Consider the following 137,529-nt stretch of genomic DNA (forward strand, 5'->3'; position numbering starts at 1 on the left):
ACAGAGAAATGTAGGAAATATAAAGTTGTTTTGAGGGATACCAAATTTAGGATAAATGCTAAGCGGCTGTTATATGTTCAAAAGGCTGGGTGCAGTGGTTCATGCCTGTAATGCCAGCAGTTTGGGAGGCTGAGGTGGGTGGATCACTTGAGGCCAGGAGTTTGAGACCAGCCTGGCCAAAATGGTGAAACCCCGTCTCTACTAAAAATAAACTGGCCAAGCGTGGTGGTGGGCGCCTGTAGTCCCAGCTACTCAGAAGGCTGAGGCAGGAGAATCGCTTGAACTCAGGAGGCAGAGGTTGCAGTCAGCCGAGATTGCGCCATTGTTGTCCAGCCTGGGAGGCAGTGAGACTCCACCTCAAAATAAATAAATAAACCCAAAGGGCTAAAGAAAGCCAGATGTAAAGAATTAAGGAAAGTATTCTAATGTCTCACCAAGTAGAGAACATAGAGATAGAAATTTTTTTTAAAGAACTAAATGAAAATTCTGGAGTTGAAAAGTACAATAACTACAATTTTAAAAGTTACTAGAAAGGCTCAATACTAGATTTGAGATGGCAGAAGAATGAATCAGCAAACCTGCAGATAGATTGATAGAGGATGTGCAATCTGAAACTGAGGAACACTGAAGAAAAAGTGTTCCTCACACTATGTACGCAAAAATTAACTCAAAATGGATCATAGACCTAAATACAAGCAAAAACTGTAAAACTCTTACAAAAAATATAAGTATTTATGATAATTCTCTAGGCAAAGCTTTCATAGCTATGACACGAAAAACAAAAAAGTGCAATAGATAATTTGTTTTAAAAGACAGCACTTTTATTACAGGAGATTGTAAAACTAGTCTGTTTTATCTCTTTCAGATTAACCTCAACTTAGTAATGAAAAATTTGCTCTGTATGCCTTCATTCTGCCCATGCTGTTATTGTCACAAACTACATCTTTATAATAATTATGTGTCCATCAACATAGTTTTTAATTATGCAGTTTTAAAAATCAGGTAGGAGGGAAGAACAAGAGTTACAAACAGATATACATTGTCTTGCTGCTCCAAAATCTGCAATGTAAAAGGCCCCATGCACAAGGGCGATGTGCTAATTCTGTTGGAGTCCTGAGTGAGAGGCCCAGAGGTTGCACCTCACTTGGCTGCTCACTGGGTCTTGGATGCAGGGTTCAACCACTTGGCCAGTGGGAATGGTGTGCCACGATCTGCTCCTTTATTTTATTTTTGCTCACCACACGGGAATTGCGATGCACCGTTAAATAAAGCATTTGTGTTCCAAGTTAAAAAAAAAAATACATTGTCTTATGTTTATTTGTGCTGGTGAATATATTTACCTTTCCAGTGGTTTTTTTTTTCCTTCATGTGAGTTCGAGTTACTGTCTAGGGTTCTTTCATTTTAGCTTGATACTCCCTTTAGCTTTTTTTTTTTCTTGTAGAGCAATTCTGCTAGCAACAAACTCAGCTTTTGTCTATCTATGAATATCTTAATTTTTCTTTTTGAAAGAATAGCTTTGCTGGATATAGAATTTTTGGTTGACAGGTTTTTTTTGTTTGTTTGTTTGTTTTTAATTTTCCATTCAACACTTCTAATATGTCATCCCACTGCCATCTGGCCTTTGTGATTTCTGATGAGAAATCAGCTGTTAATTCTCCTGGGGACCTTTGGATCTCACTTCTTTCTGTCTTGCTGCTTTCAAGATTCTCTTTTTGTCCTTGTCTTTCAACAGTGCGATTATGATGTGCCAGTATCCATAACTTTGAGTTTATGTTACTTGGAGGTTCTGGAGGTTTGTAGAATGGTAGATTAAGTTTCGTTAAATCTCATTTTTATTTCATTAAATTTGAGAGGTTTTCGGTTATTCAAATATTCTCCCTGATGAATTCTCTTTTTTTCTCTCTTTCTGAGACTCATCTTATGGGTATGCTGGTATTATTACTGACTTATCTATTTATTTTAGAGAGGCAGGTTCTTGCTCTGTTGCCCAGGCTGGAGTGCAGTGGTGCAGTCATAGCTCGCTGCAGCATTGAACTCCTAGACTCAAGCATTCCTTCCACCACAACCTCCCAAATAGCCCAGCTAACTTTTTAAGAAATTTTTGTAGAGATAGAATTTTACTGTGTTGCCCAGTCTGGTCTTGAACTCTTGGCCTCAAGGAATCATCCTTCCTTGGCCTCCCAAAACACTGTGATTACGGGTGTGAGCCACTGTGTTTGGCCATATGCTGATATTCTTCATGGTATCTTACAGATCTTTCAGGCTCTGTTCGTTTTTTGGTTTTCTTTCTATTTCTCAGACTGTATGTCAACTGATCAATCTTAGAGTTCACAGATTCTTTGTTTTGCTAGCTTATGTCTACTGTTGAGCCCCTTTATTGTATTTTTATTTCAGTTACTATGCTTTTCAACTGTAGAATTTCAATTTGTTTCTTTTAATAATTTCTATCCCTTTACTGATGTTCTCTATTTGGTTGAGCTTTAATTCTCTTTAGTTCTTTAAACATGGTTTCTTTTAGTTCTTTGAACATATTTAAGATAGCTGAGTTGAAGTCTTTGTTCAAAATGTACAGTGCCTTAGGGATAATTTCTACTGAATGCTTTTTTCTCTATGTATGGGTCATACTTTCCTCTTTGCATGTCTCATTTTTTTGTTGTTGTTGAAGAATTTAAAAGTATGAATTTTGTAATGTGACAACTGAAAATCAGATTCTCCCCTCCAACCTCTCAGGTTTGTTATTCTTACTGTGTTTTGTACTTGTTATCTAGTGACTTTTCTGAACTGATTTTGTAATGCTTGTATTCTTTGCCATTTGTGGCCATGAAAGTCTTTGTTCTGTGAGTTTAATGGTCAGCTAATAAGTAGACAGAGATAAACACCTGGAATGAATAAATCTTCCAGTGTTTGCTAAGGGACTTGTGTGTTTTCATGACACATCAACATTCAGCCAGGTGGCTTACAACTCTGCCTTCACCTTCAGCCTCCAGGTTGGCCATTGTGAGAGTTTAGTGCCTTCTCACATCTTTTCTAAGCACACATACAGCCCTGGGCATGAGTGTGACCTTCTAGATTCTCAGGAACATGTTAAAGCTTTACAAAGTCCCTATGGACATCTCATTTCCCGGCTTTTCTTCCAAGCTTTTTGGTTAGTCTGTTGCCTGCGCCGGTTGTTATCTGTCACCCCAGGCAGCAGCAAATAAAGCATTTGGCTGCTAATATTTTAAACATTACTGCTAGTCAGCAACTTTAGCTCTGGACCAACTCCAAGTTAGGCAAAATAAAGACCTTCTGAGCTGGCCTTCCAGGGAGCCACCAGACAGGTCAGTATAAATAGTTAAAGTATTTGTGATTGAAGACTGTTCTTCCTCTAGTACTGGGAATGAGGGCTGTTATTTTCAGTGCTGTTGCTGAGGTGAGGAGTGGAGAATGAGACTAGAGTAACTTAAAATACCACAAAGCTGTTGTTCTGAGATACAGTCATTTTTCTTGGATAAGCACTTCCTGGGATGCTAAAAGCTTTTGATTAGTTTCAAAAGTTCCAAAAAAGTTGATTGTGACAGTTTCTTTGCCAGACTTTTAATTGCTTTTATGTTAGGGCAGAATTTCAAAGTCTTTGCTATTTTCACTGACACCACATTATAGATAAATTTAACTTCATTGAAATTTGAAAAAAATTATTGCTTCAATGGATATCATCAAGAAAGTGAAAAGACAACCCACAGATTGGGAAGAAATGTTGTATATCATACATCTGATTATGCATTTTAATTTAGAGTAATGAACCCTTACAACTTAGAAGACGTAACCCAATTTAAAGTGGGCAAAAGATCTGAATAGCATTTTTCTAAAGAAGATATACAAATGGCCAAAAAGCACATGAAAAGATGCTCAACATCATTAATCATTAGGTAAATGAAAACCAAAACTATGTGAGGTACCATTTTTTACCCTCTTGGATGGGTATTAAAAAAAAAAAAAAACCCCAGATAATGAGGCCAGGAAGAGTTTGGAACCCTCCTACACTGTTGGTGGGAATGCAAAATGGTACAGCCATCTTGGAAAACAGTATGGCACTTTCTCAATAGGTTACATGTAATGTTACCCTGTGGCCCAGAGCTGCTTCTCCTAAGTATATACCCCAAATAATTTAAAACAGGTGTTCACACAAAAATTTATACAAGGATGTTCGTAGTGGTATTATTCATAGTGGCCTTAAAGTGGAAACAACCCAAAGTTCAGCAACTGATGAATGCATACATAAATGTGATATATCTATACAATTGAATATTAATCATAAAAATAAATGAAATAGTAATTTATGCTACAACTTAGATGAATGTTGGAAACATTAGGTTAAGTGAAAGAAGCCAGTAACAAAAACATGAGTCCATTCATATGAAATGTCAAGAATAGGCACATTTACAGAGAATGAAAGTACATTAGTAGAGGTTGCTTAGAGCTAAAAGTGTTTAAAGGAAATACAGAGGGGACTGCTAAAGGACAAGGAGTGATAAAAATGTTCTAAAATTGTGATTGTTGTGTAATTCTGGGAATTCACTAAGAAACCATTGAAGTGAACATTTTATATGTGTGAATTATATGGTATGCAAATGATAGTAAGCACACATAGACACGTATAATGTGGGACACCATTAAGGGCAACATGTGTAATGAAAAATTTTTTAAGTAGTCAAAGAAATAATGACTAGAAACTTCCCAAGTTTGGTGAAAAACATATTTCCAGAAGCTCAACATACTCCAAGTAGGATAAATGCAAAGAGATTCAAAAGTAGGCATGTTATTGTCAGAATGTTGAAAGACAAAAAAAAATATTGAAATTATCATAAGAAAAATGATGCATGGAACCCCCAATAAGATTAATAGCTGACTTCTCAGCAAAACCAAGAAGGCTAAAGGGAAGTTGATAATATATTCAAAGTTTTGAAATAGAAACAAAACTGTCTTTCAAAATTGAAGGCAAAATGGATATTTCAAATAAGCAAAATGAGAATTCATTGGTTGCAAACCTACCTTTCAGCAAATACTAAAAGTTCTTAAGACTGAAAGCAAATGACACCAGACAATAATTTGAATTCACAGGAAAAAAGAAAGACATTATATGAAAGTAATTAAGTAAGTATAAAAAAGAATATAATTGCATCTTTATTTTCCTTTCTCTTAAAAGGCAATCAAATAAAACATTATGCATATAATTGTATTTTGGGGCCAATAGCAGAAATGTTATAACAACACAAGGAAAGTAGATGGGAACAAAGCTATTTTGCAGTAAGGAAATGACACCAGATAGTATCTCAAATCCACAGGAAGAAGTGAAAAGAATCATAATAGTAAATAAGAAGGCTCATATGAAAAACTCTATAAATGTATACTTGTTCTTTTTAAATTACCTTTAAAAGACAAAATTATTAATAAGTATAAGTTTATTCTCGGGTTTGTAACATATGTAAACCTATTGTGGGTAACAATAATAAGGTGGGGGAGGGAATAGAGCCATATAGTAGTAAAGTTTTGATATTTCACTGGAATTAAGTTTGTATTTATCTGAAATAGATTCTGATAAAGATGTATATTGTAAGCCCTAGAGCAACCACTAAGAAAATTCCTCAAAAATAAAACATCATTAAAGGGATTAAAATTTATTTTAAAATAGCCAAAGAAGACAGTAAATGAGAAACAAATTAACAAAAAAGGAATGAAACCTATAAAAAACAAAAGCACACTGGTAGACATAAATCCAGCCATATTAATATAACATTAAATGTGAATGGATTAAACAGTCCAATCAAAAGGCAGAAATTTTCAGACTGGATAAGTAAGATTCATGTGCAGTAAACTCTCCATGTCTGTGGGTTCTACATTTGCAGATTCAATCAATCATGGATCAAAAATGTAGTTAGGCTTATGATGATTGTGTCTGAACATGTACAGACTTTTTTCTTATTCCCTAAACAATACAGTATAACAACTATTTAGATAGCATTTGCATTGTATTAGGTATTATAAGTAATCTGGAGATTAAAATATACAGGAGGATATTTATAGGTTATGTGTGAATACTATGCCATTTTACGTAAGGGATTTGAACATCCATAATTTTAGTTTCCACAACAGCTTCTAGAACCAGTCCCCCATGGAGGCTAAGAGACAACTGTTTATATTATGGAGATCGGCAACAGATACAAACCAGGGCTTTTTACCACCCCTGACCAAGAGAGCTGATTTCACCAGCACCCTCTGTGGAGATCACAGTTCTAGTTTTTGTCCCATGAATCTGAACAAATCATTCTGTCTACAGGAGCTACACTTTAGACTCAAAGATATTTAATAGGTTGAAATTTTAAAAATGGAAAAACATGTTGTTTCAGTCATTTTGGGCTGCCATAACAAAATACCATAGACTGAGGGGATGAAACAAAAAAAAATTATTTTCAAAAAACATTACTAACTATAAAGAGGGAAATTTATTAACAGTAAAAGTGTCAACTGATCAAGAAGCTATAACAATTTTAAACATATATGCACCTAATAACAGAACCACAAAATCCATGAAGCAAAAACTGACAGAATTGAAGGGAGAAGTAGACAAGTAAAGAATAATAGTTGGAGACTTTGATACTCCACTTTGCATAAATGAATAAAATAACAACAAAAGATTGGCAAGGAAATAGAAAACTTGAACAGCACTACAAACTAGATCTACTATGTTTATGAAATCCACTCCAAAACAGCAGAATAGATATTCTTTTCCAAAGTACATGGAACATTCTCCAGGATATACCATATAAAACAAGTCTCAATGAATTTGAGAGGATGGGAATGATACCAGGTATGTTCTCCAACCACAATAGAATTAAATTAGAACTTAAAGGAAATTTTGAAAATTCATAAATATATGGCAGTTGAACAATACTCATAAATAATCAATGAATCAAGTAACAAACTTTCTTGAGGTTAATAAAAGAAAAAACATAACCTACCAAATCTTGTGAGATGTGACTAAAGCAGTGCTTAGAGGGAAATTTATATCTGTGAGTACATTTAAAAAATAAAAAAACTTACTGCAACAGAACTGTACCCTTAAAAATGGCTAAAATTGTGACTTTTATGTATATTTACCACAATAAACAAGAAGAAAGATTTCAAATTAATAACAACTTTATAAGGAACAAGAAAATAAGCAAAGTAAACCCAAAGCAAGCCAAAGGAAGAAAATCATAAAAATGAGATGAAAGGAAATTGCATTGAGAATAGAAAGACAATAGAGAACATTAAGGAAACCAAAATTTGGTTCTTATCAAAGGTCAACAAAATTGACAAGCTTTAGCTAGACTGGCCAAGAAAATAAGAAGACTCAAATTACTAAAAACAGAAAGAAACAGTGGACAATACTACTGCTCTTACAAAATGAAAATGAATGTAAGGGAATACTATGAACAATTGAATGCCCAGTAGTTAGATGACCTAGATGAAATTGACAAATTCCTAGAAAGATAAACTATTAAAAAGAATGGCTTAAGAGGAAATATAAAATCGGAAGAAACCTATGACGAGTAAGGTATTGAAATGATACCACAAAAATTGTAAGAAAAACCCAGGTTTAGATGGCTTCAGAATACATTAGTAAATTCTACCAAAAAAATTATAGATAGATCGATGATAGATAGATAGATAGCAATTCTTTACAAACTTACAAAACATGGAATAGGTGTTATATGTTGAATGTTTGAGTCCCCCACTCCCCCAAATGCGTATGTTGGTGCTTTAACCTCCAATTAAGATATTAGGATGTGGGGCCTTAGGGAGATACTTAAGTTTAGATGAGGTCATGAAGATAGAGCCCTCACAATGGAATTATTGCCGTTATAAGAAGAGTAAGAGACAGCATAATTTTTTTTCTCTGCCATGAGGATACAACAGGAAGTCCCCATTTGTAAGGCAGGAAGAGGGGCCTCACAAGAACCCATCTATCCTGGCCGCCTGGTCTCAAACTTCCCAGCTTCCATAACTATGGGAAATAAATGCCTGTTGTTTGAGCCACTCAGTCTATGATATTTTTGTTATAGCACCCAGAGCTGATTAAGAAATGTACACTTCCCAGCTCATTCTATGAGGCCAAAGACATCTAGAGAAAATTTCCTTATGAATATAGATGCACTAAAGACTAGTAAATCAAGCCTGGGGACATGTAAAAATAAATCACTGCAAGACATTAGTATCTGGGCCACCACTTTGTACTTGGGGCAATTCATGCCTTACATACCCACAGGATGGGTCCTGATTGCCAGCTGGGTGATGAGTAATCTGGTCCCAAAACCTCATCTTTACTTCCTGCTTTCTTGGACTACTTTAGGTACTAACTCTGTCAGTTGGGTCTTCTGGATAAGATGCTGACATGGAGTTTGGAATGCAAGAAGTTTATTGGGCAGTAATGCTTGGGAAAATTTAAAGGAGAGGGAGGAGGATTGAGTTTAAGCAAAGCCTGCAAACCATAAGGCAGGTCTGATAACTGGAGAAAGAAAGGGGTTGGTGAGTGGAAGCCGCATTGGTTATAGAGAGTCTCAAGATTGTCATGCATCTCATATACAGTCAGCCAACCCAATGGGTATTTCAGGTCAAAATCTGTCTTTTAGAAGAGTTCCATGTTGGGCAAAAATGTAGACTGAAGGGTGCTCAGGAAGACCATATATTTGTCTTGAATCCTGAGACAGATTCTGAAAGCCCTAATAGCTAGTGGCTGTCAACCTAATTGCACTCCTTGCAGCTGAATTACAAGTATTCCCTCCCTCCCTCCCTATCTCCCTCCCTCCCACCCTTCCTTCCTTCCTTTCTTTCCTCTTTCCTTTCTTTTGTTTTGTAGAGATAGGTCTTACTCTGTCTCTCAGGCTGGAGTGCAATGCAATCATTGTAACCTCAAATTCCTGGGCTCAAGCAATCCTGCCTTCTGAGTAGCTAGGACTTCAGGTGCATGGCACACTGCTTGGTTATTATTATTTTTTAAGTTTTTGTAGAGACAGGGTCTGTGTTGCCCAGGCTGGTCTTAGACTCCTGGCCTCAATTGATCCTCCTGCCTTGGCTTACCCAAAGCAGTGTTATAGATGTGAGCCACTACACTCAGCCTATAAATTTTTTCTTGAAGGGAGATCCAAGCTGTACACTTCCATGAATGCCACACTATAGGGCAATATCAAGTAGTAAAACATTTATGTAACTGGAGTCCCAGAAAAGGAGGAGAAAAGGGAGAAAAAAAATATTTGAAGCAATAATAACTGAAAATTTTCCCTAAATTTTATGAAAATGATAAACCTAAAGGTCCAAGAAACTACGTGAAGCCCAAGCAGGAAAAGCATGAAGAAAACCATCCCAAACACATCATAATCACGTTTCTGGCTGAGTGCCTATAATCCCAGCATTTTGGGAGGCTGAGATGGGAGGATCACTTGAGCCAGAAGTTTCAGACTACCCTGGGAAACATAGTGAGACTTTGTCTCTACAAAAAACAAAACAAGGGTGGACACAGTGGCTCATGCCTGTAATCCCAACACTGGGAAGCCAAGGCAGGCAGATCACATGAGGTCAGGAGTTTGAGACCAGCCTGACCAACATGGTGAAACTCCATCTCTACTAAAAATACAAAAATTAGCTGGGCGTGGTGGCAGGCACCTGTCATCCCAGCTACTCAGGAGGCTGAGGCAGGAGAATCACTTGAACCTGGGAGGCAGAGGTTGCAGTGAGCTGAGATCGTGCCACTGCATTCCAGCCTGGGTGACAGAGTGAGACTCTGTCTCAAAACAAACAAACAAAAAGCAATAAAAACAACTTAGCTAGGTGTAGTTGTGCATGCCTGTAGTCCCAGCTACTTCAGCAGCTGCAGTGGGAGGATACTTGAGCCCATGAGGTTGAGGCTGCAGTGAGCCATGATCATGCCACACTGCACTCCAGCCAGGGCAACAGAGTGAGTCTCTGTCTCAAAAAAAAAAAAAAAAAAAAAAAAAAATCACATTTCTGAAAGCAAGTGATAAAAAATTTAACAGAAGCCAGAGGAAGAAAGTACACATATGTGTTGAGAAACAAAGATAAGAATTACTGCAGACTTACATGAGAAACTATGCAATCCAGAAGATAGTGGAATGATATTTTAAAATATTGAAGGGAAAAATAAGTCATCCTAGAATTCTATATCTAGTGAAATCATCTTTCAAGAATGAAGACAAAACAAATACAGTTTAACATAAGAGAAATCTGAGATAATTCAGCACAACTGCGCTACCTTAAATATTAAGATAAATTTTTTAGATAGAAGAAAAATGGTATCTTATCTACACAAAGGAATTAAGAGCACTGGACTTTTCCCTCATTGTTTAATTTCTTTTAAAGAAAATCATTGAAAGCAAAAATAATAATATATTTTAGGGTTTATTACATGTAGAAGTAAAATGTATGACAACAGTAGCACAAAGGCAGGGAAGGGGAAATGGAGGAGTACTGTTGTATTTGAAGATAGACTGTGATAAGTCACATGTGTGTATTGTATAGCCTAGAGGAACCATTGTAAAAAACATGTAATTACTAAGAGAATATTGAAGATAAAATAGATTTTAAAACCTCAAGCCAACAGAAGGCACAAAATGGAAAACAAAAACTGGTGGGAAAATATAGAAAACAGAGATGGCAGCTTTAAACCCAATTATATCAATGTTATAAACACTCCTATTAAAAGGCAGAAATTTGTCAGGATAAAAAAATGTAGACCAGAAAAAAATGATACTAGGGATAAAAAGAAATACCTCAGTGATAAAGAGTTCCATTCATTAAGAAGATATGACAATCCTAAAAGTCTATGCATATAATACCAAAGCTTCTAAATACATGAAGTAAAAGCAACAGAACTATAGAGAGAAATTGACAAATCTACAATTATAGTTAGCTATTCCAATACTCCTCTCTCAGTAATTGATAGAACAACTAGGCAAAAAGAAATCAGTAATGACATAGAAGACTAGAGCCATATTATCAGTCAACTTGAACTAAACGATTTTACAGAACATTCCATCTGAAATTAGCAGACTATGCCTTCTTCGCAAGTCCATGTAGAACATCCACTAAATTTACAATTTTCAATAAATTTAAAAGGATTGACTTCATGAAGAGTATGTTATGTCCTTAACAGAATTCAATTAGAAATCAATCTCAGAACAATCCTTGGAAAATTCCTGAATACATGGAAATTAAACAGCCCTTTTATGATTAACCCATGAGTTAAAGAAGAAGTCACAGGGGAAATTTAGAAATATTTTTAAGTGAATGAAATTGAGAAATCTATATTACAATTCATTGAATGTTACTAAACCTGTGTTTGGAGGGACATTTTAAGTTTCAAATACTTGTATTAGAAAACAATAAAGGTTTATAGTCAATTATGTAAGCTTCCATCTTAAGAAAGTATGTAAAGAAGAGCAAATTAAACCCAAAATGAGCAGAAGAAAGGAAATAATAACATTATTTATGGTAGTCAATGAGTAGAAAACAGAAAAACAATAGGGAAAATTAACGAAATGAAAACTTGGTTCTTTGCAAAGGTCAATAAAATTGATAAACCTTTAGCTAGATGAATCAAGAGAAAAAAGTTAAAGAGGGGACATTACTACAGATCCAACATATCTTAAAAGCATTATATTAGAATATATATTAGACTATGTTATACAAATAAATTTGGTATCCTAGTTGAAATGGACAAATTCCTTGAAAGACAAATTAACAAAACAAAAATAGAAAATCACAATAGCCTATATCTATTAAAAAATTGAAATCATAATTGAAAACCTTCACACGAAGAAAGCTCCAGCCCAGATGGCTTCATTGGTGAACTCTATCAAATGTATTAGGAATAAATAATATCAATGCTGCACGAATTCTTTCAAAAAATAGAGAGGGGAACATTTTTATATCATTTTATGAGTCCAGCACTATCCTGATACTAAAATTTGATGAAGACATTGCAAGTAAAGAAAACTACAGACCAGTGTTCCCTATGAATGTCTATGTTAAAATCCTTAATATATTAGCATTAGAAACCCAGCAATATATAAAATGGATACTGTATGTTAAATAGGGTTTACTGAAGGCAAGAAAAATAAAATAATCACAATACCTATGTCTGTCAAGGGACTTATGTCTAGAAAATATAACATTTTTACCATTTAATAAAAAGACAACCTAATTTTTAAAATAGACAAAGGAACAGATTCCTCAAAAAAGAGGACATATGGGCACATGAAAAGATACTCAATATCATTAATCATCAAAAAATTGCTAATTAAAGCCACAATAAGATACTACTACACAGCTAGTAGAATGGCTAAAATTAAAACTGACAATATCAAGTACTGATTAGGGTGTAAAGCAACTGAACTCTCATACATTGCTGATGTATGAGATAAACATCATGTATGGGGTTTATGATGATAAACCCCATAGAGTTTATCCAAAGTACATCCACTTTATAAACATTTTGGCAGTTTCTTATAAACATGTACTTTCTATGTGATCCAGGATTATACTCCTAAATATTTTTTCTAAGAGGAATGAAAACACAGAAACTTCCACACAAAACCCTAACATACATACTGACAGACATACAGCAGGCTCAATAAATGTTCACTGGTTGAATGAAAAAATAACACTTTTGAATCTTTTACAATTCTTCTTCTCCTTCTTCTTCTTCCTCTTCTTTCTTCTTCTTCCTCTTCCTCTTCCTCTTCTTCTTCTTCTTTTCTACTTTTTCTTCTTCCTCCTCCTCCTTCTCCTCTCCTCCTTCTCTTTCTCCTCCTCCTCCTTCTTCTTCTTTTCTTCTTTTTTTCTTCTTTCTTTCGTTTTTTTTTTTTTGACATGGAGTCTCGCTCTCTAGCTCAGGCTGGAGTGCAGTGGCACAACCTCGGCTCACTGCAACCTCTGCCTCCTGGGTTCAAGCGATTCTCCTTATTTGGCCTCCTGAGTAGCTGGAATTACAGGCACCTGCCATCATGCCTGGCTGATTTTTTGTATTTTTAGTAGAGAGAGGGTTTCACCCTGTTGGCCAGGTTGGTCTTGAACTCCTGACCTCAGGTGATCTGCCTGTCTTGGCCTCCCAAAATGCTGGGGTTACAGGCATGAACTACAGCTCTCAGCTTCTTTTTTTTTTTTTTTTTTTTTTTTTAAATAGAAATGAAGTGTTGTTATGTTGCCCAGCCTGGTCTCAAATTCCTGAATTCAAGTGATACTCTGCCTTGGTCTCCCAAAGTGCTAGAATTACAGGTGTGAGCCACTGCACCCAGCCTTGAGCTTTCGCAATTTTTTTCATCTTTTTTTTATATATATACTTTAAGTTCTAGGGTACATGTGCACAACGTGCAGGTTTGTTACGTATGTATACGTGTGCCATGTTGGTTTATTGCACCCATTAACTCGTCATTTACATTAGGTATTTCTCCTAATGCTATCCCTCCCCCATCCCCCCACCCCACAATAGGCCCCAGTGTATGATGTTCCCTGCCTGTGTCCAAGTGTTCTCATTGTTCACTTCCCACCTATGAGTGAGAACATGCGGTGTTAGGTTTTCTGTCCTTGTGATAGTTTGCTCAGAATGATGGTTTCCATCTTCATCCATGTCCCTACAAAGGACATGAACTCATCCTTTTTTATGGCTGCATAGTATTCCATGGTGTATATGTGCCACATTTTCTTAATCCAGTCTATCATTGATGGACATTTGGGTTGGTTCCACGTCTTTGCTATTGTGAATAGTGCCGCAATAAACATACATGTGCATGTGTCTTTCTAGCAGCATGATTTATAATTCTTTGGGTAGATACCCAGTAATGGGATGGCTGGGACAAATGGTATTTCTAGTTCTAGATCCTTGAGGAATCGCCACACTGTCTTCCACAATGGTTGAACTAGTTTACAGTCCCGCCAACCGTGTAAAAGTGTTCCTATTTCTCCACATCCTCTCCAGCACCTGTTGTTTCCTGACTTTTTAATGATCGCCATTCTAACTGGTGTGAGGTGGTATGTCATTGTGGTTTTGATTTGCATTTCTCTGATGGCCAGTGATGATGAGCATTTTTTCACGTGTCTGTTGGCTGCATAAATGTCTTCTTTTGAGAAGTGTCTGTTCATATCCTTCACCCACTTTTTGATGGGGTTGTTTGATTTTTTCTTGTAAATTTGTTTAAGTTATTTGTAGATTCTGGATATTAGCCCTTTGTCAGATGGATAGATTGCAAAAATTTTCTCCCATTCTGTAGGTTGCCTGTTCACTCTGATGGTAGTTTCTTTTGCTGTGCAGAAGCTCTTTAGTTTAATTAGATCCCATTTGTCAATTTTGGCTTTTGTTGCCATTGCTTTTGGTGTTTTAGACATGAAGTCCTTGCCCATGCCTATGTCCTGAATGGTATTGCCTAGGTTTTCTTCTAGGGCTTTTATGGTTTTAGGTCTAACATTTAAGTCTTTAATCCATCTTGAATGAATTTTTGTATAAGGTGTAAGGAAGGGATCCAGTTTCAGCTTTCTACATACGGCTAGCCAGTTTTCCCAACACCATTAAATAGGGAATCCTTTCCCCATTTCTTGTTTTTGTCAGGTTTGTCAAAGATCACATGGTTGTAGATGTGTGATGTTATTTCTGAGGCCTCTATTCTGTTCCATTGGTCTATCTGTTTTGGTACCAGTACAATGCCATTTTGGTTACTGTAGCCTTGTAGTATAGTTTGAAGTCAGGTAGCATGATGCCTCCAGCTTTGTTCTTTTTGCTTAGGACTGTCTTGGCAATGTGGGTTCTTTTTTGGTTCCATATGAACTTTAAAATAGTTTTTCCAGTTCTGTGAAGAAAGTCAGTGGTAGCTTGATGGGGATGGCATTGAATCTATAAATTACCTTGGGTAGTATGGCCATTTTCATGATATTGATTCTTCCTATCTGTGAGCATGGAATGCTCTTCCATTTGTTTGTGTCCTCTTTTATTTCGTTGAGCAGTGGTTTGTAGTTCTCCTTGAAGAGGTCCTTCACATCCCTTGTAAGTTGGATTCCTAGGTATTTTATTCTCTTTGAAGCAGTTGTGAATGGGAGTTCACTCATGATTTGACTCTCTGTTTGTCTGTTATTGGTGTATAGGAATGCTTGTGATTTTTGCACATTGATTTTGTATCCTGAGACATTGCTGAAGTTGCTTATCAGCTTAAGGAGATTTTGGGCTAAGACAATGGGGTTTTCTAAATATACAATCATGTCATCTGCAAACAGGGACAGTTAGACTTCCTAATTTCCTAATTGAATACCCTGTATTTCTTTGTCTTGCCTGATTGCCCTGGCCAGAACTTCCAACACTATGTTGAATAGGAGTGGTGAGAAAGAGGGCATCCCTGTCTTGTGCCAGTTTTCAAAGGGAATGCTTCCAGTTTTTGCCCATTCAGTATGATGGTGGCTGTGGGTTTTTCATAAATAGCTCTTATTATTTTGAGATACGTCCCATCAATACCTAGTTTATTGAGAGTTTTTAGCATGAAGGCTGTTGAATTTTGTTGCAAGCCTTTCTGCATCTATTGAGATAATTATGTGATTTTTGTCTTTTGTTCTGTTTATGTGATGGATTATGTTTACCGATTTGCGTATGTTGAACCAGCCTTGCATCCCACGTATGAAGCCAACTTGATCATGGTGGATAAGCTTTTTGATGTGCTGCTGGATTCAGTTTGCCAGTATTTTATTGAGGATTTTTGCATTGATATTCATCAAGAATATTGCTCTAAAATTCTTTTTGTTGTGTCTCTGCCAGGCTTTGGTATCAGGATGATGCTGGCCTCATAAAAAGTGTTAGGGAGGATTCCCTCTTTTTCTATTGATTGGAATAGTTTCAGAAGGAATGGTACCACCTCCTCTTTGTACCTCTGGTAGAATTCAGCTGTGAATCTGTCTGGTCCTGGACTTTTTTTGGTTGGTAGGCTATTAATTATTGCCTCAATTTCAGAGCCTGTTATTTGTCTATTCGGGGATTCACTTCTTCCTGGTTTAGTCTTGGGAGGGTATATGTGTCCAGGAATTTATCCATTTCTTCTAGATTTTCTAGTTTATTTGTGTAGAGGTTTTTATAGTATTCTCTGATGGTAGTTTGTATTTCTGTGGGATCGGTGGTAATATCCCCTTTATCATTTTTTATTGCATCTGTTTGATTCTTCTCTCTTTTCTTCTTTGTTAGTCTTGCTAGTGTTCTATCAATTTTGTTGATCTTTTCAAAAAAACAGCTCCTGGATTCATTGATTTTTTGAAGGTTTTTTTGTGTCTCTATCTCCTTCAGTTCTGTTCTGATCTTAGTTATTTCTTGCCTTCTGCTAGCTTTTGAATATGTTTGCTCTTGCTTCTCTAGTTCTTTTAATTGTGATGTTAGGGTGTCAATTTTAGATCTTTCCTGCTTTCTCTTGTGGGCATTTAGTGCTATAAATTTCCCTCTACGCACTGCTTTAAATGTGTCACAGAGATTCTGGTACTTTGTGTCTTTGTTCTCATTCATTTCAAAGAACATCTTTATTTCTGCCTTCATTTTGTTATTTACCCAGTGGTCATTCAGGAGCAGGTTGTTCAGTTTCCATGTAGTTGAGCGGTTTTGAATGAGTTTCTTAATCCTGAGTTCTAATTTGATTGCACTGTGGTCTGAGAGACAGTTTGTTGTGATTTCTGTTCTTCTGCATTTGCTGAGGAGTGCTATACTTCCAACTATGTGGTCAATTTTGGAATAAGTGCGATGTGGTGATGAGAATAATGTATATTCTGTTTATTTGGGGTGGAGAGTTCTGTAGATGTCTATTAGGTCTGCTTGGTGCAGAGCTGAGTTCAAATCCTGGATATCCTTGTTAACCTTCTGTCTCATTGATCTGTCTAATATTGACAATGGGGTGTTAAATTCTCCCATTATTATTGTTGGGTATCTAAGTCTCTTTGTAGGTCTTTAAGGACTTGCTTTGTGAATCTGGGTGCTCCTGTATTGGGTGCATATATATTTAGGATAGTTAGCTCTTCTTGTTGAATTCATCCCTTTACCATTATGTAATGGCCTTTTTTGTCTCTTTTGATCTTTGTTGGTTTAAAGTCTGTTTTATCAGACTAGGATTGCATTTTTTGCTTCCCATTTGCTTGGTAGATCTTCCTCCATCCCTTTATTTTGAGCCTATGTGTGTCTCTGCACGTGAGATGGGTCTCCTGAATACAGCACACTGATGGGTCTTGACTCTTTATCCAATTTACCAGTCTGTGTCTTTTAATTGGGGCATTTAGCCCATTTACATTTAAGGTTAATATTGTTATGTGTGAATTTGATCCTGTCATTATGATGTTAGCTGGTTATTTTACCCATTAATTGATGCAGTTTCTTCCTAGCATCGATGGTCTTTACAATTTGGCATGATTTTGCAGTGGCTGGTACTGGTTGTTCCTTTCCATGTTTACTGCTTCCTTCAGGAGCTCTTGTAAGGCAGGGCTGGTGGTGACAAAGTCTCTCAGCATGTGCTTGTCTGTAAAGGATTTTATTTCTCCTTCACTTATGAAGCTTAGTTTGGCTGGATATGAAATTCTGGGTTGAAAATTCTTTTCTTTAAGAATGTTGAATATCAGCCCCCACTCTCTTCTGGCTTGTAGAGTTTCTGCTGAGAGATCTGCTGTTTGTCTGATGGGCATCCCTTTGTGGGTAACCCGACCTTTCTCTCTGGCTGCCCTTAATATTTTTTCCTTCATTTCAACCTTGGTGAATGTGACAATTATGTGTCTTGGGGTTGCTCTTCTTGAGGAGTATCTTTGTGGCATTCTGTGTATTTCCTGAATTTGAATGTTGGCCTGCCTTGCTAGGTTGGGGAAGTTCTCCTGGATAATATCCTGAAGAGTGTTTTCCAGCTTGGTTCCATTCTCCATGTCACTTTCAGGTACACCAATCAAATGTAGATTTGGTCTTTTCACATAGTCCCATATTTCTTAGAGGCTTTGTTCATTTCTTTTTACTCTTTTTTCTCTATACTTCTCTTCTCACTTCATTTCATTCATTTCATCTTCAATCACTGATACCCTTTCTTCCCTTGATTGAATCAGCTACTGAAGCCTGTTCATGTGTCACGTAGTTCTCATGCCATGGTTTTCAGCTCCATCAGGTCATTTAAGGTCTTCTCTACACTGTTTATTCTAGTTAGCCATTCATCTAATCTTTTTTCAAGGTTTTTAGCTTCCTTGTGATGGGTTCGAACATCCTCCTTTAGCTCGGAGAAGTTTGTTATTACTGACCTTCTGAAGCCTACTTCTGTCAGTTCATCATAGTCATTCTCCATCCAGCTTTGTCCCGTTGCTGGCGAGGAGAGGAGCTGCAATCCTTTGGTGGAGAAGAGGCGCTCTGGCTTTCAAAATTTTCAGCTTTTCTGCTCTGGTTTCTCCCCATCTTTGTGGTTTTATCTACCTTTGGTCTTTGATGATGGTGACCTACAGATGGGGTTTTGGTGTGGATGTTCTTTTTGTTGATGCTGATGTTATTCCTTTCTGTTTGTTATTTTCCTTGAACAGTCAGGGCTCTCAGCTGCTGGTCTGCTGGAGTTTGCTGGAGGTCCACTCCAGACCCTGTTTGCCTGGGTATCGCCAGCAGAGGCTGCAGAACAGCAAATATTGCTGCCTGATCCTTCCTCTGGAAGCTTCGTCTCAGAGGGGCACCCGGCTGTATGAGGTGTCAGTCGGCCCCTACTGGGAGGTGTCTCCCAGTTAGGCTACATGGGGGATGTTTAAGTCTGCAGAAGTTTCTGCTGCCTTTTGTTCAGCTATGCCCTGCCCCCAGGGGTGGAGTCTACAGAAGCAGGCAGGCCTCCTTGAGCTGTGGTGGGTTCCACCCAGTTCGAGCTTCCAGGCTGCTTCATTTACCTATTCAAGCCTCAGCAATGGCAGACGCCCCTCCCCCAGCCAGGCTGCTGCCTTGCCGTTCAATCTCAGACTGCTGCACTAGCAGTGAGCAAGGCTCCGTGGGCGTGGGACCCGCTGAGCCAGGCGCCGGATATAATCTCCTGGTGTTCCATTTGCTAAGACCATTGGAAAAGTGCACTATTTGGATGGCAGTGTCCCGATTTTCCTGGTACAGTCTGTCACAGCTTCCCTTGGCTAGGAAAGGGAAATCCCCTGACCCCTTGCACTTCCTGGGTGAGGCAATGCCCCAACTTGCTTTGGCTCGCCCTCCATGGGCTGCATTCCAACCAGTCCCAGTAAGATAAACCAGGTACCTCAATTGGAAATGCAGAAATCTCCTGTCTTCTGCATCGATCACACTGGGAGCTGCAGACCGGAGCTGTTCCTATTCGGCCATCTTGAAATGGACCAGCTTTTACAATTTTTAATATGCTCATGGAACAATAACATAAAGTAGGTTGCTTTTTTTGTTTGTTTTTGATGGAGTCTTTCTCTGTCACCAGGCTGGAGTGCAGTGGCATGATCTTGGCTCACTGCAACGTTCGCCTCCTGGGTTCAACTGATTCTTCTGCCTCAGCCTCCTGAGTAGCTTGGACTACAGGCATGTACTACCATGCCCAGCTAATTTTTGTATTTGTAGTAGAGATGGGATTTCACCATGTTGGCCAAGATGGTCTTGATCTCTTGACCTTATGATTCACCTGCCTTGGCCTCCCAAAGTGCTGGAATTACAGGTGTGAGCCACTGTGCCTGGCCTAGGTTGCATTATTATCTTCATTTTACAAATGGAGAAACCAAGACAAATAACTTTCCCAAGTTCACACAATCTGTTATTGGTCAAGCTGGGATTAGAATTATTGCAACTCACACCAAATAACTTGCGCTAAACCACAGCAATATCCTTCTCGTCTAATGGAGGAGTTACTTTTAGGGTCATTCACATATTTAGTAGAATAATATGTCCATCTTGATGCATCAAAGGTTAAGAAAAATGTTGAGCCCTTAGTCTTGGATGTTTGGATCTTTTGTCCATGGATAGGCCCCAGAGGCCCAGGAATCTCATGATATTTGATGTGAGTTCCCGTGTATATACATAAATGAATTTTTCCTCAGGCTGAAGACCCATAGTTCTCATCAGATTCTCAAGAATTTTGTAACTACTAAAAGATTAAGAACCACAGATGTAAAGAAAATATTTGAGATTTTCCTAATACACAATTATAATTACTAAATGTTCTAAAATATTTATAGATGGGTTCATTTGAAGAGTTATCCACAGATCACTTTTTATGTCTGCAAAGAAGATTTTGGTTAGGGGACTAGGTGGTAATGTTTATCAGGCACAACTAGCTTACTTTAGCTCTTGAATCATTACTGGAAAAATATTGTTTACCCTTACCTAGAAATAGAGGCTGAGTTATATGGTGTCTTAAGACCATTTTGAAGGAGAGGAATTCAGTCCTGTTTTAAGAACATGTCTCAGGTGGTGCTGGTTTTGCCTCACATCACTGAATTCTGTTCTCTGGGACTTCCTTTTAGGCAAGACTATCCCAGCTACTACAGTAAGAGTAGTTTAGCTCCCAGAGTGCAAGGTCCCCAAACCATTGCCCTGGCTAACTAATGATAACACAATTCAGGCTTGTGCTGGACACAGGCCTAGCTTTTTCATGTCTATTGTCCTTTTGAACAAACTTGAACAGCCTTCCTACTACCATAGCTGCAATCTACTTTGCAACAGAAGACAAGAACTGGGGTGTGTTTTTTTTCCTTCTTCAGCTGCTACACATGTACTTCTTGACTAGTGTCTCCTATTCCACCACCTAGCTTGCCTGAAAATTTCTTTATGCAAAACCATTTGTTTGTCAGCCATTGAGACATTGAGATCACAGACAGGTGTTTTGAAATTTCTTATTTATTTATTTTGAGACAGAGTCTCACTCTGTGGCCAGGCCAGAGTGCAGTGGCATGATCTTGGCTCACTACAACCTCCGCCTCCCGGGTTCAAGTGATTCTCATGCCTCAGCCTCCTGAGTAGTAGCTGAAATTACAGGCAAGTGCCACCATGCCCAGTTAATTTTTTCTAGTTTTAGTAGAGACGGGGTTTCCCTGTGTTGACCAGGTTGGTCTTGAACTCCTGGCCTCAAGTGATCCACCTGCTTCGGCCTGCCAAACTACTGTGATTATAGGTGTAAGCCACCATGCCCAGCCTCTTAAAGACTTTTCTAATCTCACCAAGAATACCACCTGCAGAGATGGGCTTTAGAGAAGCAGGTGGGATCACCCTCAGTGGACTCTTCTGCAAGATGAGGGAAAAGACTGGCATGTTGGATTGGGTATTTCTCCCAGCTTTGGGGAGGAGTAGAGCCCTTAGCAAAGAATGGCCTATCTCTCAGAAATTCTCCCAGCCTCTGCTCCAAGAAATCCACCACACAGTACTGTATGTCAACCAACTGAGGATTAGTATAATCTTAACAGCTATGCTGATCACCTAGCTGGAGTAGGACACTTGGAGGAGGAGAGGAAGAATGAGGCAGAAGAGGTTGTTATAGAGCCAGGGTTGCTGTGGTAGCAGTGGGAATTAATGAGGATTTACTTAAATAGAAAATAATTCCATGTAACACTGAGGAAAACTGAAACTAGAGAGCTGATGCCACATACTACAAACAGTTGCTTTGCTTTACCAAAAAATTACCCCAGTTTCCCAGTTTAAATTGTGAGTCATCCTTTCTAGTACATTCAAAATGATTCAATGGTTTTCCTAAAAGGAGAAAAAAAACTTTCCATACAAAATTTCCCAAACCTCTATATACCTGAATGTAAAAAATGCATATAAATTTTATTAGGTTTCTATGGCCGTCATAATAAACTGGGTGGCTTAGAAGGCCAGAAATTTATTGTCTTCAAGTACTGGACACTCAAAGTCCAAAATCAAGGTGCCATCAGGGCCATGCTCCCTCTAAAACCTGGAGGGAAGTCTGTTCTTGCCTCTTCCTAGCTTATGATGGTTTGCAGGGAATCTTTGGCGCTCCCAGGCCTACAGATGCATCACTCCAGTCCCTCATCTTCATGTAGTAATCTTTTTTTTTCAATAGAAACCGTGCTACTTTATTAAAATGCCGAGTTTTAGTTCACATGTATATTTTTGTCTCCCCACCATTTCCATGTCTGACCACTGCTACTACTATGTCCTATCATAACATTCCATACATATTTAAAACCAAGCAAAGGGTGGAGTTCCATCTTTAATAATGAAACAGGCATTTTGGACAACACATTCTTGGCAATGGAACCTGGACAACATTTATTAAACACGGTAGGGAAAGTTCTCACTCTGCATTATAGAAAGGACAGCCAGATATTGACTGTTACAGAAATGAAATAAGATGGAAAATTTTTAACAAATTGTTTAAACTATTTTCTTAAAGAGACTTCCTCCACTGCCAGGATCTTGAATAGCCTCCTGGTCAGTTGTCCGGAAGCAATTCTTCACATAATTGATGAACTTGGCTTCCACTTTGGGCAGAGAACCACCTTTTTCTATACTTCTTGCATTTTTGCTTTAATGTCTTCTACAGAACTAGGCCCTTTTGGTGTCTTACGAGTTTTTTCCTGTTTTTTGAAGGATTCTTGTCCTTTTGATCCTGGTGTTGATGATGGGTTTGAGTGTTTTCCATTCTGATTTGACTTTTGTACATTTTTGTCTGGAGTATCTCATATAGATTTCTTCACTGGTGCTTTTTCTTCAGTTTCCTCATCATCAAAATCATCATCATCATCATCATCAGCATCATCATCTTCATCAGCAGCAAGTTTTACTTTTATTCTCTGGAATCTTGCTACCACCTCCAGGGAAAGATCGCTTTCCAGATATCCTTAAGACTTTCACATCCTCCTCCTCTTCATCTTCTGACTGCATCTTCCTCCACAGCTACTAAGTGCTGTCCACTAATATGCACTGGCCCTGAACCATACTTCAACCATAAAAGCACTGGTGGTGTTATTTCAAAGCCCCCAAGGGAAACCGTTGGCTGTACACACATTTTCAAAGTTGCCAGTGTTACTTTAATTGGACTGCCTCTGCTTCAACAATATGCAATTCATCCTTTGCACCAGCCCCTAAGCTGACCATTCCTAAAGATAACTGGTGCTCATTTTCATCATTATCTATCTTAAAGTGATAACTTTTGTCAGCCTTTAGTTCACAACTGAAAAGATAGTTCTGGGCCTCAGGGGGCTCATGTCCATGTCCATCGAATCTTCCATCAGGTGGTGGCACACACTTAGGTGGGGGAGAAAGCAGACGGAGATAAACCACCACTGCTCAAGAGAACAGCCGTACAGGATGGAATCATGCCAGTAGTATTCTTCCTGTGTGTCTCTTCATATAGTCTTCTTTCTGTGCCTGCATCCAAATTTCCTATTTTTATAAGGACACCAGCCATTGTATTAAGGCCCACCCTACTGACCTCATCTTACCTTGACTACATCTGTAAAGACCTCATTCCCAAATAAGGTCACATTCTGAGATATATGGCCTTATGGATTAGGACTTCAACATATCTTTTTGGGGGGACCACAATTCAATCTGTAACATAGGTGGTAATTATGAAAGTGTATGACATTTAAATATACAATTATCTTTACAAGTGAGTCATGAGTTACCCAGAAATTATTACCTTCTGGCCTTTCAAAATACTTTCATAGATTGCTATCTTATGCAGTGGCCAAGTGTGTTCCCCATTTAATTATTAGACTTAATTAGCTGCTTTATCATTTCAGTGCTGTCTGAAGTACACAGTAGAAATAGATGACAAAGTATGATACATTTCTGGGATGATCTAAGACCTTGGACCTGATTCTCCATGATGGTATCTCTTTTATTCCTTGGCGTTCACCAATGTCTGCTTTTCTGCTCTTGTTTTGTGGGATATTTCTCTAGGAACTGGCTTTTAGTCTAGGTTTGCTGTCATTCCACTTTGAAACTTGATATGGTTTGGCTGTGTCCTCACCCAAATCTCATCTTGAATTGTAGCTCCCATAATCCCCACGTGCCATGGGAGGGGCCTGGTGGGAGGTAACTGAATCATGGGGGCGGGTTTTCCCATGTTGTTGTGATAGTGAGTAAGTCTCATGAGATCTGATGGTTTTATAAAGGGCAGTTCCCCTGCACATGCTTTCTTGCCTGCCACCATGTAAAACATGCCTTTGCTTCTTCTTCGCCCTTTGCCATGATTGTGAGGCCTCCCCAGCCATGTGGAACTGTGAGTCCATTAAACCTCTTTTTTTTTTTTTTTTTGTAAATCACCCAGTCTCGAGTATGTCTTTATTAGCAGTGTGATAATGGACTAGTACAAACCTCATTCAAGTTTAGGTTCTATTTGATAGACATGCAGATCAAAGAGGGTATAATTATCTTTAGTAAGCAAAACTAACAGCATAATCCTAGACAAGAACTTATAGAAAGTTCATATCCATATATATTTCCCATGGTTGAGAGTGCTCACAAAAAGGAACCATTACATCCTTCTTGCCTGTACTTACAGATATCATACATTACCTGTAATACCTTATTTTCTACAAATTAAAATTTTAACCGAGACTTAATTGTCAAGCATTAGCAGTGGAGAGCCCAGCTACATTAGTGTACCAATGATCATTGCGGAGGTTTAAATTTCCAGCCACTTTGTTTTATGCAAGAGCATTATTATTTTGATAATATACTTTACACTTATTTTTAAAAATAAAGATATTTATTTGGAAAATATTAGTAGCATGATAACTCATCCTCACCAGATATTAACAGTTCATCAGGTCAGGCAATAGGTAGAACAAGTCCACGTGAGCTTCTTAAAAAGAAATGGATGACCACCTCAATAGCTGACTCTATCTTCCATTTTATTATTGGATGATTCATAATCCAAAATATGAAGTTTTGGGACTTTTTCTCAAAAGGAGAAACTTAGGGAAAGTGTCTGAAGCAATGGTATTGATCTCTTTTTTTTCCTTTATGAAACTTTAACTGCATACTTCAGTCTGGTGGAATCTTTTGTGTTATTCTGACTGTCAATAAGAACCAAAGGACTATGTTGATGATTCTTGATGATTTCAGCAACACTTCCAAAGTACTAGAGGAAGAAAACATAGATGAATTATACATTGGCATTTGTGTTAACTTTGAGCTCCACTCCTCCCATCTTCTCTCATTCTCAAGTTAGTAAAAGTTATTACGCCCCAGCTGACATTCTGCACAAAAAAATCTAGTTTAACAAAGGCTGTAACCTTCAAGGTGGCAGACCTTGGACTTTGCTGTATTAAGTACGAAGAAAAACACACTGACAGCCTCAATTAGCATAGCTACTTAGAGAGATTACTTCACTGAGTTATGTTAAAATATTATAGTATATTGCTTTTTATTTACTGTTAAATGTAAAACTATCATACAACGCATTTTTCTACATTCTTTACAAAACATAGATCATCTCTTACTTTGCACAAGTCTCAGATTCAAGAATTGATGTAATAAATTAACCTTAGAATTTAGTACAAGGAAATAGTCATCTCCTAAACAAAATTATGTTTTGTTTTCTTTTTTAAACAAATAAAGCTTTATAAACCTTCATATTTCCATTTTTACTTGGTTCCTGGTAAGCTTAGAGTTAACTTAGTGCCTAATTAATAATGAAATTTCATGCTAGGCTCTCTCCATACATACTTATTTTTCCAAATTTTGATCCTTGTTGTCTATGGGTTTTAATTTAAAATTATCACAAATTTTGTTCTGAAAAATAATTAAAGTTTTGAAGGAAAGATAAAAACAAGTGTAACACAGATCATGGAATTAAATTCATTGAGTATACAAAAGTGCTACAAGTTCACACTCATTAAATGTATTTAGAATCACTTTTTTAAAGTGGTGATTGTTTTACAACAGTGCCATGAGTTTAGCAGTTACTATCAATTGATTTTATTTTCTCGATTTTTTAGATAAAGACAAACATCTGCAGTAACATTTTTAAGTGTTTATTAATTGTTTGGATGACTTCCAAGTATCTACATATTGAATAAAGTAAAATATTCAGAATATTGGCCAACATTTTCAAATGAAATACCAGTTGTCTTTTAGATAATTGGCTAGCTGAATATTGAGTCAGGGAGAGAGGTAAGAGACAGGGACTTTCAAATACCTTTAGTCTTTATTCTTTACTTGCTATTCAATCATTCAGCCATCTTGCAATTGCCAATGAAACTCTTTCATTATAAATCCCATTAAACATTCATTCTGCTTGTTTGGCATAATATGTTGCTAAACCAAATGCAGTTGAAAGTTAAAGTTATGGACTCAAGGGCCAGAAAATGAAATAGCACAATCTCTTTGAAGTGGATTACAAGAGAAAAAGTGTGTCCTGAACCTAGGAAGCATAGGAGAGGATTGCTGTACTTATACAAACAAATATCTCATTCCGTCCCTCTAGTCCCTGAATATTTGTGAGTATTGCCTTGTTGTGGTGTTTGGGGATTGAAGTGTTTGCAGTAGGGAGTTGAGCTGAGTTGAAACATTTGAAGTAGGGAATGAAGTTGAAGAATATTTGTGATTTAATTTAAAAAAGAATTGGGCGTAACATAGTTACAGCTTCCCCTCACTCTCCTTTTTTTCTGTTTTTATTAATTCAGTGTATTTGAGACAGATACATTCAGTGTATTTGTGGACAGAAAAACAACGTATTGGCCAATAAGATAAAGCAGACAGTTGTCAAAACTGTAAAATTACTCAATATTGTATCACACAATGCCAAAATAGCCGCATAAACAGTTAAATAGTTAATGAATTGGTTACTTTTTCTAGCCATATACACACAAATACACACAGACTTTTTAAAAAACATCCACATGATTGACATCATGTAACCAACACTTTTTTTCCATTCAGATGTTCAGTGTATAGAGGACATAATCTTTTTATTATAGATACTTTAAGTAAGAGTTTTAATTGACTGTCAGTACCTCCAGATGCTATTACAGTAATATATTACTTATTTTGGAATCCATAGGCTGAATATGTTGGAAGTGAGGTGAAGCTCTAGTCTATTCATTCTAAAGTGGAGATGAAGATTCATTAGGCCAAGAGGAATTCCTGTTTACCAGAGTTTCCTAGCAGGACAATGAAATCCAGAGCCCCTCAGGGAGTTCAAAATTTGTGAGAGAATTTCAGGGCCTCGAAATAGGACAGCTTCTTCACCCACCCTTAAGCCTCTTATGCTAGACTGCTGGAGAAGCTTTAGGATGTTAAATGATAATACAGTCTGCATTTTAAAACCAAAGATTGGTCTTGATTAGTGCCCTTAGATTCAAGAGTTTTGCATTTTAAAATTATCTGAGACTTTGTTAAAAGCAAAATAAAATTCCCCCATATAAAAATTCTAGAAGAAAATGTAGGGGGGAAACATCATGACACTGGATTTGGCAGTGATTTTTTGGATATGACATTAAAAGCATAGGCAAAAAAAGCAAAAATAGACAAGACAATATCAAGCTTAAAAGCTTTTGCTCAGCAAATAACACAATCAACAGAGTGGAAAGGTAACCTATGGAGTGGGAAAAATATTTGCAAATAATTTATCTGATAAAGGGTTAATATCCAGAAATATAAAGAACTCCTAAAACTCAGCAACAACAAAAATCAAATAACCTGATTATAAAATGGAATAGACATTTCTCTGAAGATGACCTACAAGTAGCCAAAAAAGCATATGAAAAATGTTCAACATCACTAATCATCAGAGAAATGCAAATTAAAACCACAATGAGCTATCACCTCACACCCATTTGGATGGCTACTATAAAACAACAACACAATTCAGAATATAATGAGTGCTAGTGAGGATGTGAAGAAGTTAAACACTCGTGTGCTGTTGGTGGAACTGTAAAATGGTGCAACTGCTATGGAAAAAAGTATGGGAGGTTCTCAAAAAATTAAAAATAGAATACCCATATCATCCAGCAATCCTACTTCTGGGTACATACCCCCAAATAATTGAAAGCAGTGTCCTGGAGAGATTTGCACACCCATGTTTATAGCAGCACTATTCACAATAGCCAAGAGGTAGAAGCAACACAAATGTCCACTGATGGATGTTAGACACACAAAATGTGGTATATAGATACAATGAGATACTATGCAGCCTTAAAAAGGAAGGAAATCCTGACACATGCTACAACATGGATGAGTCTCAAGGACATCATGCTAAGTTAAATAAGCTGGTCATAAAGGACAAATACTGTGTGATTCCACTTGTATAAGGTATCTAAAGTATTCAAATTCATAAAAATAGAACGTCGTTGCTAGGGGCTGGAGGGAGGGGGAAAAGGGAAATTGTTGTTTAGTGGGTATAGGGTTTTAGTTCTATAAGATGAACAAGTTCTGGAGATGTGTTTCACAACAATGTAAATATACTTAACATTACTGAGCTGTACACTTAAAATGATTAAGATGGTAAATTTTATATGTGGTTTTTTAACCACAATTGTCTAAAAGGCAAAATAAAGAATACACATGACTTTTTCAGTTTGTTTTGCAAATGCTATTCTCCTGCCTGTAATCACTCAACCAAATCATTCAGTCACTTAATAATTATTTATCAAGTGTACACTGAAGCCAGTTACTGTGCTCTGATTCTGGAAATACAGAGATGAAAAGACATTGTCCTTGGCTTCATGCAGTGGGGAAGACAGACACTTCAGCAATCATGACACTTTCCAACAATTCAAATATTTTCTAGCAGGTGCTGAGTTTGGAATGGTGTCCCTTTTTCTGAAGGAATCTTGAAAGTAAATATTTCTTACCTTGAATTTGTTTATGCTATTTTCTCTGCATAGATTGTTCTTCCCATTTTTCTCCTTCTCCTTCCCTCCAACTTACATTCTACCCATTTAAATTCAACCCATAATTCAAAACCAGAATAAGTATCACTGTATTTCTAGACCATTCATGGGTTACTCCAGCTCATATTTCAGGGTTCATTTATAGAAGCAGGCTGGCTAAACTGAGATATGGTAAGCCTTGAGTTTGGTCCAGATTAAAGAGGCATTAAAGTTAATATTTGGTTAATATTTAAGACCCATGTGATTTTTTTTTCTTGCCCCAGGCCCATAAGCTCATTCTGGTACAAGGGCTATAGTCTAATGTTTTAACTCAAGTTTCTGCATCTCTTCTGGATCCTTCCCTAGTAACCTACCTTGGTACTTGAGTTGAGATTTTAGGTCTTGACTTTGGAGGTCTGGAACTTGACCTTAATTCTTACAACCTTAATTCAACTTGACATTTCAACTTTGATTTATATTTGCCCCTGGACTAAAATCTTGGGTCAGACTGACCTCATTAAATAACTGAATGAAAGGACTAGGATGTACATCACATAACTTTTTCCTTGTCTGTGTTCTTATAGGATATACTGCCTAAATATAGTATTTTATCTTGTTCTCTATGAAATTTATGCAAGCATTAGAACAAGTACTTTTGTATCCTTTCTCCTCATCTCTAGCATCTAATACAGTATTTGATGTCATTATACTCAATGCATAGTTATAGAATTGAATTTAAAAAGAAATCACTGACCTCTTCACCATTTTTCTTTCTGCCCAAGGCATATTGTTTCGTTGCTTCAATAAATCGCACAGGAATATTATATACTCGCTTATTAAAGAATACAACCAGTGTATATGGTTGTTTGGAATCATGGCCAGAGCTTTTCCGAATAAGAAATGATCCATCCTGTTTAATTTTTTTTAAAAACATAATTATGGTTAGTGTTACTTATATTTCTACAGGTTCAAAAAATCATTTTGTGAAGAACACCTATATTACATTCCAAAGGTAAATTATTTAGCTACATTATTTTTATTATTGATTAGCGCTTGTCCTCTTATTTTCTAAGAAAATAGTCCAGGAAAATATATACTCATAGAAAATCCCGAGTGAGATCAATGCTTGCCATTTTTTAAAAAAAGGTAATAATTAATTTATTATTTTTAGAAACAGTCTCACTTTGTTGCCCAGGCTGGGGTGCAGTGGTGCAGTCACAGTTCACTACAGCCTGGAACTCCTGAGTTCAAGCGATCCTCCCACCTCAGCCTCCTGAGTACCTGGGACTACTGGCATGCACCACCATGCCCAGCTAAATGCTAGCTTTTTAATGTGCTAAATGAGGTTTTATGTTTATAAAATTTAGAAATATGTGAAGGGACACATTAAGATCAAATCTAGAGGACTCTCTTGAACTGGGAACCATAGCCACCAGTTGTCTTTGAAAAAAATGTAGCAAACAAATTCCATTCATAAGTACTATAAGAAGAAAACAGAAGTTGGGAATCAAAACTTTCATTTTATATTTTCCCCTGGACTAAAATCTTGGGTCAGACTGATCTCATTATGAAAATTCTCTCCTCAAAGAACTTTTATAAGAAAAAAATCCCTAGCCGGGCATGGTAGCGGGCACCTGTAGTCCCAGCTACTCGGGAGGCTGAGGCAGAAGAATGGCGTGAACCCGGGAGATGGAGTTTGCAGTGAGCCAAGATCATGCCACTGCACTCCAGCCTGGGTGACAGAGCGAGACAACATCAAAAAAAAAAAAAAAAAAAAAAGAAAGAAAGAAAGAAAGAAAGAAAAAATCCCAAAACTGTAACACAGTAATTCAAATTTTATTAATTTTTTTATAAAAATATTTAGAGTCATAAAATAAAAAATTACGAACAAAAGATGGACAAAAAGCAGAATGAAATGCAACAAGAGTTGATCAAACTCAGGAAAGAAACTGAAGAAAAAGACAAGCCTATCTCAAAAAAGAAAAAATTATAAGATGTCCAAGGGACGAGAGCTTCAAATGAAGATTTAAGAAATGACACTTGAAGGAAGGTGTGGAAACAACCAGGAGAGAAAATGGGATTTAATAAAATAAATATCATAGAATCAAAGACAGTGATGAGAGAAAAAATGACAAAAAAGATCCAAAATGCATATAAATTGAGTGCTTGCAGAAGAAAAACAAATAAGGGAACAGAACAACCCTTTAAGACTACGATCTAAGAAAACTTACTGGATATAAGAGAAAACTTAAATCTACATATTGAAAGGGCTTCTGTCTACTTGAGAAAATTGATTTGGAATTATCAACTCAGATATATTCTGGTAAAATGATTAGACTTTAAAAACAAAAAGTCTGCAGAGCCACCAGACTAAAGTATCAAATTATATAGAAGGGCAAGAAATTCACATTGGTATCAGACTTCTCAAGAGCTTCATACAGAACAACACAATCTAGTGGAGCAACACTTTTCAAACTCAAATTAAGGATTTTATAGCCAGCCAAGATTTCTTCCAACTACTAGGATATGAGAAAACAGTTTTTTAACTCTCTCTTTTTATTCCCCCACAGCAGTCTCACTCTTGTTGCCCAGGCTGGAGAGCAGTGACACGATCTCAGCTCACTGCAACCTCCGCCTCCTAGGCTCAACTGATTCTCCTGCTTCAGCCTCCCGAGGAGCTGGGATTATAGGCGCCTGCCATCAATGCCTGGCTAATTTTTGTATTTTCAGTAGAGATGAGGTTTTGCCATCTTGGCCAGGCTGGTCTCGAACTCCTGACCTCAAGTGATCCACTCACCTCGGCCTCCCAAAGTGCTAGGGTTACAGGCATGAGCCACTGCGCCTGGCTGAGAAAATAGTTTTGAATGTGCAAGAACTCAGGGAATAATGTAAACACAGTTTTTCCTCAGAATCTACTACAGGTACACTTCATCAAAGGAAGGAGACAACGGTGGAAGTCCACCAAAGGACTGATGGAACACACTAATATATTTACTTGTAGAGCTAGGACTAAAACAAGGGTGAGGAAGAACAGTATGTAAATGCTATATATTCTGACAAAGTAGGGTTCAAGAAAACAAACAAACAAAAAAAAAGGGAGGAGAAGAGAGAAAGAAAAAGTGTCACTTTAATCTTGAATTGTCCAAGCTGTCCCTGGTGTTCCTACATGATTGAAGTTGGGCTCTCCAAACATTTACTTCCAGGTACTTTTTGTTTGTTTGTTTGTTTGCCATCTTGACTCAAATTTTTAATCCTGCACATTGATCCAAAATAGCCTGTCACTGTTCACTCCTCAGTGGAGCTCATGCAGCACCAAGCCTTCCATAGACCTCCCCTGGAGCTTTCTTCTCTCCCACTGTTTGGAGGGCAGTGGAGGCTGTGGGTCCTTGCAGAGATAAAAGGACAAGTAGAAATGAGATGGAGGAACTTGAAAGAGAGGAGGGGATAGCAGTTTCTCTTGAGTAAGTAAAGGAAAAAGATCCTTGCATCTACACTTGTTGCAATTATTTAATTAGCATATCATAAGGACGACAACTGTGTCTATTATAGGCTGAGGGCAAAACGTGTGATTTAAAAATGATCAGACCTTGGCGGGGCGCCGTGGCTCACGCCTGTAATCCCAGCACTTTGGGAGGACAAGGCCACCAGGCAGATCAACTGAGGTCAGGAGTTCGAGAGCAGCCTGGCCAATATGGTAAAACCCCGTCTCTACTAAAAATACAAAAATTAGCCAGGTGTGGGGGCACAGACATGTAATCCCAGCTACTTGGGAGGCTGAGGCATGAGAATCGCTTGAACTCGGGAGGCAGAGGTTGCAGTGAGCCGAGATCGAGCCACTGCACTCCAGTGAAACTGTGTCTCAAAACAAATAAATAAAATAAAATAAAATAAAAATAATAAATAATACAAATGATCAGACCTTGTTTGATCTGTGCAATGCCTCTTCAGCAGACTTTCGATCACAGGCTCCAGCATACCATGGCTTGCAGAGAACGCCAGCTTCCTGTGAAATGGAGGGCACTGGTCAGCGTGGGATGATCCCTACTTAACTCTAATTTCTGTGTACTAGAAACAAAGACCTATTTGCATTACCAAGACAGGCCTCTACATTTAGACCAATAATTTTAAGATGAGTTTTATTTTTCCTTTGATCAAACACAAGGATTATACCATTAACTTGTTTTTTGTATTTTTTTTTATTTGGCCTTAGCTAGGTTCCTGAATTATTTCTTTCTTTCTCCTAAATAAGTAATAATCCCCCTTTCCATTGTGCTCTTATTGCTTAGTTTGTGGAGTGCTTTACAATTTCCAAAGCATTTTTACAAATATTATCTTATTTGATTCTTGCAAGAAAGGATATATGCCTTCTCTGAAGGCAAGAAAGACACATGCTATTATCCGTATTTTACATTTTTACATATATTTTTATGGAAACTTAGAAAGACTTGCCCAAGGGCACACAGAGTCCTTTCTCTGTCCCTTTATAAACTGTGCTGTCTTATATGTGATTTAATATTATCAGCCTCTACAGATGTATTTGGAGGAAATTACAAAGTTTAAATAAAATCTATGTGAGAGGAAGAATAATGAAAACACATTTCCTTGCTAGTTTTGAGGAAACATTAACTGGAGCAATGTCTTAGTCATTGAAAAAAAACAACTGGGTATTCTGTCTCTATCACCAAATGACAGTTCACATAATGATGTAAAATACAGTCTCTGTTCTCAAGGTTCACTCCAAGTGCCCTCTTCTCAGAAGACATGCTCTTTCCTGCAGTTTCCTGGTAACAATTTAGTGACATCAAGAGTTCATTTCATACCTGTTCTGAAATAGTGGAATTAGATGAAAAGCTGGGTAGGGGCCCATCCACAGTTGGGTTTCCCCCTTCTGTAAATCCTGAAAGGGATCAGAAAAGTCCTTCAATTAATCTTCATATTTCTTGAACTCTTTCTTTGCCTATACCCTAACACTGTACTAGGTGCTGCCGGGGACACATGCACCAAAAAAAATCCTTAAGGCAATGGTTCCAAAAGTGTGGTCCAAGGACCCCTGGAAATCCCGACAATCCTTTCAAGTGGTTCAAGAGGTGTTTTCTTTTCGAATTACCTATCACTATGAAACCCAATCTTCTTCATGTAGTTCCACCAGAAAAACATTGCAACAGATTAAATGTAGAAACAGAGATGAGAATCCAGCAGTCTCTGTTATGTTGCAGTAACATACATTAAAGAGATTTACAAAATGTAAACTAATGCCACTCTTTTCCCTAAATTGTTTTTGTTTGGAAAATATAGTTATTTTTCATAAAAATATTATTTATGTTAACATGTAATGAGTTTAATATTATTTTTTAATGGATTAATAAATGTTTTAAATGTCTCAGTTTTAATTCTTAAAATACTAGGTATCAACAGAAACATGTAAACCAAAGCTCTTTGGGTCTACAATTATTTTAAGAGTGTTAAAGTGGTTCTGAGACCAACATGTTTGAGAATTGCTGACTTCAGGCATCAACTCCCTCAAAGAGTTTACAGTCTAAATGTGGAAACATGTGAAATACGGAAAAGACTTATCAGCATTCATTCATTCATTCATTCATTCTTGTTTCTCTGCCGTGGGTCAAAGGCATTGGGGATATACAGCAGTTAACAAAACAGCAAAATGCCCTGCTCTCCTGGAACTTAAATTTTAATGGATTGAGATGGGCAATAAAGACATAAGTAAAAAATATGTATATAATATTAGAGGGTCATAAATGCTATGAAGAAAAATAAATCAGGAAAGGAAGAATATTTGGGTGAGTTCTGCAGGTGGAGAGGGAGGAGGCACTGGACATCCCAGGAAAGAATGTCCCGGGTAGAGGGAGCTGTGAAGGCAAGGCCTGGCATATCTAAGGAATAGCAAGGGCGCCACTGTGCCTGGAGTACAGTAAGAAAAGGGGAGAGGAATAAGAGAGACAGTCAGACAGGAGGCAATGAAGGGACCAGATTTATAGGACTTGGTGGACCCTTAACATGACTCAAGAGCCGTAATGAACATGATAAGGGACGCTTTTGGAGGGCTTTGAACGGGGGGTAACATGATCTGCCTGTCTTTTAACAGGGTCATTCCAGCTGCTGAGCTGGAAACAGAGGGTGGCAAGAGCAGAGTGGGGGAGGCCAGTTCGGTGTTCTTGCAGGAGATGACAGTGGCTTGGACAGATCACAGCAGTGGAAGTAGCGAGAGTAGTTGGATTCTGGATCTATTTTGAAGGAATAGCTGGAAGGCGTGTGAAGAAAGCAAGTGAGAAGTCAAGGGTGACTAAGGTTTTTGACAAGAGCAACCAGAGTTGTCCTTTATTAAGATGGGGAAATCTGCAGGAGAAAGAATTCTGGATAAACTAAGTGCTTCAGATAATTGTGCCCTGGATGTTCAGAGAAGGCAGCCACCATTGTAAGAGGAGGGGGCAGTGAGGGCTTGGCAGGCCCAACAAAGATGGGCCAAAAGGAAGGATATATTCTAATAGGAGGGGAACAGTACTCCCAGGTGAGAGCAGCAAAGGTGAGTGAGCAAACAGACTTTCCCTAGGTGCACAGTGCAGGGCGGTTGGTGGTTTCTGCAGTTCTGGCAGTTGGAAGAGTACCCATGGCTAATATTTTCTGACACCTGAATGTGCTAGGCCTATTCTGTTTTCAACATGTGCGCATCTCGTCCTTTCACCAGCTCTTTGTGGAATGACCTATTATTCCCATTTTATAGAATAGGCCTTCTCAGACCACCCTGTCTACAGCAGCAGCCCTCCCTGCCTCCGTTACTCTCCGCCACCCACCCCTGCTGCTGTGCTGTATTTTTCTTTATAGCACTTTAGCATTTACCTGATATGATATTATTTGTGCGTTTATTTTTACTCTCTGTCTCCTTCAATAGAATATAAGCTTCATGAGGACAGGGTCTTTATTTGTTTTGTTCATCCTTGTATCTCCTGTGCCTAGAACAATACCTGGCACATGGCATATGGTCACTAACAACTGAATGAATGACTTGGTTTGAAAAACGGTAAAAGGTATAATAAAGCTTTTTAAATAATGAAAAATAAATTTCTGTAGCCAAATCATTTTCACTTTGTGTTGTCAGATTTTTTTTAAAAAACTAGTAAAAGTTTCATTTATTTAAGATGAATATTATTAAAAATCTAAAAAGCCAATTTATGTTTAGTAAAAAAAATGCATATAAATTTTGCATGTGGACAATTACTGTTTATTTAAATGGATTTAAGCTTGATTATTTTGGAATATACCCCAAATTATCTATGTAAAGCAGAGTTTTTTTCTTCCTTTTTTCCCAGATTGAGTTGCAGGCAAATTAAGGTTTGGGCAGTTACGTTCTGTGAGCCTGACTTATCCGATTCATATATTTTTAGGGTGATGTTTGCCTTGGAAAAATTATCCAGATATTTGCTGTATCTTCTTTTTAAGGTACCTTTTGTAGATATATTTTGTGATCTTTAAAATGTATTTTGACTTAATTTAAATCGGGATTATTTGTTTAGAACCAAACACTATAGCTGGTGCTTCCCATATGTTGTTTTACTTGATCTTATTATTTTGAAAACAGCTGTATTGTTTTTGTAAAAAAAAAAAAAAAAAAAAGTTAAAAAAGGATGCATGATCAGTAAAATATTAAATCGCTACTAAAAAAAGTAAAAATTGCCTCAAATATATTTACTTTTCGAAACAACTCTGTGAAATAAACATTCTTGGCCCCATTTTACAGGTAAGGAAACAAGTGGGAGAAGATGCCAGGATAACGCAGCTGGAAGTGACAGTGCTGTGTTAGAACCCAGGCCTATCAGACTCTAGGATCCAGCCTTGACCACTCCTGATACACTGCATGGCTTCGTTGTACTTACTTGGCAGAGGTATGGGTTTCTGGTGGATTTGTCTGCAAGGAAGAATTTCAGATAATTAAAGGACAAAGCATAATATGAGTAAGTTCGACTTTTTGTTTACACTGATGATGCTGTGAACAGGCACATCACAAATAAATCAATATAAATGGCCAATAAAATGTATCTAAAGATAAAAGAGGCACCAGAACCTTAAAGATAAGTAAGAGTCTTTCTTTTAGTTTTGAAAAAGGAGGAAATCTTGACTAAAGTATTGTATTTTAGTCAAGTTCAATAATTAACCCAATTAGTAGGTCTCTGCAACTCTACACAGTTATTTTAAAGTTGCTTAACACCTATTAACATGTAACTGCAAAACAATGAAATGTTGGATTTTTACCTAGCACTACAAGTTGGTGTCACTGTGCAGTGAAACAATGCACATGTTAATTCCTGCAGCAACAAGAGGAAACTGATCTTTAAAGGAAAGGATTCTTACTTCTGGGCAGGAGGAAACACTGGTGACTGCACAGCTTCTTGTCTGTGACTTGACCCTCGGTGGCGTTCAGCAGGTATAGGTTTTTCTGGATCAGGAAAATTATCATATTAGGATTAGAGTGAAATGTCTGTCCTCATCCCAAAACCCAGCAACATCAGCTGAGAAGAACCAAATTTGATCAGAAGTCTTCCCGGGAACATGTCTTTTACTGAGATGGCATGGATCTGTGCACTTGCCAGTCTGTTGAAGTGGTTGTGCTATTAGGACCAGGACTCCCTCCCAGCGGTGTTACAGGTACATCCTACCACCTCTGCATTCATCCACTGGCAATGTACATAGAGACTGAACCCACAGGCCCTGAAACTTTAGGTGTGTGAGTATAGGTGGAAGCCAGAAGATGAGAACATTTTAGCCACCCTCTAAACAACTCACCCTCTACTTTCCATGTGGCCTCCACACAGGTGGAGACAACACCCTGGTGGGTCTTGATTAGTCATAAGACGTGGTATAAGCAGTGTGTTACTGATAAGAGGCACACTACTGAGTTCATAAATGATCTCTTTTTGCAAAATTAATTGGATCAAATTCAAGGTTATCCCTATAATAATGTAAATCTCACTTGCATTTCAGTGTTTTCCTGAGCAGAAGAGGAAAGGGTGGGAAATGAGCATAAACCTGAAGTGTAAGAAATTTATGTTGAAGCCCATAGTGAACTCTACTGCTGAACCATTAATACATGTGATCACAAATTATTTTAATATTTACTCTCCCTCAAATTTGTCCTTGGGGGATGGGGTGTGTTAAAATCTTGGTATGTTCATGTGTGAGTCTGCATGGAAGAAAGGCTGAGAACTACAGAAACCTCAAAGAAATAAAAGTAGTAAGAACTCAAAGATTCAAATAAATGGTAAGATAGACGTCAGGGTTTCTTGCCATTCAGTTGTGCACTAAAGCTTGGAAACCTTGACCCTCTGAAGATTGTATTTTGAATTTGTGGCAAGCTACTTCAAACCTCTATGTTAGATGTTTTGCTCATGACATTAAAACTTGGTAATTTCAGAAGGAGAAACAATGAACACCTTAGGTCTTGCCAGCCTATAAGCTTTGACCACACCTGCTCTGCCTCCGCCATCCCGATTCCTTCCTAGGCTAGTAGAGGCCACTCATTCACTTTGCGTTTGGATAGTAATTGCCTATGCTCTTGAAATAAATAACAAAGTTGGGGGCATGCCTGGCAGGCTCCTGTACTGGGAGCCCTTTGAGAATGAGGACACCTAAGCAGCAGGGGACATGCCTTGGGCCCTGCTTCTCTCCTGGGTTTTGGAGGCTCTTGTAGCCATGAAGTCCGCACAGGGTTGTACTTACTTCCTACAGATGCTCAGAGCCCCTGAAGTCACTATCACTCCACAACCCGGACTCAGCAGGTCTGAGAGGCTGCAAGGAATGGAAGGACAGAAAAGACAAAAGCCTCAAAGGGAAGGCAGAAGAAAGCAATACAGCAGAAAAGGGGTGATGCCTCAGAAATAGCCTAGGGAAGCAAGATATGGGAGACAGGATGAAAAAACCTAATGGCATCATTAAAGCAGAGAGGTGAGTTGTAGTGCATGCTGAGAAAAGATCCACTGTCCATCATCAGAGAAAGGAGAGTGCTTTATGTAGATATACGCACATCAACTCAGGGAAGAGGGAGAATACTCACTATATTTTTAACCCTGGGTATCTTCAAGTATGGAATTAAATGGGTACAGGGCATGAAATTCTATATAATGTTTTAAGTGCTGATATTATAGATGATTCTTCTATTTTTTTCCGGTAATTTCCAAACACAATTTTTTTTAACATGAGCAGTTTCTAAAAATATATATAAGATTTTTGAGTGATGATAAAGGAAGAAATTCTAAATTACCCAGGAGGCTGAGGCAGAAAGACAACTTGAGCCCAGGAATTTGAGGCTGCAGTGAGCTATAACTATGCACCACTGCACTCCAGTCTGGGCTACAAAGTGAGACCCTAACTCACAAAAAAAAAAAAAAAAAAAAAAAAAAAAAAAGGAAGAAAAGCAATTGAAGATGTACTAAGAAGACAGACATTTGAACTTTGAAAACGTTATCTTGAAAACTTAGCAAAAGAACTTGTTCAAATAAACAGATTTTTAAAATTTTCATTACTTTAAGTAAGCTATTAGTTCTAAAACATGTGACTGGCTCTACATTAGTTTTCACATCTATGTAAGGTCCTAGCACTATTGCCTGGCAAGTCATATCTGTCTGCCAACAGGCAGGTTTTTGCATGCATTCTGTAGCCTACTCTAAAGATGCTGAGGTTCTGAGCTAGTTTTGCTGTTCATTGCTCATTGCAAAAACTATTTTGTTTAGAAAATTGAGTTTCATGTTTACAATTGCCCCAAAAATAATGTAATAAATGTGTATATACAAACCCTTAATTAAAATAACTTTTAGAGGACATGCTTATCCTTCAAAATAATAGATTTTACCTTCACAAACACTTGAAGCATTCTGTTGAGAGGCAACTGGAGTCTATGTAAAAGAAAAAGAGGCAAGGATATTCAATATAGCAGAATGTGGAAATAAATGTCAGAGCAATATTATTAAAATAAATATTTTGGCAGCACTTTTCTTTGATGCATTGCTATTCTTTCAATCATGACAATTACAAACCCACAGTCCCTAGCCCAACCTTTGCATTAAGCAACAAACAGCCAGAAGTGTCCTATGAAGGAGCAATGTCACTGTGGTGCAGAAACCTCCCTGCCTTGTCAACAGGGTTGATGGAAATCATGACCCCCCAGCAGCTGCCACATAGTAGCCCATGTACAGCAGGCATCTGGCATCTGCTTTGGTCTCATGACCCCCCCTTCTGTGTGTTTGCTAAATGATTGTAAATGTCAGGCTTCACAGTAGGGACTAGGTCCAGGTGGGCTCCCTTACGTAGTGTTGTGGCCCAGGTTCACCATGTTCTGGCCAGAATCTGAGTTTAGTGAGGCCTATGTGTGCCTGGTACACAATGGTCTACCATTAGCTGTGGTGGGGAGTGGACACAGGGGCTTCCTGTGGGGAGGGCAGGGAACCTGGCTTCCCCTCTGATCTGCTGCACACACTCAGTGAAGCTGCCGGGATCAAGAGAGGATGAGCTCCTTCTATGCTCCAGGGAGGAGCATCCTGCCTGGCTACCTGAGGATTTGAAGCTTCTCTTGGATTGCTTGGGCAGCAACTTCAGTTGCTAAGATTTCTGTGTTCACCATAGCTGGAAGCATTTTCAACTTTAAATAAATGGATAAGAATAAACACTGCAGGAAATACGAAGCACTTTTAAATGCAAAATTAACTTACTGTTTTCAGTGGTGTCATTGGTTTTTTCCTGGGGAATAAAAAGAGATGAGCTTTGTTAAAACATAACGAAGACAAAATGGAGCTATTTACCATTATTTTAGTCTCAAATTTAAGCTAGAATTATGAAAGCGATACGAGTGTGTAGAAGACTATCCTTGCAGGGTGGAGAGGGATGGAAGTGGGATTTAGTTATGATCCTCCTAGGCTCAGATGGAGTCTGCTGACAGATGGGGAAGGGGTCAACTGGGGATAAAGTAGGGCACCAGTTGCCAGGGAACCGGCAGAACTGGACTCTTGCACCAGTTGCACTAATTACTCCACGGGTGACCTTGGGCCTGTTTGTCTTGGGTGTGAGGTTAGATTCCTCACCTGTCAATTGAGGACAAGGATCAGTATTTTCAGTGTTTCTGTGGAGCCCCCTCTTCCCCAACAGCTCCCTGTGGGGGTTACTGTCCAGGACAGAGGGTAGAGGTAAGAGGGTGGTCCAGCAGGTGAGGTTGCAGCTGCGCTTGCCCACTCCAGCTTCCTCCCTGTCTCTAGGGACTATTCTCCACTGTCTTCTGTGCAGGCTTTCTTTCAGAGAGATGCGAAACCAAAACAAGTTTGAAAACCACTAATGTGTGGTCCTGAAGGTACTTCCCTGCACTAATATTCTAGTTTGCAAAATGATTCAGGTGCTGGAGCTTCTGAAAGTCGGGGTGTCTTGTGGAACACTGTAAGTCAATGAACTCAAGATTCCAATAGAGACTGGAGTCTAATATTGGTAAGGTTGTATGCGCCTTTTCTGTGTGTTAAATTTCTTAATTTAAAAACCCTCACCATATCTCTCTCTCGCTTTGTTTTTGGCTGAGAGCTGAAGTGTGGGGGAAGAACACTAAGAATTCCTGAGCACCTGTAAGATGCCTGGCACTGGGTTAGGCTCCTCAGATGTTATTTAAACCTTACAGTGACATTTTAAGGTGAGGAAACTGAGGCTCAGAGAGACGAAGTAGTTTGCCCAAAGTGATACAACTGAACTAAGAGTGACGTGTGCAGAGTTTTGGTTAATAAGCCTTCAACATGGAGGCTTTCTTTGGTTTACACAGAGACAGAAATAAGCTTAGAGCCATTCAGGCCAGCTTTAGACATATTTAAATTTGCTTTCCAAATAACCTGTTGAGCCAATATAATTTTACGGGGTGACGTTTGTAATATTAACACATTACAACCCTCACCTGACTGTTTACAAAGCCCTTCTAAATTCAATAAGAAAGAATGACTGTCACTTTCGAGAGGAACTTCAGTCGTATGGCTTTGAGGGAGTGCCCTGGTATGGCCAGCACATGGTATATAGCTACACACTTATTTACAGACCATAAAACTGAGCAGTAATAAGTAAAGACAAAACCTGCTAGAGGCTCTGAAAATGATTCAGGTGCTGGAGCTTCTGGAAGTCAGGGTGTCTTGTGGAACACTGACAGTTTTGAGTTAGTGAACTCAAAACTTAATTAAACTTCACAGGAGGAAATACTCCTAGATTTATTTATTTATTTATTTATTTATTTATTTATTTATTTATTCATTCATTCATTTAGTTATTTGAGATGGAGTCTTGCTCTGTTGCCCAGGCTGGAGTGCAGTGCTGTGATCTCAGCTCACTGCAACCTGCAGAGTTTCAAGTGATCCTCCTGCCTCAGCCTCCCAAGTAGCTGGGATTACAGGTGTGTGCCACCATGCCTGGCTAATTTTTGTATTTTTAGTAGAGACAGGGTTTCGCCATGTTGGCCAGGCTGGTCTTGAACTCCTGGCTTCAAGTGAGCTGCCCGCCTTGGCCTCCCAAAGTGCTCGGATGACAGGCCTGAGCCACCATGCCTGGCTCATTTGATGTTAGCAGGGCTCCTTACTCTTGGTCCAAGTTGCAGCCTGCCATGGGAAGAACTTCTAATGAAGTCAACAGGGCAGTGGGGTATCACCATCCTCACTCCCCAGATCTCAAAAGCTGCTTCCTGCAACAGGTACTTACCCAGCCCGTGGCAACGGGGATGGTGCAGCTGGTGAAGGTGACTTGGTTTCCCAGGCCCCACTGTTTCGACCTGCGCAAACATATACACTACTCAGTCCCCAAGTCCTGAACCGGGGGCTGATGGTCACAGTGAGGCTGGCCTTTCTGGCAGACTCAGAAATATTTGCACATATTGTGTTGCTTTCAGTTAAGCACATATAGGTAGTTATATTGAAGCTATTAAGGAAAACCTGTGGGCAAAGTTGATGACACATTTTAAAAGTGTCAGTGTATAAGCTCAGAGCTGGGATGGGGGTTAAGGACTCCACCTTAACATTTCTAAAGGACCTTCTCCTTACCCGCCCCCTGCCCCATGGGGCAAGTCCTGAGCCCACTGATTCTGAGGACTCAGTGAGGACCCCCACAGAGGTCCTTCAGGAAGGAAGCCAACAGCTCACACCTGCATCTGTGCACACTGCACAAATGTGCATGGCAGAGGTGCCCAGAGACAGAGGCTCCGACCCACCACTCCTGACACAGACCTCAGACACTGCTCCTTTATAAGCACACTTAAATACAGTAAATGCCTCTAACTTCACATTCAGAGGATATTTACTCATTCATCTCTGAGTTCTCAAGGGCTTTTGCTGACAGGTTTTCCTTAATGGACAAATTGAGACAAGTGTAGGCTGCTGCCCGAATCTCATCTTCTCAAGTCATAGAAGGGACCCAAAGGGTCTTGTCCCCTGCACCCAACCTCCCTTCCTGTACCTGAAGATGGATGCCAGACAATCATTATGAAGGAGGAAGTGAGAGAGAAGGAAGATGGATCTTCACTGTGGGACAGAGGGCAGGCTGGGAGGGGAGAGGCCAGAGCTGAGCCAGCCCCCTCAGCATCCCCTGGCTGCCTCTGACATGATACTCACCTGCTTGGACACCGTTGCTCAGTGAGACCAAGGGGGCTTTTCATGAGGCTCTTCATTAATTTAACTGAACTGAATAAATATTTTGTTAAGAACTTACTACACATACAAGTCCACAATTCCCTTTTTTTTTTTTTTTTTGAGACAGGGTCTTGTTCTGTCACCCAGGCTGGAGTGCAGTGGGGTGATCACAGCTTACTGGAGGCTTCAATCTCCTGGACTCAAGTGATCCTCCCTGCTAAGTAGCTCCTGAGTAGCTGGGACTACAGGCGTGCACCACCACACCTGGCTAATTTTTTGTCAAGATGAGATTTTGCCATGTTGCCCAGGCTGGCCTTGAACCCCTGGACTCAATCCATCCACCTGCCTTGGTCTCCCAAAGTGCTGGGATTACAGGCATAAGCCACGGTGCCTGGCCTACAATTCCTAATGGATTTATAGGGCATTCTGTAAGTACAGCCTGGACCTGCTGCCCTCATTCTGTACTTTTTTAGTTTATGAGATAGAGCACAGATAAGCACATATTGAAGTAATGATCCATTACCAAGGATTATCGAGGACTTGGTACATGTAAAGCACATTAAGGCACCATGTTAGGGGACGAGGAAGAGGTGAAGAAGCATACATAGGCCTCTGCCCTCTCAGAATTTATAACAGGGAAGATACATGCACCCCCATATCATCTCATCCAAACACAAACAAGAAAAAGAAAAGGCCTCAAAAAGTATTGAAATAGAGATCAAGAAGTTCCTTCCCACGTATGTCACTGGAGAGAGGCCCCCAGGCTTCCACTCAGAGCCCACTGACTCTTTTCCTAAACCCTCAAGGGTGGGAGCAACAGCAAAGAGTGGGTGGTGTGGATTGTACCCGGCAGCCTTCCCTAGCACCCTGGGAAGCCATGCCCCCTCCATGACAGCTGTCTTCCACAGTACCTGAACTGGCTCTGATTTTTTGAAACATTTTGGAAAAGAGATTGCATTTGGAATGTTTACATTTCATGTGACAACACGAAAACAATAAACTGAAATGTCACCTGAATGTGTAATAGGAGTCTCACTGTGTTTAAGTAGCTGGTGTATCAAATTGAATACTTAAGACTGACACCATTAAAGTACCCTTGACTACTCATAGAATTTGATGGAAGATCTCGGGGGAGTGGAACAAAATCTTGTCTGAAAAATAAGGAAGTAGAAAGAAGGTCTAAGTCTGAATTTCATCCCAGGGGTTTTCCCTCTTCTGAAATGTTAAGGGCTCCTTTGGCCACTATATTATCTTTGTCAGACCTTCCTCCTGACTTTTCTACTATGCTTCCTTTTCTTGCATATCTCAGAATAGTCTGCCAAAACCTTCCTTTTCCTTTCCCTCCCTATACATAACTTCTGGCAATCAGAGGATAGCATGAGCACTGGTGGAAAGCCTATGGTCTTGCCTCAGGAAGACAGAGTTCTAGGGAAGGATGGAGCATGACTCTTCTATTTCATGGGCCAGTGACCCATGAAACAATATTGTTCCCTGATAATATCTGCCAGAATGGTCATGGATCAAGGCAGGTTGAACAAGGGATTCTGAATAATAACAATAATAATAACAAAGCACTAGCATTTTATGAGTGCAAGTCATCTATATTGAGTCACTTAATTCTCATGATATCTACTCATGATACCCCTAGGCATAGGTGCCATTTTTTCAGAGGAAGAAACTAAGAAATAGAGATGACTTCACTTGTTCAAAGTCCAGCACCTAGCAAATGTCAGAGCCAGGACCTAAACCTCTGGCTTTGGAGTTGGCTAAATCCATTCTACTGGCTTCTCAAGCACAACGGGGAGGGCAGGGGCTGTCACTACACCAGATTTACTATATCATCCTCGGCAGGCACCTTACTGGCTATCAAAGGACCAAGAGCAATATTGACCAGAGGAAATTGATGTGGTGTGGTGCTTTGACAGAAACACCAACTAGGCACCTGATGGACACTTTTGTGATGCCCACTGGGGGACTATCTGAAGCCTTTAAATGGGAATGGATGGTTATTCAAAGACACAGGCTAGTAGTCTGATCATTTCTTTTGTAAAAATAATCTCTGAAGGTTCCACTGTTTGCACACTCGGAAACTCACTCGGACCATTTAGGCTTGTCCCTTCAAAACTATTTCACTTCTTCCCCCCTCTTGTAGGTGCTCCCACCTGTATGTGACAATCACATAACTAGGACATTATTTTCTTGTTTAGATTTTCTTTCTTCATCTGATGTCTCTAGTATTAAAATATAGCTATACCAGGTTAATAGCAAACTTATGAGTAATAAATCCAGCTGGCTAATGCCCCCTTGGTGATTCTTTAAATATTTAATACAACCAGTGTTTGAGGACTCATTCACCCTCTCAACCAACTGACCCCTCCACAGTCTCGGCACCTCCCCTGAGCCAGATCCTGGGGTAGGCCCTGGAAACAGCTGTGAGCAAAGAAAGAAATCTCAGGGCATGTGCAGGGCACTAGAGGGATCTGTCCCAGCGTGGGGCCAGGTAAAGCCTCCTGAACAATGACATTGAAGGCAAGGTCTCCAAGGAGCTTGCAATGTACTTAGGAAGCGATTAGACTGAGACACAAAGTAATTAGGGAATAAGTACAGGCTAAGTGTAAGGGGGAAGAGACTTCCTGCAAAGGAGAGCTCTCTGAGGGCTACAGAAACCAGAGGAGGCTTCCTGGAGGTGGAGGCCTCAAGCTGGGCCTTGAAGGATGAGTAGGATTAGGTGTCCTAAAAGTGAGAACACAAAGACTAAGAAGCAAAACCCGTGAAATACAGGCTGATTGGAGTACTGGGTGTGTTTTAGGAAGAGGAGGTCCCTGTAAGACAGTGTATTTTAGGAAGAGGAGGTCCTTGTAAGGCAAGTAGAGCTTTGTAAGAGGCAAACACCAGATATTAGTAATCTATTTCTCTAAAGGAGGGTTGAGGTCTTCATTTATTTATTTGTTAAAGGTTTTCTATTCCAGTAACAACAGCCCTCATCCTGAGTTATCGGGAGTTAGGAGTCTCCATTTCGGCTAGGGCCTAAGCAACCTGGTCACGATGTTTTAGATTGGCATGTTTGACCTTTGTCTCTCCAGAGGGTAAGATGAGCTGGCTAAGATGGCTCTGAGCTCCACTCCCCACTTACAAAGCACTTGTGGGTTCTGAGGAGAGGATAAGAAAACCAGAACTTGTGAAGAAAGTGAATAATTTCACAAGAAATGAGTCCAGGAAAAGATTTTTAAAATACTCTTCTTTCATTTTCTATGAAGGAGCCTGTCTCTGGAAGCAGCGCTCAGCCTCTCAATGACTTGTGTTCAGCTCTGTGAGAGAAGAGAGTGTGTGTGTATGAATGTGTGTGCGTGTGTGTGTGTGCGTGCATAAGTGTGCCTAGGGGAGAGGGACAAGGGGAGAGAGGGAGAGGAAATGCCCGTGAGAATGCTGGAGAGCATTCTCTGTGCTGTTAATGGGGGTCATGGGCACCCCTCAGTATCTTGCGCTCAGCCTTGCGGGTTGCCAAAACCTATGGGAGCAACCAGGAACATTCATGGTTTGGGGGTAGGGGTGACATGGCAAAAACTAGCTTTGTGGTGAGATGAAACTGGTAACATCTGGAGGAGTTCAGCGGCTCAGTCGTTGTCACTGAGGAGAGAGCCGAGAGGCAGGGGTGTGGCTGCTGGACAAGAAGGTGCAAGGTGGCTGAGTGAAGAAAGCCCAGACTAGGGTGGTCACAGCTAAAATGGAACAGCAAATTCAGGAGAACAAAAAGCAGGATTTGGAGCATGTGGCCTGGAGGCTTTACGCATTGAGAAACAGGGGTGCCCGCAGGGGAGGGAGGAGTGAGTTTAGAGTCCTGCGTGGGAGCATCAAGGTGTTCAGAAAGGAAGTCAGGTCGGGGTTGGAAGCCAGGGAGTTACCAGTGTAGACTTGAGACATGAAGCCAGATTAATCGATGAACCCTACAGAAGTGAAAAATCATTCTCTCTCCTCAGCACTTAGTGTGTACCAGGCACTCATTAAGAGTTTTGCATTCACATTTGCAGAATTCTCCTGTCACAGAGTAGGGGCTATGAGCACCATTTATAGACAAGAAAATCTGATGCTTGGAGAGGTGAAGTACAAGCCCAAGGTGGCATAGCTGGTAACAGGGCACACTGGGGTTCCAACCAAGGTCTGTCTGGCTCAAAACCAAGCTTGTAACCATCATGATGTTCTGAAAGAACTGTGGGTTGAGGGTTGAGGGCTAAACTCTGGGACCCCCTCAGTCAAGGGAGGGGACACGGAGAAGCCAGCAAGGTGCCCAGGAAGGTAGGGTGAAAACCAGAACTTGTCTAGCAGATGCCAAAAGGCCTGGGGAAATGGCCGGTTCCACACACATGCCACCAGACAGTGCATGAGGATGAGGACTGGCCGTCTGTTCCCATTATTAAGACATTTGGAAATACAAGTGATTACTCTTCATAGTTGATCTGTTTTTCTTATTTGAAATAGACATAAAACTAAACCAAAGCACACATACACTTTACCTGAAGCTGTTCCTGGAGGAGAGGCGGGCGTTGAGGAATTTGGCTTGGTTGATCTATTCACCATGGGAGCTTAAACACAGAAATGTATGTATGTATATATATATATACACATAAAACCATTACAGATACATGCCATTGAGGAAAATTCACACTCAGGGAAAAATGATGACCAGACCAGAGAATTTGCAAAGAATGAGAGACGCACTTATTAGACACACAAACCAATAAAAGAAGTCTTCTCAGAAGAAACATCTTTAGAATGGAAATATCAGTGACAGATTCATAATTTGATATATTATTATTTGATTATTTGATGATAGAGATCTTGTTAAAGTGAATAATGGCTTCGAATTTCATTTGCCAAATGGGAGGTCTAAGAGATAAAGGAGTTTTATTGTTTTTGTTTTTCATCAAGAGTGTATTGAACCCCTTACTGGAGGGGCCCAATTAATAGCTCCACCTCCCCTACCAGATGCAATACACACCATTGCTCTGGGATTTCATGGGTTTTTTTCTTTTCTTTTTTGTTTTTTTAAAGAGGGGTTGGTAAGGAGGGAATGTGTATTTGTTGTTTTGTGGTAATGGGTGGCTTGGGAATTCAGGTGGGTCTTGAAGCTGCTGGTGATAGGTACGGAGTACGGGAGAGGGTTGCTACATGATGGCGGACTGAAACCTGAATATGGCTACCATGGAGTTGAGAGTAGTAGATGAGTAATGTTACCTGAAGAGGTATCACTTGTACTGGATCATATTCTCCATAGTGACTATATTCAGAGTAAACATACCCTGTTTCCATGCCTAATCTTATGCAGCACTGGCTTTTTAAGGTAATTCATTCGTCATAGCATTTGCTGTTCTGTGAAGGGTTTACGGATGAAATGTTTCATAGGCCTAACATACTACTAAATTTAAAGAGCCAGGACTCAGGGCATATTTCACTCTTTCATTTTTTCACTCCTCTGCAGAAACTGTTCTTGGTGCAATGTTTACAAGGCCAACATGGTGGCTTGCGACATTGTATTAGGTTTTATGAGAAATCCATTTGAAGCGAGGGCAGCTGAAGAGAACTACCCAGGTGCTTTCATAATGTGAGATGGGAAGATTAAATCATGGAAGAGGAAGGGGAAGGCAGGGAAGGGCTATGACACACAGAGATGGGTTGTCACTGATGCTGTCTGCCCAACCAGCCAAAGAAGCACACACTGTGGCCCAGGGGAGAAAGTCCTGGGCACTGTCATTTCTGAGCCTCTAAGTGCTTACTACCAAATACTCTTGAACATCCTGATCAACTGCTAAAAATTTTCAGGTGCTTAAGGCGACAAACTCTTACCTTTTTCAGGTGGAGGTGAACTGCTTTCTGTGGGATGAATATAGTTTTCATCATTATCTTCCACGGGGACCACATAATCAGCCTAACAGAAATATAAAACTGAATGAGAAGAATGCTGTACATTCATAGTTGACTGTATGGGAGGGAGTGATTTTTTTAAAAAGCATTATTGAGATGCAATTCACACACCATAAAATTCTACTATGTAAATTGTACAATTTGGTGACTTTTAGTATATTCACAGACGTATACAACCATCACCACAATCTAATTTGAGGACATTTTTATGACCCCAAAAAGAAACCTTGCACCCATTAGTCACTCCCCATCCACCGCTCCCTTGACCTAGTCGACCACAAATCTACTTTCTTTCTCTGTAGATTTTGCCCATTCTGGACATTGAATATGCACGGAATCACACAATCTGTAGTCTTTTGAGACTTCTTTCACTTAGTATAATGTTTTCAAGGTTTTCCTGTGGTATAGTATGTATCACAACTCCAGTCTTTTTATGGCCAAATAATATTCTATTTTATGAGTATGCCACATTTGTTTATCCATTCATCAGCTGATGGACATTTGAGTTTTTTTCCACTTTTTGGCTGTAATGAATAATGGTGTCATGACTATTCATGCACAAGTTTTTGTGTAGACATGCATTTCTCTTGGGAATATCCTAGAGGTGAAATTGTTGAGTCACATGGTAGCTCTAAGTTTAACAGTCGGAGAAACTGCCAAACTGTTTTCCAAAGAGGCGGCACCATTTTTCATTCCTGCCAGCAATGTATGAGGGCTCCAGTTTTTCCATATCCTCACCAACACTTGTTATCATCCTTTTTATTACAGCCATCCTTGTGTGTGCAAAATGATATCTCATTATAGTTTTGATTTGCATTTCCCTGAAGACTAATGATGTTGAGTATCTTTTTATATACTTACTGTCAATTTTTGTATATTCTTTGGAGACATGTCTATTCAAATCTTTGCCCATTTTTAATTGGGTTGTTTATCTTTTTATTGAGTTTTATCTATATATTCTAGTTATAAGTTCTTCATCAGATATACAATTTACAAAACTTTTCTTCCATTTTGTAGGTTGCTTTTTTACTTTCTTATTGGTATCATTGGTGGCACAAAATGTTTAAATTTTGAAGTCTGTTTTATTTATTCTTTTATTGCTTGTACTTTTGATGTCATATCTAAGAAACCATTGCCTAACCCAAAGCCATAAAGACTCATACCTGTGTTTTCCTCTAAGAGTTTTACAGTTTTAGCTCTTACAGTTAGGTCTATGCTACATTTTCAGTTAATTTTTGTGTATGGTGCGAGATTAGAAGTCCAGTTTCATTCTTTTGCCTGTGGATACATCTAGCACCATTTACCTAGCACTATTTGTTTTAAAAAAGTATTTCTCCATTGAATCGTCTTAGCACTTTTGTCAATAATTAAATGACGATAAATGTGGGGAGGGAAAGATTTTATATTGACAAGACACAAATGAGGTAACCAGATCTCAAAACTGGTTTTTACCACCTGCCCTGGTGGGCAGCCAAGAAGGGTACTGGGAGAAACAAAAACAAAAATTTATTGCCAGGTGTTCTTCTAAGTGCTTTACATGTTTTTTTTTTGTCTCATTTAATCCTTCTAACAACACAATAAGAGAGCTATCACCATCGGCTCCATTTCCAGATGAAGAAACTGAGGCACAGAAAAATTAAGTAGTTTGCTCAAGTTGTCAAGTTTAAAAGTGGTAGACCCAGAAGGGCACAGTGGCTCGTGCCTGTAATCCCAGAACTTTGGGAGGCTGAGGCAGGTGGATAAATAGAGTCCAGGAGTTCAAAACCAGCCTGGGCAAATGGTGAAACCCTGTCGCTACAAAAAATATAGAAAAATTAGTCAAACATATTGGTATGCACCTGTAGTCCCAGCTACTCTGGAGGCTGAGGTGGGAAGGTTGCTTGAGCCCAGGAAGCTGAGGCTGCAGTGAGTTGTGATTGTGCTTGGCAACAGAATGAGACCTTGTCTCCAAAAAAAAAAAAAAAAAAAAGTGGTAGATCCAGGATTTGAACTCAAGCAGTTCAGTAATTTAGCACCCATACTTTTATCCACCACATTCTAGTACCTTCCATCCTCCCCCTCCTCTTTCTGTCTTATCTACCCTGTCTTTATTTAATTGCTATTTCTTATCTCTTTCTTCACCTCTGAAGCTGGCCGAGAGGCACCAGAGAGTTCTACTCACACATCTCAATCTGCAGTTATATTTAGAGATGATCTGGCTGAGGGAGATGAGGCTTTGGAATCATACAGACCTGGGAGGAAATCTGTGCTTGAGTCTTTTCTAGATGTAAGACCTGTGGGGGAGTTAATTGCTGAATCATCGGAAGTTCTCCTGGATTCTGCCATTCAGAGGTGGGCACTTGCTCCTCTGTGGCACAGGGAACCTGGTCCTCATCTCTGCTTCGTCTCTGGCCCCACAGTGTCAAACTATGAACTCCTGAAGGACAGGGCTTTCTCCTTCTCTGTGTTTGTGTTTCCAGTGCCTGGCCAGTCAAATGCCTCACTAAATTGAATTGAAATTGCCTAACCCAATAGCCAAGGCTGGGATGGGCTGACTTAGCAGCTTTGAATAGGATGTTGAGTGGCTGCGGTATCCCTGCAGGACCTTTTTGGTTCTATGGGTTCACCTTTTTGGATTCATTAGTAGCCAGAGTGACATGCTTTATAAGAACCCAACTTCTCTTCTAGGCGTTAGTTCCTATAAAAGGAGAGGCTGAGCCCCTAGGAGGCATGCCACCCTCTTAAACCCTGTAGTCAACAAAATCCTTAAATATCTTATGTCTGAACACAGAATATTGGTATTGACACTTGGCAATGATGCCTGAATGGATATAGGGAAGTTGGAAGCTCCAGGCCCTAACGCAGTCCTACTTAACCACTTCAAAATTTATTCTTTCCTCTGTATTCTTAATTTTGTACTTGTTTTGTTCTGCAGTGCTTGATTACAGAAAATGTTTTTATCTGCAGTGTTTAGAATCTGAGCTGTTTAGAGTCATGATGATATAGGAGTTAAGAAAAAATTACTTAGGCAGATAGTGAGGGTAAGATGTCGTTGGTAAGGTTTTCCTTTTAATAAAAAGCAGCCCCAAAATCATTTTCTTTTCTAACAAAGAGCAGCCTGTAAAATCAAGCTGCTGATATAGACAAGCAAGCTGGAAGCTTGCATGGGTGAATGCTGGCAGTTGTGCCAATAGGAAAATGCTACCTGTGACTAGGCATGATCAAAATGGTGGCTCTGTCTTCCCCTCTCTTTGCCAGCCACCTGTACAGTAAGGAGCAGACAAGATGGCACTGGCCAAGTAGAAAACCCATTTGTATAATAAGATTAGGGTGGGGCGACCAGCCTCTTCTGCACCATGTAAATGTCACTCCTGATCAAACTAATCTGTGGACCCTATGTAAATCAGATATCACCTCCTGAAGCGTGCCTCTAAAATCTGCTGTGGTCCACCTCAGGCCTGGTTTTCCCTTCAGTTTCCACTGTCTTGCAAGAGAGAGAAAGATGCTCTCCTCTCTCCTTTCTTCTGTCTATTAAACTGTCTGTTCCTTAACCCACCCACACGTGTCCATGTCATTAATCTTGTCAGTGCGAGATGACGAACCCCAGGTATTTACCCCAGACAACGATGCCACTTCAATGATATTTCTGGAATGGAGACATTTGTATTCCCAAAGAAGAATGATAGGAAAAAAGACTTGATCCAATCTCAACAAATTCTGTTTGTAGTGTCTGCCCAACTCTCTCATCTTTATAGGGTTTTAGGAGAAGGAATGTACAATGTATATTCCCAGCATTGCGATTCAATGCTTTAACGTTGTTATTGCTGAAATAAGTAAATGACCAAGAACCATCACATTTTATATCCTTTATTAGGACATAATGTGGTCTTACTGACCACTTTGACATTGCTGCAGTGTTTTAATATCAACCCCCTTATTTCATGAACAAAACACAAAAACTTGACTTTAGTGAATCAGTGATTGGTCTTTTGAAGCCAGGTAGATTATTACACTACCATGACCTACAGGTATTAGAAATCCTTCTTCAATTATTACAATGACATGATTCAAAATTAAAAATAGATTAAAAATCATCTAAGATCAACTCTAATGTTTAGATGTTTCAGTATTAATAAGACATTTGTCATAAGTGTTTACATGTTTGCCTCCCCCTAGGACTACAGATTTGAAAAATAGGAGTAGTGTGAATTTATCTTATTTTCACTTTCCTATTGGCTCATACCCTATTACTTAGTAGGAGTCATTTTGATTAGCTATTAAATGCCCACATGAGCTGCATCCTCATTACCACTCATATAAGCATTTAAAAGCTTTCCACACGTTATTTTATTGAATTCTTATAAAAGTACCCTCTAAGTATATTCCCTCTGTGACCTTGGACAAGTTTTTTAGCCCCTTTACACCTTTGTTTCCTCATGTGTAAAGTGGGGCTGATGATGGACTTCATAGGGTTAGTGTGAGGATTTAATGAGATAATGGATACAAAGTGCTCAGAACACCAGTGGATACACAGCATTCACCAAGTGTTAGCCTCTCTCATTATAGCACAGATGCTCCTTCCTCCTAAATGTCTTTGCCCCACCTCCAGCTCTCTGTTTAGCCTGTATCTCTGTATTTTGCCTATAACCTGTAGAGCAGGGTTAAACACTTTTATTTATGCTTGTACTTGACTTCTTCTTTTCCCAACTAATGGTTCAGCCATATCTTAATGTTGGCTTCTGTTTGTTTGTTTATTTGTTTTTACACCTCTTTCTTATATTGGCTCTCTATCTGCCCATTCCAGAATGCCCCCACCTTCATACTTCTCTTTTTCCCACTGGTGCAGACTTGCCTGAGCCACCTCCACAAGGCTGCTATTAGCAAACCTCTGCCCTGCCTCCCTGGGGTCCATTCTCAGTTATTTACAGAAATGAAGAGCCTTACATAACCCACAGTATTCATTTGCATTCTATATCTGAATTTGTGTCTTCATGTGGAATTGTCAAATGCTGAAATAATTTACAGTAAGACCCTAACAGCTGGTCTCCCCATCCTGTCCCCTCCCCTGCTCAGCTTCTCTTTGCCACCCTATTCCCACCCTTGAAAGGACAACATCGCCTCTCAGATGGGTAGGTAATAGTAAGAAGGAGTGTGTGCAGGGTGAGGCTGTGTACATGCACTGTGTGCATTGTGGGAGCTATGACAAATCAAAAAAGAGACCAGGATTCACAGCTGAGAGAGAGGGGGATGCCCTGGGGCCCAGTTGCTTTGAGGCCACGGCTGGCCTGGTGTTGCTAGATCTTCAGTTTTCAGAAGAAACTAGAAAACTGGATTTTGTCAAGACTCTAGAATATGGTAGAAAGGAATCTGACATGTATTAAACCCCTCTGTGTGTGAGGCACTGTATTTAGTGCTGTACATATGTTCTTTTATTAAATTCTCAAAATAACAGAGATGAAAAACAGACTCAAAGAAGTTGTCTAGCTTGCCCCAAATCATACACCTAGAAGGGCCAAAGCAGGAATTTGGGCCTAGATGCTGCATCTATTTTGATTTAAAAGTCCATCTTTTCCATCTCCTGCTGGGCTGCAAATTTTATAAAGGCGGAATGAAGGTCACTTCACATGTGTATAAGCCATAAGTTTTATCCTCTACAGGCGAGTTATTTCTTAGAGAAGCTGCAGGCTGGTCTCTGTCCTTATTTAAAATGCAAGGACCTCTGGGAGCCATAACGCATTAGGCTTTATCAGTTACTACAACAGTTTGGATGAGTTTACCTATTCATTTTCAAATAGGAGCTATTTCATCGGGAAAATGACACAAAGGGCTAGGTGCTAAGAGAGGGGAGATTGAGGAGGTAAACCCAGAGTTGGATGCTGGGCCATCTGAAAAGGTGGGTCTCTGGACACCTGGTGGGGCAGGGCAGCTGTGGGGAGGGAGGAAGTGAGAAGCAAGAGCTGTCAAAGGGAAGTGAGGGATTAGCTCCTCCACAGGTTGTGCGGGGTACCTTACAGACTAGCTATCTCCATTGTACATCCTGGCCCATGTCACCCTCTGCATCTGAGAAGAGGGAAGTGGAGGAGCAGAGAGAAAAGAAGGTGGAGGAAAGAAAGCAAGGTGGCGACAGTGTTACAGTGGATATAATAGCTAGTCAGGCATGAGCAGGGCAGGAGAGGGCTCCCCTGCCCCAGGAATGTCAGGAGACCATCAGGTGATTGTCAGGTGGTTGTTAATTGTCTCTCTAAAATAATAATTGGTTACAGCCAGCACCAGGGAAAGGCGGTCTCCCAATAGATAGAAAAAACCTGAAACTGGTGATGAGCAGTTTCCCGATTAAGATCTCAGGAGTTGAGCAAGTGGGCTCAAGCATGCGCATTAAGAGGCAAAATGGCAGAGTTTAAGTGGTATTTGACCTTCCAGAAACATTCAGCTGGTAAGGCAAGAATGCTTCAAGGGATCGTGCGTACAACTCCGGTAAGCACACTGCACATGCTCACCTCCCAAATGCTAGCAGGGCACTGCACAAGCGGACAGGCCACACAAAGGAAGAATCAGGGGAGAAGGGACACAAGACCCCGGAAGTGTGCCAGTGTATAAAACCCCAACTCAAAGGTCAAACAGCGCACTGGATCTCTCAGGTCGTCCACTTGGCCCTCTTCTAAGTGTACTTGATTTCTTTTCATTCCTGCTCTGAAACTTGACTTGGGCTCTTCTTCTGCCTTATGCCCAGGAGGCAAGAATTGAGGTTGCTGCAGACCCTTATGGATTTGCTGTCAGTAACAACAGGACAGAGAAGCAAAGGAGAATAAAGAGAAGAAGAACATCTTAGGAAGGAAGGAAGAGATTCACAGGAAACCACAGGGAAGAAGGAGGGGATAATATGAGGGGCACAGACTCAGTATTGATATTTTACCATACACCTCTAGTAAACTGACATATTTACAATAAGCCATTTTGGAGAAAACCAAGTCCCTTTGGTATAATAGTGGAGAGCAGCGGGCAGCCAGCGGGCAGGCTGTCCTGGTCGCTTGTCCTGCCCCCTTCTGTGTCCTGGGAAGCCTTTGGCACAGATATACTTTACCTCATCCTCAAGGAGGCCTTTGGGTTTGGGTGGGACTTGAGGTTTCTGCAGAGCAGTCAGGGCCGGCAGGGTGGAGGTGAGCCTTGCTTTCTCTGAAGGCCAGCTGGGCTTACTGGGAAGTGTCTTGCTGAAGGGCGGGGAATGCCTCTGGCTTGATCGATTGTCTTGAAAGGAACAAACAAAAAACATAACATAAAAGAGGCTCCAGATCATTTCCTGGGTGGAAGCCATTGAGATCTAGAAAGTATAAAACCACGGGTGTCTATGTAGCCACAAATGATCCACGGGGCATTCCCTTGGAAGAGTAAAGTGAAATGTTAGGCCAAAAATTTCAACTGCTCATTGACTTAAATGACAAAAACTGGAAGAATATCCTCATTAAAAACATCCTTCTGGGGCAGTGATGGACACCCAGAGGTTCAGGAGAGCCAACAACCCAACACTTGGCCACACAGAGGGGATGGAAGCTGCACTGGAGGGTGTGGGGTGGGGGTGAGGTGGTCCTGGCTTTTAAAAATGCCAAGGCCTAGGCTCCACCCCAGCCTGACAATGTTTGAACTCCTCAGGAGGAGCCTGGCATTACGGGTTGGAAAAGTTCCCCAGGTTATGCTAAAGTGTATCCAGGTGGTGATTACTCACGTAGATCAACTTCCATACTCCTTCCCTCAGTGATTTCGCTCCATTTACAGGGAATCTGTGGGATCCCTTTGGTCCAGGACTGTCCTTCTCAGCAGGTATCAGAAAAGGAGTCAGGCTCTAAGGCCAACTGGATCTGAGTTCTGTCCCTTGCTCTGTCACTCACTAGCTGTGCTCTTTGGGGCTGGTTATTCAACCTCTCTGGGACTCACATTCTTCATTGTTATTTTTAATTTTCTAATTTTTTATTTTTTTGAGACAAAGTCTTGCTCTGTTTCCCAGGCTGGAGTGCAGTGGCGTGATCTCTGGTTACTGCAACCTCCTCCTCCCAGGTTCAAGTGATTCTCCTGCCTCAGCCTCCCAAGTAGCTGGGATTACAGTCACCCACCACCATGCCTGGCTAATTTTTGTATTTTTAGTAGAGATGGGGTTTTACCATGTTGGCCAGGCTGGTTTTGAACTCCTGACCTCAAGTGATTCACCCACCTCAGCCTCCTGAAGTGTTAGGATTACAGGCATGAGCCACCACGCCCGGCCAACATTCTTCATTTTTAAAATAAGGATCCTAATATCGACCTTAGAGATCTTGTGGGGATTAGGAAGATGGCAGTGAAGGCAGTAGGTACAGTGTGTCTGCCTAATAAGTAGAACTTATATCACCTGTGCTGTGTGAGAGAGGCCTTAGGCAGCCTCAAGTCTACCCAGCGATTCAGTGAGCTGGGCATAGATTCAGACTGATGTGTTCTAGGAAAATCTTAGCATAGGAATAACCTGGCGTGTTCTTGATACTGGGAACAGCACAGGTGGTAGCACTGGCCTCTGAATTGCATCACTGGCTTCTTGCTGCTTCTTCCTGTGACAGCCCCACCTCGCCTGGTGCAGCTGTCCTTGCCTGTTAGGCCTCCGTCTCTGTGCTCCTGGTGCCTGCCCCTGCCCTCGGCCCTCACTCCTTGGTGAAGGTATGTGATTAACTTCACCTCCGCTGCCTCCTCAGAAGCCTCTTTCTGGTGGTGTGGCTGTACTCAGGCATGAGGGCATCCTTCCTTTTATGCCTATAACTCTTGTCAGTTTTATTTGCAGCTCCTGGAGTTTACTCCGATTTCTGAGTAAACAAATATTTAATGTAATATTTAAGCCCATCAGAAGTAGCAAAACACAGGAGACAGGCTTTGAAGAGTGTGATTTTTTTTTTTTTTTTTTTTTTTTAGACAGAGTTTCATTCTTGTTGCCCAGGCTGGAGTGCAGTGGTGCGATCTTGGCTCACTGCAACCTCTGCGTCCCGGGTTCAAGCGATTCTACTGCCTCAGCCTCCCTAGTAGCTGGGATTACTGGCATGCACCACCATGCCCAGCTAATTTTTTTGTATTTTTAGTAGAGACGGGGTTTCGCCATGTTGGCCAGGCTGGTCTTGAACTCCTGATGTCAGGTGATCCATCCACTTTGGCCTCCCAAAGTGCTGGGATTACAGGTGTGAGCCACTGCGCTCGGCCAAGAGTGTGTTCTTGAATGGGCCACTTAACCACCCTGAATTTCAGTAGCCCTTTCCTCCCCAGGGTTGTTGTGATGATTGAAAAAGGTCATTCACCAAGTGTGGTGAGTGGTGCATAGAGCAGAGTTGTGATGATACCTGGCTTGTATCCCAGCTCATCACTTAGAGAATCTTGGCCCAATCAGTTCACTCCTCTGACCTCTTTCACAGGATTATCGAGGAGGTTAAGTAGACCCCCAGGGGAAAGCACTAAACTATAAATTAGAAGATCTCTGGGAATATGTGCATCTTGCGTGCAGCTGAATGCTCAGTGCTTAGCATACTTCTGGTGCACAGCAGGTGCTCAACAGATCAACTGTGGCAACCCAGTAAGCCCAGCTGGCCTTCACTTTACTTTCATTCAGTGAAGCAAGGAACAGTGCCTGGTACAATGAAAGGAGGGGGTTAATGGCAATGAGATGTTACATGTAGAGCCGGTCCATACAAATGCTGGCATCGCCATGACCATCACGGACATACTTGCTCTCTGAACCTTTGGGGAACTTAGTCACCTGCCAAGACTGGAACAAAGACAGGCATTAAAATGCATACTTGGGGCCAGGCGCAGTGGCTTATGCCTGTAATCCCAGCACTTTGGGAGGCCGAGGTGTTTGGATCACTTGAGGTCAGGAGTTCGAGACCAGCCTGGCCAACATGAGGAAATCCTGTCTCTACTAAAAATACAAAAGTTAGCCAGGCATGGTGGTGGGTGCCTGTGGTCCCAGCTACTCGGGAGGCTGAAGCAGGAGGTTGAACCCATGAGGCAGAGGTTGCAGTGAGGCAAGTTCATGCCACTGCACTCCAGCCTGGGTGACAGAGTGAGACTCTGTCTCAAAAAAAAAAAAAAAAAAAAGCATACTCAGCCAGACCCAAGCTGTGTCCGTTATTTAACCCATGAGGCTGATTCTAGGCTTGGGGCTCCTGACCACCTGTACCCCCTGATAAAACCCCCACAGTCTGGACTAGGCATGGGAGGAAGGTGAGGCAGACCCTGGGATCCTTGAAGGTCATTGTTCTGTATAGACTTCTTAAGAGAAATCCCAGAACCTTGAGCACACAAAGCCCTAAAAGTGAGACTAATCTCAGGGTTGCTTTCCCTTGGAGTGTTGGGCGGGGGCGCAACCATCAGGGTATGCTGCATTTGTTTGTTTGTTTATTTATTTATGCCTGCTTTCAATGTTCCCGATCTAGGAAAGACGCCTCTTCCCCTGGAATGGGAAAGCCCTACAGCTTGGGATCATTTACCTCAGAGCCCAGATCCCCTGCTTGGAGGTGGTGGGAGCAGGAGGCAGGCAGAGGCCCTCAGGCAGCAACCAGGTTTGTCCCCACCCTGCAATCTTGGCCACCCCCACCTCCCCATGGGCCTGGAAGGCAGAGTGCCCAGGTCTGCGGGGAACCTCACCTATATATTCGCCCCTGGCGAAGGGCAGGGCTGGGTGAACCGGCCTGGTTTCCTGCTCTACTGGAGGTGGCTCGTAGCTGTCATCAGCGTTCTCCTCGGCGGGCATCACGTACATCTCTGAGTCCGAGTGCTCATCTGGATTTTCATAGTCGCTGTCCTGTAAGTGCAGATGCAGACACTGTGCTCAGCGTCCCTGTCTGTGCTGCCTGGCCGTCAGGACCATTCCTGCCTTTGGAGGCCAGAGCAGTGACAGGAGACAAGGCTTGGAGAGGTTGACTTCATAAGGCTAGGCAGCCGACAAGAGGCAAAGCTGGGGTTTGAAGCAGATCTTTCTGCCTCCAAAGTTTATTGTCTCCACCACTGCGCTGTCCTAGGGGGACACAGGAACTACTTAACGCTAACGGGAGCTGACACTCTGTAGATCCACAAACAGTAACAATAGGAAATAATAAAACATATTTTTAAAAGATAGAAAAAGGACCCAATAAAATAGAATAACCAATGGGTTTTATCTATTATGAATGCTGATCACTGAAGAGAAAGTAGGTTTAATACAAAGAGGGTGAGGAGACACATAGGGCCAGCTAGATATCTTTCAGATGAGATTTTTTAAAAATTTCAAGCATAGTTGGTAAGCTGCAGGGTCAAGCCTTCAAATGGACTCTTTGTTTTTGTTTTTTCTTTTTTTGAGCTAGAGTCTCGCTCTGTTGCCCTGGCTGGAGTGCAGTGGTGCAATCTCAGCTCTCTGCAGCCTCTGCCTCCTGGGTGCCAGCGATTCTCCTGCCCCAGTCTCCCAAGTAGCTAGGATTACAGGCATGCACCACCGTGCCTGGCTAATTTTTTTTTGAAACCGAGTCTTGCTTTGTCACCCAGGCTAGAGTGCAGTGGCAGGATCTCAGCTCCCTGCAACCTCTACTTCCTGGGTTTAAGTTATTCTCCTGTCTCAGTCTCTTGAGTACCTGGGATTACAAATTGCACCACCATGCCCGGCTAATTTTTGTATTTCTAGTAAAGATGGGGTTTCACCATGTTGGCCAGGCTGGTCTCAAACTCCTGACCTCAGGTGATCCGCCAACCTCGGCCTCCCAAAGCGCTAAGATTACAGGCATGAGCCACTGCACCTGGCCTGTTTTTTTTAAATCCACGTTTTATTTAAGTCCACATTGAAAATACATTGTCATGGTCTGAAGTACAAATGGCTCAGAAGGATATAAAGTACAGTTTCCTTCTCAGCCTCTCTGCTTCTCACCACAGAGGCAAAAAGAGTTACTAGGCTTCTTGTGCATGTTTTTCAGAGGCAGTTTATGTATATACCATTTGTACATACATTAATGTGGAGGAAATATTTGACTCAGGACATAAGAGGTCCTCTGGCCTCTGTGTCCACCTCCCCCACACTCTGCCTATCACATTGCATGATCCGTACATGACTTTCCACTTGCTCTTTGGCCTGTCGCCTTTCATAAGCAATTTTATATAGCAGGATTTTTTTTCCTGTTGGTCTTTTAAAAAAAAGAATTGTAGGGGTACATAGTAGGTATATATATGTATGGGGTATATGAGATATTTTGAAACAGGCATACAATGTGTAGTAATAATGTCTGGGTAAATGGGGTATCCATCACTCAAGCATTCATCTTTTTTTGTGTTATAAACATTCCAATTATATTCTTTTATTTTTAAATGTACAATAAATTATTGTTGACTGTAGTTACCCTGTTGTCAAACACTAGGTCTTATTCATCCTAACTATATTTTTGCACCCATTAACTGTCCCCATTTCCCTCCCCCACCTGCTGCCCCCTCGACCACCCTTCCCAGCCTCTGGTAAACATCATTCTACTGTCTGTCTTTATGAGTTCAAGTGTTTTAATTTTTAGCTCCTACAAATGAATGAGAACATATAGCAGAATTTTTTTTTTTAAATCAAGAAATCCTGGAGACTTTATTAACAAGCCTGGATTTCATTCTGTGTGCAGTGGGGATCCATCTACTGAAGTCAAAAGAGCTGTGAGTGAATGCTTACTCAGTCTTTAGTACGGCTGGTATCTTCATTTTGGTTGTTTGATTTTGGGGCAAGTAATTCCCTCCTCTCCAGGCTGATTTTACTTTGTGCTTTCTAAGTTCCCTTGTGTGCTCTTTTTCATCCAGCCACGTTGCTCAGTTTTCTTCTCTTACCTCTGGATGTGGACCAACCAATTTCTTTGCTTTACGTGTGTGTGTGTGTGTGTGCGTGTGTGTGTGTGTGTACCAACCAATTTCTTTGCTTTACGTGTGTGTGTGTGTGTGTGTGTGTGTGTGTGTGTGTGTGTGTGTGTGTGTGTGTGTGTGTGTGTGTGTGTGTGTGTGTGTGTGTGTGTGTGTATAGCCAGCAGGGGGCGCAGCTGCAGTGCATCTCAGGGAGCTGCGGCCGCTGGGCCCCAGGAGGAGCTCCATGACCAAGAGATGGGCAGAAAAGTCACTCCTTCCCTTCATTTTTCTTTTATTTTTCTGCAGTTGAAGAAGGAGGAACTCCTGTCTTCTGAGACTCTGCATAAACTCCAGGTAGTGTGCACAGCCCAGAGCTGGGCACAGGACTGGAGGTCTGAGTCCTGGGTTCTCATTCCACTGAACTGGGTGATTTTCATTCTTTTGGCCTCAGTTTTCTTACCTGTGAAATGGGTATTTGGTTGTATGGAAGGCTTCTTGGGTCCCTTCCAGATCTAAAACTCACAGGTTGGAGCAGGCTAACATCCTGGATGAATTTGATATAAGTGAGGAATAATTATTGTGAAGAAAAGTTTTTAGGATGTCGGGCCTTGCAGATTTCAGAGCTACCTCAAAGAGGTAATTCTGATACAACATCCCGAGTGTCATCATGGCCATGTCCCTCTGTGGCTCCGGAGCTCTGCTAATGTTCTGTTGATAACAGCAAGGTACCTTGGTGGCAAAAAGCCTGGTCCTGAGATCTGAGGGCCTGGGTCTGAACTGTGGAACTGCAAGTGACTGAAACTTTCTATACCTTGGTCCTGGAGGCCCCCTGATGTGCCAGACACTTATTCTTCAGTTGCTGGTTTGTTTGGGGCTCCTGGGCAGGGGTCAGGCAGTGATGGGCACTGGGGAGTTTAGGGCAGAGGCATTTGCTAACTGATATGGAAATATTTAAACATTTTTACACCTGTTTTGGATGTGCTGGTGAGTACTCTGAACACCAGCACTGAAAGGGGGCATAAGAACACCTACCTCAAAGGTTTAAATGAGGTTATGTGTGGAAAGCTCTTAGCCAGGCGCACACTGAGTGCCAGTCAAGTCAGCTGGTATGCAGTGTGCCTTGCCTGTAGGTGACCTTTCCAAGTCTTCCCTCTTGGGATGTGCGGCTGACCACCAGCATGTAATTCAGAAATAAGACCTTCAGAAGGCCTCCCATGGGACCCTGATGCCCTCCTGGTCCCAGGAGCAAATACTTACAAAGTCATCGGACCACTGCTCCTCTTCGTCAGCGGGGCTCTCTGCAACAGCAGGGGAGAAGCAGAAGGCACAAGTGTGAGCCTCAGCTGGCCAGCCCCAGCCCATCCACACACATTTTGCACCTGCCTTCCCTTCCCTTTGGGCTTTCTGGTGCCATATATTTGACCTTGGGTTGGTTACTACAATCATATGTTCACTTGCTTTTGACTTTTTAAAAAATATTAATTCTCAAAGCATAGAGAGAAGTCCCACTGGGCAGAGCAATGTGCGTCTGATCCATGTGTGGGCTTTGTTAAGGGACATTTCTGGGTCCCCCAGTAGAGACCTACAATTCATACTATGTGGCTTCTAAGGACTTCAGAGGATGGCGTAGTAGGAACAGCACCGGACAGGGAATCAGACAGACCTAAGTTCTTATCCAGGCTCTGTTCCGAATGCGTTGGAGTGTGGGCAAGACCTCTAACATCTCTGAGCCTCAGTTTCCAGATCTATACAATGAGGGGATCATTTCTGTGATCCTCTCTGGCTCTTACTTTGACTTTTCTTGTTAAAAAAAATTATCCAATGCCTTACAATATTATCAGAACTTTGCCATCTTTTAGCCCTCTCAAAGACCCTGTGAGGGGCTGAGCGTTGGGGCTTATGCCTGTAATCCCAGCACTGTAGTCCCAGCACTTTGAGAGGCCAAAGCAGGAGGGTTGCTTGAGCCCAGGAGTTCAAGACCAGTCTGGACAACATGGCAAGGCCCCATCTCTACAAAAAATAAAATAATTAGCTGGGTGTGGTGGCCCGTATCTGTAGTTCCAGCTACTTAGCAGACTGAGATGGGAGGATTGCTTGAGCCCAGGGGGTCGAGGCTGCAGGGAGCTGTGATTGTGCCATTGCACTCTAGCTGGGATGACAGAGTAAGACCCTGTCTCAAAAAAAAAAAAAAAAAAAAAAATCACCTAAACCTTGTGAGGAAACTGAGGCCTACAGCAGATAAGTCACATGCCCAAGGTCAGATAGTGTAATAAATGGCAGAGCCAGGAGTTGAACCCTACAGGTTGCCTTCCACGGGCATGTGCTGAGCCCCCACATGGTGCTGCCTCGCTCCAGGGGCAGGAGGTGCTGTCCTGGGCTCTGCATGGGCATAGAAAAATGGATATGACAGATTGTGGCCCTTAAGTAGTTTATGAGCTTGTAGAATAAAATAAGTCTGAATTATGACAGCCCAGCCAAATATTTGACCCCTTTCCCTCCAAAACACATTTAGAGTATGAGAAACTTAGCATCTAGCCTATCACATAAACTGACCTTAGAGGTTAAACGGGATTCACTCTGCTGTGTAGGAATCAAGCAGACACAGGCCCATGTGGCAGAGTGGCTCCATGACAGTACCACAGAGGGTCCCAGCTCCCTCCTGCCCTGCTGAGCAGCCACTGCCACAGAGGACCCAGTGGATGTTCCTAAATTCCCCAGAACCTCAACAGAACATTTTCTAGTTTTATTTTTATATTTTTGCTATTTCTACCCCTGCCACAGCAGATCACCGGACTCCAGACAGTCAAACATTTGGGGTCTCCAGAGGCACCAGCAAGGAATTGCAGAGGTGAAATGGGGTCAGGGAGACTGTGGGATCGGAGTGGCCACATTTTAAGCAATGGCGGCAGCAGCACCCTCTTTTGGGAAAAACATGATAGGTGCTAAGAAAGAGCCTCACTCTACAAGCCAAACATGGGTCACACTTTGACGTGAACAGAAAAGAATTCTTACGTTATTCTTTGGGTTGACTAATGCTGAATTAGAGTGTACTGCAATCACTGGGGTTGGCCAAGAAACTCTAGAAGATTGGGTGAATAAATCCTCTTCCCAATACGATTACCTGGCACAATGGGGGAGTACGTTTCTTTTTCTTTTCTATTCTTTTTTTTTTTTTTTTGAGACAGAGTCTCACTCTGTTGCCCCGGTGGGAGTGCAGTGGCACAATCATGGCTCACTGCAGCCTCAACCTCCTTGGTGCAAGCGACCCTGCTACCTCAGCCTCCCGAGTAGCTGGCACGTGCCACCATGCCCAGCTAACTTTTGTATTTTTTGTAGAGATGGGGTTTTGCCATGTTGCCCAGGCTGGTCTTGAACTCCTGGGTTCAAATGACTCACCCGCCTCTGCCTCCAAAAGTGCTGGGATTACAGGCATAAGCCACCGCATCTGGTCAATATGTTTCTAATACCTTAAGTTGGGGGATCACTGAAGATCAACACTTAAGATGGCAAGAGTTTTTGTAACAACCATTTAAATAGAAACCTTTATAAAATGCCTTTATGAAATCCACTTCTGCCTGGATAACTGCATTTGCTCCACCCTTTCTCAGTGAGTGGGGGCCTACTTTATGATCAGTCACTGGTGAAAGTAGTGCATTAGCCATCTAACTAGTGTCCCTATCTCCATTATCTTTCTTCTCCAATCCATCCATCCTACTGTTTGTAGTTATTTTATTAAAACAAAGTTTGGATTATGCTGTTCCTTTCCTTAAGAGTCATCAGTGACTCCCTATGGAATCAAGTCGAGGTTCTGTGTCAACACATTCCAATGCCTCCGCCTTCTGTCCCACCACCGACTTCTTGTGGTAGGCTCCCACGCTCACTGACAGTAACACCAGACAGCTTCCTCCTCCCATCGTGCACTTTGCTGATTCTCTGCTCTGTTCGTGCCGTTCCTGCAGCCCATCTTCCTTCTTCCATGGAAATCCCTATCACTCCTCCTCCACAAAGTCTACCACAGTCTCTTGTCATAATCAATCACTTCTTTTTCTGGGCCCTCTTGGAAGCTGGTGGCACCGTGATGTCACATGTATTTCGTTCTGTCCTGTGCTGTGATTAAGTTGTTTGTGTCTCTCTATACTGAAAAGTAAGGCCTGTCTAATTTATCTTTGCATCTGGACAGAATTTTGCATTTGTAATTAATGTATTAATAAAAGTGTGAACTAATAAATGACTCAAAGGAACATTAGGATAGCAACAATAGATTCCATTTACTGAACACTTCCTATGTGCTAGGTGCCAGGCTAAGTGTTATAAAAGTATATTCTTACAACAGCACTATGTGGTAGGTGTTATTTTTATCTCTATTTTACAGTGGAGAAACTTGGTTTTGAAAGAGGTTGTAAAACCTGCCTGAGGCTACTTGGCTAGTGAGTCTGGGAGCTGGATTGGAAGCCAGGCTGTGTTGGCTCCTGCAGCTGAAGTCTCATGTGAGCCACTTAGCCCTCTGTTGAGCACTTAGATAAAACTTTGGTGAAACGAGAATGACCCAATCCAGACATCTTGGCACATGGAGACAGAAAAGAGAGAAAAGCATCATATGGTATGGGATAGAGGTTGTTTGTTGGTGCCCCATTGATCCCTAGCTAGACTATCTACTTCAGGTCCCAAGTGCAGCTTACAGCATCATATTCATAAAGTTACAGCCTTGCAGGCAATTGCCAAGACTAAAAAGCATGGGAATCCAAGGTATTACGTCCAAAACAGTAGTCAGTTTTCCAGTATCTCAGGGAGCTTCCCAAAGTGCACAGGTGGTAGTTTAGAGCCAGGCTTTCTAGGTTCAAATCCTGGCTCTGCCCTTTACAAGCTGCTTGGTCTTGGACCAATAATTTAATATTGTTTAAAGCTTCATTTCCTCACCTGTAAAGCAAGGATAAGAACAGTGCCTGCATCATATTTTTGTGCGAATCAAATAATAAAATACATCTGAAGCTCTTAGCAAAGCCTGGCACACAGTAATGATTTAGTAATGTTACCGTCATCTTGAGCATTGCAAAGAATGCCTCAATTAACACTCAAAACACCACTGATTCTAATTTACTCCCACATCCATCACACACTATGGCTACCACAAAGGCATGGATCCAAGAAAGCCTCTATTGTAGTGAGTAAAATTTGGGGGAGGAGAAGTTCAAGCTTCATGTGGGCCAGGTGCTTTGATTTTGTGTGTGTGATTCCATAGTCTCTGCCAGGAAGGTGAGATCCTGGGCGGGCCCTCTTGTCAGGCAAAGCCTTTTCTATGGTGTGGTTTACCTGGTTTGGGGTTTATGCTCCATTTACTATGTCATAATCCCATGCCACACAATAGAGGGACTCCTCCCTTTGCCTGACCCAGGTTTTAAGATTCATGTAGCCCTCCCCAGCCTGTGAGCACAGCACCAGACACGAGGAGATGTGAGAATGGCCACAGCGGCCCACATTTGGGCTTAGGCTCTGGGGTCAGACTGCCTAACTTAGAATCCTTATTCTGCCATTTTCTAGGAGTGAGATCTTAGCTGAATTGCTTCACCTCTGGGCCTCAGCTTCCCCTTTGCTAAAATGGACATTATTAATTGTGCTTAGAAGAGTATCTGACATAAAGGGCTCAATGAATGTTAGCTATTACAATGAAGTTACAGTCTCTGCAATTCTCAGAACAATCTAAAGGATAGGTATTCTTATCCCCAGGTCAGAAATTGGAGGCTCACTCAAGTTACAAAACTGTTCCAAGTTCACACAGTGCTTAGGGAGCAAAGCCAGGATTCCAACCCAGGCCTAAAGGACCTCAGAGTCCAAGGTCTTCTCACCAAGCCACGCTGCATAATACAAATAAAGACTAAGGGCCAGAAGAACGACCACATGAGACTGAGGACAACTCAGGGCCATGTAGTTTTCTGAGAAATGTCCCCATACCTGGAATCATTGCCAGGAGCAGGGAAAGTTCAGAGAAAGATGTGCCCAGTGATAGCCAAAAACTTGCATGAGGCCATGTGCCCAAGGTGGGGCCGAATGGGGCCTTGAAGGATGAGCAGGATTTGGGTGAGAGAATAAGGATGAAGGAGTGTGTCCTCCTCCATCATCTGAGAGAGGGGCTTATGTGTCAGCCCCAGAAGCAGGGCTTAGAGGCAGATGTGTGCAGAATGCATGCGCTGGGCTGGAGAGGGACAGGAGATTCTGCTGAGCGCTCACACAAGCCTGATGTGCTGCCGGCCAGTGGGGGCTCCAGCCATAGTGGACACTGCAGGCTTCCGTGACAAGCTGAGATGGGGAGGTGATGAGGTTGTTGTTTAGGAACTCAGGCATGGAAAGATGAAAGCTGATCCAGACCAGGGGGTCTGGGAATGGGAAGAGATTGCTGGAAGGACAGTACAGGACTCTGTGGTGGTGGCTGGGGCAAAGGGAGTATGAATCCAGCCTCTCAGTTCTGAGTCAATAGGAGCACCAGAGCCCCTGGGGCAGATGCTGGTGGCATCACAGCATGTCTGACATTCTGCCTCAGCTGCAGCCCTGATCCTGCTCTGGAGGCTACCAGGCCGCCAGACCCTGCCCATCTCTCCCCCAACAGAGCAGGTGGTGGCATGCAGGGAATCAGCGGGAAGACCGCAGCAGGACACAGAAGGAAGGAAAGAGGGAGGGTGGGCCGGTTGTGGTGGTGGGGACAGACACCGAAAAGGAACAGAAAGCAGAACTACAGAGGCTGCAGGGGAGGCGGTGGGTGGCCAGTCCCACCAGTGCCACCCTAAGAGAAGAAAGGGACATGATTTAATGTAGGGAACTGAGGACAAGACCCAGATTCAGGCTGGCTGGGAGAGGTGTTCTGAGTCTAAATACTTAACATCTTAGGCCAGGCGTGGTGGGCTCACACCTGTAATCCCAGCACTTTGGGAGGCTAGGGCAGGAGGATCGCTTGAGCCCAGGAATTTGAGAACACCCTGGACAACATAGTGAGACATTGTCTCTACAAAAAAGATTTTAGAAAATTAGCCAAGCACGGTGGCACATGCCTGTGGTCCCAGCTACTCAGGAGGCTGAAGCAGGAGGATCACTTGAACCCAGGAGGTTGAGGCTGCAGTGAGCCATGATTGTACCCCTGGACCCCAGCCTGGACCCCAGCCTCAAAAAAAGAAAAAAGAAATACTTATCATCATAGAAACTCCCTTTGTCTGTATGTCTATTCATCTCTTCACAGGATCATTAACAGAGGGGTGGGGGTACAGCAATGGGGGACATAGTCCTGGCTCAGCCGTCACCTCACTGCATGACCTCAGGAGTCACTTTGCCTCTCTGGTCTCCAGTTATTCCTAAAATGAGAAGCTTGGGTTGGGCAATCCTTCAAGACTTTCTAAGCTTTAAAATACCTTTGAGCCCAAGTGTCATTCCTCTATTCTTAGTTCCCTGTGGCAGGACTGATGTTGGATATAGCTCTCTGTAAGACCAGTACCTCCAGGGAAATGTGGACAGGGAGACAGAAAACCAAGTAAATGCTGGCTCTACTAGAAGCACCAGGCCCATGACAAAAGCAATATTAAATCTCACTTCTTTAGTGGACAAACTATCGTTATGCATACCCCATACTTCTGTGTGGGCATTTACCCAGGAATCCCTGTCCAAGTGCCTTCTCTGCTCTGGATTTTTATTTTTTCCATGTAAGTGTGTCTGCCGCCCCTCCACCCCATATTTGCTCTGATCTCCTCCCTGCGTGATAGCAGAGCCAGAGGAGGAGTCACAGGTGGACCTCCCAGGGATGCCACCCCATCAGAGCCCTGGACATCAGAGCCCAAGAGTGCAAGAGAGGGGCTCTGTTCAGTTCTGACTCCTCAAGGACTTGTGGGGTGACCAATGGGGCATCTGCAGTGATCCCAGCAGACTCTCAGGCACCATGACTGGTCTCCCCCTGACCTCCATCCCTAGCCAGACCTCAGACTTCAAAGATACCGAAGGCTGTTCAACTGTGAAAGCTCAGGAACTGGGAAGCGAGTTCTTGCGTTAATGTCAGGAGCTCTAGTGCCTTCAGAATAAGAAAAAATTTCCCCCAAAAGCATAAACACTTGAGCTTGGGTCAAAGCAAGGAGCTGCAAAATGGGAGTCTGGGATGGGTTTTTCTCTTAGTGGCTGCAGTCACCTTGGACAGGATACTTAATGTCCTTGAGATATATTTGCCTCATCTGAAAACCGAGATCGTAATTTCTATATAACGGTGCTAATGAGAAGATTAAACGAGAAATGTCTGTGAAGAGCTTAGCTTAATGAGAACAGAGTCAATACTCAACAGATTTTGGATATCTTCCTTTCCCACAGCAATGCCAGCTGCTTGGGGCAATGCACTCTGCCCAGTGGGCCAGCAGTTCCTTAAGGGCGATGTTTCCTCCTCAGGAAAAGACTGAACTGGGATTGCTGGGTCTGAACTGAAGGCAGCAGGCTCCACACTGGCCTGACCTGCATCCCTGGAGGAGACCCAGGTCTCCATTCTTTGTGTAATTCAAGCTTTGTCCTTCTGTACTCTAACTAGGGAAGAGGTTATGGTGACTCTTTTACTGACCTCCTGCGGGGCAGTGGTTGGTCCTTTCTATCTTCTGCTCTCTGAAGGTCAGCATCACCAAGGTCAACACACTCTTGGCTTAGAGGGTTTTGGGAAGCCATTTGTTTCCAGAACTGGAAAGAGGACATAAATCCAACGTGTAGGGGGAAAATGGCTGGAGCATTTCAGGAGCCTTTGGTGGATCAAGTGTTCCATAGGGCATGTGATTGGCCTCCCAGGCTCAGGAGGTCTGGTGGGCTCTGGCGTCCACACACTACGGTTTCCAAGATCCTAAAGACTCCCCAGGTTCAGGAGGAGCTCTCAGGGCTAATTTCTGACGCCCTGGACATGCAGCTGTGCAGAAACCTCAAGGCTCAGGGGAAGCAGCTGGAAATGCTCCTGGGACGTGAGCTGGGGTGGGGGAGAGAACGGCAAGGGAGGATGCTAACTGCAGGTGGTGATGGTGGTTTTGGACCATTTCCGGGGATTGAGTGTAAGAGCAGGGGAAACTGGGCAAGGCCCCAGTCATCTGGCAAAGCAATAAGATGCATTTCTGAGACCCTGGAACTTCAATGGATTTGCAGGGGTCAGGGATTGAGGGAATAAAATCTACTTGTCTTTCAGTTCAGGAAAGGCAATAGGGACAGAGATGGTGGTTTATAGCAGGGTTTCTTAAGTGTGATTTACGTTCAGATCCCCTGGAGATCTTGCTAAAATGTAAGTTCTGATCCAGTAGTTCTAGGGTGGGGCCAAGAGTCTGCATTTCTAACAAGCTCCAGATGAGGTTGATGCTGTCTTGCTGGGAATCAAACTTTCTGTTGCAAAGGCTTAGAAGATCCTGTTGGGCCACACTTCTGCATTCCAGGAGAGATTAAATGTTCTGACATCAAGACTATTTGGAAGGGTTCCAGGAAAGGGAGCAGGTGTCTGAGGCCAAAAACAGAACACTTCAGAGCATCAGGGATATTGGAAGATGTGAATTCCTAAAGCCAGGGAATGTTAGGAAAGGCTCACTTCATCAATGGGCCCTGAGTCCCAGAGATCTGTGTTTCTGCAGGAGTGCAGAACAATTAGTATTAGAGGGGACCTGACAGATCTTCTAGTTCAGGTCTGCATAATATAGATGAGGAAAGGAGCATGAGATGCCCAAGTTTACACAGCCAGTTAGTGGCTAAGCTGAAAGACCTTGTATGTGGGCTCAGTGGTTTGCAGTTCCTCTTGTTGGCAATGTAGAGCCATGAAAAGATTTAAAGAGAATTTTATTTCAGAACAATTTTGTGGTGGAAGTTGAGAGGACCACATGCAATCAGGAATTAAGCAGATTACTTAGAGCCTTCTACCCTAGGACAAGCAAGAGATGATGAAGGCCTTAGCTGTAGCAATGGGAATAGAGAAGGAAAAAATATTTAAGAGGCATTTAAGAGCAAATCAATGAGATTTGGAGATTAATTTTTGTAGAAGGTGAGGGAAAAGGAGGCATCAAGGTTGATCCCAAATATGTGGGTTAGGCAAAAGGATGAATAATAGATGGATGCTACCTCCCTTTTCCCCACGCAGAAATAGAGGGAAAGGAGAGGGCCTGGGTGGGTGGATCAGCAGGCAGACAGGTGAGTGTGAGGGGACAATCAGGAGAGATGTCCACCCTGAAATCAGATATGTCAGTCCACTTAGGTTTCCAACAATTGACTCTGAACTCCTGGCATCTGTGTCCAGCATCTCTGATGCTGTTGGTTCATCTAAAAGTGGCAAATATTCCTGCACATTTGTCCCCAAATCCTCAAATTAAATGTCACCTTTTCAGACAGACCTTCCCAGACCACCTAAGCTCTTCTCCTACCCCACACTGATTCCCCATCACTGCACTCTTCGATCTTCCCTCACAGCAGGTACCATGTTTGCTAATTTATATTTACCTGTTTGCTTTCTTGTTTCTTATCTGACTCCCCACTAGTCATTCAGCACTGTAAGGTCAGGGGTTGTATTTTGTTCCCCACTCCAGATCTAGCACAGTGAGAGTCACACAGGACACACTCATGAAACACGTGTTGAATGAATCAGAAAATGTGCAAAACAGCTGAAGCACCTGGAGGTGTTTATCCCAGAGAAGAAACTACTCAGATGGCCTAACTTCTTAATTCTCTCCTTTGAAGTTGCACAGGACAATTCTATTTCTATTTTTCTTAATATTTTTTTCTTATATTTTAAGGGATGGGATCTCGCTATATTGACCAAGCTGGTCTTAAACTCCTGGCCTCAAGCGATCCTCCCATCTTGGCCTCCCAAAGTGCTGGGATAACAGGTGTGAGCCACTGTGCCTGGCTGTACTTTTCTTAATATTTAAAGGCTTGAACTGTGTGGCCATCAGGATAGACATAGGAAGTCACAAGGAAATGGATTGTATCTATAACCAGCCAGGGCTGCCTGTCCCTTGCTAGACCATGGGAAACCATCACAGAAAGTGTCCAAGCAGAAGCTGGGCCTTGTGTGTGGAGGTGCATGGTGGTGGGATAGGGGTTAAGCCCTGGATCAAATATTGTTCTACATGACCTCTGGAGTTCCTTTTAAACCCAAGACTCCATGATTTTATAATCTTCCCATCAAACTTATTTAGTTCTTTAACAGGTTGAGTCTGCTTTGGTTTCTTTTCTTTATTTAGAACTTGGAAGGAAGAATGTGTTTGTTCTCATGTAACTAGGAAGCTTCCTTGACTTATTGATTAGGTAGATATGAAAGCCCAGAACAGAGTCCCTCTTTTAGTGCCAGACTGTACTGGCATCCCCTGACCAACTGTCTAAACTTGCTGACTGATTGGCAGGATGATGCCAATAATTACTCTGTGAATTAGTGAGTGGTCCAACAGGCCTGTAACCAGACTTGGGCAGGTTGGTCAGCATTTCTCAGTGTGATAAGATTCCCTTAGGAGGAACTGCACTATCTGACTTATTGCTATCTTGATTAGTGGCAGAAAAAATAAAATAAAATAGTAAGCGTCATTTAAGGTTATGGTTTGGTTTTAAGACTGTTGCCCTGTTGAGAATCATCAATGATGTCTGTAGCTCTGTGGTTTTCACTGAGGGATATTCAGGAAATCTTTATAATTAATGCTATAGAAAGATTTTAAAACTATCCTCCAACGTATTTGTTCTAATAAAGAAATGTGTATTGAATATTTTACTTGGCTCACCACTGCCAGAAACACTACAAATCTCAAAACTAACCCTTCTTTCCTGCCAGAGTTGATCCTAGTTGGAACGAGGTTGCAGGCTAAACTTGGAGAGGACTGAGTGTCAGCAATGTGCCAGCAATAATTTATTACCCCCACCCCTTCAACAATCCTCAAGTATCAATTTAAACAGCTTTTGATGGAGGAAGTAGTCTCTTCCCCACTTACCCCACACTCCCAGCCACAGATTAGATTCATTAGTGCTGCTGTGGAATTCCACAGAACTTTGTGCTTCCCCTGTCACTGAATCGTAATTACTTTTCTTTTCTTTCTTTTTTTTTTTTTTTTTTTGAGACAGGGTCTCACTCTGTTGCCATGGCTGGATTGCAGTAGCATGATCACAGCTCACTGCAGCCTTGACCTCAGTGATCCTCCCACCTCAGCCTCCTGCATAGCTGGGACTACAGGTGCATGCCACCACACCTGGATAATTTGAATTTTTTGTAGAGACAGGGTTTTGCCATGTTGCCCAGGCTGATCTCAAACTCCTGGGCTCAAGCAATCTGCCTTCCTCAGCCTCCCAAAATGCTAGGATTGCAGGTGTGAGCCACTGCACCTGGGCCTATAATTACTTTTAACATAATTGATATGGTTTGGCTGTGTACCCCTCCAAATCTCATCTTGAATTGTAGCTCCCATAATTCCCACATGTTGTGGGAGGGACCTTGTAGGAGATAATTGAATCGTGGGTGCAATTTCCCCCATACCGTTCTGGTGGCAGTGAATAAGTCTCATAGAATCTGATGATTTTATCCAGGGTTTCCCCTTTCACTTGGCTCTCATTCTACCGTGCCTGCTGCCATGTAAGACGTGCCTTTTGCCTTCCACTATGATTGTGAGGCCTCCCCAGCCGTGTGGAACTGTAAGTCCATGAAACCTCTTTTTCTTTATAAATTACCTGGTCTCAGGTATGTCTTTATCAGCAGTGTGAAAACAGACTAATACAATAATCTATCTTCCCTTCTAGACTATAAATTCCTCAAATGTAGACTCTATCTTTAACTTTTAGCACTGTATTCCTGCCTCAGATCTGTGTGTGCCTGGCACATGGAAGATGTTTAATAAGTGACCAATAAATAGGTGGGTGGATGGATGGATAAAAAAACTACATCTCCGCTGTAGTCAAAATGCCTAATAGATTTAGTCATTCTTGAAATTAGAAAAGATACCTTTTGTTTTCAAATGAAGATAGCATATTTCCCTTTCCATAAGCATAAATGTAAATATGAACATTAAATTAGTCAAGAGTCAGTTAAAGTATCTGAGAAATACTTTACCTGAAGTGTAGTCCCTTCGAGGAACCCTTGGAGGTGCTTTGACTTTTAGCCTGGAGGTAACAACCATGAGACAAAAGGTCAGTGAGCAGAATAATGATGGTCAAAGCCGATGCTAGAAGCTGATATAGAGAGAATAGATAGACAACTAATAGCATAATGGCTTCTCTTGGACCCATCAATGGACAGATTTGATGTATTGTAAATGTAGTGAAGCCATTAGTCAGGGGTTTTCCACCTCTCCCCATCTCCCCAATGCATGCATAATGTGGCTATGACTTGGCAAAAGTGAAGTCAGGTGGAGAAGGGCTCAGAGAGGTCAGAATATGATAATAGTAAGCACTGAGTTCAGAGGTTCAAGGAAGATAAGTGTTGATTGGTTGGTAAGGTAAGTGTTGATAAGAAGGTAAGATAAGATGAACTGTATTTTAATGACTTACAAATGTTTAACAGGAAAAAATCAGCTACAATAAGCATTTTGGTTGTAGGTTGGGCTAAAATCATGTTTGCACCATTTTAAAAACACAAATAAGCCAGACACACTGGCTCATTTCTGTAATCCCAGCACTTTGGGAGGCCAAGGCAGGAGGATCACTTGTGCCTAGGAGTTCAAAACCAGCCTGGGTAACATAGTGAGACTTCATCTCTCCAAAAAAATAAACAAAATGAGCCAGCCATGGTGTCATGCACCTGTGGTCCCAGCTACTTGAGGGGCTAAGGTGGGAGGATCACTTGGGCCCCAGAGGTCAAAGCTGCAGTGAGCCATGATCACGCCCCTGCACTCCAGCTTGGGTGACAGAGCGAGACACTGTCTTTAAAAAGAAAAAAAAGCCGAACAAGTGAACAGTGAGTGTCTCAGGATTGGAGATTATGAGACTTAGCATATTTAGTATTCAACTTGTTTTAAGCACTCTCAAAACTTTACTAAAGTAAAGGTACTTTAGTACCTTTATGCACATATGAAATGTGCTAAATAGTCACAATCCTTCTTCATTCAATAAAAGAAGAAAATTGAAATTACATTTTAGAAAACTATTCCAAGTTTTATAAGTTCTGATACCTCCCTTTCCACTACTTGAAATGAGTAAGGTTTATAGTCAATTATTTTTAATAATTATTACCCATTTTAACTAAGAATTATTTGCTTAATGAAATTTAAAATATACATAAATAAAACTTATATCCAGTAGCCTTTATTTACTAAAATATCATATCCTTCTATAGAAGCAGTATAACTGCTATTATATACAAACTTTTCATGTTTTGAAAAAAAAAGCATAGAAATTTGTGTTTGATTAAAAAACTCACACAAAAAGAATTTACAAACCAAAATTGTAATTTGCAAAAATAACTATACGTATATTTACATAGAAATTCTGGTTTTCTTTTTCTCATAGGCTCTCAATATCTATTATTTCATTCAATTCTCTCACAAGCCAGCAGGGTGGGCTGGGAAGATACTATCATTAGGCCCATGATGAGGTATAGAGACAGAGATCATCCAAGGTGTTACAAGAAAGAAAAACAAAAACAAAACTGGGTCTGGTGCCCAGGTTGGTTCAAGGAATAGTAAAATTTCCAAAAGCACAAACTACCTGTTATCCATTATTACTATCATTTCATAAAAGAAAAGGAAGGGTATTTTAACACCCCCAAATCATCTCAGAATAAAGGAAAAACTCACTAAAGGACTGTTGGCCACTCAACACTAGGAGTAAAAGGCATAGTTGAACTTTACTCTGTAGCTGGCTGCTGCACACAACCCCCAACACTTCATGGTCCTTATTTTCTCACGCGGCCATAGACCAGTGAAAACTCTGTCACAGTCTTGTGTTAGGGAACCAGCGTGTTCAAGCGTGCTTCCTCCGTTCAGGGAAGCACCTGTGGCCTGGCTTCAAGTAAAAGTGTAACTGCAAGTCACTTTGAGCTAAAGGGCCCCTGACGTCACCCGGGGTAATGACTATGGTGGCCATAATTTCCAGGCTGAGAAGAAACATGGTTTGTCATGTAAAAGTGCTTTGGTCATCCAATGCGCAGAATGTTTGAAATAGAGGCTGTTAGAAAAAACTTGAGCTCCACAGCTGCTGTAAATATGACTGGCCATGGAGTAGAGAGACATTTTATGCAGAGGCTTCATGTTATTGAGAACTGGTGTATTGTAAAACTGGTAACTGGGGGCCATGGAATAGAGAAGCATTTTATGCAGAGGCTTCATGTTATTGAGAACTGGTGAATTGTAAAACTGTCAACTAGAATTGCTAGTGATTTTAACAAGGACTATCTCATAAAGAGTGAGATTCTATCTGTAGCAGAAATAATAAGCGAAAATCATCACACACCTCTCCCACTCATCAGACAGAACATGAAGCCAAATTCTCCTCCTCTGTAAGACGACCACCACCTCACAAGCAGAAGGCCATTTATGTTTTATGATGATCACTTATGCATAGAGACTCATTTACATTTCATAGTCTGGAAATACCACCAAAAGTGATTTCTTATTTTTAATTTTAGCATAGATTAAAAAAAATAAGGATGCTCTTTTGAATGCATAGAGAAATGAACTCCTATAAACTATTTTTTGGTCCAAAATTTGGGGAGAAAAATTTGGTAATAGCAATTAAAACTTTAAGGACACAGCTTCTTCCATTTGGAAATTTCATTTTAGGAATTTAGCCTACTGGTATATTCAAGATCTGCAATGAACATTTATTAAAGTATTATTCATGACATTTAAATTGGAAGAAACAACCAGAGAATTTTGATTGCTATTATCAAATTGCTATCCAAAAATGTTGTACCAGTTTAAATTCAAATCCCCCCTTAAAGATGGCCACCAATATATAGCTAGTTAATTGAATTGTAATATATTTAAGGTAGACTATTAAATCATCTGCTCAGAAACGAATATGGTTAATTTTTACTTACTAACAAATAAAGATGTCCATGAAATAGCTTAAGTAAAGCCAACAAAGCAAATTGGTAGAATGGCGTATGCACTATGATGCCATTTATGATGAAAATGTATGTGTATAGTATGTACAATGTCAGTGTATGTATGTATGTGTTTAAGCACACACATACATATATACATACTTATACACACATACATACATATATATACACACACTGAACTTACCATGACAGTGTCCCTTTCTGGGGAGTGGGTTAAGATGGAGATATAAGAAAATGGGAGATTTTGACATCATACAATTCTGGCCTTTTTGATTTTTTTCCCTGGTGAATCTGTATTAGTTTTATTTAAAAAATTTAAAGACTTAACAGAACACCATTTCCCATTTTCTCTTGAAAGAGACTTACCTACTAAGGTATATAAGACCTACTAAGGTACATCTACCTTAGATTTTGAGTGGCAAATGCAGATATGTACAATTTTTATTCTCTTTAAAAAAAAAAAACTTTAGAGTTTTTGATGTACAAGGAGTTTTGAGATGCTAGCTTTCCTCTCCAAGTGCCAATTGAAAAGTTCATTTTCAGGTAATAATTCAAAAAGCAGAAATCAAAATATGGAAAACTGGCTGAGCACAGTGGCTCATGCCTGTAATCCCAGCACTTTGGGAGGCTGAGGCGGGCGGATCACCTGAGGTCGGGAGTTCAAGACCAGCCTGACCAACATGAAGAAACCCTGTCTCTACTAAAAATACAAAATTAGCCAGGTATGCTGGCACGCGCCTGTAATCCCAGCTACTCGGGAGGCCAAGGCAGGAGAATTGCTTGAACCCAGGAGGCAGAGGTTGCAGTGAGCTAATATTGTGCCATTGCACTCCAGCCTGGGCAACAAGAGCGAAACTCCATCTCAAAAAAAAAAAAAAACAAAAAAACAAAAAAGGAAAACTCACATGGCATCTTGAAGAAGCTAGGGCTGTGTTTTGTAACTTTTCATTTGGATTTCTCCATACATGTTTTCATAGCCCTTAGCTAAATGGTTATAGAAATGATTTTCCTGCTTTGACATTTGTTAGGCACCTTGAATGGGCATAGCTCACCTTCCCTGCAGTGAGAAGGAAAATCAAAGTCCACTGAGTACCACTGCACTCACTTGTCCTGTTCCAGAATGTAGACCTGGCCACCATGGATTCCAGCCAATAGTAAAGAAGGGTTACATGCTAAAGAGGTTGAAATTTCTCATCCAGGTAACAGAGAAATTTGTTTTCTTCCATGTAGCACATATTGACTTATTTTATATAATTAAGTATTTAAATAGAGGCGAACTTACTTTTTTATTTTATTCATTATTCCACCTTCATTGTTTTTAATATCATGGACCATCTTTTGAAGCTGCCTGTAAAAAACAAAATTAAACAAAAGATATTAATAACCAGTCTGACTTTTTAAAAAAAGTCTTCTACTCTTCTCTAATACAAAAAAGAAGGGGAAAAAACCCCACCAAAACAACCTCCAAATGGGATGAATTATATTGTATTTAATTAAATTGACCATCTGCTACTTTAGCAAAGGAGAAGCATGACTGATTCTATAAGGAATATGGTCACTGGGCTGTGTCCCCCTCCGTTGGGATGCCTGGACCAGTCTCAGGCTGTGAAGAAAGATATTCTGATTCCTTGCTCATTGTCTTAGAGCATCCACATTACAAAGATAGATGCTACTCTGTGGACATAGCAGAGGCTTCAATCAGGCCCAAGGTTCTTTTTTGTTAAATGTTAGTAGGTAGCATCTATTAAAACTTCCGTTTAAAAGTTACTCCTACCTAGGAGTCATAAAGAAAATGACTATTAAATCTGGCTGATATTTGAAACTTCTGTAGAACAAAAAGTAATATTAAGGCAGGAGAATAGGGTCTGGAGGCAGGGAACCTAAGGCCAATTTGCACTGACTTCCTAGAACTGAATCAAATGGAAAACCCCACCTCTCCATGCACAAGTAACAAAAGGATCAGAGGCTACTACCTTTGCACTGTGTTATAGATGAAAAATGGAAAGTGCCTCTGATTGATCCCCTCCTGTAACCAATCAGACTGGTCCCAGGCCAGGTCTTCCTGTGTAACTTTGTACCTTAACTTCAGCCTCTGATTGATCACCTTCTGCAACCAATCAGACTGGTTGTGGGCCACTCCTTCATTTACATAGGATGTAACCAAGTAACCAATGGGAAACCCCTTGAAGGAAAATTCTGTAACCAGTGCTCTTGAGCCACTTGGTCAAGCCCATTCCCACTCTGTGGAGTGTACTTTCATTTCAGTAAATCTATGCTTTCATTGTTTCATTCTTTTGTTGCTTTGTTTGTGCATTTTGTCCAATTCTTTGTTCAAAATGCCAAGAACCTGGAAGACTCATGGTCAAGATCCTCCTCTGGTAACAATATGTATCAAGACCCTCCACTGGTAAGAATATGTACAAAATCAAAAGATAAATGACATGCTGAAAGAAATATTTGCAGCATATAGTAATAATAATAAGAACTACATATTAGTTTGCTGCAAAAGTAATCACGGTTTTTGCCACTAAAAGTAATGGCAAAAACTACGATTATTTTTGCACCAGCCTTTCTCGATTTACAAAGAAATCTTACAACTCAGTAAGAAAAAGAGAAATAATTCAATAGAAAAATGAGCAAAAGATATGAACACACAGCTAACAGAAAACAAATACAAGTGGCCAATAGACCAATGAAAATATATTGAACATCACTTATATTTAAACAAATCTAAATCTAAACAACAGTGAGATGTCTTTTCGCCTATCAGACTGACAAAACATAACAAGTGTGATAATATCCAGTGTTGAGAAGGTAAATTGTTACAATCAAATCTATCAAGATTTAAAACATCCATGACTTTTGACCCAGCAATTGGACTGCTAAGAATTTGTCTTATGGAAATGGTCAGAAAATGATATCAGTATATACATATAAGCATGTTTATTGCAGCATGATGTGTAAGAACTCTCTAATCTTCTCCCTGCTTCTTCTGCCCTCCCCACAACCATAACTCCGAAAACAACCCAATGCTCATCAATCATTAAAAGGGAACTAGTTAAATGAAGTCTGATAGATCCATGCAATGGAATGCCACAGACCCCTCAAAAAAAGAGGAATATACATCTATATTGCTGCCTGGAACTTCTACTTTCTAAAAAGGGGATTATTACTTTATGATGCTTTAAAATATTTGAATTTTTATAGCATGTGTAGATATTTGTATTATCTGTGTTATATACAAATATGGAGAAAAATATTATAATGGGAGGATAGGGCCATGTTATGTTTTCCTCATAATAATTTTCTGACTTAAAAAATGTATAATAAAATTTCACATGGTTCTTCCCTGAAAGAGTAGGATGTTTTAATTCACCTTTCAGGTAAATGTTTCCTTTGTTCTGAGAAAACTATTTGACTGGACCCTTTAGATAATGAGCTGTACACAGCTATTGTTCTTGTAGGAAATAGTGATTTCCCCCATAATCCTGAAAGCAGATTTCTCTGACTCTGCGAGCTAGGCCTTGGGTTAAGTAATAGAAATAGTTTAGCATAGGTCTAGGAAACTGTTGGTTGAGGACATCTGGGAGAAATACTACCTTGGCCCTTTGTGAATTTAGAATGCCCGTGCGGCAGAAGGGTTACTTTTTGGTGCAGCAGTGGAGCAGTTTAGAGGGTAAGAGGACAGCTTCTCAGAAGAACTCTGCCTGGGCAGGCCTGTGGGTGTCCTCTACCAAGTGTTAATTTAAAGCTAAACAATGCAGTGATGCTGGTGCTCTGCCGGGTCTGCTCTATTGAGGGCAGGCCCTCTAGCACTTAGGGAGTGGAGTGAAATTTACTGGATAGGGAATTGGGAAAAGGGAGATTGCTCAAAGGTAAAATGGGAACTTAGGCTGCGGATTTTGGGGAGATCTCTCTCCTTCTAGGGCTAATGGCTGTTAGGCGCTAGAGTGCTGAAAAGCACAGACAAACCTGAGGGATTTTCAGTGGTGGGGGTTGGGGCGATGGCGGGGGTGGTAGCCCTGAATCTGAGGCTGGGTCTGGGCCTCTGCTCTGAGAAAAGCCATAGCCAGAGCCATCGCTAGCTATTTTCAACCACATAATCCCTCTCTGCTGTCCCTGAATCTTCAGTAAGATCTTGTAGTAGCTGCAGCCCGGCCTCAGCTGGGCCTTGGGGAAGAGAGTGTTCTACTGGCATGGAAGGGTGGAGGGAGGACAGGCTGGAGTGTGAAGTAGAAGGATAGGAGAAACTTCTTTTGGGACAGCCGTATGGCTGCATCTTGGAGAATTATCTACATAAGTGAGGGACCCACTGAGGGGCCCACGTTCAAATGTATGTGTCAGGGGTCTGGTGCCAAGTCATTGTAATTTGGGTAACAAAGGAAATGAGACCATATTTTATACTCCCTAGCTAGGGAGGCCGCGCACACTGATGATACAAGTGTAAGAGCTCAGGAAAGAGCCAGGCACATATTATGGGCTCAGTAGCAGAGAGAAAAGGATGATTGAGAGACACACAGAGGGTCCCTCAGATGGGCCCTTGAGTTGCCCCAGAACTCTACAGTTTTCTAGAATTTGTTCACATATACTTTATGCCAAACGCTTTTCTCCTTTTCCTGAGGAACTATAGAGAATCTTCGAGATAGAGGAAAGAAGGAAATGAAAATAAGGGGTCTGGCAGTGGAGAGAAAGAGAGATTGAGAGACAGACGGGGGGCGGGGGAGAGAGAGAGAGAGAAGAAGAGAGAAAGGGAGAGAGAGAGAGAGAGAGAGAGGTTGAAGTGGACTTATTGCAAGGAAATTCAATAATTTCATGTGGAGGGCAGAGGGCAGCTCTGGTTGTAAGCTGACTGTAACTGAATGGAGTATCTTTAGCTTAAGTTAATGCTTAACCAGGTTGAGGAGCAAAATGAGCCAGCAGTGAAGAATCCTATCAGAAATTTGTCAAGAGTGGGACACAGTCAGAGTAACAGGGAACCAGGGGCCAATTTGCATAAGTGATTTTGCTGTGGATATAAATAAACAGATGCAAAATGTTGCAAAAGAATTGGATGCAATTTTGTCATTTGCTCAATTTGGCATTTGGTGCTTCTTGGCATTTCCTAATTACTTTTTATTGTGTATTATTATAACAATAACAATTATACTATGTAACTATATAATTACAGTAAGTTACTGAAGTGTTACATAAACTATACTTTTTAAAGTTGATGCATAATAGCAGTAGATATTTATGGATGCATGTGATATTTTGATACATGCATACAATGTGTAATGATCAAATAAGGGTAATTGGGAAACCCGTCACCTCACCTCAAACATTTATCATTTCTTTGTGCTGAGCACATTCCAAATCTTTTCTTCTAGCTATTTTGAAATATACAATAAATTATAGTTAACTATAGTCACCCTAGATAAATTATACTTTTTATATTTTAAAGTTTTCTTCTCTGTCTGTATCTCATTCACACAAATTCTGATGTCTATAGACTGCTTTGTTACAACTGCCAAACTTCTGTGATCTGGTAAGACATAGTGACCCCAAACCAAGATTTGCTGTGATGCTGTTAGCTCATTATGTCAACTGTCCATGCATCTGGTGACGCACAGCTCTGCTGCTGTCTAGTATTGGCCATTTCATTTTGGAGTGCTTTTTGCTCCTTATTACAACTTATAGCACATGCCATAGCAAAAGAATGCACAACTGGTCTGTTCCAGGAGGGGTTGTTCTGGATTCAAACAGCAATCCTTTTACTGAGATGAGTTGTGTGTAGGTAAAGATAGGTAAGGCATAAAACAGCTTCACTTTGATTATCTCATTCAGAGATATCCTTCCATGGTGGGGAGATGGATAATAAGGTCACAATGTCCTAATCTTCTAAAGTCATAGAGAGAGAGCCATGCTCATGTAACAAAATAAAATGAAGAACAAAGCTTATCTAATACATGTTTTAAAATATATAAGTATTGTAATTTTAAGTAGTATGGCATTTTGGTATTTAAAAATGGTGAGCAGGTCATATAAATAATTATAATACTTACTTGTGTAAACCAAATCAAATTTTATATTCTCTCTTTTGTTTTTAATTTTCAAGCTTTTGAATTAAGACACGTAACTTAGTCACACTGTAGTAGTGTGACCCTGGGTAAGTCTGAATCTTGAGAGATTTAAATTCCAGGAAGCACTGAGAGTAGAAAAGTCACCATTTGAAAGTTACTGCGGTTTTTTGCCTTTAAAGTGCCTTACTTTAGAATCCGATAGACCTCAAGAGGGCTGTTGGACCACAACTGGCTGGGCCTCACCCCTGGAGATTCTCATTGGGTTGTCTGTGGTGCGTCAGAAAATCTGCATTTTTTTTTTATTTTTATTATTATTATTATTTTGAGATGGAGTCTCACGCTCTTTGCCCAGGCTGGGGTGCAATGGCATGATCCCGGCTCCCTGCAGCCTCTGCCTCCCGGATTCAAGTGATTCTCCTGCCTCAGCCTCCTGAGTAGCTGAGAATACAGGCACCTGCCACCATGCCAGGCTAATTTTTTGTATTTTTAGTAGAGACAGGGTTTCACTATGTTGGCCAGGCTGGTCTTGAACTCCTGGCCTCATGATCTGCCTGCCCCGGCCTCCCAAAGTGCTGGGATTACAGGCATGAGCCACCATGCCCAGCCCCTGCATTTCTAACAAATTCCCAGGTGGTGGTGATGCTACCAGTTTGCAGACCATCCTTTGTGCATGACTATTATAGATCATGCCTTTTTCTATTGTGGGCCTTTTAGTTGTGCCCAAGTAAAGCAAATACCTGTTTGGGGGAAAAACTAAGTTCTCATTAACTCAAGTGCAAAGTTTCAGACAAATAAATTGGGTGGTCAATTGGAAGCATAATTTGGGTGTGTGCTTTTCCGTCTGCAGCTTCTTTGCAGGACTGTTGACTTTTCTCTGTATGAATTCAGACTAACCTCTGCCTATATATTTTAATTTATTTTATAGTCATGTACTTTCTTCTTGAGCCACAGTTTGCAAAAGCTATAGAATGGAGATGAAGTGACTGCAGGCAGAACATGCTCCTCTCCTTGCGTGACAATGGAAAAGGGACTAGCCCTTCTTGGAGCAGAGTACCATGGTCGGGACCATTTTGCCATTGCTATTATAATATGGTGCTCTAAGTGACTAACACAGAATGCAGTGGGGGTGGCACTAAGACTCCACCTCATCCCTGTTGGTGGGGGATGGGCTGTCTTTGCTGTCACTAATCCTGCAAAGACTCCAACCTAGAAAAAGGATGTAAGAAAATGAGGATGTGGCAGGCAGGCCTCAGGCTTGGTACTGTGATGTTTCCTGTCTTCCCGGGGCCTCCTGGTTGTTGGTCCCTGTGCTGCAGGTTGAATAGAGGAATCTTCTAGAAGGATTCCCATTGAATAACCTTCCAATTTTTACTACCCATGCATAAGATGTACAGATTTTACACAACTAAGATCACTCTTGACATTTTGAAATCTGTGTGTTCCACTTACTATATTGTGAATATTTTCATAAGTGAGCACCATCCTTAGACTTTATCTGCATCTTTCCTTCCTCTGCAAACTGAGGGTCTTTTAAATACCTGAAACTCTGATCCAAGTAGGCGTGACAAGAAGTAGTGAATCAGGACCCCTCAGCTTGAGGGAGCAGAGAGATGACCAGACCACATGGCAATCTGAGACCAGGAGAAGCAAAGGCTGTGTGAGAATAAGTGCCGAATGCCTTGCTTCTGGGAGCCTGGGATCAAGAGGCTTGGACCTCAGGGGCAGGGAGGGAGGGGACAATCTCAGGTTCCCTCTCGTGCCTTCAAACCCAGCCTCTCTTCCAGATCACCCTCTGAAACAGTGTTTTCTGGAGTAAGGTCTAAAGATTGCCTGTATTTATTTATTAGAAATTCAGATCACTGGACCCTAAACCATATCAATAGAATAAAAATTCCAGATAGGGCCCAGCAATCTGCTTTTTAACAAATTTTCTAGGCCTGGTGACTCTTATGCACACAGAAGGTTGAGAGCCATTTTTAAAGGATTAGGCCAGGCTGGGTGCGGTGGCTCACGCCTGTAATCCCAGCACTTTGGGAGGCCGAGGCGGGCCGATCATGAGGTCAGGAGATTGAGACCATCTTGGCTAACACAGTGAAACCCCGTCTCTACTAAAAATACAAAAAAAAATTAGCCGGGCATGGTGGCGGGCGCCTGTAGTCCCAGCTACTTGGGAGGCTGAGGCAGGAGAATGGCGTGGACCCAGGAGGTGGAGCTTGCAGTGAGCCGAGATCGTGCCACTGCACTCCAGCCTGGGCGACAGAGCAAGACTCTGTCTCAAAAAAAAAAAAAAAAAAAAAAAAAAAGTGGGGGAGAAAGGATTAGGCCATGTTTATCCCCTTCTAGGCTAAGTTTAAATGGAAAGAGCAAAAGAGACGACTTCCCAACCTCCAGAGTATCTTCCCCCATCCACCATAGCCTGGAATAGCTTTAACAACAAACCTTACTCTTTTCTCCTTAATGAGTGGCCAAAGGCTTACCCAGGCATTCTCCCCAGGAAAGGAAAGACACTGGCAAGGGAATTTTAGTCAATGGTATGATGTCTGCTTTCAACAAGGGGAAGACAGCAGAAGGAATTGGCTGTGGTTGCCAATGGCCAGGCATTCACCTTTACCTGGACTCAGATTAATACAAATTGGGCACAGTGATGCTTCCAGCCTGCCTGCCTTCTCTTCCCAGGCAGCCTGGTGTCAGAGCAGGGACTCTGACACCAGGAGCTGACTGTATACAGCCCAGCCTTCTTCAATGAGTCTTTTTTTTTTTTTTTTTTTTTTTTTTGAGATGAAGTCTCGCTCTTGTCCCCCACGCTGGAGTGCAATAGCGCGATCTCAGCTCACTGCAACCTTCGCCTCCCGGGTTCAAGCGATTCTCCTACCTCAGCCTCCCGAGTAGCTGGGATTACAGACGCCTGCCACCATGCCTGGCTAACTTTTGTATTTTTAGTAAAGACAGTGTTTCACCATGTTGGCCAGGCTGGTCTCGAACTTCTGACCTCAGGTAATCTGCCCACCTCGGCCTCCCAAATTGCTGGGATTACAGGCATGAGCCACCACACCTGGCCCTTCAATGAGTCTTTTATGAATTGAAGTTTCGACCTTACATCAATTGGCAGTCTTTGTACATCTCCTTCTTGGATGAAAAGGCAGGTTAAAGAAATGGTCTTGACTTTGACAGCACATTAGAATCACTTAGGGGACTTTTAATAATCTTGACACCCAGGCCTTGCCCCCGACCATTTAAACCAGAGTCATTGGCTCTCAGGGGATCCAATGTGCAGCCAAGTTTAAGAACCACTGATAGTGTTATCAGGATAGGAGAACTTTGTACATACCCCAGGGAAGATCGTCTGGCCAAGAGAGCACAAGGAGAGGAATCCATAGTGAGAATCCACAGAAGGGTATCTGCAGACTGAGAACAGCCCCAGGCACATAGAAGGATAAACAAGTTCAGGAAGGATGGAGTTGGAAGACATTGAGCTCTTCCAGGGCCAAGAGGGCACGGGGAGGGCAGCTGCATGCAGATATTTTGGCCAGATCACCAGAGGTGTCCAAGAAATTACATATTTGACAAAAACACTTTTCCAATAATTTTTATTAAATACAGGAGATGATTTAACAGATGATATTATCTGTAAGAAGTACTTTTAAAAAAAGTTTAGTAGAAATAAGAAGATCATAAAACATCTTATTTTCCTTGTAGCTCTTTAGTGCTGTCACAGAGGACAATGAAAGGCAGGTTTCAGGATTTTTTTTTCATTTGTCTTTCAGAAAGGGTGGAATGCAAAGCATTGCTAATCAGAGAAAATCCCTGTTTAATCTGCATGTAGGAATGGATTAAAGAGTGTCTCAGGCGAAAGTGACTCTTTGTAAAGAAACAGAACAAATAAATCCTTCCTTCTTCATCCCCCGCATCCTAACCTCAGGTCCAGTTCTTGAGTTTCATCCTTTCAGTGTTCATAGGGCTGGTCCTCCTCTTTGAACCAAGATCTAAGCCTACACTTTCCCCTTTACAACAGGAAGATGCAGCAACTGGCAGCAGGGACCTCCCATCCATGCTGTGAGAGCTTGTTAGGGCCTCTTTCAGAGAATGTTTCTAAAAACCTGGATTTTAACAGATCACTCCTTCCTCAAGAGTGCAGCAGCTCCCCGGTGTCTACTGAATCAAGCCTGAGCTTTTTGTCATGGCTCAGTCACTCAGTCTCACCCTGAGCTCCATGCTCATATAGAAATTTTATTTTTGTTACTAAATTTTAAAACAGCTCGATGATAGAAAATTGAAAACTGCCAATAAGAAAAAGGAAAAGGGCCGGGCGTGGTGGTTCATGCCTGTAATCCCAGCACTTTGGGAGGCTGAGGAGGGTGGATCACTTGAGGTCAGGAGTTCAAGTACTGCAAGAACCCCTGGAGGCTGCTGGCTCAGCCCTTTGCTTTATCCACATATACTTGGGTATCCTTAGAATACCTGTGCTGGTACAATTGACCTGGTGTCTCCAATTTATATGTTTCTAAAATCAATTTGGAGTAGAAATCTCTGTAATGTTTTCTTTGGCCTATATAGAAACAAAAATGCATCCATGAATACTTTTTACTATGAACGGATTTTTAGAAACACTTTTTTAAACTTAAAATTTAAATACATTTAAATGCATTTAATTTAAAAATAAAAAAATTAATGATCATCATTAGATCTGCTGATTCTCTAGTTGACTTCCTCCTTTTTTAGGTGTTTAATATAATTGACTCTGAGTTTCTTTTTAAGATGCTACTAATATAGTATATTTTATTTTTGTTACTAAATTTTGAAACAGCTATATGATAGAAAATTGAAAACTGACAATAAGAAAAAGAAAAAGGGCCGGGTATGGTGGCTCATGCCTGTAATCCCAGCACTTTGGGAAGCCAAGGAGGGTGGATCACTTGAGGTAAGGAGTTCAAGACCAGCCTGGCCAACACAGTGAAACCCTTGCTCTACTAAAAATAGAAAAATCGGCTGGCAGTGGTGGCGTGTGCCTGTAATCCCAGCTATTTGGGAGGCTGAGGCCTGAGAATCACTTGAACCCAGGAGGCAGACATTGCAGTGAGACAAGATTGCACCACTGCACTCCAGCCTGGGCAACAGAGTGAGAATCCATCTCAAAAAAAGAAGAAGAAGAAGAAGAAGAAGAAGGAGGAGAAGGAGAAGGAGAAGGAGAAGGAGAAGGAGAAGGAGAAGAAGAAGAAGGAAGAAGAAGAAGAAGAAGAAGAAGAAGAAGAAGAAGAAGAAGAAGAAGAAGAAGAAGAAGAAGAAGAAAATGGAGTTTATAAGCTGGCATCCTTGGATCTTCAGGCTTGAAACTTCTGAATGTTCTTTAACCCTTTCTCTCTCTCTTTGACTCTTCATCTCACATCTCTAGTCACATCAGAAGGGTGAGGAACAGCAGCCAGGTATCAGGAACAGCAAGTGCAAAGGCTCAGAGGTGAAACTGTCTGAGATGTTTCGGGTCCAGTGAGCAGCTGAGAGTGGCAAGAAAGTAGGTGTTGAGAGGATGTTTACAAGACGAAGATGAGACCGCTGGGAGCAGAGACAGATAGTCAAGGGACCTGTTAGGCCAAGGAGATGGGGGGTTACAGGCGTCCTGCTGGAAGCCCTTGGAGACCTTTCCTCGGGGTGTGTCATGATGCGGTTGGAAGAAAGGAAGACGACCTCGGCCTGGGACAGTGGTGGCTGGGACACCAGTATGGAGGCAACTCTGCCAGGCCCAAACCTCAAACTCATGACAGCATGGTACCAAAGGCAATGGAATAACACTAGGAGCGCCCTGTGGGCCTCAGCTGTGCGAAAGGACCAACAACTCTCAAAGAGGACATTACTGAGACAAAGTGCCATGTTGGCCATACTGGGGCCTGAGATAAAATAAATCAGCAGGACTGATTCTGTCTTCGTTTAAAATTCCGGTAGTTTCTTCATCATGGATTTTTGGGCATTCATTTTGATTTTTAAAATATTATATTAAATACTATTTGTATCAATTTATTAATGAGGGTTACCCCTTAAAATTTAATGTCATGATTTGCTGTTTTATACATGACTCATTTTGTTTTATTCCACAAATATTCAGTGTGTGCACACTGGGCATGGCACATGCAGGCTACAGAGCTAACCTGAACACAAACCTGACCCTCTTGTAATGCAGGAAAGGGGCCCCTTTCACCACCTTATCACATGACAGAAACCTTCTGGCCTATGTGAAGCCAGGGGACAGATATAGGCAGACTGGAGAATTCTCTGATTCACACAAAACCTCCTCCTGTCAGGTCACTTCTGTCTTAAAGCTGAAGTCTTCAGCCACCAACCCATCGTTTTGAAGCAGCATGATACTTTTTAGTGACTATCCTGTTATTTGCATGCAGCAGGACTCTTACGACAACTTCTCCCCCTCCACTCTTTCTAAAGCCTTGTCCATTTCTGGCACCGGCTTCCTAATGCTCACTTCCTCCAGCCTGGCCTTGCTATGAAATAACAGGAATTATATTTAGATTTGCAAATTCAGCACTGGAGGCTGCTTCCTTCTGGAGAGTGAGCTCATGGTGGAGCTGGCAGAGTTTTGACAGCTTTGGCAGTCCATTCCATGGTGTGATAATGTGAACAAGCCCCTCAAGGTCGAGTTAGTGGCCTTCTCCTCCATTTCACAGATGCAGATACTGAAGCCCAAAGAGATCAGAGATCATGAGCGTCTCAGACTATACAGCCGACTCCGAATTTTGCCTATAATTAAGGTAGTCACAGAAATTTGGAAGTGAGAGAGACTTTGGGAATATCCTGGGTCAACCTCCTCTTATGCCAAGGGAGGAAATTAAATTCCAGGGAAATTTTGTGATTGCCCTGAGATTAATTTAGTTGAGGACTCCTCCAACTCTTTTAGTCATACCTTTCCTTGCCCTTCCACACAAGGCTCGAGCCCCCTGCTAGAGAAGGTGGGGGGTACCTCCATGGCCAGATGTAACCCCCACCTTCTTATGCCACAGTTCAGAGCTGTGATTATAGTACAGTAAGCCATTGTTGAAAGAAGCGTCATGCATGCCAGTGATCAGACTTGGAAAATCAATAACGGTAAAAGCCAGCATTTATTGAGCATGTGCTATGTGCTAGGTACTTTGTGTGCATTATCTCATTAACCCTCATAACTACCCTGTGAGGGAGGTCCTATTATCCCCATGTTTATATTGTGATAAAAAACACATAACAAAAAATTTACCATCCTAACCATTTTTAAGCGTCCAGTTCAATAGCATTAATATATTCACATAGTTGTAGTTATCCCTGTTTTTATAGATGAGAAAATTTGACTTAGAGAGGTTAAATAATTTGCCCAGATCCTACAGCAAATAAGTGATAGAGCTGGAATTCAAAATCAGGTCTGATTCCAGAGCCCATGCTCTCAACCCACTCTGGATGATACAGGCTAACTTCTTTCAACTTGGCCCCTCACCAGGGCAGGCGACTGGCTTCAGCACCTATGGGCCTCTCTGGATACCTTCCTCTCTGCCCCTGCAGACAGCATCCATTCCCTCTACCAGCCCAATAATCTTTACTGTGACACATGTGCCCCCACCCCTGCCTTGCTATTGGTCCCCAAGGTTAGACATTGTTCTAGAGGGGAGCGTCGGCTCTTAAGGGCCTGTTTCAGACTTTGGGAGGAAGAGGGAGAGTGGAAAGAGGAAGGGACAGATGGCACGGGAAATGGGAAGGAGAGGGGGTAGGGCATGTGGGAGTCAGGAGGGTATGCGGTAGCGGCCCTCTAGGGTTTAAAATGTGCTCAGAAGTAGGGTGGCTGAACAGAGGAACTGGAAGAACACCACCATAATCCATGCATCCTTTCTCAACACCCAAGGCAGAAAGGCCCCCTGAGGGTCCTGGAGTGGAGGAGCTGTGTTCCCTTACACACAAGCATCTTGCTGCCAGGGCTGTTTCTTACTATCCACTTATTAACCGTATAAAGTAATTTATAAGTTTCTCCAAGCAGTTCACACCCTACCTTTTTTTTTGGCTTGTTTCTTTTTTTCCTACTGAGATCTGCAAATATTTTGTGGTAGTCTTTGGCATGTCTGAACAGCTGAGCTTGGTTATAAGCAGTCAGAAACTGGGCTGACTTGGCACAAGCAGGAGTAGGGATGATTCCACTAATACCCTGTGTCCTTCAAAAACCCTGGTACGATTTACCCTATCAGAGGCAGTTAGGCATCAGGCGCACCACCCTGAGACTGATGAGATGGCAAGGAAATGATGCTATACCTGCCTTAAGAAGTTCTTAGAAGCTTTGTCACTTGATTTGACAGCTGAAATTGGCATGGCCCTTCCCCTCTCTGACTTTAGGGGCCAGAGGTCCTTGGGGCTTCCAGGGATACAACACTTTCCTTTCCTTTAGCACATTGGAATGCTTGCTGGACCCTGCTTTCACCACCCATCTGGCAGAGGTCTTGGATAAAGGGAAACTTCCTCATAAAAGCAGATTGCAAAAACCAAAAAAGTTAAGGGAGACTCCTGTGTTCATAGATGACACAGACTCTTGGGTTTGGAAGAACACTAAGAGGTCATGTCATTTAGTCCCTTCTCTGTGTCTGACTCTGATGTGCTCATTGTTCTGATGAGGTGCTGACAGCTGCACTGTGCATGTGTTCACTGTCTGTCCTCTACCAGCATAAAAATGCGAAATTGACGTCTCTTAAATCGAACGAGCTGCCAATAAGTTTGTAAAACCAAGCGACTGATAAGTAGTTCTAGTCATGTTTCTGAAAATGCAGTTCTACATAATTCCAGCAAATAAAAGTGTCTTAAGAATTTGAATATGTTCTTTTAAAAAATTAACTTAATGGGGGAAACAGGAACTTTGGCTATATCTACATGGCATGATATATATAGTATTGTCATCTACTTGTCCTGGCATCCATTTCTGCAGGTAAAAGCAAAGATATTTTCAGGAAGTAAAGAGTGATTTTGAGGGATGGCATTTCTCATATATTGAAAAAGTTTGACCCAGTTAAATTCTTCTTGGCTCTGAGAAAACAAAGATATTGGGAATGTCTTATATGTAGGGGTAAGGGTGAAAGGAAGCATTGTAATTCATTAAAAGCATCTACAAATGTTTGTCAATAATACATTTAAATAAAAACCTTGAAACAATATCTTTTTTTTTGAGACAGGGTCTCATCTTTTTTCTTTTTTTTTTTTTTTTTTTTTGAGACAGGGTCTCACTCTGTCACCCAGGCTGGAGTATAGTGGCGTTATTTCGGCTCAGTAAAGCCTCAACCTCCCTGGCTCAAGTGATCCTCCCACCTCAGCCTCCTGAGTAGCTGGAACTGTAGGCATGTGCCACCATGCCCAGCTAATTTTTTGTATTTTTTGTAGAGACGGGGTTTTGCCATGTTGCCCAGACTGGTCTCAAACTCCTGAGCTCAAGGGCTTTGTCCACGTCGGCCTCCCAAAGTACTGGGATTACAGGTATGAGCTTCTGTGCCCGGCCAACAATATCTAGTGGGTCAAAAAAATATATAATCATGGGTCCCCAAAATACACTCGTTTATGGTAAATATAGGAAATTGTTTAATTATCAATTTTTAAATTGTGGTGAAACATACATAATGTAAAATTCACCATTTCACCCATTTCAAAGTGTACAACTCAGTGGCATTTAGTAAATTCACAATATTGTGCAATCACCACCACTACCTAGTTCCAGAATATTTTCATCACCCCTAAATAAAACCCTAGACCCATGAAGCAGTCATTAGCAATTTTAAAGCAGATTTTCAAAATAATTTACTTTTGAGGTATTTTCATGAATAGCTTTTGTTTTCGTCATGCTAAGAGGTTGTTAACAGAATTTACCCTAATAGGTAGCATCGGGTATATTAAGCCCAATCATCTAAGGTTGGTTTGGCAACTGTGATGATCTTCGAGTATGAAGATGATGTGAAATCAGAAGTCCTGCCATGGTAAAAAAGAGAACTTTGACCCTGAACAGGCTGTAAAGATCATCTAAAAGCCAAAACCATCATATATATGTAGAGAGTTCATTTTTTTCAATGATTTTGTATTACATTTGCCATTTTCTTTTTTGAAATTATAGTTCTCATGTTTGTATGTGATTCTCATAGTTATTTGCACTAAAATGAAATATTCTTTCCTTCCTGGTATGTTCAATATTGAGTAGGGACATTAATACACTTTCTATGCTGAAAAATTATTTTTCATACTGAAGCTTTTTATACTTTGAACCAAGTAAAGTTGTAAAATGAAGGGGAAAAAATAGAATGGAGCTGGGGGTCATTTCACTCTAGGTATGAGCTCAGACTTTCTTGTCTTCTACTCCAAGGACCCTTGGTCATAGCCTCCCTCTGGAGAACTCCCATTTACTTAGGTGTGGTCTCCCACCTCTGGCCTTTCCCTCCTTCTTATCACCATGTTCCTGAACAATGTTCCATTTATCCAGCTAAACTATTGATTGAACCACCTCTGTGAGTGGGTAGGAGAGTTCTCTGCCCCCTTGGTCTGAGTTGGTTATCAGATAAATGAGTCCTGCGTAGGTTCTTGTGACAGATGACTCAGTGCCTGAACCTATTACACTTAATGATGTTTAATTTTGAACCAGAACATTGAGACACTGCCGTATCCCATGTAGATGCCTCTCTAACAACACAATCCAGGGCACCAGGGAAGCACAGACCAGGAGGAAGTGGACATTCATTGAGCTCTTACTCTCCAGTATACAGAGGTACCGTTCTAATACCCCTGCTTTATGTTATATATTATTGAGATATTATGATTCCCATTATTCAGATGAAAAACCTGAGGCTAAAAGGGATTAAGTGATCTTCTCAAAGACCACGAGCTTAAGTGCAGAGCAAATGTTCAAATCCACGTCTGCCTGATTCTTTCTTTTCAGTAAGACAAAAACACCTTCCAGGGGCACCTCTTAAAATACCACGTTGGTGCCATGTGCTTGGTCTGTATATAAGACCAGCTCTGCTCTTCATAATTATAACTCACTCTCAGATTACCTGAACGATTGTGGGAGCATTCTTTGCAAAATATATAGCAGTAGGATACCAGACACGCCTGAGTCAGTGTGGAATTCAAGTTTGGGCCTGGAACACACAATTGCCTGAAATACTGACAGCAGGAATCCTCAGAAGGCTTTCTGACTAGTAAGTGACTGCTTTTTTAATTTTAAAACAAACGTCCATGAAAAGTAAAGAACACAGACAAAGCTTGAATGTTACATTGGCCAGTAAATTACACAGGCAGACATGGAGGGGTCATTCTAGAGCTTGAACAGGTGACCTGGCCTCTCTGGGCCTCAGCTTTCTCATCTGTGGAATAAAGGGGCTGGAGAGATGTCCTTTCAGTCCTCGCAAGGCGAATCTCTGTGCTTCTCCATGGAAGCCTGTGTCTCTGCACATTGTAGCAGGAGGCAAGGCCCGAGTCCTCATGGAACCCACGACCAGCACTGGCTGCATAATTTCTGGGGCCCAATGTAAAATGAAAATGCAGGGCCCCTTGGTTGAAATTGTTAAGAATTTCAGGACTGCAACAGCAGAGCATTAAACCAGGCACAAGCTCTGAGCACAGGACCGTGTGCGACTGTATGGCCACACGCCCAGGAAGCTAGGGACCTGTGCTGCGTGTTCCCTACAATGTGTGAAGGAAGGGAATCTGGAGTAGGTCTGGGGCCCCCAGCCAGCATGGGAGGCAGGGATGCTCCTGGGGTAATGAGAGCCTTCCTTAGGAAACTGGCCAACAGAGAAGTGTGGCTCAGCTAGCAGTCACCACATGTCCTTCAAGCTGGCTTCTTTGTCTTGCTTTTGAAATTAGCATTGAAATAGCCATGCTGGGCTGAGGGAAATGATCTGTTTGGAGGCCTAGACCATAGTGCTGCAAAAGGGTTGTGAAAACATCAGGTTAAAAAATAAGGCTGCAGGTGTAGCTTCTGGTGGACTCCCTTTCAGAAGGGAGGTGAAGGCAGGACAGGTAGGAAAAGGTGGTGAAATAAGGAGGAAGGGCTTGTGGGGAGGGCTCTTTATGCGGGAGCAGATAGCCCTCAGCTGTGGAACAAAGCACAGGGAGGAAGGAGGTGAAGTCAGACTTTCTTGCTCATTGCTGGATGGAGACAAATACGCCAGTAATGAGGAGGCTCAACACACAGTGAAGAGGAGCAACCTCCTGAGAGAGGGTTTCCACCGCAGCAGCCAACCCCAATGTCCAGTGTCAGCCCAACACAAAAGCTGCTTCCCTACAGCTGTGCTGGGGAACCCTGAGGTCATGTGGGACCTAGAGGACGGCAGCCAGCATCACACTTCAGGGTGCTCTGCTCTCTTGATCTGGAGCAGGGACTTGGGTAGGGGCTGGAATTCCACCCCATCAGCAGGTGAGGCCCATTTCTGGAGCAACAGGTGAATCATACTCTTAATTCCTAATAATGTGCATGGTTCCTAGGGGCCTAGGAAGCCCAGCATAAACGTGGAATGAAAAAACTAAGGCTGCCTTTGAGCGCTTAAACCTCAACATCTGACAGAGCAAACACAGAGAAGCAAGGTCACCCTCAAGAAGCAGAATGGCCCCAAGTCTGTGAGATTTAAGGGGGACCTGATGGAATGTAATCACCAATCCAGAGACACAGGGTGTCCAATGGGAGGCAGTAGCGGTACCTCTCTGACCTCCATTCTGCAGAGACAGAGTCTTGGTTAGGTGGACTTAAAAGGCCTCCTTAGTGAGGCTCTGTCTACAGTGGGCAAGAGCAACGCAGCCCTGCAAGCCTGGAGGCAGGATTACCCAAGAGCCTTGAGCATCTGACATTGCAACAGACAGCACAGGCTCTTCTGAGCACAGGACCCTGGGTCCTTCACATAGACCTCCTCTCATCATTCCTAATATGCAGAACAATCACACAAAGCGTTTCCTGAGATCCAGATACAATCAAAACCAATTTAAAGAGTTATTTTGGAGGGGGACAGGGGAGACATAGAAATGCTTAATAGAGCTGGAAAAAAGTCTTTAATGAAAAAGATTGAACCCTTAAAACCTACCCATTGGTTTCAAAAAAACATATACACACTGGCCAGAGGGAGACCAGACAAGACAGGGTGAATCCTGCTCCAGAAACTCTCCCAGCTCATGGAAGAATTATTCCAAATACATTCCTCTTGGACACTGCCACAGAATTTTCATATATAACCAAGAAGATTAAAGGATGGACAAGCAAACGCATTTCATCTCTTCTCCACCAGCTGCTTTGTCTTTTATCCAATGTCTTCAGGCAACATATTCTGCTCTAGGACAAGCACAGTGTGTGCACCTCTGTCCAGAATTTGGCCTTAATATTATTAATATTATTTTTGAGACATGGTCTCATTCTTTCACCAGGCTGGAGTGCAGTGGCATGATCTTGGCTCATTGCAGCCTCAACCTCCTGGGTGATCCTCCCATTTCAGCCTCCTAAGTAGCTGGGACTACAGACACATGCCACCACACCAGACTTATTTATTTATTTATTTGTTTATTTATTTTTGTAGAGATGGGTGTCTCGTTATGTTGACCCGGCTGGTCTTGAACTTCTGGCTCCAAGCAATCCTCCTGCCTCAGCCTCCCAAAGTGCTGGGATTGCAGGCACGACTCACTACACCCAGCCAGAATTTGGCCATTGGATCAGACTCACAAGCCCTTGAACTTCTTAATGGCTGTGTTATCACATAATATGCTTTTTACCTCAACATTAAGAATTTCCACTCCAGATTTGCTCAGTCCACTTGAAGAAGTGGAAACAGACTATTTATTCCAAGATGACCTTATGTCTGGAAATCTTTTCCTGCTCTCACTTTTCTACCCAGGAGAGAGCAACTTATACCTCAATGGTGCATATAGTTCATGGGATCTAGTTTTGTTTGACACAACTTTTTAAAAGGAACATCAAATTGAAATGCAGGCCTAAGGATTTATTGCCCCTCCTCTAGGCAATCCCTCATCCAAACCATCCCAGACAGGAAACCCAGTGTGATCTGAGCAAAGACCACAACAATGGCAAAGATATGTATTGCCTATTCTGAATTTTAAATACATATTGTCACTATAAGCAAATAGAAATGAATATTTGCTTATTGTTCTGAAGAGAACATTTCACTTAGTCTGAATCAGGGTTTCTCAACAGTGGCAATATGGACATTTTGGGCCAGATGATTCTTTGTTGTGGAGACTGCCCTGTACAATGTAGGATGTTTAGCAGTATCTTTGGGGACTAACTACTAGTGTCTGTAACACTCCCCAGTTGTGACAACCAAATGTTCCCTAGGGGATAAAATTGTCCCTGATGGAGAACCATTGATCAAAATGATCCAGCTATGTCTTGCAGGAGGCTGGGGAAGGATGCTTCTGTGGAGTCTATTAAGAAGCCAAAGAAAGCCAAGTATTTTAATTTCCCTAGAACAAGTTAGCCTTTAATTTTTCTCTCCCTTTTTTTCTTGCTCATGTAAGACCTTCTTTGAAAATGAACCAAGCTGATAAATTCTCCCAAGAACAGATGGGGTTAAATCACCTGTAGGGAGAAAACAAGAGATCGTCTGTAAATACGTGCCTGAACAGTTTGGCACCAGCCCAGTTCTTTTCAATCCAGTAATCTAGGAGGCAGGGCTGGAAAATAACTGTGATTTGGTCCTTGGAAACCTAATCGATTGTATCATAGTCCATTTGGAAACATGCTGTGTGAAAAGGAAGGTGCTGTTCACCCATGGTACACAATCATTGGGTCCAGAAGAGAGGTTCCTCGGACATGTGGACTCTGGTTTAGGGTTTTCCTAGCACAGCCATGCCCAGAGTGGGTGAGGAAGTTGCCTTGCGTTTTCTTGGCTGATGACTCTGAAGTCCACTCGCACTAAGCCAGTTTCTGATAACGTGGCTCCCATGTGGCTTGCCCACAGGGAGGAAGAACCCTTCTCAGCTGCTCTGGGTAGTCCATCCACTGGTGTGGCACAAGATGGTCCAGTTAAGTGGCTTCTCATCCAATGGGATGCAGGTAGGCAGTGTGAGGGGATGGGAAACCAGACTGTCCAGGAAGTGGATCTAATCTCCACCACTACATGCTGTGCCTCCTGCCTGCAGCTCCCCTGAACTTTGCCACCCCAGTTAAAAGGAGTTGGAACCACAAATAGGAAGAGCAAGAGAGACAGCAAATGCCACTCAGCATGGGTGGGTTGAGGTACTGGTGGTTGTGTTTGCTTTTTATTGACTTGGTATACTGACTAAGTGGCAAATACTCTTCTGGGAACTTCAGTCCATGTTGTCTCACTTAGTCTTCACACAAGCCTGTGAGGAAGGCATCTCTAGTTTCATCTGGCAGCTGGGAAAACTGAGGTGTAGAGAAACTGAATGGCTTCAGCTAGTAACTGTCCATTAGAATCAGCCCTGTTGGGCCCCAATGGCATGGTCCTTCTAAATATATCAAGAAATATTTCCTGAGAGTCCTGAGATAAAATGGTAGCCTTCGAGAATGTAACATAGGTCGAACATGGTCTCTGTGCTTAAAGGATCACAGCATCAGAGCTGAGAGGGACTTTGGGAAATGTTCTCATTTTGTAATTTGAACCAAACAAACATAGGGGACATGGGGGAGCTAATAACCTATCCGGGATGTTGTGGAAGAAAAGGAAAGAAAAGGCATATATGCAAAAGCCATAAAGAAAACCTGCAGGGTGTGGTAGGTGAGTGGGTATCAGCTGAGGTGGAGTGGGAAGGGTGACTCAGTGTGAGGGCTGACGAGGATACCATCGACCAAAACAGGGAGGATCTGAGAGGCAGCTAGTTGTGGAAAGGTGAAAAGAAGGTGAATTTGTTTCTGAAGAACTGAACCAGAAAAATCAAGGAAGTAAAAACTCCAGTTGAAAACTCCAAGCCCTGAGAAGAGAAGGCATGTCTCAGAATCCATTAGATAAGGTCTCAGTGAGACCCCTACCAGGAAGACCCAGACACCCACGGCAGGGCTCTGTCATGCTTAACATTATTAGTCACTTAGATGAAGGCAGAGAAGGAATGTTTGTCACATCTGCAGTCCATGCAAAGCCAAGTGTCACAGATGTCAGAATCAATAGACAAAATAGTCAAAATAGCCAGAAAGAAGAAATGGAACCAACATGAAACTAATCAGGGATCAATGGAAAGTCCCTGTTTATCTTCAGAAAATCAATTACAGAACTATAGAATTAGAATAACAACAGTAATGATATTAATAGCTACTATTTTTAAAATCCTATAATCACTATGTGCCAGTTGCTTCACAGAAAAATTTATTTAAACCTTACAATAGCCCTACGACATTGGTACTGTTATTATTATCTTTATCTTACAGGTGAGGAAACCAAGGAGATTAGGCAATCTTGCCTAAAATCACAAAAATCTTGATTTTTCTAATGGAAAAATGCCATACTCTTTAATCAATAAGATAACTGGGGAGACCCGATTTGACCACACTTGTGTCAAAGACGTTTTCTAGTTGTAAAAATGAGCAGGAATGTGTTTGTTTATGCTACAAAGAAAAATACACAAGCACAGATGATGAGTCAATTGGGAGGTTATTAAAAACTAAACATTTCATTTTCAAGTTAGTTTTACTAATTTGAAAAGGGATATTTGCAAAGTGATTCAGGATTGTAAATTTTGAAGTGTTCCCCTAGAAAGGTGAAGTTTTTATGATCATAGGAATGTTTACTGTGGAACGATTAAGAACCCAGGGCTTAATCAACTGAAAGAATCAACTGAAAGAACCTAAGTTGATTCAGTAGGAATCAACTGAAAGAACCTAAGTGTCTATGGACTCCTACTAACAGAGAAGCCTACTTTAGCAGGCCTCGGTGGGAGCAAAAACATGAGAATCTGTGGTCACAAGCAACTTAGCCATCTCACCTATCTCTATTCTTATACAGCAGAAACTCTCAAGGTGGTGACCTGTCCCCAACTGGGTTCATCCAGAACATTCCCTTTCTTCTTCATTTTGAGAATTCCTTGTCTCCTTCCAATCCTGCATGCCCTCCTTTCCTTGGATGACTCTGCTTCCCCTCTCCTCCTAGTAATTCCTTCTGCTCCACTCTCTTTTCAGTCCTGGGAATATACTCCCTGGATCAAGGTCATTTCTTTCAGTCCTCTGGATGGACACTCACTGTCTTTCTATTTTTGTGGCTAAGAATTTGAGCAAATTCTCACCTAAGCCTAAGAGTATAAACATAATTGTCCACTTTTATGGTCATCTGGTGCCAAATAATTACACGGTTAATCAACCTTCAGAATTGATGTCAACCAGTCAGGACAGAGGACACAAATCACAGGAGCAAGTATTTCATCTATTGACTCCTCACCATCCCATCTATCTAATTATGGAAAAGAGTTAAGATGGTGCTTTGAGCCCATTGAGTTTACAATTTCATTTCTTTGAAAAGTTCCACGTCAACAGTACATTTTACCACAACAGGATGATTCTATAAAGACAACTGAGTAATCAAGTGGAAAAAAAGTTACTTTTATGTAAGCAGATGAGTGTAGTGTATGATTATCCATGGTATAATTTTGGTTTTCTATCCCATAATCTATGGTTGTATGTTGCCCATCAACTGCTCTGTGATCAAGCTGGACTTTGTTGCAAAGGGAGGAATCATAAAATGATTTAAGTTCTAGCACCTTTACTTAAATTCCCATCTGGATTCCCTGAAAGAGAATGCGTTTCTGTATAGAATATGTCTGAAAAAAAAAACATTTGGAATCCTCCTGTTCATTCAGAGGAGGGTGCCTAGTTAGTTTCTTTGCCATGTCTTTCTGCCCTCTCTTTCCCTCTTCCTTCTCACTGCCATGTCCCAAGTCCAGGCCTACAACCCTGGATGCTTGGGTTACTTAAGTGCTCCTCCCTCCCACCAGATCCCTGCCTCCAGTGTCCCTCCCACTCCAACGCATCCTACCAGGCTCCTTTAAGCCTACTGTCATGACATTGCTAACAGCTAACAGCATAACCTGTTCTCCAACTCCCTATGGTCAGGGCACTCACCATCCTTTGCAACCTGGACCCACCCTATGTGTCAAATCATACCAGGACCTTCAGGTCCCACATTCCCTACTCTTTAGTTTCCGCTGGACAGAAAACTCTCCTCACCATCCCACAAATGGACCATACTTGTGTTAAGCTTTGAGTGACAGCCTCTGTATTTCCTCCCTCCCAGCATATAACATGTTTCCTCCAATTTTCCAGTATTTTATAATTTTACCCACCTCTCAAAGCCTACCTCTTAAAAGTATCTTCTCTATGAAACCTCCTCCTGCTACTCTAAGTCTCTTCTTATATTCCTTCAGTCACTTACAGCTTCCATTGTATCACCCCCGCCCCTCATGAGGGTGTAGCTATTTGAGACCAAGGGCAAGAATGAGGTGCCTTCTTGTCCCGTCAGTGCTGATCACACAGCAGCACTCAACAGCATGTTCTTGAAATGGTTGAATGCAGCTGATGTTGCCTACTGATCCCAGATCATTGGTGCATTTCACATTACCTTTTACCAAGCACCTCCTAGGCATAAGACCTGTATTCTACTGTGAAGGTTGTCCCTCTGCCAATTCCAGACTTTCTCTTAAATATTGTCTCAAAAGCTTCAATTCTCTGGCTCCTTGTTATCTGTGATTACTTGTCTGCTACATGTGTCACATCACCCCCTGAACATTTGGCTAAGTTCCAATATGTAGTCAGAATAGAAAACACTCCCTGAACGGAGGGGAACATCACACACTGGGGCCTGTCAAGGTGGGGGACTAGAGGAGGGAGAGAATTAGGAGAAATACCTAATGTAGATGACAGGTTGATGGGTGCAGCAAACCACCATGGGACGTGTATACCTATGTAACAAACCTGCACCTTCTGCACATGTACCCCAGAACTTAAAAGTATAATTTAAAAAAAAAACTGTTAAAAAATGTGAAAAAAAAACGCACTCCCAGAACTTTAAAATTTCCAGTCTCTGAAAGCCATGATGCCATTACAATGAGACAAAAAGAAGATCTTCAAAAGCAAAATTTGGGGAAGTTGTCTTTTCCATAGCTCCTTGACTCACGCCCATGGGGCCGCTTCTGGTTTATTCTTTTTAAGAGGCTTGTTATAGATCACTGTTACATTGACATGAGGGCATTGGAAAGAGATCTAATCCCTCCAAACACACTTGTCATATACACCCACAAAATAAATGAGACAATAAAACAATGAATAACAAATGATTATAGCTATCCTTAAAATTAAATAGTAACCGGCAATAAAATGGGTGAGGACTCAGTTTAGAGAAACCCTTCCTTAGAAAAGTTGGTTGCATTCAGATTCTAAAAGTTGACCTTCAGTAGAATCTAAGCCCTTGGCATTTGTTTTATTATCTCTCCAGAGCTTTACACTTTATTGTAAGAGGCAGCTAAAGCAAGTCTCTCTTGTTCCTACACATTTCTTTAAGAACTCAGTCCACTTCCCTATAGTAAGTGCCACCCACTGGAAACTAGCAAAGCATTCCAGGATTTCAGTATTTCTGAGATGCCATAAGAGCACTGGGGGGGAAAAAAGGAGATGAAGAAGGGTATTGGGTGGGGAAAATCTTACCTCAACTTCTGACTGGCGGGGACGGTTATTTTATTAAGCTTGTCCATTCTGTTTGGTAATTGTAAGAGACAAGAATAACTGTCCAGTGGTCCCGTCAGCAGTTCCTGGCCCTCCTAGGGAGCAGCATGGTAAGCCTCTGGTCTCAAGGGTTCCGGCCACTCAAGTCTGATTTCTGAGAGTGCAGGCTGCTGGCAAACACCCCTGCTCTAGGGAGAAGTAAAACTTGCCCGAGCACATAGTCAAGTTTCATGTTTCTACATAATCATGTGATCTGGATAGCCAGCCAGCTTGGTGATTACTCCACTTTGTGTAAACTTTAATAATGAAACCTATTGGGCATGCAAATTTCTTTCCAGCTGCTTTCTTTTACAATCAGATTTGTAACCAGGTTAGGACAAGTTTCTGGCTGGTCATTACTTCCTGTTTGTCCCAAACACATATAGTCTGTTTCCAGCAGGTGCGTGCTATAACTGGGAACTTCCTGGGCTCAAGGAAAAGCAGAGTAATCAAGTCCATCTGAACCTCTCTTGGAGACTTTCTGCTTATTTGCATAAAGTCATGGATAAGCTTTTTCTACTTATAGAACCATTATATAAAAATGGCATTTTTGTGCTTTTTCCTACTCCCTGATGCAGGCAATACATTTAAAAATAAATATCAGGTTGGCAGTGGCATGGTGGTAACAGTTTACTCAGAGAATTAGAGTCTCTCTTTTTCTGGAGCTCTATTTAAAATGGGATGGGCAATTCTCTGTTCATCTGGGGGTAGGGATGGATGACTCAGGAAAGGGGAGATGAACTCCATCGTCAGATGTGCAGCCTCCTTATTGCCTGATAGAGTCAGGAGTTACCTTGCCGATAGCCAGATGCTTTCAAACAAACCAGGATGTACCCAAAAGTCAGATGAGAACAAATCTAACAGTTTCACAACAACGCAATTCCTACATCAGGCCATTCTGAAGTCCTAAAAGCAGAACGCCACTCCCCTCCTTGCATTTGCCTCTTCCTGTCCTGTCCACCACTTGCTCATCACACCCAGTGACAACGCCAGACATGAGGCCATCTCAAGCTCAGACAGGTGGGGTGAGGCTGGGAGGAGGGAGCCATACCTGCAGGGGCTGAACCTATTCAGAGAACTCTACTTCCCTCCTGGAAGACTTTATATTTCCTTCTGCCTAATCTGAAAAATGCTGATTTATCTGTTGTTTAAAGAGCAGCCCGCAGTCCAGGGTCAGGGAGGAAGAAAATGGCAGGGAAGGGACCTTTTGTACCTGGACACACTTTTCTGCAGCCATCGAGAATGCCCTGCTCACCCTTGTGGAATAAAGTACACATTTCCAACATTTATCAAGGGAACCAGTCTTCTCCTGGGTCAGAATACACAGCGGGACAAAGTAAAGAGCTCTCAGTTACCTCTCCTGTTGCAGACCCAAGATCTGGCTGAAGACAGTGGGGAAAGAGGAGAAGACAGAAGAAGAGAAGGAGGTGGAGGAAGAGGAGGAGGAGGAAGAAGCGGAGGAGGAGGAAGAAGCGGAGGAGGAGGAGACAGAGGAGGAGGGGGAGAAGGAACAGCGGCAATAATAGAGGTGGAAACCGTGGATGGATTTCTTCCCTCCTGTGCCTCTTCTTTGCACAAATGGATGTTCTGTCTTTCTCCAGGTAACCTTGATTATTCACATTCATCACTGCCTATGAATTTCTGGTTTGACCAGATGTTTAGGAGCAGAATCTTCAGAGCTGTTGAAGGGTGGCGCCCTTCTGCTTGGCCAGGACACTGACTTGGCCAGGCCAGCAAGAGAGCAGACAATGTTGCATGAGAAAAATGCAAGTGCTTGTCTCCTGCCATCATTCATCTTCCCCAATCTGGCCGCTCAATTTTCTAGCAGTGCATCCTGAAGGAGGCCTAGACCCTGCCTCCTCCTCTCCCATAGTTCCTAACTGAAAGAAACAAGTAGACTAGGATGGTAAAGGCACATACAGTGTCATCAAAGATCAGGAAATTCAGGCTTCACTGAATGAGATGATAATAGTCAGCTCGTTCTTTCTTAATTATTGTAAAATGCACCCCATAAGTCACTTGACTTTTCTCTCCACCAACAACTTTGCTCAACACCTGGCTGACAACTTCATATTTCCCCAGAGAAAAAGACCAGAGGCAAAGGTTACACTTCTGCTTTTTCTTTTTACAGCCACTTGTCTTTCTTCTTTTTACTGTATTTAGTCTAACATGATGAAAATGAGAGACTGCGTTTCCAGACTGGACATTTTGCCCCATGTGAAGTACAGTGTGACAGCCTAATGTTCCAGGCCTGCCACAACTGCTTTGGCTTCTAAGTTGCTCCATGACTAAATGAAAATTTTAAATTATTTGACTCTAATTTTGAAGTGGGGAAAATCTTTTTTTTTTTTTGAGACGGAGTCTTGCTGTCGCCCAGGTTGGAGTGCAGTGGCATGATCTTGGCTCACTGCAAGCTCCGCCTCCTGGGTTCACACCATTCTCCTGCCACAGCTTCCTGAGTAGCTGGGACTACAGGCACCCGCCACCATGCCTGGCTAATTTTTTGTATTTTTTAGTAGAGACGGGGTTTCACCATGTTAGCCAGGATGCTCTCAATCTCCTGACCTCATGATCCACCCGCCTAGGCCTCCCAAAGTGCTGGGATTACAGGTGTGAGCCACCACGCCTGGCCAGGGAAAACCTTTTTAAGCAAAACACAAAAAGGAAAAACAGTGATAAATCTAGATATATATAAATTTAAATTTTTATGTGACAAATGCACCACAAATGAAAGTCAAAATACAAATGACAGGCTCCCATAACTGGATTATCAAAAAGGTTAATGCAAAGATGGAAACTGATACCAAGTCTTAGTTGGTAACTTATAAAAGGAATAGACCACACAACGTGGTTCCACAGCGCACACAGAACAATATACCATGATAAGCCTTCAAGGTCAGTCTGCATAGCACAGTGGACATGGAAATTAATGATTCACTAGATTCACAGATGAGAAATTGACAATCCCAACCTTAAAGAAAATTTGGAGTGCCTATACACTGTTGCTAAAAGTATAAGGTGCAATCACTTTGGAAACAGTTTGGTATTTTCCAATAAATTTGATGGCATGCATACCTATGACCCAGCATGGATCACAGATGTTGCAGAGCACTCCTAACTGTGTATATCAAAGCATGTGCTAGAATTTTCACTGAAGCACCATTTCTTTTCTTTTCTTCTTCTTCTTTTTTTTTTTTTTTTTAAGACGGAGTTGCACTCTGTTGCCTAGGCTGGAGTGCAATGGTGCGATCTTGGCTCACTACAACCTCCGCCTCCCAGGTTCAAGCAATTCTCTTGTCTCAGCCCCCGTAGTAGCTGAGAATAGAGTTGCATGCCACCATGTCTGGCTAAGTTTTGTATTTTTAGTAGAAACGGGGTTTCACCATATTGGTCAGGCTGGTCTCGAACTCCTGACCTCAGGTGATCCACCTGCCTCAGCCTCCCAAAGTGCTGGGATTATAGGCATGAGCCACCATGTCCGGCCTAGCCACCAAGCCCAGCCACCATTTCTAATAGGGGAAATAATCCAATTGTCCATCAACTGGAGAACAACTAAATTAATTGTGACATCTTTTCATAATGGAGTACTATTCAACAGTGAAAATGAGTGAACTCCAATTGCATCAGTATGGATAAATAACAAAAATAATTTGAGCAATAAAGGCAAGCTAAAGAAGTGTATGATCCCATTTATATTAAGGTTAAAGACATGTAAAACTAAGTAATACGTTATTTAGGATAAGTACATCTATGGTAAAACCAAACAAGGGAATGAAAAATGAATGTCACCAGGGAGCAGGATTGGAGCGAAGGGACATGCAGGGCTTCCAAGCAATTGTAGTATATTTCTTAAGTTGAATGGTGGGTATAAGTGTTCATTTTATTGTTATTCTTTATATCTTATACATATTGTAGGTATTATATATTTAACACAAATAAATTTTAAAAGGTCTGATCTATCTTTGAACTTGTGTTGTAATAACAACAACAACAACAACAAAAAATCTGGTCTAGAATTATGGGGCAAAGTCAAGATAGCATGCCTAAACCTAAGTCAGATGGTGGTGATCCACCATCTCTGTGAGATGAGACTTGAGAACAAGAAGATGGATTGTACTGCTTCTTGGGGTTGAGACCCAACCAGCCCTGGTTTTTCTTGGGCTCTTCGCCTTGCATCTGTGGATGACAACTACAACACCATGTTTATTGAATGCTTTCTGTGTTTCCTTTACTATGATGACATTCATTTTACATGTGAAAAAATTGATTCTGAGAGAGGCTAAGTAAACCGGTCTAAAGTTACACCACTCATCAATGGAAAAGCTGGGATTCAAACCCCAGTCTATTTCCATAGTCTAAGCTACTACTAATCATAGACTCTGCCACTGCAGGAGAGATTTTCTGTGATTCAGCAGACAGGCCTGCTCTGGCATCAGGCACCAACTTAACCATGAACTTGGGCAAGTCTTTTAGTCTCCCTCACCTCAACTTCTTACCTCTAGAGCAAGGGATTCAAAGAGGGGCTGGGGCTCCATCTGACTTGGAATCTGGACATTGCCAATGTGCACAGAAACTGGTTAGTGCCAGTGGAAACATTCTCAGAGTTTTTAGAAGAGAAGTCTTTAATTCTCTTTACTAGACTGCTTCCCAAAGAAGGGCTCAGTGGCTGTGGCAGTTTACAGTGCCTTGGAGGGAGTCCAAGTCCTCACTGGGACTGGAAAGTCAGGCACAGTTCACTATCTTCTCTGCTACCCACGCACTGATGGCTTTTCCCTTGCCAGGGCCAGTTTAGGCAAACTGCCACAGGAAGTTGGCAAGGTGTGATGTTGGTGCTATGCAGTCTGGTTCTATGCAGAACTATAACCTGTTTCCAAGAGGCTCAGCTTCACAACAACTCCATGGGGGTAAAGGGTACTATGGTCATTCCCATTTTATGATGTGAAGTCTGATCCTCAGAAGGGTGACAAAGCTTACTCAAGGCCGCCCATCTTCTTGACATCTGAGCTAGGGCCTTTAGCCCCCAAACCATTCACCCTCCTTTCCTTTCTTGTGCTGGCCCCCTTTCTCAGGGTTGGGACAGGGATGCATCCTGCAGCAACCACAGACCCAGTAGCTTTCTCACGCATGCGGGCCAAAGTGGCAGGAGCTTGCAGATGGACAGGCCCGTGCCTGGTTTTCTCAGCCAGTGCCAGTGAAGAGCCAGAGGGAAAAAGGTTGGGAGGAAGCTAAGGAGCCTGGGTAAACCAGTGGAGGAAAACAGCAGAAGAGACTAGGGAAAGGCAAAGACAGACAAGGAAGCGTGGCAGATGCTGGCAGTGGTTTTTCTGTTCTTCTTTTTTGTGGAGACAAGGGAGAAAGAAGGAAGAAGAGAAGACATCTGAGACTTGAGCAAATGGGCAAAGGCCCTTTTAGGCTCAAGGCTTTACTTTCTGTGAGACAAATTAGTTCCCTATTTTATCTGTTCAGTAAACTCAACATTCTATACATCAGATTGGCATGGAGTGGGCATCTATTTTATTAGAAGAATGGCTCAGATGAAAACACCATTTACTCATTGCATCCAGCCCAGCCTCTATTGGCAAGAACATTACAATAGCCTAATATTGGGATGGACAACTCCTGGCCTACGTGTCATCTTTACCTCCTCCCTTACCTTCTGTCCTTAGAGCCGATCTGCCAACAAGATTCTCCTTGGAAATATTTCCACATTTACCCTGCTCTAACTATAGCCCAGGCCCCCACTTGGTTCACTGATCAGCCTCTTGCTACTTCTCGGTAGTGAGATCCACCCCCGGTCTCATCCCCATGCCTCCAGCTACTGACCCTTCTTAAGGACCTCAGAGGAATTTCCTTTCTTCTAGAACCAAGTACCAATGTCATTCATGCCTCACTGTGACTGAGTCTCCTTGATGCTCCATCTTATTCCTCATTAATTCCCAGCAGGTGACCATCCCTTTAGCCAGACGGGTCATCAAACACACTTTTCTCCTCATCAGTCACATGGCCCAGCGGCTAGTCAGAACCACGACCCAGAAGTGAAGGAGCAGATACACAAGGCCTTAGGAAATCAGGAGTCCAGGTAATTTCCATCAGTCAGGGCCATTATGGAGCCAAAGAGCAGGCAAGGGTGGAGAGGCAGTTTTCGGTCCAAGGCATGGATGTATCGGAGATGTGGAAAGCTGAGATAACACTCATGGCCTCCAAGAGGTGAGGGTCTATGATATGGTTTGTCTGTGTCTGCACCAAAATCTCAACTTGAACTATATCTCTCAGAATTCCCACGTGTTGTGGGTGAGACCCAGGGGAAAGTAACTGAATCATGGGAGCTAGTCTTTCCCATGCTATTCTTGCAGTAGAGAATAAGTCTCATTAGATTTGATGGGTTTATCAGGGGTTTCCACTTTTGCTTCTTCCTCATTCTCTCTTGCTGCTGCCATGTAAGAAGTGCATTTCGCCCTCTGCCATTATTATGAGACCTTCCCGGTCATGTGGAATTATAAGTTAAATTAAACCTCCTTTTCTTCCCAGTCTCAGGTATGTCTTTATCAGCAGTGTAAAAATGGACTAATACACTCTATCTGCTCTATGTCCTCTGTAGCAAATGCTGTGGCTGTTGATTATCATTTTCTGTTACCTGTTATCTGATGAAGCTTGACTAGTCTCCCAGTCTTTCTACTTAGGCAGTCCATCTGGATTCAAAGGGCCCCCAAACAAAAGCAGAGCAGCCTTGAGCAAATATTTTATGTTCTTAAAGATTCCATTGTCTCCAATTCAATATATGTTTGTGATCCCAATCCCATCATAAAGATATCATAAAGATTTCCCTTATCTCCAATTCAATATATAAATTTAACGTGATCCCAATAAAAATACCAAGAGGATCCTCTCCCTCCTCCCAACCCAGATCTAGACAACTTGGTTCTAATGTTTCTGTATAAAAATAAACAAGAAAGAATAGCCAAGAAACCCTTGAAAAAGAAAATCAAGGAATGGGAAGGGACTAGTCTTCCTAGACATTAAAGTACAGTATGAAGCCTCTCTAATAAAAACAGCATGGTATTGCTGCATGACCAATGGAAGTAATGAGAAAATATGTAGATAAATAGAAGATTATAAGCAAATTAAGTATATTATGAATGTGGCATATCTAATGGGGAAAAATAGGCTTTTCAATAAACAGTTCAATTGCACAGCCATTGGGAAAAGTACAAAACTTAGATTCATACCTCAAATCACTTGCAAGAGTAAACTGCCAATGGATCAAAAATCTAAATGTAAAACATGAAGCCATAATATACCTGAAGAAAACACAGTTAAATTTCTTTATAACCTTATCTATGATTTAAAATCTAGAACTAATAAAAGAAAATCTTAATAAATTTAACCTGAGAAACATAAAATTTTTTTCATAGCAAAAAACACCGTAAGCAGTATCAAAAGCTAAAAGATAAATTGGGAGTCAAGAGTTGCATCATATATCACAGAACTGAAGGCTAATATCTCCTTAATACGTACAGATCCTAAAATTTGAGATTAAAAAAAAAAACCGACTAGACAAAAAGTGGGCAAAACCATGAACATGAAAGGCAGGAGGGCTTTAAATGGATGAAAAGTATGCTTAACCACACTCCTATTAAGAGAAAGATTATTATAATCATGCTGAAGAAATATTTCAGATCAGCAAAAATCTAAAAGTCTGATGATGCTGTTGTTAAGGCTGTGAGGAAAAGACACCCTTTGCTTGCAAAATGTTACACTCCCCTAGGAGAGGATTTGGCAATGAGGTAGGAGGTGGGGCTTAGACACCAGACCAAATTGAGGACTATATAAAACAAGTCAGGATGGAAGCACCTCCCCATAAGACACACCCACCAGTGTGCCATGTCAGTTTACCATTGCCATGGCAACACCCAGAAGTTACCACCCTTTTCTCTGGCAATGACCTGATAACCTGGAAGTTACCACCCTTTTCCTAGAAATTTCTGCATAAACTACCCCTTAATTTGCATCTAATTAAAAGTGGGTATAAATACGAGTGTAGCTCTGCCTCTCAGCTGCTACTCTGTGCACACCGTCTATAAGTAGCCCTGCTCTGCAAGGAGCAGTACTTCTGCTGCTGCTGTAGGCTGCCGCTTCAATACAAGTTGCTGTTTAACACTATTGCTGGCCCTTGAATTCTTTCCTGGACAAAGCCAAGGACCCTCTCGAGCTAAAGCCCCGATTTTGGGCTTGTCTGTCGTACATCAGCAATACCTAATAAAATTACTTGAATTTACCTTATGACCCAAGCAACCTCAATTCTAGGAACCTATCCTGAAGATACACCTACATATGCAACATCTGCACACATTTATTGCAGTTTTATTGGCAATAGCAAAAGATCAGAAACACCTAAATGTCTAGCAATGGGAGACTGGTTGAATACATTTTGTGTATTCACGCACACACATACACAGGCACTTGTTATTGCAACAATAAACACCGGAAGGTAAGTCAGAAGCTAATGAAAGTAGTCACTCATGGGAGGCAGAAGGGAGCTGGAAATAGTGGGGATGTGATAGTGATTAGATAGATTCTCTGGATCTATCTGGATCTATCTTTTTTTTTTTTTTTTTTTTTGAGACAGAGTCTCATTTGTCACTCTGGCTGGAGTGCATCAGGCTCACTGAAGCCTCAACCTCCTGGGTTCAAGCGATCTTCCTACTTCAGTTCCCGAGTAGCTGGGACCACAGGCAGACACCACCATGCCCAGCTACTAGTTTGTGATTTTTGTAGAGATTGGGTCTCACCACGCTGCCCAGGCTGGTCTCAAATTCCTGGGCTCAAGTGATCTGCCCGCCTTGGCCTCCCAAAGATGTGATTACAGGCATGAGCCACCATGCCCTGCCTGGATCTATCTTTTTATTAAGTTTTGTCTTTTAAACTATGTGACTGTTTGACATAAACTAAAAAAAAAAAAAAAAAAAAAAAAAAAAGGCAAAGAAAAAAAGGCAAATCTAAAAGACAAAAATGAATTTAGATGGTAACATATCACAGAGGAGAGAATTATTTCAAGTGACTCTTGAACACAGTCCTCTGAGCATTCTCAGTTAAACTTATTCTAAGAATAAAAATAACTGCAAAGAAATCTTGAACTTTACTCAGTATTTTTATTTTTAGTAGTAAAACTATGGGTTTTGCTGTTTGAAGTGAAATCTTGTATATGGTATGAAAAATTAGTGGGAATGAAGATTTTTGGTATAGGAGAGGAAAGTAAAAATATAAAATCAAAGAAGAAAAAAGTGGTAATCTCAAATTTAATGGAAAATATCAATCTGAACTTATGATTTTTCTAGCACCAGACACTGAAAAGTCCTAGAAGTAATGACGGTCCAAATTTTACATACATCAAATATGTTCAATTACAAATATAGTAAGAAAAGGATTCTCCACTAAAAGGAACCAGGTTCTCCTTGAAGAAAGAGTTGATTTCAGGGAAAATAGAAGGTGAACCTGGACTACCTTGTGCCATAAAAGTAGTCACCCATGGGAGGGAAAAGGAGCTGAAAATAGTGGAGAAGTGATAGGGATTAGATAGATTCCCTGGAATTTTTTTTTTTTTTTTTTTTTTTTTTTAAGACAAGTTCTCACTTGTCACTCTGGCTGGAATGCAGTGGCGCCATCGTGACTGACTGCAGCCTCAATCTCAATCTCCTGAGCTCAAGCAATCCTCCCACCTCAGCACCTGAGTAGCTGGGACCACAGGCACGCACCACCATGCCCGGCTAATGTGGTGCAGATCTTTGAAAGAGGCACATAGGAGCAGATCCTTGAAAGAGGGTCCAGTAGACAATTTTGGGACAATTTGAGCATTTATAAAAAATGACTGTAATTTATTTTAAAACATGGAACAAATAAAAATCCACCAGTCCATAAAAACATAACCAAAAAACAAAGTCATTTGCCAACACTGAAGGTAACTATTCCATCAACTTTTTAATTGAAAATGTAAAAAATTAAATCAGTTGGAAATTAAAGAAGAATAAAGCAATTTTCCTGATGCTTTTAGGAGAAATTAAAAATCCTCAATTTTCACAGAATACTAGCTAATAAATGTAGAATGAATGATAGAATTAGAAAACTACCATTTTGCAACCCCAGATGAAGAATTTATTTAGGCAAGGATCATCAATTAATGCTAAAACCAGTAGGTAAAATGTTGTTGGGGAGCATCGTATCCTTATGACATCACAAGGTATCAAAGTCCCATGCCCGAGGCTGCTGGCTGATTGCAAAGTTGACCTTTACAGAGTTGACAGCTGACTGGTACTCACGTGATCAAATTCAGCATTATCTATATTGCTTCCTGATGCAAAACGAAGTACATCTCACCTATGAAATATCTCAGTTTAATCAACTTTTAAATCTAACTTCCAGCTTATACAGAGTGAACATATAATGAATCATCCAAAGTAGGGCATCTCTGGGAGTGAAAGAAGACTCAACCAATAATTATAGCAGGACTGCAGGTGTAAACAGAGAGGACATTCCTAGGCAAACTGGAATGTGAGATCCTGCTAGGTTTATAGGAAATAAAGGGGATACAGGAACACGTTGAACAGCATTAAGAGAAAACAATTATAATAATTTAAAAATCCAGATGTAGAAATTCTACAAGACTACCACTTGGTCTTCTTAATGTTAGGAGACCAGGAATGCTAGATGGTATTAAGGAATTGTTAATGTTCTTAGGTATGGTAATGGTACTATGGTAATGTAGAGGAAGATCCTTATTAGGATACTTTTGGGAGGTGCACACTGATGAATGTAAGGTTTAAGTGTCATGATGTCTGCAACTTATTTTCAAATGGTTCAAAAAAATGTTAGCAATGATCAAAGTTGGGTGATGAGTGTATGGGTATTCATTGTACCAGTCTTTCAACTTTGCTACATATTTGAAAATTTCATGTAAGAGTTTTGAAAATGGCAGGACTTGAAATGTCTCTAACCTTCAACCCTTTCTAGAGAGCCATCTGGGCTATTGGAACTGCCTGGTGCCCCAGGCCTCCTCATCAATGCTGTTTCCATTAAGGAAGAATCCTGATTGGGGCTCTCCTGTCATAGTCATCTCATCTCCCAAATATTGTTCCAATCTTGACCATTTTCTTATTTCTCATGGCCTGTCCAAATCTCACTCACCATCAAGGCCCACTTTCTTTTGGAAGCTTTTCCTACTTCCTTCTAGTCCACTTGGGCCTCTGCTCTGATCTCTTCTATCTCCCTGTCTTTTGACCATAGTTTTGACTTATTTTTCATAAGTATATATCCTGTTACCATGATAAAATTATAAACATTCCCGCAAAACGACTATATTCTATTTCTTTGGTCTTTCTCTATGGCAAGCACAAAACTAGACCATTCTTCGTATAGAATAAATATTTTCTGAATTAAATGTGGAAGTTATTAAAAGACATCAACAAAAAAAATAGTTGTGAGATGCAACTACTTTTCAAACTCAGGAACTGAATTGATGTTGAAAATCATTGAAATTCTAATAGTTTACCTATGCCGAATGGGGAACTACATGGCCATGGAAGCCCTGCTTTCCAATCACAGTATTTCTTTCAACTGAGCCTGGTCATAAACTAAGGGTCCTTTTCAAAACGTGTTCAGGAAGTCGCTGCTAAGTACTCAGAGCAGACAGTCCAGCAGAAATATATTTGTCAGACTGTCCAAAGAGAAGAGTAAGGAATCAAACTTCCATCTCCTAGAACTTACCATCTGTCATTAACGCCAGCACTACCGTCTCTTTCATATTGTCTTTCTGACTCCACTTGCACGTCTTACCTACCTCCAAATTCTACTTCTAGTCCCCTAACTGTCCAAACGGATCCCTGGACTCTCCAGGCTTCATCAGCATTTCCTTTACTATCATCCCTGGAACAGTCTCCATTGGACAATGGTATCCCCTGCAGTATGGGACCCAGATTCCCTCAGCTTCAAAGTGCTGTGATATTGGACTACATTTTATGCCCAGCATTCAGTCATAATTTGACAGATCTGGAATTGGCCTTTGAGAGAAAGCTTCCAGATTTAGCAAATAAGAATACAGGATGCCTAGTTACACTTTAGATAAACAATGCTTTTTTGGTAAAAGCACATCCCAAATATTGCATGATGTCCTGTCCTTTATCTGGCAAATCCGAGATGAGAAAACCAAGGCCCAGAGAGTGGACTGACTTGCAAAAGTCCATTTTAGAGAAAAACCCCAAGCCAGAAAAAAACAAGAGCAGAAAGAACTAAGATCTCCTTACTCCTGACCCATGTATAATTTTTTGTGTGTGTGTGGATGTGTAAAAACAACAATGTCTGTAGTCAAGATGTGTTGAATCAGTACAAGGAAGCAAATTTCTCATGAAAAAAATCTCGTACATGTTTTCTATTAATTATTTAGCCAAATAATTTGGGCCCCTAGGATGAAATGGCTTAAGGAAATTCTCAGATCTCCAACCTGAGATTATCTGAGTGGAATAATTCAAATTCCTTCTTAAGAGATGGCAAACCAAAGACTGGACAGACTGGAAATATCAAAGAATGTATGTGGAGCTGGAGTGAGGGAACTGAATGCGTCACTACCATCCTTCCAGACCACGACTGCCAATCTGTGTGATTTCAACGTTCTGCTTTTTTACAAATGAGAAGACCCTGTATATAAAGTGTAACAAATATTTATAGAAAGCCACTTTTTATGAAGAAATCTTTTTAGATATTCTATAACATTACTGTCTTTCAAAACAATAAGTAACTAGCTAATATTCCAATAGAAAAATGAGCAAAGAACACAAAAGGTTAATTCACAAGAGAAGAGATCCTGATGGCCGATAAAAATATAAACTAGCTCACAATCCCACTAAACCAAAGAAACACAAATTAAACCAAGTATAAAATACCACTGATTCTTTAACCTACCAAAGTAAGCTTTTAAAAAGTTATAAAATTCAGGTTTGGCAAAGGCATTGTTAAGTGGGTGCTCTTGCCACTGACCGGACAACAAATTGATAGAAACTTCCTAGAAGGCAGTTTGGTTCTAGGTATCAGGATTCTTAAAATGTTCATATGCTTAAAAGAAAAATATAAAATTTTATTAATTTTTCCTAAGTGTAGAATTATTTATACCAGTATAGAATTAGAAACGATGTAAACATTCAACAATAATATAATAACTTCATAAATTATGATATAGCCAAAAGTGGAATGCTCTGCAGCCATTAAAAACAGTGTTTTCAAATAATCTGTAACCATATAGGAAAATCTTTACAATGGACCAAAAAAAAAAAAAAAAAAAAAGGGCAGGGCCTGAAACTGTCCATATAGTTTGATTCAGGTTTTATAATCTCGCACACAAACACAAATGAAAACACACTGATACATTAAGTCTAAGTGTGATTCTCTCTGGGTGATTATCATGTCCACTTAAAAAATGTTCCTAAATTTAAAGAATCTTAAAATCTTAAGATCTTTGGATTTATTTTTAAATTACAGTAAAAAATTTGAAACATACTTTGTGTACAGGTAAAATATAACTGCTTTGTATAAGTTCCTTACAGCTTCCATAACAAATGACCACAGATATGGTGACTTAAAAAAACAGAAATTTATTGTCTCACAGTTCTGGAGACCAGAAGTCTGAAATCAAGGTGTCAGTAGGGCCATGCTTGCTCCAAAGGCTCTGGAGAAGAATCCTTCTTTGTCTCTTCCAGCTCCTTGTGGCTCCAGCCACTCCTTGGCTTGTGGCTGCATACCTCAAATCCCTGCCTCTGTCTTCACATGGTCTTCTCACTTCTTTCCAAGTCTCTCCTCTATGTTGCTTATCAGGACACTTGTTATTGAATTTAAGGCCCACCCACTTAATTCAGGATAATCTCAAATTGGCATCCTTAATATAATCAAATCTGCCAATACTCGCTCTCCAAAAAATGTCACATTCACAGGTTCTAAGGGTTAGGCAGTAGACTTATCTTTTGGAGGACTATCATTCAACCTGAGGTAGGAAGTGGGACTGGACTGCGGAGACGGGGCTCTGACACCAGACCAAATTGAGGGACTAGCTAAAACAGGTCCGTGGCAGAAGCACCTCCCGCTACGGCACACCCAACAGTGTGCTCTGTCAGTTTACCGTTGCCATGGCAACACTCAAAGGTTACTGCCCCTTTCCATGGCAATGACCTGACAACATGGAAGCTGCCATCCTCATCCTAGAAATTTCTGCATAAACCACCCCTAAAAGTGGGCATAAATATGAATGCTGCACTATCTCTGAGCTGATGCTCTGGGCACACTGCCTATGGTGTAGAACCTCTGCTGCTGCTGTACACCGCTGCTCCAATAAAAGTTGCAGTTTAACACCACTGGCTCACCCTCGAATTCTTTCCTAGGTGATGCCAAGAAGGCTCCCAGGCTAAGCCCCAATTTGAGGGCTCGCCTGTCCTGCGTCAAACCCACTATACACCGTAAGATGGTAGTTTTACTTACAAATGTCAAATATATAAAAAATATTTGCGTTTCATTTAGGACTCTTTTAACTGCAAGTAACAGAAAGCCCAACTCAGGCTGGATTAAAAAAGAAAGGAAATTGTTGGTATATCCAAATGTGCTGCATCTGAGCAGGCTTTAGAGTTTAGGAACCAAACACTATGGCTAGGACCATTTTTTTCACTCTCTGTGAGTCTTAGCTAATTTTTTCCTTAAAGGTGGCCAGCTGGCTCTGGCTCAGTGGGCTGCTGGATCTAGCTCATATCAACTATTCAGAGAAAATTGTTAAATTTTCGGAAATTTTGTAATCTATTGTTAACACAGCCATTATTTGAAAACAATAAATTATATAAGATTACAATTCAATAAATTATATTTTTAAAATGTTATAAATACTCAAAATTCATGTCTTCCTATTTTACATTTTATATTTTCTATGCTCTTGAGGTGAGTTTCATCTATTGTACTTATGTCTACAATGGAAAGACTATAATGGTCAGCAACATTATGTTAGAGCTTGAAATCAGCGTGGTGGAGGTGTTTCCACCACACGAATTGGCAAATGCTACAAATCAGAGTTGTTTTTTGAGAGCCAGTTGTTAAATATTCACCACCACACCACTATTCCAGCTGCCCCAGACTCACAGCCCCTCAGGTTCAAGTACAGCCGGATAAAGATGGCACCCTCAAAAGTAATGAGATTCACCCTGATTGGATATTTTGTCTGTCTTTCCATCTCTGAGCCAAACACCAAAGCCAGAGGGAAAGTGATACCCTATCCTCCATTCTGGACCTAGGTCAGCACACACCCAAGCCTATATATTTAGGGTGATCACTCCATGACTATCAGGAGATGTCACTGGAAGAAGGAAAAAATGGCTGCTGGGGAAACGTCAAAGTATATCCACCATAGTTGTCAAGCAGTAGCTTACACATGGTCTCAAGGTCTCCTTCTTTCATTCCTCATTGATAAGAGGCATGTGGTTCTGGACCAATGAAGCTCTGGTAAATGGGGTGAAATGGTCAGGTTCTGGTGCAGATCTCTTCCCCATAACCCCCAACCTCTCTTTTTGGTGGGATGATGTCTCCACTCTCTTCTCCCTCAGGCCTGTTTTTTTTTTAATGCTCACAGCTTGACTCCAACTTGGATGAATGGAGCATGCATTTATAGGTTGTGTAGGTTCCTGAGATTTTTTAAAAAATGAATTTATTTCTTCCTTTCGAGGGGTCCCTAGTCAAATGGAGGAGACATATACAAACAAATAATGACCAAATGATGTAAAGTGTGCTTTCACAGACATATGGAAAAGCTGCACTGGGGAAGTTCAGAAAATTAGGGACAGACTCCCAGAGAAGAGGACATCAGCGAGCTGGACCTTTACATCCAAATAGGAGGTTTCCTGTGTGGCTAGAGGAGCACAGAGAAGATGTTCCATTCCAAAGGAACACAGAGAGCTAAGGTACCACAAGGTCACCTGGGTTCCTTTACTCCACCCTTTTTCCAACACCCTAGACACCCTAGAAAGATTTCCCTTCCTCTCTCACTCTCTTTACCATTGTGAGCCAAAAATAGAACCCAAACATGGGAGCGACACAAAAGCACTGCTGAATGCAGACTGGTGTGGAGGATGAAGAACATGCCCAGGCTTTAAACTGAACACGCAAAGAGCCTGGGCCATTGGAAAGACCCACAGGCACTTTGGAAATCTCCAGCTGCCTCCACCACCACATCAGGTGAAATCCATTCCTCTTCGAGTATGAGCATTCAAGGCCAACCATTCCTTGCTTTGTTAGCTTTTCTTTTTGGCTCAATTACTGTGTCAGCACAGAATCATTTTCTATTTTCATCTCCAGGGCAGACGTTTCTCCAACAGTCTTTTGAGCCTGGGGACCAAAACACCATTTATAGCTTTGCTTCTATGGGAAAAAGTGCTTTTAAGTACCAAATAACTGACTTACAAATAAATGATTAAACTCAACTGACCTTAAGCAATGAGCTTCCTGTAATGTTTTGCACAGTTCAGTGCCAAAGGCTAATAATGTGTGTGTGTTTTAACATTTCTAAATATGGGCGCCAGGTGTTGCATTTTCAGACTGACCAAGTGTAACTTTTTTCTTCTTAAAGCAACAGAGTCGTTTTTTTTAGTGAACATGTATCTGTTTAAAAGAAAAGGTGAAAGAAACGGCAGGGGCCACAAAAGAAAAGCTACACTGAAACTTTAGTGGAGAAAGATATATTTGCGCAATATAAGAAAAGAGGTTAATTTATTTTTAAAACTTTATTATTACAGATTAAGGCAAGCCTCCAAGCGTAGGGAAAGTTCAGAGATCAAAGCCTCCTGCACAGCTTGGTTTTACTTGGAGTCCAGCAACCCAAAAAGATCTGCACGATGAGGTTTCTAGTCTCTTTCAAAGCAAGCCCAGATGAACAAAAATTTTAAAAGCACGCTGTGAAGATAGTACATAAACTGTGTCCCTGATAAATCAGTATCAGGGTGACCCCATCAGAAGGAGTGACCATGCAAATTGCTTTTTTGCATCAAAAGAAGACGACAGGGCTTAGTGCTTGATTCATTTCAATCTCCCACTCTTTGATTCCTCTCTATTTCTTTTCTACACCCTTGACTGATCTTCTGTTCTCAGTCTTTTCGTTTCTTTCTCACTTCCTCTAACAGCAGGGTATGATATAGTGAGAATTAATACTCCCAAACAAAAAAAAAATTAACTATATATATATTTTTTCCTTTCAAAACAAAACCATTTCTTTACTGCTGTTCTTTCAAGATTCATGACCTTTGTGTATACTGGCATGATGAAGCATTTTTCCCTGTATGCACTGGTATATGATTTTTCTATATCCCTGAATGGTAGGTATTTTAATAATACTGATAACTATCAAATTTTTAAAAACTTGCTTGTGGCCAGGCATGGTGGCTACCACCTGTAATCCCAGCACTTTGGGAGGCCGAGGTGGTTGGATCACCTGAGGTTAGGAGTTCGAGACCAGCCTGGCCAACATGATGAAACCCCATCTTTACTAAAAATACAAGAAATAAGCCAGGCCTGGTGGCAGGCGCCTGTAATCCCAGCTACTCGGGAGGCTGAGGCAGGAGAATCACTTGAACCCAGGAGGCAGAGGTTGCAGTGAGCCGAGATCAGGCCACTGCACTCCACAGCAAAACTTCATCTCTAAATAGATTAATTAATTAAGTTAAATTAAATTAAAACGTAAAAACTTGCTTGTGTTTTTGAACAAAGTCCAATATTTCATGGAGCGCAGGACCGGCTATGTATGTTGTGAGATCCAGTGCAAAATGAAGATGTGAGTCCCCTTCTTCGAATTGTGAGACAAGGTGAGAGTCTTCTGAATGTAGGGCCCTCTGTGACTGCACAGGTCCAGGTCCATGGAGCGGGCTCTGTGGGTGGGTTTTTATTCATGAGAGCACACACACACGGACACACGTACAATTCTCTAGACTAGGATAGAATTAACCAAAATTCACCATGAAAATTAAATCACGTGACCCCCATCAAAAAGGCCAAAGTATCCTGTGCTGGTTTCCAGTATGCTTCCTGAGAATTCACTTACCATCACTGACAGAGAAAATATTGTTGTAATTCGTTACAGCACCGGGACCAACTGATGAGTGGGGTGTTTTGGGTAACTTGTTTTCAAATTTGTAAAACTTAATAAGCATACGCAAAATGTACTCAACAGAAAAGGAATTTTAGAGCCACCTTTCCCTCAGGGCTGGGAGCATTTGTAATACTGTGTGTGGAGGGCTCCAGCGCAGGGAACCATGATTGACAGCAGCCACCACGTGATGGATGGATGACCAGATTGATGTATCGATAAGGCCGGGCTTGCAGAAGAGAACTCTGAAGAGCAGGTTTTTCTGGCTCCAACAAATTAAATCAGAGTCACATTTTTCTTCAATTAGTGACCCATATCTGTTTTCACTTTTTCCCAGTCCTTCTGCTGGTCCCATGGATGCCCCCTCCGCCTTAAGCCACCACTCATTGTCCCCACCCTTTGTCATCTGGACACTTTTCCTTCCCCTGTGATAGTGGAGTCATCATCCCATGTCCTTTCTTGCAAACTTGACAGGGTATTAGAGGCATCTTCTTCCTCCCAGGATTCTGTTGCCTTTGAAGTGAGGTGGAGCATTTGTCTATGGGATGGGGAAGGGTGAGTGTCCGGATTCCAGTTGCACCTCTCAATTGCAGACAGTTTCTACTGCATCTCCCAAGGGCAAACACAAGTCACCATCATGAATTTACACTTTGTTCTCAATTGCCTACTCCAACCTCCTATCTAGAGTCACATGAGCATGAGAAATGAATGGTGTCTCATTCAATCTTTATAATCCCTTAGGCACAGATGAGAAAAAGGCTTTGGAGAGGTTAAATAACTATTAATAAGAAGAGGGATTTTGATTCGATCACTGCATTAACTGACTCTCACCATTGTTCTGTACTGTCCACAAAACTTTACTATAAAGTAAATTATAAAACAAAAGTTTAACTAGGTAATCATTATATATACAAGATTCTAAATAAGCTAATTCATTCTCCGTATGGTTTCCTATTTTCTACCTCCTTCCAGATCATTCTTCCAGGTGCGGCCTCAGCTCCCTCTCCCTCGAAACCCAGTGGATGGTTCTAACTTCCCGGTCACCTCTTCCTTTCCTACCAACCCCCCACTGCCACTCAGATGCTGTCAGAAAACACATTTAACCAAACTAAAAATAGCAAACCCAGAATACTCCCCAGCAAGGAGAAAGAAGCTAACCATCTTCAAAGAAGCTGAAAGGATTTCAAGAATGGTGAAACATTCACAAATCTAGAATTGTGTTGTATAAGTTAACTGGCAATGCTGTACCACCTTGTAAAAATTCAAATAACAACTCATGTGCCTGTAGTCCTGTGTAGTTTATAAAGCACTAATGCACTTTAACTGTACAGCATATTATGGCATAGATGCCATTATTAGGTCCATTTTTACAGAGGCGAAAGCTGAGGCACACAGCAGTTGCATGACTTCCCCACAATTAGTCAATATGAGAAGTGAAGTCAGGTTTTCTAACTTAAGAGCCTGTGTTCTTTCCACTCTCCCACACAGCTACTTGTTGAATTAAATTTTCAGATCAATGCACTTTTATTTCTTCTTTTTCCAAATAACAAGAGATACAATTCAGAAAGAGCTAAGAGCCTCGTCTAACATTCTGCAGCTTAGACATCCTCCTGCTGCCAGATTTAGAAGTCATGGACCTTCGTGTATTCTTTCAAAAGTTAACTAGGTTTTAAATAAGTGGAGAAAATATGGATTATTTAATAAAAGAATCTAGGACAAGTAGGAAGCTACTTGGGGGAAGAGAAACTTGGATCCAATACCTCACTTGATACACAAAAATAAATTCCAGTGGATTAAAGATTTAAATGTGAAAACAAATCCCTAAAAAACCTAGAAGAGAACATCATTCCCATCCCTCACCATCCCACTCCACCCCATCCCACTCCACCCCATCCCACCCGCTGCTGCTTAGGGTTTAGAATCTCTGAGTGTGAAAGGGCTAAGTATGACACAAACAGGGAAGCCATAAAGAATAAGATTGATATATTTGACTACATTTAAAAGATCTGCATGTTTAAAAGCCACCACCATTAACCAAGTCAGAAGTCAGAAAACAAATTGGGGGAAGTATTTGAAACCTATACGCAGGAATAAGACTAATTTTGTCATATATAAGCAAATCACACAAGTCAATAAGGAAACACCACACACCCAATAAAAAATATGCAAAAGATAGAAAGGATGGTTTGTAGAAATACTCATAGCCCTTAAATAGATGAAAAGATGCACAACCTCACTCATATTGAAGAAAAAGCAAATGAAAACTCCACTGGGATAGCTTCTTCTACATTTCATATTTGCAAACAACCCAAAGTTCGACAGTACACCATGTGTGATGAGCGTGAGACAACGGGCCCATCACCTCTCCGGTGTGTAATCTGATTGTAAACTGGTACATTGTCAATGGAGGGCAATTTGCAGATTGGCAATAGCTATACAAATTTAAATGCACAGATAGAGGATTTAAGCAAATTATCTGTCATCAAAATGCCATCAAGTGTAAATGATGGAACTTGGATTTGACTCCAAACCCCATGCTATTGGCACAGCCCAGAGCTGGAAGACTACACAACCAGAGCAGCCTCTACCTACACATTAAACAGCTATTTAATATGTACCTATGAATGCAAGTAACATTTTCCATTTTTAATATTTAAATTTTTCTATAGATTTAGGGAGTATAAGTGTTGTTTTGTTACATGGATATAATGCATAGTTATAAAAAGTCCAGGCTTTTAGTGTAGCCATTACCTGAATAGTATATATTGTACTCATTCAGTAATTTTATAATATCTCCCCCTCTGTCCCACACCCTTCCAAGTCTCCAATGTCTATTATTCCACTCTTTAGATCCATGTGTACACATGATTTGGCTCCCACTTATAAGTGAGAACATGCAGTATCTGACTTTCTGTTTCTGAGTTATTCACTTAAGATAGTGGCTTCCAGTTCCATCCATGTTGCTACAAGAGACATAATGTCATTCTTTTTTTTCGTGGCTGAGTAGTATTCCATTGTATATATTATATATATCACATTTTCTTTATCCAATCATCCATTGATGAACACTTAGGTTGATTTCATATCTTTCCTGTTGTGAATAGTTCTGCAACAAACATACCGTTGTAACACCTTCAATTTTTTAAAACAGACTTATTTTTTAGAGCAGTTTTAGGTTCACAGCAAAATTGAGCAGAAGGTAAAGAGATATCTCACACACCTTGTGCCCTCACAAATGCATAGCCTCCCCCATTCTCAACATCCCCCACCAGAGTGGTACATTTGTTACAATCGGTGAACCTACCCTGATACATCATCGTCACCCAAAGTCCATAGTTTACACAGGAGGATTCGCTTTTGGTGTTATACGCTCTATGGGTTTGGGTAAACGTATAATGACCATTATAAGTGTCATACAGAGTAGCTTCACTGCCCTAAACATCCCCTGTGCTCTGCCTAGGCATCCCTCAACATCTTTAATTTTCATGATAAAATTGGAAGAAAAGTGTTTATTATGTATGTTTTATGTATGACGAGACTGCAGCTCAGAGAGGTTAAGTTTATTGCCCACAGTCACATCGCTGCTAAGTGGCAAAACCAGGCTCAAAGCCAGGGCTAGCCTTTCTTTCTACAGAACTGCTGCCTCCAACAGCTGCCTCTGCCCTGAGCATGCTGCCCTCTAGAATCCGAAAAGCTCTGTAGGCGGAGGGACTTGTGTTACAAGATGCTGGTCCTCAAGATTTGTTGGTCAAATGAATGAATGAATGGTGTAATTCTGACGTTCGCCTTTGCAGATAGAGAGAATGCTGCCTTTTTTCTGCGCAAAGAAAAACAATTACAAAGCAGAAAACAAAGCAGTGAAGGCTAAAAGGAATATTAAAATCTTCTGAAATAAAGTTACTTATTCACAGTAAAATACTCCAGACTTTCTCCAACAGGGCCTTTGCTTTGTAACCCAGAGGCCTTTTAGGATAGAAAATACTGACACCAAATGGTGACAAGTAGAACTCCCATGTCCGGGACAATAGAAATATCTGAAATGAACTCTGCTGTCTGGCCAGCTCACTGAATGACTGCACTAGTTCCCAGAAAAATTGTCTTGTCAACCACGCCCAGCGAGTTTCATTTTGTGGCATTTCTCGCACGTGTATGTCAGGATTTGCTCCCAAGAAGCTGGTATTCCTTCTCTGCCACAAGAATCCCAGAACATGCCAAGTGCGGCCCACTGTTGGCTGCACTCCTAAGTCCTAGTTTTCTCTGCCTTGGTCTACAGTGCATGGATGTGCATATCCACATATGCACACGCAAATGGATGTATGCATGTGTATATTCATAAACTCATGTTTCAGGGTCCAAAATCCCTTACCTTTCCTTATATATACAGAGAAAATGTGAGCTTTGTTATTTTGTCTATAGAAGAGCTGATTTACTTTCTTCTTGCTGGGATGTGGGAAAAGAACTAAAGCTTAGTTCCATCTTGCCATTTCAGTCCAATCCAATAGTTTTAACTGTCTCATCAGATAATTCAGTTTTCTCTGCTTTGATAACTTCAGGAAATGTAATATCTTTCAAAGTTCTGTCCCCTCCCTTCAAGATGGTATCCGGGTACATGGGAGAAGCATGTGGCTATTTGTCTTTGTGGCATTGTAGAACACTGTCTCATGGGTTGGCTGGTGAAGTGGAGCTGGTACTCAACAGGGAGGCAATACCTTCCAATGCCCTGCTTTCTGCCACCTGGCAAGGGCTTGGTGGTGCAAGTTTGAGTTGTCCAGACTATAGAGGAAAATGCCCCACCAATTAAAAGTAGTTGTTTCATTTAATAAACACAAATATCAATAGAGAGTAGGGAAGGAGTCTATGCCTCTCTATCTTTTTAGCTTTACATGAAGGAGGACAAGTAGCGTTATCCATCTCAGCCGTGCTCAACAAATATTCTAAACCAGGGGTTTTTCAAGGTTGGTGGCACAGGAGGATAACTATGGAGTTTGTAAAAAACATGAATACTCACCCCCACCCACCCTTTGGGGTTCAGATTCTATTCATGTGCAATGGAGCCTGTTCACTGGTATTTTAAAAACTCAGGTAGTTTATTGTGTAGCCAGGGTTGTGAACCAAAGTTCTACACAGAGAACAAATATTTATGTAACAATGTATTCATGTAACAGGCAAACTGGTTTTTTGTTTGTTTATTTTTGCTTTGTATCCATTGCTCTGGACTGAATGTTTGTTTCATCCACAAATTCACATGTTGTTGCCTTAATCCCCCATGTGAGATTAGAAGTATTTGGAGTTATGCCTTTGGGAGTAATTAGGACATGAGTGTGGAGCCCTCCTGAACGGGATTAGTGCCCTTAAAGGAAGAAACATGAGAGAGATGATCTCGTTCCCCACCATGTGAGGATACAGCAAGAAGGTGGCCATCTGCAAACCAGAGCGAGTGCCCTCACCAGGAAACTTTTCAGTTGGCACCTTGATGTTGGATTTCCCAGACTATAGAATGGAGAGAAATAAACTTCTATGGTAATTTTGTTATAGCATTCCGAAGTGACTAAGACACCCTGGTGATCTGGGAGACTCCAATGTGTGGAATTTACCTAGTTTTCCTCTAAGAGCTGCCAGCCTCCTCTTGGATTTTCCTGGCACTCTTCCCCTTCTCTCCCTGTGCCCTCCTCCTAAGTTATCTAAGGCAAACCTCTTCCTCCAGTAGAAGTTCTTTCTGTTGGACACTCTTCTGCCCTTTCTAATAGAGCTGAGATTTACTAGTAGTACATAGGTTTACTTCCTCTGAGAATAAGTAACCTGCTCTCTCAGAAGCTTTGGAAAGGAGCTAGGACCTTTTTCACCAAGTTAAAACATTTCAGTTAAATATAGTCACACCATTTAGCACCTAATTATAAACTATTACCTCCACAATTTAAAAATATTGAATATGAGATTTTGTTATTTTTAAAAAGTAAATAATTACTCACAGAGCTTTATAAAAAAAGATTACTATATTGAAAGTGAGTCCCCACTTCCCCCTACCCCCATCAAATTATTCTGTCTGAGAAACACATGTTTAAAATAAATCTCAAATTCGTTGCATTGAGAGCTGAGTTTGGTACCAAATTCACGATGTGACATTGTTTCTGCTGGGCCGTTGAACCCCTTTTTCCTCCCAGGTGGTGATGAAAGACTTTCACTTCCTGGCAAAGAATAAGAGAGGGTTTTGGCTGCATCCCCAGCAAAACCAGCTTTAGATAAATGGTTTGGCACAAACACTTGTGGGCCTGAGCTCTCTCCTTCTATGCATTAGGGGTGTGTCACTGACAGAATTCCCACTGGTCTCTCTGGATGGAAGAGGAATGGTGTTCACAGCCTATACTTTGGGCTGTCATCTATGTACAAAGACATGTGCTAAGCCCTCTAAGGCATACAAAGAAGATTACACTCTAAATGGGAAGACGAGCCATATTTGTCTACATAAAGGAAGGTGGTCAGGGGCAGAAGGTAATTAAAATAGGGTAAGTATCAACAATGTGTTATTAGGGCGAGTTCCCAGGAAGCCAGCCCTGAGATGGGAATTTGTGTGCAGAAGTCTATTGGGGATGCCCTTGGGATCATCATCTATGGCAGCATGAAGGAGTAGATTGGGCAGAGAAAGAGTTGAACCACGATTTGGTTATAGTACAGATCTCAGCCAATCTAATAGGATGCTCTAGAGTTAGGCTGGCCCTTCAGAGTTGTCACCCCTTGAAATGAGATGACCTGGCCTTTGTAACCTTCCCCCGATCATTGACCAATAAGTGGAGGGGTCTGTCCTTAGGCAAGTGTCTCTCTTTGTCAGTGAGCCATCAGCTCTGCCATTGTCAGTGGCAGAAGGAATGGTGACTCCATCCTGAGGGGGTCTCTGGGCAGCTCACCACAGCATCCACTACAGCGGGAGATCTGTGACCTTGAAGATAAAAGTGTTTTTTGTTGTTGTTGTTTTGCTTTTTGTTCTTTGAGATGGAGTCTTGCTCTGTTGCTCAGGTTGGAGTACAGCAGTGCAATCTCGGCTCAGTGCAACCTCCGCTTCCCAGGTTCAAGTGATTCTCCTGCCTCAGTCTCCTGAGTAGCTGAGATTACAGGTGTGTGCCACCATGCTCAGCTAATTTTTGTATTTTTAGTAGAGAGAGGGTTTCACCATGTAGGCCAGGCTGGTCTCAAACTCCTGACCTCAGTTGATCCTCCTGCCTTGGCCTCCCAAAGTGCTGGGATTACAGGTGTGAGCCACCGTGCCTGGGCCAAGGATAAATGTTTATAGCACAAGGGAAAAAGGGTACATTACTAAGGCACTGGGAGTAACTGGGGAATCTGAAGTGTATTGTTATGATCAGTTTCTATTTGCTATTCATTTCACTCTGATAAGACCATCTCAATCCCCTAGTGTTATAAACACTACAAATACTACTATAGCATAAAATGTCCTCCATAAGATCCAGTAAAGAATAGCTGAAATATTTAACTGACACTTTTCAAACCATAAAGGTCAAACACATTTCAAGTTTGGTTTAATTCTATTTTACAATTTTGGTTTTATAACCCAAAACTATTATTTTCCAATTCACTGTCTAAATAATTGTGAGATTCTGTCTCTCTCTTTATTTATTTATTTATGAAATAGGATCTGGCTCTGTTGCCCAGGCTGGAGTTCAGTGGCACAGTCATGGCTCACTATAGCCTCAACTTGCTGGGTTCAAGCAATCCTCCTGCTTCAGCCTTCTGAGTAGCTGCAAAGACAGGCATGCACCACCACACTCAATTAATTTTTTTACTTTTATTTTTGTAGAGATGGGGTCCTGTTTTGTTGCCCAGGTTGGTCTCGAACTCCTGGTCTCAAATGATCCTCCTACCTCAACCTCTCAAAATGCTGGGATTATAGGCATGAGCTTGGCCTCAATTTTTTTTTAAGGTAGACTTTTTTTTTTTCCAGTAGTTTTTGGGGAACAAGTAGTGTTTGGTTACATGGATAAGTTCTTTAGGTGTGATTTCTGAGACTTTTGATGTACCCATCCTCTCTCCTTTTACAATGATTTCTTTATGATGTGCCTCCTTGGTCTGGCACATTTATGCCTGTTTCCATCACCATCATCATTAGTTTCTTTCAGATCTTTGCTAAAATGTCACCTCCTCAATAAAGCCTAATTGGATAATCTTAGACTGCCACCCCAACCCTGGCATGTGCTGTCCCATTTATTTCTCTCTACAGCATTTATCACCATCTGGCTTTCTTGAGATTCTTGAATAATTTTATTTATTGTCTGTTTCCTTCTAGTAACAGACAAGTATGTAAATCCCATGAGGCAGGGGTTGTTTTATTCACTCTGTATTACTAATGCCTTTTAGAAGTGCCTGGCACATAGTAGGCACACAGTCAATATGCATTGAATGAATGAATGGTCCCAGCTGAGGCTTCCACGGTTCTCTTCTGGCCATTTGCAATAGTGACCCAGGTGTAGTAGCAGCTTCAGCTCTCTGCACCTTCCAGGCGTCCCGTTTTGGACCACAGTATATACACATCACTGCAGGGCTGCCCTCTGTGGCCCTGCCTTGGGCCTGCCACTGTCCTGCTCAGAAGCTCCCATGACTTCTCAGTGCCAACTCAGGCTCTGGGTGGTCTCCGAGGTCTGCTCCAAACCTAGCTTCTCTCCTTCTCCCCCCATCTGCTCAAATCCTTCCAGCCCTCCTGGCCTCCGACAGGCTCCCTCTCACGTGAGTGCCCTTCCTGCCACCCTTTCCTGCCCTCCTCTGAATTCCTCCAGCAGATGGGTATAAGGTGGCAAGTTAAACATCTTCCAGGGCCTTCTGAAGAATGTGAGGATAAATGGTAAAGCATTTCACAAAGCCTAATGTCTTTAGAGATGACTATTATTACCAGTATGTCATGATAGTAGTATTGTATCATAAACTTCTCAATTCAGTAATACATGTCTGGGAGGTTGGAGCTAAAGCATCAAGCCAGATTCTCCAGTTTACCAGTAATAAAGCTGATCTTGTGACTCTGGTCACAGTGGTGTGCTGGAGTCAGCTGATGCCAGCTCACGAGAACCCATGGCTAGATGTTCTGGAACTCTGCGAGCCGGCTGCTAAACATTCACATGCACCCCACTGCCAGCTGACCCATGCTTGTTTTGCAGTCAGTTCATAAGCTGCAGGAGAGAAAGATGTGTTTAACTGCTTACCTTAGAGACATTATCGGTCAAGAAAAAGAATGAAAAGGATCTGGTGACAGAAGTGAAGGAGCAGTTTGGGGAGTGATCATGAGTAGTTCTGTTTCAGGCATTTTGAATAATATTTTTCAGTGGAATGTAAATGGGTCTGGTGCTCAAGAGAGAGAAATGGGCTAGAGATAAAGATTTGGAAGTTATGGGGTATTGGCAGGACTGGAGGATTTTACCCCCGGATACCCAGGAGCCATGGCCCCAACCACTGATCCACAGCACAACGTCTATCATCTCACCCAGGCTCTGTTCTCATTCTCTTCAGGGGCCCCAAGTCACATCTTATTATAATTGTCTCCTGATTCCTTCCGTTCTTTCTCCCTCTTCAATTCACCCCATTCATTATTGCCTGATTAATTTCCCTAAGGCACCATTTTGATCACCTTCTGTGTTTGCTTAAACACATTCAACAGCTCCTAACTCTTTGCAAATAAAATCCCAACTTTCCTATTCAAATTTGTCCTTGAGGCAAATCCCTGTACTTTCTCCCTTCCATGGCTGATATTCATGCTATCACCCATAATTTTGTATACAGCTAAGTTTAATAAACGTTCTGGAATAAAGACTAGAAGTCACAAATAAGCTGCTGTTGTCCATCAATTCCATTGTTCTAACTCTCACTTCTCACCTTGTAGATGAAGGTGAACCCCTGTTATAACTAAAATATAGAAATTTCTTGTACTTGTTAGGCACCCAACATATATAGCTACCAAATGCTTCTTAATGGCAAGAAACAAATTTTCCAAGGTTTATTTTTCATTCAAGACACTCTACACATGTTCCTGGCAAGGCAGTTCTAAGCTCCAGAAGACACTTGCTGCCAAGAACCAAACACAGCTGTTCAGCCAACAGAGGAAGCTGGTGCTCAGTGAAAAACCAAACCAAAACAAAACCCTGCCCGCACATTTGAGGATGGCACAGGTCCCAGATCTACACCTTGAAATGAATAGATGATACAAGATATTTGATATAAAAGAAAATAAAAGTGCCGGAAACAGAAGTTTTCTCTCTCAGACTGACTTCCTCCAATGTGCACAGAGAGTAACAACGGACTCCTAAGGATAAAAATAATGTTTGCTGATGGGAAGAGGGCTGCTTCTCCACTGAACCATGGAAAACCTAAAATCCTCCCCATTGTTTCCTGCCCCATACACTTGTACTCAATAAAGATCTCTAAGAATGATCATGTGGAGACTAAATATTACCCAAAATGGAAAAAATTTAAAAACAATCCCGAACTAAGGGGAGCAGTGGCTGCCTGGGAGCATCAGCATGGAAGCCAGTGAGCAGCTGTGTTCTTTGTTTCCTCATAGCCATCATCACCTGAACAGGCAGGAGCATTGGCCACATCTGCCAGTATCATGGGAGTGGCAGCATGAAGGGGAGGACAGAAGAGTGGCCCAGCTCCCATGTGGACCAGGCAGGCAGTTGTCATGCTATCTTATTCATCACTTACAATGTGAAGAAGTTGGCACTATGACTGCTATTTTACATGTTGGAAGCTGCGAACCCCCCACGGGGTAAGGGAATGGCCCAAGCTCATACATCTGGTAAGTAGCAGGTGGTTCAGGCTTGTGTAGCTCCTGAGGCACCAATACTTCCAGTTGCATTCAAAAGGGTGCTGTAGGTGTTCTACAAAACAAACAAAGAAAAGGCAAGCATGTTGAGAATACAGTGGGTGAACACAGTTTATTACAAACCTTTAATGTTCTAACACACATTGTATAGAGTTTCTCTGGTTTCCCTACACTTAATTCACTACAGAATTTTTGTTTTGCCTGGAACACTTCATGGGACCAGTGTTCCCATGAATCATTGCAGGACACCCCTCTGGTCTCATTAGAGTCCTAGGTCTGTTTTATTTTTTTTTGTCTTGTTTTGTTTCCTTTTATGAGACAGGGTCTCACTCTGTTACCCAGGCTGGAGTGCAGTGGCATGGACAGGGCTCTCTGCAGCCTCGACCTACTGGGATCAAGTGATCCTCCTGTGTCAGCTGTTCCTAAGCGGGCTGGCACCACTTTTGGAAGAGTCTAGGGAAAGCAAAAGGCCATTGGGAAGGACTGTGACAGGATTACCTACAAAGTATATGGGAACACAGGGAAGGGAAGGGGGAATAAGGAGAAACCTGCACTATTACAATAGCAATGGACAATTCTGGGAACTTGCATGCCAGTGGTCTTTGAAGTGCTTTAGTCCTCATGGCCACCTGTAAGATAGAAATCATTCTAACCCCCATTGCAGAGATAAGGGAAATGAAGCACAGAAAGGTTAGGTTTTGAATTCAGGTAGTCTGGCTCCTAACACCTGTATTCTACTTGCTCATATTGAAGAGACATCTAGTTGGGATGTTTAAAATGGAGAAAGGTGGTCATGGCAGAAGATTTATATTACAGTTGCCCAAACAGTGTAAAAGCTTAATAATAATATCAACGACTGGGTGCAGTGGCTCATGCCTGTAATCCTAGCACTTTGGAAGGCCATGGTAGGTGGATCACCTGAGGTCAGAAGTTCAAGACCAGCCTGGCCAACATGGTGTAACCCCGTCTCTACTAAAAATACAAAAATTACTCGGGCATGGTGGCACGCACCTGTAATCCCAGCCACTCAGGAGGCTGAGGCAGGAAAATCACTTGTACCTGGGGGGTGGAGGTTGCAGTGAGCCAAGATTGCACCACTTCAGCCTGGGCAAAAGAGCGAGACTCCGTCTCAAAAATAAATAAATAAATAAATAAATAAATAAATAAATAAATAAAATCAACTTACATTTGAATTTGAATTTGTTCTTCAAACACTTACTAGTCAGCCTACCTTACCAGGTACTGTACTATGGTGTTGGGGATTCAGCTGTGAATACAGCAAGACTTATAGTCCAGTGTGTGGTATACACAAGGGATTAGATCATTACAACACAGGATGGTACATGCTTTTATGGGCAAAGAGGCACAGAAGACTGTGGAATCAGGAAAGGCACCTGACTTAGGATAGCCCTTTGATGCTATATTAAGGATTTTTCACTCTAGATGTTGCTCAAAAGGAGGAATGGATGGTACGGAGGTGTTTCAGAAGGACCACACCTTCTTGTCCACAGGTCCACACTAACAGCTTGGAATTCTAGAAAGGCCTCAGAATGGCCTGACCACTGCACACTGTGGTCCTCCTTTTGAAAGTTCTTCTCCAGGAAGTGCAGGGCTCTGGGGCCTCCCTGCTCTCTGCCCCAAGCTTAGTGCAGATGTAGTAACAATCCCTTAACTGGGAGTCTCCACAACCATCAACCAGCACATCATGTAATCCTGGGTGTGGCAAGAGTAGGAATACTTCCTTCCAAATTCCATGTGCTCCCTTGCGTTTCCAAGCCCTGCTGCAGTTAGGTGGGACTGCATGACTAATTCTGGCCTATGGGCTACCAGCAAGAATGTCTATCATTTCTGAGACAAAGCTTTTAATTGCTGATGCAAGACATCCTCATCTCAGTGCTCTCCTCCCTGCAACGGTGACTGAGATGGGCTCATAGCTCAGGTGGTACAGGTACACAAATGTGAAACCTCCATCAGCCTGAGTCTTGAATGGAGCAGAATTCTTCACTAAGTAGCATAAACAAATAAACTTTTGTTAAGACACTGAGATTTGGAGATTATTGACCAATCTAATAGATCAAGGAGAGTGCTCAATGTCTGATGCAAAGAGCTTCAGAAAATTATAGTATAGTAAGAAGAAATCAATTCCTGCTATTGGCAGCAATGCCAAAGAGGATAAGAGAACTCTGTATAGTGTTTTATTATTTTCAAGGCACTTCATGAGCACCATTTAATTTAGTTCCTGAAAAGGCAATGAGACATCTGTGCTCTCAGACCTTATTTCACACCTCCCTTCACCACAGGGGATTAGTTTAACAGACATTAATGGCTGAAAAAGCACAAAGAGGACATTGAGGTAACTCAGAGAAAGAAACTGCAAGAAGCACACTACACCACTGGGCTGGAGCAACAAAGGGAGGGAGCGGGGATTGTTGAAAACTGGAAGTTTGGAGCAGGGCTCCCATGGAGCTGGAATGCAGATCTTTAACAAGGAAGTGCTGCCTGTCGCCCCTGGTGCCATAGAAGTTCATAGGGAAACCTCTGCAGAGCTGGGACTCAGACCTTTGAGGAGATGTCACCTAACTGGTACTGATACCTCTGAAGGGTACAGTAAGGCTGGGTCTGGTTGTGCAGAAAAGAAAAAAAGAAAAAGAAAAAAGCTAAAGACTGGAACCAACCACTGCTGTCTGAGTAGAGAACCATTACTGCAAAGACCCTGACCTTTGTAGCAGCAAGCAAACAAAAAAGGTCACCTCTTTCCTCTTATCTAGACTTTCGGTCTCCCTCTGGTATCACCACTGGCAGAGCCTGACATAAAGTCAGCTGGCAAATGAGAAAGAGAATTTGCTCAGTCCCGGCCTCAACCTCATGGAATCCACCAGAAAAAAGGTAGATTTGCAGCTGAGAGATGACAGCCTGATAACCAGACAGGCATCAGTACATTTGAAATTTTTGTTGGTAATCTTTTCAATACCAGTGACTCAAAGCAAATTAAATATGACATTGGTTAATATGATATTTTGATGATTTAGTAGTTTTACAAAACATATATATCTGATTTCAGATTGAACTGGAATGTCTCTAAAAACAACATAAATTACTACGAGCTGACATTTATTGAAAGTGCTACCTTTGTGTCAAGCACTCTGCCCTGCAGGTTATGTGGGCTATCTCAGTCCTCATTTTACAGATGGGGTAAAGCTGAGGCTTAAAGAAGTTAAGCAACTTGCTTTGAAGCTTCAAAGCAATAGAGACAGAATTTTTATGGGCAGCCTGACAAAGCCTGAGCTGTTAGCCACATCTCAGTACTACCTCCCCATTCCCTTTACTGCTTAGGTGGTGCGCCCTTACTATTAGGTGGCTATACCTTGGGAACGAACACAACAATCCCAGACTCTTGCTAGAATCATTTAGTTACTCCCTGCTGCAGCACCATTTGGTAGCTAAAAATGCATTCTAACATGAAGCATTCAGCTCTTCAGTAAGCAAACACATAATAGTGAGCGTCAAAATGGACTCTCATCTCCCAGTTGATCTCTAGCAAACAGTCATAGCATCCGGGAATTTCAGGGCTGCATTATAGGCCCTTACCAGATGTCTGAATTCCCTTCTGTTACAGCTCAATAAACAGTTATCCAGCATCTGTTTGAATATTTTTCATGACTTGTAACACACAACTGTATAAAGCTGCTCTCTGTATATTTTTAGACAGCTGAGTTACTAAACAGGTCTTACTTGCGGAGAACTGGAATCTATTACTCTACAATTTCTACCTGAAGATTTCTGATTTTGCTTTCTTGAGCAACACAGAGTGCTTTGCCCATGTCTTAAGGCAGCTGTCACATCACTCTTCCCCTAATACGGTTGTGAGGTGCTCACGTGCTTTTGGAGATAGCAAAAGTCTCAAATAATATGGCACAGATGGCCAGGCATGGTGGCTCACACCTGTAATCCCAGCACTTTGGGAGGCCAGGGCGGGCCGATCACCTGAGGTCAGGAGTTCGAGACCAGCCTGACCAACATGGTGAAACCCCATCTCTACTAAAAATACAAAAATTAGCCAGGCATGGTGGCATGCACCTGTAATCCCAGCTATTCAGGAGGCTGAGGTAGCAGGATCGCTTGAACCCAGGAGGCGGAGGTTGCAGTGAGCTGAGATTGTGTCACTGCACTCTAGCCTGGGCAACAAGAGCGTAACTCCATCACCAAAAAAAAAAAAAAAAAAAGGACAAAGGGTGAGCAGAGCTCAGATTAGTTATTGGAGAAGGCAATACAGAGGAAGGCTCCTTGGTGGTTAAGAGTATGTCTTTTAAAATCAGACAGATCTGAGTCCAAATCCTAGCTCAATCATTTCTCAGTTGTGAAAATTCAGTAGCTCTGTGACCTTGGGCAAATTGTTTAGCCAAATGAGAAATGTAGGACCACCTGACAGTGGTATTGTGAGGATCCTGTCAGCTAAGGCTGGTAGGTGCTTGCCTTGGCTGTGTAGTAGCTGCTCAGGAAATGAGATCTATAGAGTGTATTAACAAAAGACAAATTTAATTTTGCACATCAAGTTATGAAAATGTCTCCTTATGGCAGTGATTCTCATCTAAAAGTCATACCATCCCA

At 41.4% G+C, this 137,529-nt stretch overlaps 1 protein-coding gene, 1 long non-coding RNA gene and 1 pseudogene across 2 annotated transcripts; 1 reads left to right on the top strand and 2 right to left on the bottom strand.

The window, feature by feature from the left end:
- Positions 1 to 22,059: 22,059 nt before the first annotated feature.
- Positions 22,060 to 23,239, bottom strand: LOC100456293 (nucleophosmin-like; annotated as a pseudogene).
- A 1,615-nt stretch (positions 23,240 to 24,854) lies between these two features.
- On the bottom strand, positions 24,855 to 104,118 carry BLNK (B cell linker). The gene is made up of 17 exons (XM_002821026.6): positions 103,901 to 104,118; positions 79,497 to 79,562; positions 75,263 to 75,312; positions 63,466 to 63,506; positions 60,019 to 60,175; positions 56,453 to 56,616; positions 49,315 to 49,396; positions 47,985 to 48,053; positions 42,551 to 42,620; positions 40,549 to 40,576; positions 39,693 to 39,735; positions 37,199 to 37,283; positions 36,724 to 36,755; positions 33,655 to 33,731; positions 32,754 to 32,837; positions 29,589 to 29,744; positions 24,855 to 25,101 (listed from the first exon to the last, which is right to left on the bottom strand). Exons 1-17 carry the CDS (start codon positions 103,945 to 103,947, stop codon positions 24,982 to 24,984), a joined length of 1,371 nt encoding a protein of 456 aa, XP_002821072.1. The 5' UTR covers positions 103,948 to 104,118; the 3' UTR covers positions 24,855 to 24,981.
- LOC134762071 (uncharacterized) lies at positions 34,095 to 39,257 on the top strand. Its single transcript, XR_010141603.1, has 2 exons — positions 34,095 to 36,289; positions 36,588 to 39,257. It is a non-coding gene; the product is annotated as an uncharacterized LOC134762071 (long non-coding RNA).
- Positions 104,119 to 137,529: the final 33,411 nt, after the last annotated feature.

The sequence above is a fragment of the Pongo abelii genome, chromosome 8, assembly GCF_028885655.2.
Source record: "Pongo abelii isolate AG06213 chromosome 8, NHGRI_mPonAbe1-v2.0_pri, whole genome shotgun sequence".
NCBI lineage: Eukaryota > Metazoa > Chordata > Mammalia > Primates > Hominidae > Pongo > Pongo abelii.

What these genes read in the sequence shown, in the direction of transcription:
- BLNK (XM_002821026.6), bottom strand. Translation starts at nt 103,947, where the DNA reads ATGGACAAGCTTAATAAAATAACCGTCCCCGCCAGTCAGAAGTTGAG. An exon ending in TCCCCGTTGCCACGGGCTGG is followed by an intron (nt 40,577 to 42,550) that starts GTAAGTACCTGT and finishes TTTATTCCCCAG; the next exon opens with GAAAAAACCAATGACACCAC. An exon ending in CATTGCACAGATCAAACAAG is followed by an intron (nt 29,745 to 32,753) that starts GTCTGATCATTT and finishes AAAATTAAACAG; the next exon opens with GATGGATCATTTCTTATTCG.